The sequence below is a fragment of the Juglans regia genome, chromosome 13 (genome assembly GCF_001411555.2).
Source record: "Juglans regia cultivar Chandler chromosome 13, Walnut 2.0, whole genome shotgun sequence".
Classification (NCBI taxonomy): Eukaryota; Viridiplantae; Streptophyta; class Magnoliopsida; order Fagales; family Juglandaceae; genus Juglans; species Juglans regia.
The window spans coordinates 7,904,611-8,046,979 of record NC_049913.1 but is presented as its reverse complement, the minus strand read 5'-3'; the positions used below and the strand labels follow the sequence as shown (position 1 = coordinate 8,046,979).

Below are 142,369 nucleotides of genomic sequence, written 5' to 3'. Positions count from 1 at the left end.
AAAAGATGCGAGCAGTTTGGGTCTTTGACTGTGACATTTGGGGCGGCCGGATGGGTAGTCTTGAGGCTTGAGGCTTGAGGCTTGAGTACATGTTCATATAGCAGTGGAGGTAGACATCGTCTGAGTCGTCTCATGTGTTGCTACAACAATCAATACTAAAATTAATACTGATGAAATTGAAATGAATATAAATAAATACTGATGAAATTGAAATGAATATAAATAAATCAAAATAATAAAATAAAAACAATAATTACCAGATGGTCCAGATCCAGACTGATCACCACCCTCTTCGTCGGTCTCTTTAAAATCTAACACATCCGGAACATAAATATCCTTTCCCATCGTCCAACTCTGTGTGCATATCAATGCCTCCACAGTTGTAGGAGACAATGAACTACGGAAAGATCTAATATGCGCCCTCCGGTACTAAAGGCAGACTCCGAGGCAACGGTGCTAATAGGGATGGCCAATATACAACGGGCAATCTCAGAAAGGATGAGATATTTCTTTGATGCTACCTTCCACCATCCTAAAATGTCAAAATCATCATCATCTTGAATAAGATCCGTTGACAAATAACTGTCTAACTCTGAAACCACCTCCGTAGATTGATGGACTAGTGTGGGATTATGTGCGAGGGTTTTCGTCCATGCCAATCTACGCTTCTTTGTTGCCCCGGGGTCTGGAGGAGGTGTTGGGATATGTGTAGGTGTAGTAGATGTAGTACCACCCTTAATTGCATTAAACTCATCATAAAATCTATGAAGGGTATCGCGGGCCATCTCACCAATAAGATCAGTCCAAGCCTGATCATACGCAAGTCCCAAACCATATAACATGCCAGAAATTTTTAGACGGGGATCAAGAATAGTAGCCACATATAACAAAATATTGAGTCTAGTCAAATCTCCCCAATACTTGTCAAATTTGACCCTCATGGTCAATGCCATCCCCCTCATCCTTAGATTGGAACCCCTACACATGTCGTCTAATTCTTCTTTCACCCTACATATTTGTTGACAAAATTCATAGCATGTAGGGTGCAAAGAAGCAGATAACTTCAACGTGACTTCATAAAACAGCCCAAGAAAATCAACAAATGTAGCAACTACCTCCCAATCATCATCATTAGGCAATCCTAAACTCCCGTGCTCATCAAAGTATTTGACATATTGAATGTCTTCATCACCCAATAATTGAAAGACTTTTTTATATTCTTGGGCCACCTCCAACATCAAGAAGGTTGAGTTCCATCTGGTGGGAACATCAGTACAAAGACCCCTCTTTGATGTTATGCCTACACTCTTCGCAGCAATTTTGAATTTCTCCAATCTAGAAGGAGAAGACCTCACAAATTTCACAGCCAATCTAACTCGTGCAACCGAGTTATCAACATCTTTTAACCCCTCAGTCATAATTAGATTCAAGATATGTGCAGAACATCTAACATGCAAATATTCACCACCCAAGAATGTCTTATTTGCCTCTTTAAGATAAGTCTTCAGATATCCCAAGGCGACATCATTAGACGAGGCATTGTCAACCGAAACTGTCAAAACCCTACTCAACCCCCACTCCTTGATTGAGGCATCTAAGGCCTTCCCAATTGTCTCACCCTTGTGATCAGTTATTTGACAAAACTTGATAATCTTTTTATGGAGAATCCAGTCAGAATCAATGAAATGGACAGTCAAAGACATATAATTAAAATTTTGGACTGAAGTCCAAGTATCGGTAGTGAGACAAACTACCAAACCCGCTAATTGGCCCCTCAAAACATCTTTATCTTTCCAGTACATCTTTTTAATATCCTTTGCCACAGTGTGGCGAGAAGGAAGCATAAATCTAGGTTCCAATTCTTGGACAAATTCTTGGAACCCTCTCCCATCCACAAACTGAAAAGGTAGCTCGTCTATGACAACCATAAGAGCTAACTTCCTTCTACACTCATCAACATTATACTTTGTGAACCCCTTCAATGTTGAACCCCCACTACTCCCATCCGCCATTTTTTTTAGTCCAATTTCTAGTCTTGATTGACCCTTCTCTACTAAGGATCTTAATATTGGACTCTTCTTGCATTGTTCCTCTAAATGGGCCTTTAACTGGGATGTACCATGTTTCCTATAGTGACATCCATATATTTTCCCACAATAATTACATTTAGCTTGTGGGTTATTGGGGTCACCACCCTCTAGTTTGGTAAAATGAGACCAAACTACGGAAACATGTTTCTTACTTTGTGTGGGTTTAGGGGCGGGGCAAGGTGTATTCCCACTCCCAGGGGTTGGAGTAGGGTTAGGTTGTGGGTCAGGGGTACTGGTAGGGGCAGGGGTACTGGTAGGGGTGGGAGAGCTATCAGTGAACTCTCTTTGAGAAGACATTCCTGATTCCACAACACAACAAAAAATAAAAAAATCAATCAACATACGACATAATTCCAAACATGCACTTATCAATCACGTACGACATAATTCCAAACATAAACCCCTAAATTGAGTTAGGGGTTTCAATTGAGTTAGGGGTTTCAATTGAAACCCCAAACTGAAATTGGGGTTTCAGATTGAAACCCCCTCAATTTTAGGGGTTCAATCCGAAACCCCTCAACTTGAGGGGGTTTCAATTCAAACCCCTAAATTGAGTTAGGGGTTTCAATTGAAACCCCTAAAATTGAGGGGGTTTGAAACCCCAAACTGATTTGGGGCTTCGGATTGAAACCCCCTCAATTTTAGGGGTTCAATCCGAAACCCCTCAACTTGAGGGGGTTTCAATTCAAACCCCTAAATTGAGTTAGGGGTTTCAAACCCCCTCAATTTTAGGGGTTTCAATTGAAACCCCTAAATTGAGTTAGGGGTTTCAATTGAAACCCCTAAAATTGGGGGGGTTTGAAACCCCAAACTGATTTGGGGTTTCGGATTGAAACCCCCTCAATTTTAGGGGTTCAATCCGAAACCCCTCAACTTGAGGGGGTTTCAATTCAAACCCCTAAATTGAGTTAGGGGTTTCAAACCCCCTCAATTTTAGGGGTTTCAATTGAAACCCCTAAATTGAGTTAGGGGTTTCAATTGAAACCCCAAACTGATTTGGGGTTTCGGATTAAAACCCCTAAATTGAGTTAGGGGTTTCGGATTGAAACCCCAAACTGATTTGGGGTTTCGGATTGAAACCCCCTCAATTTTAGGGGTTCAATCCGAAACCCCTAAGGCCTAAACTTGAGGGGGGTTTCAATTGAAATCCCTAAATTGAGGGGGTTTCAATTGAAACCCCAAAATTGAAAATTAAGGGGTTTCAATTGAAACCCCTTAGGCAATTTAGGGTTTCGGATTGAACCCCTAAATCAATTTAGGGGTTCAATCCGAAACCCTAAATTGAGTTAGGGGTTTCAATTGAAACCCCAAAATTGAAAATTAAGGGGTTTCAATTGAAACCCCTAACTCAATTTAGGGTTTCGGATTGAATGAAACCCCTAAATTGAAAATTAAGGGGTTTCAATTGAAACCCCTAACTCAATTTAGGGTTTCGGATTGAACCCCTAAATCAATTTAGGGGTTCAATCCGAAACCCTAAATTGAGGGGGTTTCAATTGAAACCCCAAAATTGAAAATTAAGGGGTTTCAATTGAAACCCCTAACTCAATTTAGGGTTTCGGATTGAACCCCTAAATCAATTTAGGGGTTCAATCCGAAACCCTAAAATTTAGGGGTTTCGATTGAAACCCCTAAATTTGAGGGTTTCGATTGAAACCCCTAAATTTGAAGCACAAATTTCGGATTGGAACCCTAAATTGATTTAGGGTTCCAATCTACAAACAAAAACAAACACACAAGTACAAAGAAACAGACGAATCAAACACACAAACAAAATTCTCCACAGCACACAAATTCACAAATTTCCCATCCTCCATCTCCGATTCAACCCAACCTTCCTCCAATCTCCAATCCAAAACAAAAAAAAAAAAGAATGGGTTTCGGATTTCTTACCTTTGAGTGGCGGCGAAATCCCAGTGAGAGACGGAGACGGAGAAGTGGCAACGGTGGTGCTGCTCGTGCGAGACGGAGATTCGACTGAGAGAGAGAGAGGCTTGTGGATGCGAGACTGAGTCAGAGAGAGTGAGTGTGAGAGATCGGCGAGAGACTCAGAGACAGAGAGTGAGAACGGAGAGTGAGAGAGGAGAGAGTTCGAGAAGGAGAATGCAGAAATGAGAAATGGGAAGCAGACGCGGGGAAGGGGGGGGGACCTTAACTAATAGTGAAACGGCGCCGTTTCACTTCTAGTGAAACGGCGCCGTTTCACTATTAGTTGAGGGGCGGCACTTAGCAGACGGACCTAAGTGAAACGGCACCGTTTTGTCTATAACAAAACGGCGCCGTTTCACTCTACTTATTTATTTATTTTTTTTTATATATATATAGTTTTAATTATATTTTATATATATATATATATATATAACTCAAGCGGGGCGGGGCCTCGCCCCATCCGCCCCCCGCCTCCGCATCTTCCATGGGGTGCGGGCGGAGCCCCCCGCACCCCGCTTTAGCGGGCTGGATCCCCCGCCCCGCATGTGTGGGGGCGGGGCGAACGGGGTGGGTCAGCGGGGAACGGGGCCCCGCTGCCCACCCCTATATAATAGTATCAATATTAGACTATTGGTATAGCTATATATTAGTTTTAGTTATATATTAGTATTAGTTATAGTGATTTAGTATAACTATATTAGTATAAGTATAACTATAGTCTATAATAGACTATTAGTATTAGTTAGACTATATAATAATATTAATATTAGATTATTAGTATAGCTATATAATATAAGTATAACTATAGCTATAGTGAGTTTGTTAATTGTTATATTAGTATTTGTTAATTGTTATAGTGAGCTTAATTTATTATATCTATATTATTGATAGTATTATAGTGATAGTATTAGTATAATTTATTATAGTGATAATATTCGTATAGTAATTTAGTATTAATTAGTATATCATTATTTTATATGTGATTATTTAGTATAGTGATTATTTAGCTATATATAATACATCAGTATTAGTTATATATTAGTATAGTTATAAATAAAATGTTATTATAATTTAAATATATATTTTATGTTTAAAGTATATGATAAATTAAATTTTCATCTCTAAGATTAAACTTTTATTTTATAAATTATAATAACATATGATCAAATAAATTACAAATGTTCATATTTAAGATTAACATTTTATGTTATAATGTATAAATTATAAATTGAAATTATTTCATATACAATTATATATTATATATAAAACTTATATATATAACATTAATTTTTATATTTTTTTCTCCAACCAGGCCGGTTTGGTATTGGAAACCATGAAATTGGGACCGGACTTGGTCCAGCCAGTTTTACGTTATAAGAACTGGTCCCGGACCGAACCAGTTTTTCAATTTTTTGGTTCAAATTTACACCCCTAGTGAGGAATCAAAGACAGAGAGACGTGAGGCTCAGAGGGCAGCGTAGCGTGAGGGGAGGTTCGACAGCAAGAGTGAGATGAGGCCGGGGGTCTGTACGTGGCAGGCTGTATCTACTTGAGAGACGAAGTAGAGAGGGAATAGTGAGGAAGGGTGCGGCAAAATGAAGAAAACAGAAGAAATGGAGAATCGAGGGAGAGGTAGACAAAGAGACGTGAGTGGCGTCATCTGTTTTCTGAGATGAGATTAAAATTAAAAAGTTAATAAAATATTTTTAAAATATATTTTTGATATTATTTTTATTTTAAGATTTGGAAATTTTGAATTATTTATTTTATTTTGTATGAGAATTTAGAAAAGTTATAATGATTAGAAGAGATGAAATGAGTTGAGATGAATTGTGAAAACAAATGAGGCATCTTTAGGGTTTTTGGAGAAAATGGACTTCTTGTGTAATGCTTACGAAGAGGAAAAAGACGACGGCCAAATAGACATAGCCAGCAGGCAAAGTGGTTCAGGTGAGTGTGATTTCTTTTCCTGTACAGTTTCTTCTGCATTGTGTATATTTTAAAAGTTTCTTTTCATGTCCTACCCAACCATTATGCAGTTAAAGAAAAAGTTGGTCTACGCGGATACTTGCAGTGAGATGCTGCACATCAAATTCTCTTGCACCCACTTATGAAACTGATTGAATTTTTGTGGTTCAAAATGTCGCCAATTCAAAAATGTTGCTGGTATTTGTCAACCCACGAGTTATTTGGGGACATTCAAACCTTGACTTGAGATGAGAGAAAGAGGCAACAGAAATTACTGACAATGTTAAAAAAATATGTTCAACAGCAAAGATCACTTTTTTCAAAGAAGTATGAAAGAGGAATGTTTTACATGGGAATACATGGAGCTTATCCTACTAATGTTCCCATTTTCTATATAACTACTGCAGAGGGAGTGTTCCTTTTGTTGTTGGCTAGATTTTGCTTAACAATGTCAAATTTAGGGGCTGCCCTATACTTGTACCTATGTGCTGCATACAGAAAAGCGCACATATTGATTAAACTCAAAATTGTAAGCAGGAAATAGAAGTAATCGAATCTACCAGTATTTATATTTTGGGCCAACCATGATGGCTGCCCTTTTGCTTCATTCCCAGTGACAGATTTGATAATGCTGTTCAATAAAGTTGCTGCAAAGCAACCTAAACCTCCAGCTAGAGCAGCATAAGCAGATCCTATGCTCTTCATGGCATCTGGGGCTTCCTCGTAGAGAAATTCCAGTAATCCCACTATGCAAAATACTTCAGCTATGCCAATCAGGCAATATTGAATCAACAACCAGTATGCGGTTAGGTTGGGCATTGGAGTCAAGAAAATTAACTCATACCCATGTTTTATTGCATAGTTTCTTCGGTACCTTTCAAAAATCCCAGCACATGCCACAGAAAGGATTGAAATTGCCAGACCAATGCCTACTCGTTGAAGCTGAGAAGCTCCATGAGGATGACCAGTTATGCGTCTCGATAATGGGACAAGTACCGAGTAATAGAGGGACAGTATAAGAAATATGCTGAGGCCAGGAAATACTGGCATGCATGTTACTGGGAGTTTCAAATGACCCATGTGGGTGTTTAGAGTATAGGCTTGCTGCACTGAGAGGGTCAAATACTCTGTTAAGATTAAGTTAATCATTATAGTGCAAGCTGGTATGGGGATAAGCTTTAAAAGGATCTTGACCTCCTCTACTTGAGTTACAGTGCAAAGCCTCCAAGGACTCGGATCAGCTCCATCTTCTTTCAGCTGCAAGGCTGCCTTGTCCAACCATCTGGCAAAAGAGCTACATATGTCATATACTGAAACTAATGTATTGGTAAACAAGTTATGGAGAGATATTTTAAGGATCATCGAAGGAAGATTTCCTAGGGTGCTTTCTCTACTCTTTATGACCTTACAGGAATTAGCAATATAATGTAAAAGAAGTTTGTTCGTACCTAAAATCATCTGTGTGAGCTATCTTTCCACTACCCTGAATTGCAGATTGTTTGCCAGGAACCTCATACAACCCTATTAACTCGCTGCTGCAGAATGAGGCCTTTCTCTTCCGGAATGCAGCTACCAGGACCTGGGCAACCCGTGTAAGAGGGCTGCCTCCTGGCAACCTATGCCTATACATAGGAGTGCCAATAAAGAATGCCATGTTTGATATGCCCATAGCTATTGCCAGTGAACCGAAGGCAGATCCCCATCCATGTTTCATTTGAATGTATACTACAGCAGTGAAGGCCACAATTGCTCCAATTGTAACAGAGAGGTAGAAAAAGTTGAAAAATCTATCCAGGTGAGATTTGTAATCTTTACTTCTTTCATCAAACTGATCAGCCCCAAAAGAAGAAACACATGGCCTTATACCTGCAGCTCCAAATCCGGTCACGTAAAGGACAGTGTTGAGGTAAATCATCTGCCATCTTTTTGCAGGCTCACATTTCCCTAACAGGAGGGACAACTGGTCACATTTATCTTGGTTTGGCACAAAGATGCTCATTGTTGCGCACAAGGTTATTCCTGTCAAACCCTCCACAAAAGAACAGAAAATTTTGATAATTATAGTCAGTATACCTCCTTAAATTTTGAAAGTAAACTAGCTGTCAGAAGGACATAATTTCAGTACAGGAAAACAGAATAACTGTGTAGCCCTAGCAAATGACTGGGAAAAGATAGATTTTATAGACGTGTCTATATACTTATCCTACCGCAAGATAGATTGTCGTGAAGATTGCTATGGTCCAATATCGACCGAGATATGCATCAGCTAGGAAACCACCAAGGATAGAGGATGCTTGTGATATCCCTAGGAAAATGTTTACCGCATTTGATGAACTGGAAAAGGGTCTATGCATAACATAGAACATGAAGGCCACCATGTTAACCGAAAGGCCAAAATAAGCCATTCTCTCTGCCATCTCATTCCCTGGACAAATAAAGACTCAAGTTCACCATCATTTTTTAATCAGTTCTGATAATTCTTTGGCCAATATATATATGCTTTATGCATCTACATGAATTAAAACCAGAGTGGATCGATCCTTCATTTGCTTACAAACTAGAGGTTTGTAAAGGAACTCGTCATTTTCCATGAATAGCAAGTTAAGAACAAACGTGAGAACTGTCGTTTTCGTTTCTTTTCAACAATTTTACCAGCAATTAAACAATAAGATTGAAAAGGAACTTGTATACCGAATATGAAGAAGGCGGCAATCCAGCCACCGGTTTTTGAAAGATCAGCAATAGGTTTTCCATGAATATTAACCGGTGTAGTTCCTCCAGTGTAACCTCGCCCAAACGCCGTCCGCCTATCATCGGATTCAATGAAGTAGATTCCTAGTTTCTTTCTCGGAATGGAGTCAGAATTTCCATCCAAAGTAGTTGGTGTGTCAATCCCAACTTCGGGTGACTTAATTTCTCCGGTACCCATTCCTCAACTTCCTGAAAAACCAATCACCATAACAGATTTCAGATGTTATAAACACCGACCATCAGAAACATACCTTATCATATAAGAGAATATTGGTCCAATCTAACCCAGAAGGTCAAGCATTTCAAAAAGATGTAAAAAACAAGAAGCAGAATGAAGGCTAAAGCGTAAGAGAGTGCACGCTTTCGTTCATGATTGCCTGACCTCTTGGGGCAAGCAACGAAAAGAAAATAGACCTATCGTTTACAAGGAAGCAAGCTACACATATATATTAGGCTTAGGATGGAACTGAGACCGAGGTATATTAGCTTCACTGTTCAGTCTTCACCGACTTCTGCAAGCAGGAAGAAGGAAATAATATTTGCAGTGGTGGCTTTTGAAAAAGAATGAATAAATACAAAAAATAAAAAATAAATAAAAACTACTTTTTTCAAAAGAATCACTCGTGTGTATCTATTACTCGTATCTATACGTTTGGGTATAAAGAGTAATTTTATTATTATTTTTTATCTATTTTATTATTATTATTTAATATTTTTTAATTATTTTTTATATATATTTTTTACTATTATTTAATATTTTATTATTATTTTTTCACAACTTTTCATACACTTCTCACTATCCAGAATTAAGAAGTCATCTTCTCGGGACAGTTAGCCTGCATTTTGGATCCAAAAAAGTCAGGGCAAGCATTAAAGGAGATCCAACCAACACGTTAAGATCCACAGAGAAGAATCAAATGCAATAAATAGTAATAATGTTAAGATGTAAAATAAATAATAAAATTTAATTATTTATTTTTAAGATAAGTGATGATTTCACATAATATTATAGCAGAGATCCTGAATTTAAACTTTGACTCTATATTCTATCTCATTTAATTAAATATTCAACGTATTAGACCATCTATTAATAAGAAGTCTGACAAACACGTGAGATGAATGTTAAGATATAAAATAAATAATAAAATTTATATCTTCTAATCAATTTAATATTTTGAGGTAAGTAGTGATTTCACGATAATAAATATAGATTTATAAAGAATATATACAGATAATTGTATACAGACATGTATATGTATATTTATCCAACGATTTAAGGTCATAAATTCAACCAACAATGATGTATCAATGGCTCATTTGCATTGTCATTGATCAACGAGGGTTCTAAGAATCTAAAGAGTTGAAACTCAAAACGCTTTGAAAGTAAAGTTGTACAGAGGCGACATTAATGCATGGCCACCTTCATTTGTTAGGGTCTGCTGGTACAGCACCATCCAGTATTTCCCTAAACCTTTTACAGCCACAAGTATAATACAATGGTAGGCTGAGTAATTTGAGTGTAAAATATGGTTAGACATCTACATCTTTCAAGGGACAGATACTGAATATATTGAATTAATGCGTTGGCGGTGTCTCTTTCTTTCTCAAATTCAGCATAATACAGCGGATGACAGGATGATTAATTGGAGTGAGAAATATGGTTAGACATTCATATCCAGAATGAGGCACTGACGTTTACATCCTTGAATGCATGCTGGGTCGTGTGACGTGTGACGTGTCTGTTAATCCGGTGTCGTATTGCGCATAGACTGTAGTCTTTCTATGGGAAGTGCTTTCTACAAACAATTGGATACGGGCGCAAAAGAACGAATAAATATAGGCTGCTGCTGGCTACCTCAAAAAAAAAAAAAAATATATATATATATATATTAATACAAGTTGTTGCGACACTTTTTGTTTTATTAGGGCAACAATATTGATTTAAAAAAATCTTTCGTGACAAATAAATAACATTAATGTTGCAATTTTGGTTAATAAACGCCTTAAGGAATTGTTTTTCATAGCAGAGAAAACAATCACAGGATATACCCCAATCCAAATGCCATATGCAGCCCGGTACTTGTCCTGATAAATCAAATCAACGAATCCAGATTTTTGTGGTTTAGGCAACGTTTGGTCTCACAAGTCTCAATCTACCTTATCTAAATATCCAAATATCATTTAAATATAAATTCTTTTCAATTTTAAATATTCAACATTTTTATATAATTATTACAAAATTTTTAAACTTTCAAACAAAACATAGAAAAAATTAAATCTTTTCAAATTTTAAAATAAAAATTATATTTTAACAATATTTTAATTTTATAATATTTTTATTTAATTTTTTTCTCTCATTTCTTAAAATTTCATAAATTATCTTAATTTAAATAATTTTACTATTATTAACAAATTATCTCACTATTATTAACAGATTTTTCATTCCATCTCATCTATATAACCAAACAAGACCGAGGGAAATCCTCCGTGAAATAAGAAGACTCGCTAGACGTGAAATCCTCCGTGCATTTGTGTTGGAGGATTGCTTCTATCCTCACGCCGACAATAAAAAATGCAAAGCCACACAAATTGTGTTCCTAATGAATCCGTGACACTAACTTTTGCAATGTAGGGGCTCAACTTTCAAATAATTAAATCTGTCTCCTCTAAATTGAATACTCTTGCATGGCAGCTACATGTTCCACCATACAAACATTGGAAAGGTACAAACAAAGGAATAAGGATGCCACAATTTCCTCCTGCTGAAACCCTAAAACTGATTTCTAGGTTGCAACTACCACAAGAGCACATGATCGTGTAGGATTCATCCTATCATAATGTAGTTTAAAGATCTTCATATTGGCTGAAACAAGAATTGGAAGCAACAGAACTGCATGTATCAATAAGATGATTCCATCATAATTATGTATATTATCAGCAAATAGAAAATATGATTTTAATATCTATCGGACGTTCACTATACAATAAGAAACATACACATTGAAGCATCAAAACGTAAGTGGAAGATCAAGGTTTATGAGGTAAAACAAACTAGCAAAGGAAAATGAACGATCGCTTTCTCCTGTGCAAGCTTGGTTTGAACGAGATGAACTTGTATTTACAGATGCTCATGGCCGTTGTACATATTTACTCTATTGCTTTGAAATCAGACACGAACTTAAGGGCTTTCACAGAACTCCATCTCCTGACATTCCAGAAAAAGCGTTTCAAGTGAGATATAACTAGTGGTAAATAAAAAGGAACCAACTGCTGTCGAGCCTCAGGATACGTAAAACTTTACGATGAAGGAGACCTTTTGATGGAAGATATTATTAGAACCCTACACATGATGAAGGGTTAAAAATGCAAGAAATTCTGCACGTACCTTGCCACAGATTGGACAACTTCCACTTCTTTCCATCCATTCATAAATACAACCAAGGTGAAAATGGTGAGAACATCGAGTTGTTATTTTAGGATTTTCTGGAGTATATTCTGCAAGAGAACAAATCAAATTACATGAAAACAATACAAGAGTCTAGGAAGCAATTTCAGTTCTTACTATAGCAGAATGCAGAATAGACTTCTTTTTTCGTTTTTATAACTTAAGTTTACTGTAGCAGAAATATATACTGATGACCAGTCAAGCATATTCTTATAATAGCAGGAGGGGCTTCTTATCGGCCACTTTGTGTCACAAACATGTTAATTACCATCAAGACATGTAGGACAGATATCTTCATCTTCAGAAGATGGCTGCGTATAAGTTAGTCCATATGCAATTTTTGCTATCGAAGCCGTCTCTGAGGACTCAGAATGGCCAGGTTTACCATCTTCTTCAGTTTCAACTCCATTCAATTTCTTCCTAAAGCCCAATGACTCCGTACCAGAACTACTCATATTTCTCCTCAGTGGTTGAGCATCTTCTTGGAAATGAGTCATTGACTTATCACGCCGAGAGACCAAGCCATCACGTTGCAGACGAGAGTACCTCTGATCAGAATCAGAAGCCACTGGTCTGGAAACAGAGAGATGAATATCATTTGAGGAATTATCAGGTAATGATGTGCCCACCCCTGATGGTGTAAAAGAAGCTCCTTGGATTGGTGAAGATAGTGACTGTCCTTCAAGTCTATGAAACATTGCACCATACTGCATGTGCAGTGGGGGGATGTTAACAAATAAAAATTATAATAAAAATTAAAGTGAAATAGAAACAGCAGCAACTAGAACAGGGTTTCCCACCATGAAAACAACAGACCCAGTCTCAATGCAAATAGTTATAGAAATCAGATTAGAAAGTATATTGCCTTTGAAGTGAAGAAATAGGGAGGCCAAAAGACCCTTGCGACAGGATGATTTGAACAGTCTAATTGTAGAGCTTTTAATATGATTATACCAACAAAATAGGTCAGATGGTTTAAAATCATTTAGACACAATACCTTCAAACTAGTAGGAGTTCTAGGGTAGACATAGTTCATAGTTTGTCCTCAATGCAAATGCACGAATTCACATAATAATTTTTTTTTATCGGTACTAATTCACTAAAGAATATATAGTAGAAGGAGATACTCCTTTTGAAGTATGACTTAAAAGTTATTTTTCAGAACCAAAACACTAGTACGGATAAAGCATGAACCGTACCTTTTTTTTTTTGGGGTTCGAAATTGATTACAGCAAAATGGACCGAACTTCTCTTATTACTAACCAATTCATAAGGAAATTAGAACATCTTTCTTTAATGAACCATTTACTTCAACCAGTTATTGGAACAAGAGCTTGATCTATTTAAGAATACACTCTATCTCTGGACATTTCTCCTGAAACATTTCATGTTTCATTTGAATGATCAATGCAATCACTGCAAAGCATTTTTATTTCACATATCATTCCAATTATAATTTTGAACATGTGGAAAGTCCTCCAAAGTAAAATATATATGTATGAAGTTTTTCCAAGATGTCATGGTAACAATGTCTTGAACTATTGAGTCGAGACATTTGACTACAAGATTGTGACTCATGGAATTTGCAGCAGGCATAGAAAGAAGCCCTACAAAATCAATTACAATGTTCTCAACATTTCCATGCATTTATTAGATAAAAAGGCAAAGTGTTTAGTCGCTCAAATGTTCAAGTGCATACCCCACTAAATAGCTGGTGGAAAAAGTATCTCAGGCAAAGGCAATGCCTGTATATCGTATTGCCTGGAAGAGCATATTCTTCAAATTCTCCATCACATGGACAGCAGCAAAAAGCACCCATCTTTATGCTTTTCTCAATAAATACCAAAGTAGTGACTGTTAAACAACAAAACCAACCAATTGGGGAAATCACGATTTAAAACAAATTATGAGAACAGATCAAAGAACAAAGTTAAGAAATCAATGAAAGCAGCATTTCCTCAAAATACAAACCCCAAAACCAAACCAAACGTACATATCACATTCTTTCTTCTTTTTTTATTATGTTTATTTTCTATAAATTTACTACAGGAAGTTACCATGGATTTTAGTATCTTATTTCATTCAAATTCAAGAGGAGTAATCAAGTACAACTATTTGTTTCATTCAAATCCTGATGCAGAGAGTATTTTCGTCTTCAAATTCTGTATCTTTCTCATTCCCCTCTTCATTCCCACCATGAATTCTCTCTTTCTCTATTGTTTCTAATTGTCTTTGTAGTTTTTCTAAAGCTAGAGAATCTTGAAAGCCTTTATTTCCAGGGTTCAAATAATTTTTTTTGATCAGTCAGGGTTCAAACAATTGAGTTAATAGGTCTTTTATTTAGTTCACAATCAGCTACCCTTTTACAGAGGGTCTCTCTGAGTTGAATATGTCAGTTGATGGATAAGGCCCTAACCTATATAAGAAGATACCTATGCATGAACATATCATAGTTGCATAGAGAATTTTACAACTTCATGCATCAAAAGTTCCAGTGCTATATAGGTGGACTCGCCCCAAAAGGGTGCCGTTATAAAAAAATTATGCATCAGTGAAGTTGCATAGAGAATATGGTGGAACAGGTATAATTGGAAGCGAAGAAAATTTCTAAGCCATTATTTTGTGAGATAGGTTGGACTTTGTTTTGAAAAGGTGGAACCTCCAACAATTTGCAAAGCTCGTGTCCTCCGACATTGTTGTAAGTTTAGCTGATGCAGGTTAGAAGGTGTTATTAAAAGTTCAATCTGACTTTGGAAATGTATATCACATGACGGGTCAAGGCCTTAACCTATATAAAAAGATACCTATGCATGAACATAATACTTTTGCATAGAGAATTTTACAACTACACGTTTCTCACGGTAGGGGCTAAAAAAGAAGTAGATTTTCTTTCAAAATTGACAGAGATAAAATGGGCAAAGCTTTTGGGAAAGACTGGTGCATTATCTGACACTAATATATTTTCTGAGTCACCATCCTCTGGCTTTAAGAGAAAGTTCTTGGAAAATGCTGGAATAGTCTCTACTATTGCTGTACATATAGGAATTAAAATTTGAGCACAAAAATAATCGTTCCCATTCGCAGAGACGACGATTCCAAATAGAATTGAGCAAATAGTCAATAACGAGAGTACCAAGTGGTGTGAGGGAAAGCTTGAGAAAGATCCAGAATATCAAGATGACAATGCTCCCTGGAGAGCAGATTTGCTTTCTGGGAGGAAACAAAAATGTTAGACTGCATATCAAGGATAGGCTGAAGCTATTGTTCCTTCCCAAAGTAAAATTCTTGAAAAGAAAAAGATCAAGAGAGAGTATGCGAAAAGCAAATGGGTCTACATATACAATGCCAAATAAGTATCAGGAAACAGCAATTCATCACGATACCAATTCGAAGATCGAAACAAACGAAACCACAAGATCATCATTACACAGTCTTGGGTTTGATAGCATGTAAAAGGCGCAAAGGGAAAGATAATCCTAGTAAGAGCTGAAGAGTGGGATCTAGTTCCCAATTACCTTCTTCTGAGTAATCTGGCTAGTTCAAGAAGATCCCCTCAGGAATTTTATCGAAGTCTTAAGCCATAGGCCAAGCCTAGGCAATCCAACAAAACAAACAAACTCAGAGGTTTGCGATTTTGGGAAGTTCCGGGATGAAGAATGGATGCGGTATTAGAGTTATGTAGAAGAACACGCGCAACGCCGCAAACAGCGCTGCCGATGGGAACACTCCAAAACAGAAGATTAAATACTGTAGAACAAATTACTATATTATAAATTTATGAGTTGTGCTACACAGAAGCCTCACACTCTACACACCCACTTAAAAACATGTGATTTTACTTTTTTATCCTCATATTTCATATTGAATTCAATATGAAATATGAGGATAAAAAAGTAAAATCACATGTTTTTAAGTGGGTGTGTAGAGTGTGAGGCTTATGTTTAGAATTTTTCTAAATTTATATATACTAAAGAAATGGATTTGGTGTGGGTGTGGTCCAGCTAAACTTATATATATCTGCTTAGAGTATTTTTATTGGATTAGTTAAAAGTTAAATTTAATGAAAATTTAGCTATTAGGTCAGTAAATTGCTCATATTGAATTAGCTATATTTGAAATATAACTACAGTAATATCCAAACTAATTTTTAAATTTGGAACATACTATTCATTCATCAAATCTTTTTTATATTATTTCTTTCTCTCTCATTTTAATATCAATTATTTCTCTCTTCATTTTAAATGACAATTGAAAAAATATAATTAGAATACAATTACTAATTAATATATAATATTATGAATAGTAAAATATGATAAAATAAAATAAATTCATAATTAAAAAAATTAAAAAATTATTAATTATTCATTACTATATAATGAATAAATGGATAATTCAATTTGGAGATTTGATGTGAATAGTCAAAGTTAAATTTATCCTATATTATTTTATTATCATATAGTGAAAAAATGGCTATTCCAATGTAGAAACTTATGTGAATGTAATAGTTAAATGTTAAATTTATCTTGTATTCATCAAAAATATACTTTAACTTTAGTTAATCCAATGAGAGTGCTCTTACATCTTCAAAGTTCAAACCGTACGCGATTTTATTTTTTCTCGAAAACGTTTTATTTATTTTTGAACGTGTGAAATGATATTAAGAATTAAGTACTCCATTATAAAGTTACCTGATATAATTTAATTTAAAAAATAAATTTTAAATTTTAAATTTAATAAATCAAATTTTATCATTTAAGTGATATAGATAACATGCTCTATTAATAGAGTTTAAGATGAATAAATATTCTAAATTCTCATTGAATAAATAGTGTATACAATGTGTCTTTTTATAGCAATACAAGAGTGAATATTTTGCATGGACAATACAACAAACAGAGGACGTGCTCTGCCAAAATACACGGCATTTTGCATAATTTGTTAGAAACCTTTGCTGGTACAATTACAGTAGTGTCCAGAGGACACTAAACAACCTATTTATGTAATTCCAAAAGCCTCTAGAGCTGTAACTGATGTGTGTGGGTCTTACTTTGTCACTTATGATTTGGAGTCCAACGTGGAAGGCTTAATACGCCCCCTCGAGCCTAACGGGGTATCCACAACAGTGAGGCTCATCCTGAAAGATGAAAGCGAGGGGCTGCAAGAGGCTTTGTAAGAATATTAGCCAGTTGGTCTTTTAAAGGTAAGAAGGCTACTTGAAGAGTTTTGGCAGCAACTCTATCATGCACAAAATGGAAATCAATTTCCATATGTTTGGTACATGAATGAAGGATGGGATTGACGAAGAGATAGGTTGCACCTAGATTATCACACCAAAGAAGATGAGGTTTAGAAATGAAAACATGAATTTCCTTTAAAAGATTTTGGATCCAAAGTAACTCGACAGTTGTATTGGCAAGAGCCTTATATTTGGCCTTGGTGCTTGAGTGAGCAACAATGCGTTGCTTGCGAAAGGACCATGAAATAAGGTTTTTACCCAGAAAAATACAAAAACTACTTGTTGAGCGGCGATCATCAGGGCAACTAGCCTAATCCGCATTAGAGAAGGCTTGAATTTGAAGAGAGGATGACTTATGAATAAAGAGGCCGAAGTTAAGCGTATGTTTTAGATATCTAAGCAAACGTTTAATAGCAAGCCAATGTGGGTGTTTGGGATTATGCATGAACTGACATATTTTGTTAACTGTGAAGGCAATGTTTGGTCGAGTAAAGGAGAGATATTGTAGGCTCCCAACAATACTGCGATACATTGTTGGATCCGAGAAGGTGGGGGTATTAGAAACTGAGAGTCGACTAGATGCAACCATTGGAGAATTAACTCCATTGGCAGCAAACATATTGACATGAGAAAGGAGATCATAGATATATTTTCTTTGAGAAAGTAAAATTCCATTGTCCAAATGACAAATTTCAATACCAAGAAAAAATGATAATTTACCTAAATCTGTAATAGGAAAAACATAGGCTAAAAAGGAAATAAGGTGATAAATTTGAAAAAGATGCGAGCTTGTCACACTGATATCATCAACGTACACTAAAACATAGATGAGAATTGATTAAGAAGAGTAAATGAAAAGGGACGGGTCAGCTTGAGAAGAAAGAAAACCATACTCATAGAGGGAGGTGGAAAGCTGAGCAAACCAAGCACGGGGTGCTTGTTTAAGGCCATAAATGACCTTGTGCAAGCGACACACGTACTTGGGATGTTTAGGGTAAAAAAACCCAATTGGCTTGGACATGTAGACAGTTTCATTGAGATTGCTATGGAGGAAGGCGTTTTGGATGTCGAGTTGGCAGATAGGCCATCCGTGAGACACGACTAGAGCGAGAACAAGGCGGATTGTGGATGGTTTGACAACTGGGCTGAACGTCTCAACGTAGTCAACGCCTTCTTGCTAGTGGAATCCCTTGGCAATGAGTTTGGCCTTTCGTCTTTCAATGGAGCCGTCAAGATTGTGCTTGGTGCGGAACACCCACTTGCAGCCAACGATATTAGAGGAAGGGGGAGGGGGAACAATAGACCAAGTGTTGCTTTGGAGAAGAGCTTGAAATTCTCTGCTCATGGCATCACGCCACTCAGGAAAACAGGAAGCCTTGGTGTAGGATGATGGCTTTTCGGGATCATTAATGGTGAGGGAGAGGCAATGCCGAATGGTGGGATAAGGGATTTGGCCAAGGGTGAACAATTTGGGACGAGAGCTGTTGGTTTTGGATCTTGTAATAATCGGTGAACGTGTGGGTGGAGATGGAGGAATGGGGGGACTTGAAGGGCTAGGGTTGGTGAGAGTCTGGTTCGAGAGAGGAGAAGAGGAGATGTCGTGTGGAAGGGACGAAGACTCTAGTGATGAGTCTGACGAAGTGGGGCTTTTGCTAAGGATGGATGGGCTGAGGTTATTGGATGAGATTGGGCCTAGGTTTGGTGGAATGAAAATAGGGAGGGTTGTATGTGTTTGGTGAGATGGATTTGGGCCCAAAATAGATGAATAGGAGTTGAGGCCAGAATTAGAAGAAGCAGAGTAGGGAAATGAACCTTCAGTGAAGAGAACGTCACGAGATATGTACAACTGATTAGAGGGAAGATGTAAACATTTATATCCTTTGTGTATATAACTATATCCAAGAAAGAGACACGATAGAGAACGAAGACGAATTTTATGATTATTGTAAGGCCGAAGGTTGGGCCAACATTCGGAACCAAAGACCTTGAGAAATAAGTAGTCTGGTTCATTTTTAAAAAGAAGAAGATGTGGTGATTTGTTATGAAGAGAAGGGGAGGGAAGAAGATTAATGAGATAAACAACAGTATAAAAAGCATCAGACCAAAATATATATGGAGGTGAAGCCGTTGCTAAAAGAGCGAGACTGGTTTCAACGATATGGCGATGCTTTCTCTCCACAACACCATTTTGTTGATGTGTGTGAGGACACGACAATCGATGTGTAATACCTTGATTTTTTGGGAGATTGGTTAGGGGTCGAGATTCTCCGCCCCAATCACTTTGAACAATTTTAATTTTGGCATCAAATAGTCGTTCAAAATTTTTTTGAAAAATGACAAAGGTTGATGTGGCATCTGTTGAGGAATAATCCCACATTGACTGTGGACAAGGTCTCGGGCATGTTTATAAGCAATGAGCAATCCTCTATTATACAACCAGTTTTATGAGATGAGTTAGGCCCATGAATTTCATCATGGTATCAGAGCCTGCCACAGGACGAATGTGGGCCTACACTACTTACCCCGTGACAAGGACCAGAAAAAAATACTGGCCTGCACGTGAGGGAGGGTGTTGAGGAATAATCCCACATTGACTGTGGACAAGGTCTCGGGCATGTTTATAAGCAATGAGCAATCCTCTATTATACAACCGGTTTTATGAGATGAGTTAGGCCCATAAATTTCATCAACCTTTAGAGGCAAGCGGATAAAACCAGATATATCGACTGTAATCATCAACAAAAGAAATGTAGTATCGAAAACCATCATGTGAAATATAAGGTGAGGGTCCCTAAACATCAACAAATATTAAGTGTAAAGGTCCTATGGACCGAGTAGCATTAAGCTTAAAAGGTAGATGTCTACATTTAGCAAGTGGACAAATAAAACAAAAAAAGGAAGATCTAGTAAGAAGAAATGGTAAACATTTGTTGCGAAGAATGGAAGACACAAGCCGAAGTGATGGATGGCCAAGTCTATGGTGCCATTGAGCAATTGTTGTTTTTTCACCAACAAGAGCAGCAGGGGACGAGTTGTTGGAGATTGGATGAGGAAATAAGTAAAGTCCATTATGTGTTGGTCTCTTGAGTAAAAGTGTCCCGATTTGTTTGTCCTTCACCATTTTCTCGACAAAAATGATAGACAGAGACTAAATTTTTTGTGATTTGAGGAACATGTAATAAATTGTGAAGAACAAAATTTGAAGAGGATGATGATAGCCGAGAATCACCAATGTGAGTTATAGGAAGATTATTACCATCACCAACCATTATTTGCTCAGGGCCATCATATGGTTCAGAGGAGAGATTAAGATCTTGAATATCAGAGGTTATGTGATTTGTTGCAGCTGAGTCAGGGTACCATTGAGAGTTGGAAAAGGATTGAGAGGCAATATAGTGAACCGAAGGAGATTTTGGAGTATTATACGATAGGCTTGATCAAAGCGGTAATAGCATTGGAGAGCAAAATGGCCTACACAATTGCATACTTGACAGGTTTGTTTGTTGAGATTTTGGGAAGATGGAGAAAAAGGAGGAGGTGTTCGACCACCACGATTTCTTCCACCATGAGAAGAGTTTCGACCACCATGAAAACTAGTCCTGCCACCACGAGAAAAAGGAGAGGTAGTGATGTTAGCAGATGGGGTTGGCAGAAGACCTTGTTGAGTTATGTTGAGAGAAACACGACTTCTGAAGGTTAGAAGCGGATTAAACAACTCTGGCTGAGCTAATGGGGGTAGCACGAGTAGAGATTGAGGTAACAAAGGACTCGAAATCAGAGGTGAGACCATTTAGGAGGTAAGAGACAACTTCAGAGTCATGGAGTTGTTCTCCTGCAGTAGTCATAGTTTCGGAAAGAAGACGAACTTTTTTGTAGTAGTCAGTCATAGAGAGGGACCCTTTTTTGAGATTTGTGAGTTGGTGGTGAATTTGAAAGATTTTGGCTTGAGATTGAGAAGTTAACATGGTTTCGAGTAAAACCCAGAGTTCTCGAGAGGTATGAGATGATATTGCTTGGGTAAGAATGGATTCAGTAAGGGATGAAAGCAGTGCACTAAGAAGTAGTTGATCGGTTCGTCTCCATTGAAGATAAGTAGGGTTGGGCGTAGAAGCAGGGCAAATGGATGGAGAAGGTGAAGTGGGTGGAAGAATCGGGGGAGGTGGTGGAGATGAACCATCGATAAAGTGATAAAGATCCTGACCGTGAAAATAGGGGATGATCTGAGCACGCCAAAGAAGGTAGTTATCTGAGCTGAGTTTGATGGAGACAATGTGGGAGAAATTATTTGGAAGCTGGAAATTGGGATGAGGAGGACCATCTTTGCCTGAAGAACCAGTGGTAGTCATGGTGAGAAGGGGGAGATGGAAGAAGGGAAAAAGAAGAAGAAGAAGAGGGACGTTAGTCACTTGGTGGCTCTTGATACCATAATAGAGTTTAAGATGAATGAATATTCTGAATTCTCATTGAATAAAAAATGTATACAAGGTGCCTTTTTATAGCAATACAAGAGGGAATATTTCTCTTGGAGAATACAACAAATAGAGGACGTGCTCTGCCAAAATACACGGCATTGTGTAGAGTTTGTTAGAAACATATGCTGGTACAATTACAGTAGTGTCCAAAGACGCTAAACAACCTATCTATGTGATTCCAGAAGCCTTTAGAGCTATAGCTGATGTGTGTGGGTCTAGCTTTGTCACTTGTGATTTGGAGTCCAACGTGGAAGGCTCAATATCTATAAACAAAATAGAATAACTCTTAAAAAAATATTACTATTTATCTTATTTTCAATTCATAATATCTTTATATTTTTATTATTTTCACTATATATATATGTTATAGGTATGAAATTAAATTATAATATAAAAGAAAAATAAATACCATATTAAATATTACCTGCATATTACGCTGTCTCTCAAATTGGGTGAATGTTTTTGTACTGAAAATCAGACTGATGAATTGTCACACTATCTGCACAGTCTACCTACCTCTTTAGAGATTTTTATTGTAGGTGTCGGCAATGGGTAAGAGATCAAGTAAGACTGATCATCTGAGCTGGATTTTTTCCCAGCCCGGTCTGGAACCTGGATAACTGGGTTACGGTTACGGTTTTCGGCCTGGATCAAATCAGGGCCGAAACCCGCATTCTAATAACCGGGTTCATCCAGTCCAGACCCGGGTATGAAACCCGGGTTCCATAAAAAACACTCGGTACCGCCCGAGTTTGTATAAATTGGAAGAGACATAACCCTAGCCATTTCATCTCTCTCATCCGTCTAACTCTGAAGCTCTCCCATCCATCTCTCTCTCTCTCTCTCTCTCTCTCTCTCTCTCTCTCTCTCTCTCTCTCTCTCTCTCTCTCTCTCTCTCTATCTCACATTCGTCTCCATCCCCCTCTCTCTCTCTCTCTCGCTGAAACCGTAGCATCTTTTCCGAGCAAAGTTCCGTCGCTCATTGAAGAGAGTGAATCTAAGGTCTCTTTCGATGATTTCGTCTTCTTCTTCCTTTTTTTTTTGGGCTCGAAGGTCTTCCCTCAGTACCGAGTGAAGAAACCTCGTCATCCTCATGACCTCATCGTCGTTGCCAACTCGCCGTCATCCTCTTGACCTCAAGGTTTGTTCTTTGTGATTTGGGTAACATTTGTGTAGAAAATGAAGTACCAAGGAAATATTTCTTTGTAACATTTGTGTAGAAAATGAAAAGAAAACGATCCAGAATAGTGTGTGGTATAGAAAATGGAAAGGGGAAAAAAAACCTCATCCTCAGAGCAACAAGTAGTATTGGTCTTGGCTTGCTTTCTCTGCAACAATTTTTTTTTGGGTTTTTTCATTTTATTACTTTGTTGATTCGGGTATGTTTTGATAAAAATGTTTGAATGAAAGAATCTTTGATAGATATGGGGTTTTTTTTTGTTATTTTGTTAAACATGGGTATAAAGTATATGCTGTTCAACATGGGTATAAGCTGGTTGTAGGGGACTTGGTTGTGTTCTTGAGAGCTGAAAATGATTGACGGTTATGCACCCTCCTGTCTGTGACTCTGTAGCGTAAATCTCTTCTTTGTATGTTGGTAGTGAAGCTGTTAAAACTGATTGTTTTTTATTTATTAAATTGGTGTGGTTTATGGTTGATAGTTATGCACCCTCGTATCTGTAGCATGTGTATAGCTTTAGATAGCAGAGCATAGCCCTTTGTTTCTTTTACTTGCATTGTTGTGTCTGTCTTTGTGGATAAGGTCGGATAAATTATAACTCTCTTTTGACATAACATGGAATTGACTTCTATTTCTGCTTATTGCTTGCAAGAATTGTAATTAATGATAATGTCATAAATTATAATGCTTCCTATGGTCATCTAAAGATAGCATCATCTGCCATGATTCTCTGCTTATGTCCCCAAAGGTAAAAGTATTCCATTCCATTTCTCCATACAAGTACTTGGGTTTAGTTTGAATAGAGAGTAGATTTGTCTTGTGATGTGTGACTCAGATTTAATGAATTGTGAACCTAACATGCTGTGTTTATCTTGCATTAGGTGGGGATTCCTTTCATATGCAAGTCTATGGGTAAAAGCCATTTCTTGCATTATACGCCTTTCATGTATTTCTGTTTACAGGAACATGTATTTGGAATATTATGGCTTACTGAATTGGTTTTGAATCGCTTTATTAAATGGTTTGGTTGATAGATTGAGTTGGATATTATGCATTCTCTTGTGCAGACACTTGCTCTTGATTCACATTCGTATTACCAATCTCAGTTCAATGAGACTACCATTGAGAACTAACCCCAAAGAGCCACCGAGTTGGAATACTAGAATAAAAGTTGATGATGGAAGACCATGCTACTGATTGTAAAATTCATATTTTGTAATTTTTGTGTTTTATAATGTAATGTATAAATATAAAATAATGTAATATGTAGTGCATTGTGTGTTGCATGCATTTTACATGATGAATATTGTATTTATATTCTTTTGCATGCATTTAGTTAAAATGCTAATTAGGTTGTAACTTTAGTTATTTTTTACATAAAATTTAGTTTTCCATTTTGATACATTTTTATCATTACGGACAATGTTCCATTAGTATTATGCTTTTTAACAGAAATATAGGCTTTTAGATAAATTTAAAAAAAAAAATTACGCTTTTCAACATTACCTTTTAAAAAAAAAAAAAAAAGTTAATAACTTGGACTTTTGTTAAAAAAAAAAAAAAAATCCAGGTAGAACCCGAAATCCAGATTTTCGGGTGTTCCAGCCCGGATTATAACCCGGTTAATCCGGGCCGAAACCCGGCCCGGGTTTGAAATTCGGGTTCTGGGTCGAGTATACCCGGATGCCCAGTCCGGAACCTGGATGAATAGCCTTAAGATCAAGTATTACCACTTTTTCTTTTTCTCTATTTCTGTTCCTATCAATGAATACAAGAAGAGGAGGAGAGTATTAAATATTGCAGTTTTGATGTTTATTGGATCCACATATTTTGTTTATATCTCTAGGTTATAAAAATTATTTAAATCAGATAATTGTAAAAAAAAAAAAAAAAAAAAAAAAAACCTTATCCCCATCTAGATGATTGATGCTTCCACTCAAAATTTCTAGCAGATTGAATATTTTTGCCTTGAGGCCTATTTCTATGATTTATGCTTCCACTCAGAATCGTGGGCATATGTAGGGATTGAATCAGGCTTTAGAGGCCTAAAATAAAGCTAACAGATAAAATCAATAAGAGATAAAACAAGTTGACTCAGATTCATAAAAGGAAAGAGACCCACTCTCCTAGAAAGAAAATTATTCACAAAGCAAGTTAGACTCAATCACTCCAAGGAAATAGACCTCTATATAAGGAGGAGATCACTTACAAATCTAAAGAACTCTCGACAAGCTTTCTACACAAAATATCTTCACAGAAGTTCCATACGCCAAACTCTACCACACATAGCGACGCCAAATGATCTTCCCTAAATTTATCTATTATATTGAGAGATATGTGGGGCCATAAAAGATTGTAAAATCACCAATTATAGTGGATTTCGCTCCCAAACAACTTATGGACGTATGTTTTTATGTTGAACCACGTAACTCTTTGTGTCTCTTTATATTTATATTTATATTTATTTGCTTATTTATTACGTATTTTATGAATGAACACAAAGAACACTGTATCGAATCCCAAATCATCATTGGGGGCCGTGGATGATTCTTTCCTCCCTTCCGGTCTGTTATGCAAATTAAGACAGTAACATAATGATTACATTCCACAATACAAAGATACATTTTTGGATCCATTCAAGAAAGTTCTATAAATCCTTGTAAAGATTTCAAAACCAGCAAGGTTTTAAAGATTGGCAGGCAACATAATCCTCTTAATCTTAAACACATAATGTGTACTGTAATAAGATATTCGAGAGACCCTTCCTCTTCTATAAGAAATAGTCTACCACCCAAGCAGCAAATGCCAAGAATAATTCATCATGATTTATTATAATTAACGTGCTGTGCTGCCTTTGTATAGGCTGCATACCCATTATGAAATCATTGTAGAAATTGAACTCACCCGACCCAAAAGACACCTATTTCTAAACAAACATTCATTCCAACTCCTAGTAAACACCAAACACGCTCGTGCAATCCTTAAAACTAATCTTCACGTATATGCCCAAGATTAATGTCACAGCAAGCTGCTATTCCCTCGTCAATCCATATAAAACTCATGCAAACCACGTCAAACCTTGTGCACATAATACAGTCAGAGTGAAGCAACGATATATTCTTCAATGAGGCATCCAACTATATATGGGGCTATGGCATAATGGCATCTGTAGGAAAACAACTATGAATTATCACAATGCTGGGAGTCAAAACTCCCAAATAGGCAACACGAACATCACAACAAGAAAAGAATTGTGGAAGATCTTGCTATTTATTTAGCATCATAAGATGAACTTTTCTGAACAATCAGCAACAAATTACCAACAAGCGTTTGCCGCTGTTGTGAGAGTGGATGCCATTTTCTGGGAAAGGAAACATCTAAATTTATTCATGAGAAATTTTGTAAAGCAATAGATAACATGCATATCAGAATTTTCAGAGATGACAGAGATCAGAGCCTCTAAGTACTCCATCCAGTAAACGCTCTCGAGAAGCGCTGGTTGGTGACAGTTTGTGCAGTTGGGTCGGATCCTCCATCATCACGCTTCTTCTCAAAACAGTATACAGGGGCTTGCCACCGGGCATCCTCGAGCACCGCTCCCACTTCAAACGCCATGACATGTGCATTCCTCCCTGCACAACATCTTGCAATTCATGTCAGAGCCAAATTCCAATTCCGAACAATCTGTTATATAGAAAGGGCAGACCTTTTCAGCAGCATCTTGTGCATTCAAAGATTTACGGAACAGCAGAGCAAATGAAAGATGAATTATATATAAATACGCACCAGTGTAAAACTCCCAATGAACAGGTCTCTTAGTGACAACATCCTCGTAGTACCAAATGAAGTCGACCTTCTCCCAAACGTTGCAGAGGAAGCCATCGACGCGGCGCTGACCCAGGTACTTGGCACCATCGAGCCAATTTGGGCGAAGAATGCCCACCTCAATCTGCGAGGTCCTGCACTCTTTGTTGGAATCCAATGTGTAGAAGAAGGAAGTCCCGTTGTTCCACTCGAGGTCATAAAGGAGCTTACCTAGCTGGTCCTGGATGATGTTGAAGTTTCGGCCCTTGGGCCAGTCGTACCAGAGATCGATTATCTGGAGGGATCCGCTGTAGTTCATGAAGAGTATGGAGTGGAATTGGTGGGGCCATGGGGCTGGTGTTGGGTCTTCCTCTCTGGATTTGCAGAGAGAAATGGTAAAGAAGAAGAGCAGGAGAAAGATGGATATGGTGATGGGTTTGGTCGCGGACGCCATTGCCTAGCACCTGAGAGTCGGAGAGTATCAGAGAGAAGGACGCGTGGTTGGTACGTGGATTTCTTTTCAATGTCTAATTGCGTCTGTTACTTGAAGTGGTGAAGGACCAACGAGAATATGCCCGCGTGGCATTCCTGATGGTACCCATGACCGTTCAATTTTCAAGCTCCAGTGTCATCCACCGGCCAGTAATTTAGCATATAACCTGATACAAAAACTAATTTTTAACCCGTTTATTTGGGAATCACAAACACAATCTAAGTTGATAGAAAAGATATAGCATGCCTGCCAAATTAAAATAAATTAAAACGATAATTAATAATTTTATAATTATTTTGTTAAAGAATAATAATTAAGAAGATAACGAGTATCGCTTCTAATAAAATTAACAAGCCCATGTAATACGAGATCGAACCCGGTCTCACGTTTGGTTCAACGGCCTATAGGCACAGTCCAACTTATTCCATGCATGTTTTCAATTTTTCGGTGGTACGAGTCAAGAGAAAAAAGGAGGCCCATTGGGCTTTCAAGTCAGGCCGGATAAGCATGAAATCCCAAAGGCCGGATAGTTTATCGATCATTGATTATTCTCCTTGTTTTTAAGGCAATGAGTCTAATATTTTTATGGAATTGTCAGCTTTACAGCGGACCCTCCTATTTTGTTTGATGGTTGATATTCCCTATGTAACCATGATGCAGTTTTGATACTTCATTGGTTTTATGCCCATTCATGTACAACATGTTTTAGGGAACTTAGTGACATATATACAATTTAACTAACTATGGAGCATCAGAGTTTCTGGTTTTTTTCGTTTATTTTAACTTCCTAATTCGCAGGCTTGTGGTGATTTCCATACACATTTTCTTGGTCTTTTTTTTCTTGGTTTACCCAAATTAGAGCTAAGAAATAATTTTAACAGTTTTTAAGGTTTTAGTAGTTTATTTTCCTTAGTTGTTTACCATAATGTCAATTCTATAACCTTTGCTAGGATTTGCTTAGGGTGGGATACTAACGTAGCTCCCAATCTGGAGGACGGGAGGAGCATGAGCGACCCACCCTCGTAGTCCTTTCACTTTCACAACATAGCACAGGGACATGGCCTTATCCTGAAGAAAGCAACCGTCCAGGAAAAGTCCCATTCTCCATTCTATTTTGCATGCTGCAGTGTTTAGGCAACAGGATTATAGAAAGGGAGCACAACCATATTCCGGGATTTCGTGCCCAAGATATAGCTACAAAGCTTGTCTTTTTCTCCTAATCTCTCTCAGCATCAGTCCAACACACGTGTGGCTCTGGTGATCTAGACAGCCATCTCACCAACTGCCAAATGCCAACCACAATCTCTAAATATTTGGGGATGAGATCGATTTCCATGCACTTTACACAAAATCTGATTCGTTTGCTTCTTAAATCCATCTCAATTCATCTTCACTTATTATTATAATTTTTTTTTAAATTTTTAAATAATAAAAATATTAAATAAAAATATTTTTTCATCTCAACTTAATTTAATTTAATTCAACATCTAAATGCAGTCTTAATCCTATTAACTTTGCAAGCAGCCAACGTGCCTTTCATATAGAAAACTCTAATCACCATTTAACATGAAAGGAAATGGCAAACATATGTAATCTCTCTTCATTAAATAAAAGAAAGTTTCATTTTTTTGGATGGAAAATATAAAAATAAATTTATAAACTGATGTGGTTTGATGTAGTACGTTAAATTATAAAGTTACTTTTATTTTAAAATAGATCTAATAGATTATACAAAGTCACATCAATTTATAGATTTATTTATCAATTTATATAGATTTATTTTATATAATTTTTTTTTATGTCTATAACAGTTCTACGGAGAAAAAGTGTTAAATTAGTAGGTGGAGCCATATATTTGCTGCATAATGAAAGGAGGAGCCAGCAAATGAGGAGTGTCCAACGCCAACCCTTCTGCAGATTGGGTAGAAGTGGAGGCGGTCAAGGCCACATGCATGTTTCCCCATAAATGCATGGGACAAAGCCAGGGGACTTGGCTAATTTAGTCCGTAGAACTCAATTATAGTTTTCTTCCCCTTTGTTGTACAGGTTTTTATGTCTCCTTGGATTGCTCTCATTGTCCCCCTTTCCATATCTGTCGTTGGTGGTTCATAGATTTCCGCCCATTTACCTATAGTCGTGGCTGCATTTTAGCCTTTGCCTGCATTGCTACAAAAAGGGTTCCTTTTGAAACTGTAGAAGATCTTGGCGTCACTCTAATTTATTGCGCTCGTGCCACCCTTCTGCCACTGATTCTATTAATGACAACCATTGGAGTTGGCAAATGTAGGTCTTTTCTACCGTCAAAAGAAATGAATGCTATGGATGTCCACCAATCTTAATTAGCACGGCCTGGGAAGTGGGAAGCGAGAACACCATGATTGAGTTCCACGGATATCTGGTTCCTATCTAACTGTCATGAATATGCCCTGCATCACCTTCAGATTCACTACTTACAGTTTTCCAAAAACAATCTTTTTACTGCCTCATTCCCAAAAGTCATAGACCCTCTATCCTTTTATTTGTCATTCCAAGTCACATATTCTGATACAATGTATTTTAAGTGGCTGTTTATTTAAGTAAAAAAATAAATCAAAGATATACATTATTCTACTTTAGATCTCCTTTAATTCCACTGGTATCAAAGATATACATTCTTGTCATAATTTACTAGAAAACGATAGTGTTTGATAGTGATAGTGAAATGACACTTCAAGCACATTTCTTCTTTGGCAATCAGATACAATGAATGGAAAACGCCATCTCGGACTTGGCCTCTTCTCAAAATGACCACTTTGAAGCACAAAGATTGGCTTTGCGGTCATTGATTCAAATTTCGCCAACGCAACCAAACATGTTTGAAACTTTGATCACTCTTCCCGTGTGACTTGGCGTCAATCTCTTTATCATAGCGGAAGGGTTCATAATGCATCATAATGAAAGAAATTACAATCCAAAAATGACCCAGTTTTGGAGAACAAGCTAGGGTGTTCTGCTGTTTCACACATTGAGAGAGAGCTGTCTTGTAGGATAAATAACTTCCATTAACATCATGCTTTCACATTTAAGGAGAAAAACATGGAACAAGACGAATTTCTATAGAAAAGTTTCAAAGGATTCCGAGCACCAGTGTCGGAAAACGAAACCCCACAATAGACTTACACGACTACCGTTTCATTGTCATTTTTTAAGCCAACATCCTAAATGGCTCCCAAAATGGAACTGTCTTACTGAAAAACCTTCCCATCACCCTTGCGTTCAGTATCTCAATGGCTTCATCTGATTTAATGCACCGGGGCGTCTTGTATTGGTTAACAGAAGACCCTTGAAACACACAAAAATCCATGAGCGCATCAAATGTCCCTTGCTTCACCACCCTTATCTCTAGAGGTCCAATCGAGTTGTCCTTTTTCCTGCATCTCCTATACACAGAATCCAGTGAATCTTCCACTATGGAGCAGCATCGTTCCATTACAGAATGATCAAGCTCTGGCAAATCATTATTTCCTTTCATTTTAAGCTCCCAATATAATACATAATGACCTGGGATTGATGAAGTGTCAGCATAGCTAGTGTACTCAGTCAGGAGAAAGCCAAGCGGTTCGAGCAGGCGGCATTTTGCTTGTGTCACTGCATTTAACAAGTCTTCTTCATTTGTTTTGTCTGTGTCTATGCTCAAAACTACATTTCGACGATGCACAAACCGGAACTGGGGAGCGTTGTTGTGGAAACCAGTAACCATGAGAATGTCTCCAACTCTGTATCTATACAGGCCTAAAAAGAAAAATGACGCAAGAGATTATCGATCTCAACTCTCAAATTGGACAAGGATAATTCGTTTAAATGGTTAATCTTTTATGATTTTATTCTCCCCCCACCCCCAACCCTTTTTTATGTAGTTGAATCTATGTTTTACCTTGGTCTGAATTACATGGTCATATTATTTTTAAGTCTAAAGAGAAGGAAAGCAATAAGGTATGTGGGTCAGATATGGTGATGTAATAACTCACCTGTAAAAGTTGTGACAACAAGTTCGTAATAGTGACCCGGCTTCACGTCCACTAGATCGACTATTTCCATTCTTGCCTTTTTATTCTCCTCACGAGTGCAATTCTGATCAGAAACACTATTGCATTGGATCTTCTCAGATTCTTCTTCAAGGTTTTTCTCTACCAGTAGGAACTCGAAGTAGGCCATGTTTGGGAGGAGTGTGTAAGAGACATCAGAAGGCTTGCTTAGCGGTTTCAAATTGATTCCGAGGTAGCACTCGGAAGAAGCATACATGGTTGATACTAAAGGGAGTCCACCGCTGTAAAATTCCAGTGTAGGAATGTATTGAGCCATAGACCCTGTAACAATGACTTCAATGTACTTTGTTTTAGGCCAAAGCTTTTTAATTATCCCTTCCCATGATTTGCTGCCACATTCATACTCGATCAAATCAGCCAAATCTGAACAGGGTTTGCAAAGGATAAGGGATACAGCCTTTCTGCAACTGGGATCAGTTATCCAGTCACTGATATGACCAGCTCTAATGTTAGAACACAGCTCTATCCAATAATCCTCCAAGAACTTGATAGCCCTTAGAAAAGCAGATGCAAAAACAGCACCAGCCCTTAGAACTTCATCCCTCTGTACCAAACCGCAAAGTAATTGGCAGTACATGCTCTGCTTGCTGTCTGGACACAAGATAGTCTCGTCCGGGCTGGTGTAAACATTAAACCGATTGAAAGGCCGGTTTATAAAGTAATTGCTCTTGTAATAGCTTGTTAGGACAGGTCTGGCCATCAACCCGGAAGGAGTAAGAATTTCGGGTTTGATAAACAAAAGGTACATTCCTTTTCCTTGATCTAAGCCTTCGACATACCTGAACTTATAATTGCACACTTATTTAGTATATAGCCTTGCTTTCACAGTTGTATTTTATTTTTTTCAAAAACTGAAACATAAAAGAACAACTTTAGGAGAAAGGCCTCTCACTTGTTCATCACTGGCACAAGGAGGTTATAGAAGAATGTCTTTCTATCCAAGTCTTCTGCAGTTGAAGGCATCATCTTTGGCTGCCCTCCTGAAGTTCCCGAGCTGCATGAACGATGCATAACTTTTTAGAGTGAATGGAATGATAAAAAGTAATGTCGACAGAAATAAGACTATGAACAATATCTATACCTTGTGAGGAGCTCGGTGATTGGTTGAGCTGAAATTATCTCTGATGGCTCTCCATTGGCAATACGCTCGATGTAAGGCTTGACATCTTCATAATCCACAACAGGAACTTTCTCCTTGAAGGTTTTCTTATCAGAATGACCATTGAGAAAGCTCCTAAGATATTCTGTGTGAATATTTCGAGTTAGTATCTCCGCTAATACCTGTTGTTGCACTTGATACGCATATGTAGTCAGGTCCTCCAAAAGCTTCATACCAGCTTCATTATCATTTGGATCATACGTAGGCGACATCCTTGGCAAAAAGTACTTTTGGTAGGTCTAAAACTTGTTTTCAACTGCTGTTGACATGAATAACTCCGAAAGAATTGTATTTTGTGTTAATGAACAGAGAACCGGTTAGTGAATGTTGATCAGACAAAACCCCAAAAGCCATTAAAGCAGTAGCTTCTCTTCCTGTCGAACTGAATTTTACAATACCCCATCAGCAGAAACGGCCAGAACAATTATCAATTATAATGTTCAAGATAAACTACCACATAACAACTTGGAGGCCATTCTCTCATATTTAAAAGATATTTCTGTGTAATTGCTAATGAGGGGTGGAAGGTTTCACGTTTAAATAACAGCCTCTGGAGGGGATCTTTGGAAATGATGTGTACTAAAAAAAATTTAGCAAAGAAAATAGGGGCCATGGAGGTCCTACACACGTGGCCTTGTTCAGTAAGCTGTGAACCAGTTATCAATTTTCGGTCAAAGCTACCTACAATTACCTATTTTTTCATTCCAATCAGCCACTTTAGAATCACATAAAAATTCTTGGTAGAATTTCAAACCCAATCAATAGCTTTCTTTGCTCAAGATAAGCTTGGTCAGCAATTAAGTATTCAACCATAAATGCCAATGTTCCTCAGAGTCTAGCTGTCAGAATACTACTAAGATTTTAAGCAGATGGAATGAGGGGGAAAAGCAGGATTAAGACCATCCAAGTCATGCAAGAAATCCGAGTATCCAAGAAAGAGTAGAACACTGCTATCAAGTTGTCAAGCATAGGAGGCTCGTTTTACAGCTTCAGTGCTGAACCGATAGATAATGTACCAGGGAATATCAGTTCAAAGGGGGGCCTCTATACTCTTTTTCTGAGATAAAAGATTTTTTTTTTGCTGAATATTTTTTCTAAGATAGAAGATGAACTTAAGTAGGGTTTGCTAGTTTTTAGCAGATGTTTTAGGTGGCATTACACATGAGGATATGTTTGATTGCATTGTTAAGATATAAAATAAATAATAAAATTTTTTTCTTTCCATCAGTTTAAGCATTTGAGATAAGTGGTGATTTTACATGGTATCGAAGCAGAGTTCTTGAGTTCGAATCTTGATTCTACACTCTATTCTATTTAATTAAATATTTCATGTGTTGGGTCATTCATTGAGGGAGAGTTTGGCTTACACGTGAGGAAGAATGTTAAGATATAAAATAAATAACAAAATCTATATTTTTCCACCTGTTTAAGCTTTTGGGAGAAGTGGTGATTTTACACTCACCTCCCATGACCTCATTACGCTGTCGCTTTTTACCATTTCAGCCAAGAATGTGTTTCAAAACAAGGGGTTCTGTTTGGCTGTCAGTCTTAATCGATTTCAAGCTGACAAAAGACTTATTTGGCACTAAGAAATGAACTCTTTTTTAGATTATAATGTTTTTATTTCCCAAATGCTTGAACTCTCAGATCAATCTCTCATTCTACGATGATTTCACTGGTTTCACTCACTTCAGATGGAATTTGTGTCTTTAATCCGACAAATTAATGTTGAAAGTGCCCTCTTAGATTGCAATCTTCAAGACTTCAAGCACATAACAGTAGCAGTCTTCAGCTCACGACTATTTCACAAGACTAGTTCAACTTTTGCCCTCATGTTCCCCAACCTCATCGATGGTCAATAAACACTTCCATTAGATTTGATGATATGACCCATCTGGTACAAAACAGGAAATCATCAACATTATGATAGGGAGACCGACCAATACAACGAAAATCTATCGGGATCCATAAATTATAATGGTCTAGCCAATTCAACGAAGATTTATAGGGTATTAGAGATCCATATTGGTAAAACCATGTTGGGTTATGAGTTTCACTACCCAAAGTCAAGAAAGTGTTTGTCTGCAGCTGATCCTTCTGGTAATCCAGAAATGGAAAGATCACTTCTTTAATGGGTACCAAAAATGAGAATTTAGCCATCAACTGCGTTCCAGCAACGATTGTAAATTTAGGATTACATCACACAAGGCTCTGTTGTATTGAGGACGCAGGAGTCTACTTTATTATCAACAAATTTTAACCAGAATTCACGGAAAAGTTGCTGATTTTGCCGGCTGCAATGTGTAAGTCTTATTGGGCCTTTCATGATCAAAGAAACGATAAATGTGTCTTATGGAGGGGACAGAGCGCCCTTGAAATGAGCAGGGGAAGAGGGTCCAAACAAGGGAGGGAAATATCAACCAGGCTGAGATCTCTGGCTTTAAATTTATACAAAAATTTTATAAAAATGAATTTATAAACTGACATACTTTGACATGAAAAATTAAATTGTAAAATATAATTATTTTTTTACTACAACTAAAAATTATTATTTGATAATCAATTAAAGCTTCTTGCAAGTGATCCCTAGTTCATTGCCAAAAACAGATTCTGGAACACTCTGACTCAGTTAAGCTCATATATATAAAGTAATATATAAAGTAATGAAGTTGTTTAGGTAAGGTAGAAAAGCAAGTGCCACATTAATCGGAAGAACATGTAATCAAATGCACGTTTTGCATAATTTATAATATTATCGTTAAATCAATAAAACCTCATCATAAGCCGGTAGGCAAGAGATCAGCTGCATGGCCTCAACTCCATCCCACACTACAACATTACTTTTTTAATATATCGTCAATGAATGGTTGACATACTTTAGGTATTTGGTTTGGCTTGGTAGGTGAGATGAGATCATTTCAAATGAAAAATTTTATTCGCAGTCTTGAGTGGGAGACTGCGTGTGCAGTCGCATTAATGAATGAGGGTAAAAGAAAAAAATCATCATTTTAAAAAGAATATTATTGTAATTTTAATTTTTTTTAAACATAACTATATGGTCTTGTAAGAGCAATCTCCATTTGGAGACTATATGTAGACTGACTCATTTCAAAATTTCGCACAAAATACAATAAACAATTCATTTTTTTCAAATTCTAAAATAAAAATAATATTAAAAAAATATATTCTAACAATATTTTATTTAGTTTTCAACTTTTATCTCGTCTCATTTTATTTCATCTATGTATCCAAATGAGTCTTTTTATACAAACTATATTTTAAATTAAGTAGTGCCCCAAATCTAAAATCTTAATAATGAATATCGATACATGTACAATTATTTATACAAACTATATTTTAAATTAAGAGTATTTTATAAACATGATATTTTTTAAGTTATTTTTATAAAATTGCTTCCCATTTAAAATAGAATTGTATGATTATAATTGTATTGTTTTTCTTCTCGTTTGCACCACCCCAACTTTCAAGCCCATTTATTTTCTAGAAGTTTTTTTTTTTTAAATATCATTAATTTGTTGCAATTATAACACTGCCTGCCATTCCAATATCATAAGCACTAATAAATGCAATTTTCTTCTGCTAATGATTGTATTTGTTTTTGGGGTTGGGATATTCATTTCCATAAACAAACAAAAAACATATGGAACCTTATTGATTGTAGTGATTGTTTAGGTTAGAACGTGAGGTTCAGCACATGAAATTGTGGCATCCCCGAGAAAGAAGCAACCCTTTAAAACATATTAAGAAATGTTTTGCAAACAAATAGATTTCATAAAAATAAATTTATAAAATGACGTAATTTGATGTAATAAGTTAAATTATAAAAATATTTTTATTATAAAGTAGTTTTAACATATAATATGAATTCATGCCAATTTATGAGTTTATTTTTAAAAAAATTTTACTTATTAGTTATATTCATCACTCACACTTCATATTCTATGAAAAATATCCTCACGTTTTATTAAAAAAATTATAAATATAGAATATGAAAATGAATAATGACTGATACATAATAAATCTTTTATTTTTATAAGAGTTGACTGTATCATTTTGAAACACTTTTCATCGAAGGGTAGGGATCAAGAGATATCGAATAATAAAGTATGTGCAGTCCAATGTTGTTTAAGGGCTATTAATTTTTATGGTATAAACATTTAAATTCTTTAAAATGATTAACTAATAATTAGACTACCACCATGGTTAGTATATGGCCCTTTTGTAAACTACAGCCCGTATGAGCAAAAGGTCCCTGACTTAAGAGAAGCACAATAAAAAGGAGCAAGATATTCCATTTTGGGCCTAAACAAAAGATCGGAAAGCTCACATTCACAACAACTCATTACAAGCCCGCAATGATGTCTTTGTGGGGGCTCAAAGGTGGAGTCTAGGATACTATTATTGAGGATCCACTAGACAAGTCAATTTTGACCAAATTCATTATCTTTTTAAATTTTAAATTTACTTTTTGGAAAATTCGCTTTTATTCTAATAATAATAATAATAACAATTTTTATTCAATTCGGTCTACTTGTATATAACTCGACTTGATATGATTAAAGTTCATGACAAGCTATTTACTTACCATGTAGCTAGGTAGTATATGCAAAAGAGTTTTGTTATACATCAGATTATTTACTACTCTGCATTCCATACTCTATAAAAAAAAATTTTATTAGGTGTGAAGTAGTGAATAGTGACTGATAGGTAGATTAATTCTATACAAAATAAAGTGACACTCTTGATGTGTGACGATTCTTCATACTATTTGTATGAACTCAATATCCTTGTTGTAAGTCATAATCTAATTACTCTCTTTGTGATGAAAAATTATATATGGTTTATTACAAATATAATACTTGTCAATTTAACTGTAAAAGTTCATATATATTGGTTTACCTAACCAATTAAAATGTTATAATTCTAAGATAATTAGGAAACTAATTATTAGAATAGACTTATGAAAATCTTAAAACAATGAGAAAGAAGAGAAGAAAAGAATGGAAACAAGTAGCAACAACGACCCGTACGAAAGTTTGATTTGAAACTCTCTTTCTGAAGATGAGTTTTCCTCTCCTCTTAGTAGTCTTCCCCTTTTGATACCTACCCATCCATCCATCCATCCATCACAACTGACTTGAAATCCAACGCCATCAATACCCCACTTACTCAACCCATCTGTAATCTATCAACTGAAATCCTTTGTCATCAATACCATTCCCACCAAAACCCCAACCAACCAAATCCTTTCCAACAATGTCAATAGAAAAGGAAAAATAAAGTTTGGAATCACTCATTGAAAGTACTAAGGCTTTAACTTGGGATGACATTATCCTGGTTCCGGAAGTAGACACAACAGCAAATATTTCGAACCATGCTTTGATTGGTAAGTTGGTTTCTTCCAAAAATTTGAACAAGCATATTTTTCATTCCACAATCCGTGCGGTTTGGAGCTTCATACAAGGTTTCACCATTGAAGATCTAGGACCCAATGTATTCCTCTTCACCTTTCCATCACCAACTATGAAATATCGAGTTTTCTCACAAAGGCCCTGGAATTTTAAGGGTTATCATATGGTGTCCAAAGAATGGCCTCCAGGTCTAAATCTTCAAGAAATAGACCTAATCCATTTGGCTTTTTGGATCCAAATATATGGGTTACCATTAGAAATGATGACTGAAGATAATGCAACAAAAATAGGAAGAGTGCTGGGTAATTTACTTGAAATTGATCAAGCTTTCCTTCCTACTAATGGGGTAAAACAATGTTTAAGGATTCGTGTAGAAATTAACACAGAAAAGCCCCTTTACGAAGGGTTCACTCTTCCGCGTCCCAATCGTCATCTAGCTAAGGTCAGTTTTAAATATGAAAGGCTTTCGAAATTCTGTTATGGTTGTGGAAGAATTGGACATCTTCTACAATCATGCCTATATTCCTCAATCCGGCGAAGGAACTTTTTTTTGGGCGTTGGATGCGAGTTGAGCCCCAAGAGTTAAGAAGATAGATGCATTTTGAAGAACCCCAAAGAGACCAACATATTGCCCAAGCCCCACATCTATCAGCCCAAATGAACTTCATCCCTTCTTCCCTTCCATCCGTTCGCATTAAAGAATCAGTCAACCCAATGTTATACAAAGGTTCAGGAACAAGTGAACCAACCAAAAAGAGTATAGAGTTGAGCACCTGGGGAAAGGAAAAGTGATTATTGTCAATACAGAAGAATTCCAAAGGAAGGAAATTTGTATAAAGAAGCTTTTCTCTGCATTACCAGGCGAAGAAGGAGAAACCCTAAGGGGTAACACTGTTCACTCGAAATCACTATATCAGGACCCAGTCATATCACCACGTGGAATTGCTTCAAGTCAGACAAAGGTTTCATACCTCATTAAGGTGAGCAGCCAAAATTCCAGGTTCAATAATTTGTGCCCTGCTTCACCGACACATTTGTCTGCTAAGGAACCCCTATCACTCCACGTGTCCCACACTTCATTAAACCACTACCCTCTGACTACCAAAAATCAATGCAATGTCCCTCTGGCCTTACCCTTAAACACAAAGCAGTCCGAATTACTGAAATTTGGCAAAGAACCTATTGGGCCTTTTTCAATCGAACCCAAGTCCAGCCCACCGTTCATCAAACAATTCATTTCTCAACTCAGAGATCAAAAAAGCCCATCTGAGTTTCAGAACCAGAGTCACAATATCTCCCTTTTAGTTAGCCCATCTAGTAAGGCCTGTTTTGCCATCAATACCATTCAGCTGAGCCCAACAAATATTTTCTCTCCTACACATCAACCCAACCCATCCTATCCTGAACCCCATGCCATATTCACCCACTTCGATCCTCCCCCATTGACTCAAACCCTACCAGAAATGAAAATGCCACTATTTGTCGAGACTTAATGCCCAACTCCCATCCAAAACGAGACTACGAGAAAGAGGAAAACTTCATTAACAGAGATGGAGTAGTTCAGTAATCCCCACGAAAAATGTTCGCTTAGCACTGTCATTCCAGTACCCATTGGTGCGAAAGCATGAGAACAAGCAAAATGAAGATGAGCCAATGAATCAGAACAAAGCAGCGCAACAATCAAAGAAAAATTGAACCTCAAGGATGCAGCAAAAGAAGAGTTCAACAGTAATCAAATACTCACCATACCAAACTTAGAATTTGAAGGCAACGGGCAACAAGGTTCAGTCTCAAACCATGAATTTATGCCCAATGAATCCAATGACTGAAGTGGCAGGGTCTTCACTGCCACCAGAAGAACCATGAGACTGCTTGCTTGGAATTGCCAAGGCATTGCCCGACCTCGTGCAACTAGATCACTTAGGGCAAATATTAGGGTTCACAACCATGATATTATTTTCCTTTCAGAATGTTTAATAGCTTCTAGTGATTGTGTACGTACTGTTAATATGTTGGGTTATGCCTCTTTTGTGTACTCTCCTCCTATCGAAAAATGGGGAGGTCCTTTGGTCATGTATCGACCTGGTGTCGATCTTGAAATTGTACATAACTCTAGTAATATTATTTTTATTTTGGTGTATTCTGATCCTAGTCATTTTCTGTGTCTTCTTAATTTGGTATACTGTCCAGCTTCTTACAATAGAAAGGGAAATTTTTGGAACCTTCTATTAGGTATTACATCCTTATTTCCTGGTCCTACTTTGGTCTTAGGTGACTTCAATTCCATTACCTGTCAAAATGAAAATTCTGGTGGTCACTCTTTTGCTCAATCCTCAAAATCCAAAGATCTTAAAATTTTCATGGAAAATCTTGACTTTATGGATTTAGGATTTTCGGGTCCTAAATACACTTGGACCAATAATAGATCAGGTCCTCATCTGATTAAGGAGAGATTAGATATAGGTATTGCTAATACCTCTTGGATTGACTTGTTCCCCCATGCCATCCTTACCACCCTTGCTAAGGTAAAATCAGACCATGCACCTATTCTCTTGGACACAAAAAAGAGAAATACTTTTCCCAAATCTTTTAAATTTGAAAAATTCTAGTTTCGTGATCCTTCTATATTCAAAATTATCAAAGAAGCCTGGAATTCTCAATTTATTGGAACCCTCTCCTTCATTCTATCAAGGAAATTAAAAATCACCAAGAAAGCCTTCAAGGATTGGAATCAAAAATCTTTTGGTCATATTCAGACTAATCTTAAAACTTTGATGTCTAATCTTTCAACTCTCCAAGACCAAATGCTCATTCTTCATCTAGCTCTTTAGAAGCTTAAACAAAAGAAAAAATCAATGAGTTGCTTCTTAGGGAGGAATCTCTCTGTAGACAAAAATCCAGTATAACTTGGCTAACAACCATTGATCTTAATACAAAATTTTTCCACGCCTCTACTTCTATCAGACGGAAAAGGAATAATATCGATTGTATCATGCTAGGAAGAAACAATTGAACGACTGATCAAACCATAATCTCTTCCAAGATTCAAGAATATTTTCAAGCAATTTTTTCTTCTTCTCATCCTACATCTCCAGTCAATATGGATTCCCTGTTCCCAAGGAAAATCTCTGATCAAGAAAATGACTTTCTTTGTAAAACTCCTAATGAAAATGAAATTGCTTCCATTGTTAAAAGTCTCCCTTCTACCAAGGCTCCTGGTCCAGATGGTTTTACGGATTTTTTTTACAAAACCTTTTGGGAAGTCATTAAATTGGATCTGATTGCCGCAATTAGGAGTTTTTTTTTTTTATCCATGAGAAATTGTTAAAGGAACTCAATCATACCAATTTAGTTCTGATCCCAAAAGTTGGCAATCCAAATGATATCAATCAATTTAGACCCATAAGCCTATCCAATGTTTGCTATAAAATTATAACAAAAATTATTGCAAATAAGCTTAAATCCATCCTCCCCAACATCATCTCTTCGTGCCAATATGCTTTTTTACCTGGGCGCCTTATTTAAGATAACACTATTTTGGCCCAAGAAATATTTCATTGCATGAAAAAAAGAAAGGGAAGAATAGGTCAAATAGCCATTAAGATAGCTATGGCTAAGGCTTTTGATTCCATGGGATGGTCTTTTCTCCTTGATATCCTAAAACATGTGGGTTTTAGACAACAATGGATCAATTGGATCAAAGAATGCATCACTATGGTGACCTATTCAATCATCATCAATGGCTCATCGCAAGGTTTCTTTCATCCTTCCAGAGGTCTACGCCAAGGTGACTCGTTATCGCCCTTCCTCTTCATTCTTAGTACTGAGGTCCTGTCTAGACTCATTACTCAAAAAGAACAATCCAATAGACTTAAGAGTATCAAGCTCTCTACAGGTGGTCCTTTCATTACTTATCTTCTCTTTGCTGATAACTTGTTTTTGTTTGGGTCAGCATCTGCTATTAATGCTAAAAAATTCTCTGATTGCCTGAAGATTTACAATCAATGGTCTGGTCAAAACATCAATCCAAATCCTCTCTCCACTTTAGCAAAAATGTCACTCTTGCCTCCATCAATGATGTTAAAAGCTCATTCAATTTTAGAATTTGCCCCCAAATTCTAGATATCTAAGACTACCTCTCTTCAATGGAGCTGATAGGAAAAAAAATTTTGTGGACATAATGGAGAAAGTCCAAAACAAGCTTTAGGGTTGGAAATATAAAATTCTATCTCACGCTGCGAAAACAGTTCTCATAAGAGTAGTTGCAAGCTCCATTCCTTCGTATGTGATATCATCCACTCTTGTTCCTAAAGCAATAACAAAGAACCTAGACTCTTTTTTCTGTAGATTCTGGTGGGGGTATGAAGATAGAGAGAAAAAGAAATTCACCCCAAAACCTTGGAAGTCTATCTGCATTCCTAAATATTTGGGAGGACTTGGCATCAGAAATATGTCTTCTTTTAATTCTCCTCTGGTTTCAAAAAATGTTTGGTCTCTCCTTAATGGACCAAATTGTCTTTGGAAGGAGGCCATCTCAAAAAAATATCCTGGCTCTAAAGCTATTTTGGAAGCTACTCCTAAAGCTTCCGATTCCCAATTTTGAAAAAGTTTGCTCAAACAAAGAGAATTTCTGAGATCCAGTGTTTGCTATCAAATCAATAATGGAAGTTCTACTAAGGTTTGGTCTGATCCCTGGATCCCCACCATTCACAATTTCATCCCTAACCCAAATCTTGATAACAATCTTGAGCTTGATCTAAACATGTATGTTTTGGAACTCATTCTAGAGGAACCAAGACGTTGGAATGTTCTTCTTCTTAATACTCTTTTCTCGGATCATTTCTCAAGAGAAATCCAAAAAATTCCTCTAGCTAGTCATAATCTTCAGAATGTTCAAGATAAGATCAATTGGATTCATCATTCATCTGAAAAATTTTCAGTCAAATCAGCATATGCTGCCCTTGTCAAGGACAATAATCTTCCCAATCCCAACAATCAGCCCCTCAATTGGAAGATTTTATGGAAATTGAAAGTGCAGGATAGATTGAAATTATTTTTCTAGAAAATAAGCCATGATATCCTTCCTACCAAAACAAATATCAACAATGTCATGCATCTCGATGAAGATCAAATTCGCTGTCCATTATGTAACACAGAACCAGAAGACATCTCCCATTTTTTCCTCAATTGCATTTATTCTAGAATTATGTGGAGGCATTCTAAGTGGTCAATTGACATTTGTTCATTTTCAAGACAACCCATTTTTATTTGGCTAAAAAACATCCTCAATCCTTTAGCTGTCTTTAAAATTCCTGAGGAAGACTGTCATTCCTTCCAACTTTTTGCTCTTATAGCTATGGATAGTCTCTGATTTCTTAGAAATAAGAAAATCCATAATCAAGTTCTTTCCTTTCCAACACCATTTTCCTTCATAAAGTTTGTTTCCTCAATTTTCAATCAACATTTAGCTGCTTGGGTAAATGTTAAAGATCAATCACTCAAAATGAAACTAAGGAATCATCTAGCAGGCCATTTTCTCATAAGATTCGATGTTGCAGTTCGGGCCCAAGGTTCTATAATAGTAGCCATATGTTGGAATGATTAAGGAGAAGCTATCTATGCAATTATAGATTTCATATGCAGTGTGAGTTCAAATTTAGGAGAAGCCAAGGTAGCCTTGATGACAGTTATTGAAGCAACAAGATTGGGTCTGCAAAAACTTTTATTGGGAGGGGATTCAAACATCACCATAGAGGCAATATCCAACCTTATTGTTGTACAAGATTGGACCATGATTCCAACCATGGGTGATACAAGCATCATCTCAATTTTTTCAAAGAATAGTAAGCTAGGAAAATATATCGTTCAATGAACCGATGGGCGCACAACTTGGCGCAATGGGCAGCGGCGACGTAAGCCTATGACAACATCCCTTTAATCCAAATTCCTAATTCTCTGTTGTTATTTCATAGTGGAAAGGACCCACCTCTGTATAATTAATTTTCTTTACTTTTAGACAATTTCTGATGTACTGGATTTCTGTTTTCATATATAAAAATGGTAGTCTACTTGAGCCAAAAAAAAAAAAAAAAAATTGCAACAAAAAGAGTGGTGATAGGATACTTTGTTTCTTTTTTTTTTCTCTGTTGTTAGGAAAAAAGAAAAAATAGTATGGTTTTATATCATACAACGTTGAGATGGCCGAGTTGGTCTAAGGCGCCAGATTAAGGTTCTGGTCCGAAAGGGCGTGGGTTCAAATCCCACTCTCAACATTTGTATTTTTAATTATTTTATTATTTACGTTTTCCATATACGAAAACAGTTCCGAAGGCAGATGAGAGAATCCATGAATAATGTGTACAGGCTGCACGCTCGGCTCCTCAAGACCGGTCTTCACGACGACCCTCACTGTCACCGACGCCTCTTCCTATTTTGCGCCGCCTCTGCCCCTCAAAGCTTAGCCTACGCCCGCTCCCTCTTCCCCCACGTACCCTCTCCAGACACCTTTACCTACAATACCCTTATTAGAGCCCATGCCCACTTCTCTCCTTCCCACGCCCTTTCGTTCTTCTCTCAGATGCGCCAGGCTGGCGTCTCGCTCGACGGCTTTACTTTCCCATTTGTTCTTAAGGCATGCGCTCGGTTACAAGTTGGTCAGGGCCTTCACTCGCTCGTTGTTAAGCTCGGTTTTGATTCTGACATTTATGTTCAGAACTCGTTAATAAGCTTCTACGGCTCCTGTGGGTTCGTTGAGCTTGCGTCAAAGCTGTTCCAACAAATGCTCCATAGAGATTTGGTCTCTTGGTCGTCCATGATCGCTTGCTTTGCGAACAATGGCTCTGGGTTTGAGGCTTTGGAACTGTTTCGGCAAATGCAGGTCTCGGAGGATATAAAACCCGACGAAGTTACTATGCTTAGCGTGATATCCGCGGTTTCAAGCTTAGGGGCGTTGGAATTGGGTCAGTGGGTTTATACTTTTATCCGCAGAAGCGGGCTGGAGCTTTCAGTTTCAATGGGTACCGCCCTCATTGATATGTATTCGAGATGTGGGTCCGTGGATGAATCCATTCGAGTGTTTGATGAAATGCGTGTTAGAAATTTGTTGACGTGGACAGCGTTGATTACCGGTCTTGCGGTGCATGGCCGCAGTAGAGAAGCTTTGAGGGTTTTCCAAGAGATGAAGAAATGTGGCTTACGCCCGGATTCTGTTACTATCACTGGGGTTTTAGTTGCTTGTAGTCATGGTGGTCTTGTTGAAGAGGGTTGGCGACTTTTTGAAAGCATTAAAAATGAGTATGGTATGGAACCGCTGCTTGAGCATTATGGTTGCATGGTTGATCTCCTTGGCCGTGCAGGCTTGGTCTATAAAGCCTACGACTTTTTGGATAGAATGCCAATGGAGCCAAATTCTGTTGTTTGGAGAACTCTACTTGGAGCATGTGTAAATCATAATCATCTTGAGTTGGCAGAGAAAGTGAAGCGGAGGATCGTTGAGCTTGACCCTTATCACGATGGAGATTATGTGCTTCTATCAAATGCATATGGTGGAGTTGGCAGATGGGTTGAGAAGGAAGGTGTGAGGAATTTGATGAGGGAAAAGAGAATTAGCAAAACACCTGGCTATAGTTTAATTAACATGGACCAAGTGATTCACAAATTTGTTTCTGGGGATAGTTCTAATCCCCAATCGGCTGAGATCAAAACATTCATAGTATCCATAATAAAATCTTTAAGAGATGAAGGTTACACAACCAATACATCTAATGTATTACATGACATTGAAGAAGAGGACAAGGAGCACTGTCTTGGTTATCATAGTGAGAAGCTAGCCGTTGCTTTTGCACTGCTTAGATTTAAGGATAGCAGCACCATAAGGGTCATGAAGAATCTTCGAATCTGTCATGACTGTCATAGTTTCATGAAGCATGTTTCAAATAAATTCGATCGAGAAATCGTCATCCGAGATCGAAACCGGTTCCACCATTTTATTAAGGGATCGTGTTCTTGCCGGGATTACTGGTGAATGACGCTTGCAGTTGTCATTGAGATTATTTGATTATTCTTTGAATGGAAGACTATCAGTGAGTTAATCAATATTGCTTTAGGCTGTGTTTGGAATATAACTGTTCAGATATTTTTGGATTATCTTACTACTATTTACAAAATTTTCACTATTATTTATAAACTATTTCACTATTATTTACAGATGATTTGAGATACTCTTAACATCTAAACAGAGCCTTAATTTCTTTCAATGCCAATGAATGAGTTTGCACATGGAGAGATATTATCGAAGAAAGTTGGATTCAAACAATAAATCTATTCATCATCCGGTCCTCTCCTCGCACACCACACACTAAAAGGAGACATGTCACGGTTCTGCTAAGCAAAACCCTCTCCCTATGCTTCACTCTCCTCCCATGCTTCTCTCTTTGAATCAACTTCAATCAAGAAAGTAAAGATGATTGAAGAAGGAGAGATAAGAGATTCTTTTGATATATTCAACTTGTACAGTACATCAAGTTACCTTCAGTAAAAGACTAAAAACAGAAAGGTAATTAAAATGAATGTTTATTTATAGTAAGGGGCTAAAATATAACTTTATAACTTAATAGTATCAGCAATAGTCCCCCTCAAGATGAATGATATATATTATGAATATTCATCTTGGACAACAAAGAATGAAAAACAGTAGAGTTAAGAGGCTTAGTTAACAAGTCTGCAAGTTGATGAGAAGAGGAAACATGTAGTGTCCTAAGTAATCCAGCTTGAATTTTCTCTCTAATTATGTGACAATTTAATTTAATGTGTTTTATTCTTTCATGAAAAAAGGATTGACTGCAATATGTAGAGCAACTTCGTTGTCACAAAATAACAAAGAAGGTTGAGAATGGAGCTAATGAAAATAAGTGAGTAAAGACTTTAATCATGTTAACTCACAAACTGCATAAGCCATAGATCGATATTTAGCTTCTGCAAAGGACCTTGAGACATTGGTTTGCTAATTAGATTTCCAAGAAATTAATGAATCACCAAGAAATACATAGTAGCCAGATATAGATCTTCTTGTATCAGGGCAGCTTGCCCAATCCGAATCAGCAAATGCTTTTAAATGAACTTGAGATGAAGTTGGAAGAAAATACCTTGACCTGGTGCCATCTTTATATATTTGAGTATTCTGATAGCAACTTGCGTATGAGGAATCTGAGAAGATTCTAAAAATTGACTCAAATAATGAACTGAGTAAGTGATGTCTAGCCTGGTATGAGTAAGATACAATAACCTGCCTATAAGTCTTCTGTAGGCAGTTGTCTTCAAGCAGCTTTCCATCAGACTTGGAAAGTTTACAATGAGAATCTATAGGAAAATTAACTGGCTTAGAAGCTAACAATCCAACATCAGATATCAATTCTAGTGCATACTTCTTTTGGCAAATATAAACTCCTTTTTTCGATCGAGTAATTTTCATTCCTAAGAAATATTTGACAGGACCTAAACCATTTAATTTGAAATGTACACTCAGAGATTCTTTAATGGTCTGGACAACAGAAATTTCACTACTGGCCAAGAGTATGTCATCTACATACACCAAAAGAGCAACAAAACAACCATTTGTATTCCTTGTGAATAATGAGGAATTTGATTTGGATTGTACAAATCCAAAATCAACCAAAGCTGGAGTGAACTTTGAGTTCCACTGCCTAGAAGCATGTTTCAATTCATATAAGGATTTCTACAGCTTGTAAACTCGAGTGTCCCCCTTTCTAAGATACCCAGGTAGTGGTTTCATATAAATTGTTTCTTCTAAATCACCATAAAGAAATATATTATTCACATCCAAATGCACTAGATGCCAATTGTAAATTGCTGCTAGAGATAGAAAACATCTGACTATCACTATGCAACTGGGGGAAAAGCTTCTAAGTAACCAAGCCCTTCCCTTTGAGTATACATTTGGCAACTAATCTTGCCCTATACCTCTCAATTGAGCCATTAGCATTAAACTTAATCTTGTAAACTCACTTACAACCAATTGAATTATTGTCTGGTGGAAGATCAGTGAGGGTTTAGGTATTGTTTGATTCTAAGGCAGCTAACTCAATGGACATGACATCTCTCCAATGAGGATACTTAACAACTTGATGATAAAAATCAGGTTCTTTATGAGATGAGATAGAAATGTTGAAAGCTTTATGAAAAGGAGACAAATGTTTGTATGATAAAAATTTAGAAATGCTATATTTGTTACTTGAAGGTCTATCAATTGAGCCAAGAATTGATACGATAGAAGTAGAAGCTGCTGAAAAGGCTAAATTGCAATGATAATTTTGCAAATAACCAGGAGTTTTATGTTGTCTAGTAGATTTTCTAAGATGAGGAAAATGATTAATATCTTGTAATGAAGGAATATTTGGAATCTGATTTGAATTATGATGGGAAGTATTTGGAATATCTGGTATGAGATTAGTAGATCTTGATATGGAATTGGAATCACTAGACAAGCAACTATTTGAGGGTTGTGATATATGATCTGTAACTGGATTAGGTAATACAAACTCATATGGCAAGAAAGGCTGTTATGAGGAAACTTTATTTTGAAATGAGAATATCTACTTATGAAAAATAACATCTCGAGAGACAAAAAAATTATGAGAGTCTAGATCATAATACTTGAATCCTTTTGGAAACCAACAAATATACATTTTCTAGCTCTAGGTGAAAACTTTGATCTGTTATTACTTAAGGTAGAAGTATTACATAAACAACCAAACACTTTAAAATGATTGTAAGAAGGAATGTCACCATAAAGAATTTGTTGTGGTGATTGGTTGTTGGGAATATGTTATGGAATGTGATTAATGATGTGAGTTGTTGTTAAAACAAATTCTCCCCATAAATTTAATGGAACATTTGATTGGAATTTTAAAGCTCTTGCCACATTTAAAAGATGTTGATACTTCCTCTCAACAATTGAATTTTGTTGAGAGGTCTCAACACAAGAGGTTTGATGGATAATCCCTTTTAAATGGAAAAATTCCCTCATTTGGAATTCTAAGCCATTATCTATTCTTATACACTTTATATTTCTGTTGAGACTGTGTATAGACCAGATTGTAAAAAGCTATAAGAATGTGTTTAACCTCACATTTAGATTTCATTAAGTATACCCAAGTTGATCTAGAATGATCATCAATAATTGTTAAAAAAATACTTGAAGCCATCGTGAGTAGGTATTGAAAAAAGACCCCATATATCACAGTGGATTGAATGGAAAGAAGAACTAGGTTTTATAAGAGTGAACTGGAAATGATAAACGTTTCTGTTTTACCAAAGGGCACACTATACAGTGATGTTCATGTACAAACTTATTTGAAGTAAAATTTGGAATTGACTTTGAAAGAACTAACAATCTTGATGAGGATGGATGGCCTAATTTATTGTGCCACAGTTGGTAAGTAGAATCAGATATGGAATTTACAAAGGAAAGAATGGAATTTGCACTGGCTGAGAGTTGTTGCAGAAAATATAGATCAACTACTGTTCTACCCTTCCCAATCATCTTCCATGGGGTAAGGTCCTGTATATAACAAATCTCAGGCATAAAAATAAAACAACAATTCTAATCAGATGTAAGCTTGGTTACTGAAAGAAGATTATATGCAAAACTAGAAACACATAATACATCCTTCAAAACTAAGCCATCTGATTAATGGAAGATGTGTTACTGTAACATTTTCTCCATTTGACAGTTTAACAAATGTATTAAGAACTTGTGTAATTGTGGTGAAAGGGTTTATAAATGAATGATATGATCTGTAGCACCTGTATCTATGATCCAAGTGCTAGAAATAAATGTTGAATTATCATTTTGCATAGATGAAAAACTTGAATGACAACTGTTTTACCTGAAAGAGGAGGCAAATTATTTGGCTTGGATATGACATTAGTTGTTTGATGATTGCTTTTTGGTGGTTTAGTTGATTGTGGTCGAATTAATGCAAGTAGTTCAGTAGTTGTTGATACTCTTCTTGAGAGAGAGACATACAATTATGATCAAAGGATGTACTCGAGGGTTGAGCCATGACTTGGTTTTCTGATGAAACTTTTTCTTTTTGTTTGAAACTTAGAGGATATCCATGAAGTTTGTAGCATTTTCTACTTTGTGATTGGTCATTCTATAGTGAGTGCACAAAACTTTTTCTCTTCTGTATTGCTATTTTCTAGAATTGATCTTTGAACGTTTAATTCTTTATTCACGAATGCAAACATTAGGTTCAAATCTTACTCTTCCTAGGGAACCAATTTCTCTTTGTTCCTCTTATTTAATGACTAAAGAGAAAACTTTGGTAATAGATGGTAAGGGTTCTAATAATAAAATATGACCCCTACCATGTTCAAATTCCTCATTCAATCTCATAAGAAACATGATTACATATTGATGCTGTTGATATTCTAAAAACAGACGTGCAGCAGCACAAGTGCAATTTTTATATGCCCCACATGTACAATTAGGCATTTGATTATAGTTCATAAGTTCATACCATGAATCTTGTATTGAAATCAAAGCAAAACCCTAAGATTTCCTCTCTATACCATGAAGCAACTTCAATCAAGAAAGTAAAGATGATCGAAGAAGGAGAGATAAAAGATACTTTTGATATATTCAACTTGTACAATACATCGAGTTACCTTGTATTTATACAAAACGAGGAAAAACTAACACTAATAAAAGACTAAAAACAGAAAGATAATTAAACTGAATGTTTATTTACAGTAAGGGGCTGAAATGTAACTTTACAACTTAACAATATCACAATACTCTTCTCTCTTTTCTCCTCCATCTTCCTCATTTCTGCTTAACTATAATGAAGTTAGACCCAAATCTCTTCTTGTTGGAACATGGCTAAACATCATCATCATTAAGAATCCGTTACACAACAACATCAGCAACAAAACCTGTTGGACGTTCTTTATTGCTTTGAAGAGCATTGGGAAGAAAAAGTCAGAGAGAACTATTTCCAACAAGAAGATGAAGTGGAAGACAACTCTTACGACATTAGTATTTTTTAGAAAGATGAAGGTCTAGAGCAGACCCAAGTATCCTTTTTTTTAGACCTGCAGGTAATTAAGAGTAAATCTTGTTGGTGTCTATGAAATACTTGTGTCTAAAGTATGGAGGATGAGTAGCAGCTTTTGATCGTTTCGGCTTCTTCATCCTGGGGACCTCGACTTTCCTCTCTTTAACGAACTACAAATACCAAAAAGTGGAAGAAGATGTAGGCGGCAAATAAATTAAATTAAATTAAATGAAAAGATGTGTGGAATCCATTCTCAATGTGCGCTGTATAGACGGATGAGTAGAACATTTTTTGAAAGGTTCTTTAGAAAATTTTCACTCATCGGTATAATTTAAGTTAGATTTGAATAACGAGTTGAGATGAAAAGATAAACGTAAATAAAATATTATTAAAAAATAATTTTTTAATATTATTATTATTTTAAAATTTAAAAAAATTAAATTTTTTATTATATTTTATGTAGAAATTTATAAAATTTATAATGATAAGATTAGATGAGAATGATAGATTGAGAGTATTTCTCAATATAAACTTAGCCTTTAGTATTATCTGTTTATTCATTTTAAGACATGTGACATGCCATATCAAGAATTTCATTAGCTTAATTAATAAATTTCCACGCAAAGTTATTAGGGGAAGAGAAGCTTGAAAATATCTACAACCTGTGGGGTGAAGCGCGGAATAAAAAAAGTTATTTGGGGACTAAACGACAAGCGTTAGGATACTATCGTTAATGGACGTTTATACCCCTTGTGCCTAATGTTGCCCTAGACAAGTCGAGAAAGCACAAATGAAGTGCTCAGATCTAATGATACCTAATCCAACGGCGGGTACCTTTTTGGCTTACCCTTTATATTCTTCATAAAATCCGCCACATCGATCCCTCTGCTACCGCTGCTCTCGTGGAGACATTGTCGAGCTCTCTCTGCAGGGTTTCTTCTAGGGTTTACGGATTTCTGTTCAAGATGGTGAGGCTGATACCTCTCAGCCACTATTTCTTTTATAGTTGTGTTCCGATCTGAATAGTTTCTTTCACCTTTTCATGGTCTTTGCTTTCTCTTGATGGTTCCTTGTAACTTGGACTGGTCAGGTTCTTCAAAACGATATCGATCTGCTCAATCCTCCTGCTGAGCTCGAGAAGAGGAAGCACAAGCTCAAGCGTCTTGTGCAGTCTCCAAACTCATTCTTCATGGTAATTATTCGGATATTTTTTTTTTTTTTGTATGACTTTCTGAATATGTTGGTTGGGAAATTCGATATTGATACTGTTTTTTTTTTTTTTTCAATTTTTGGTTCGATATTTATTCAGGACGTTAAATGCCAAGGTTGCTTTAACATGTAAGTTCCCTATCAATTCTGTGTCAAAAATCTGGGTGGACAAGACTTTGTTGGTCATATTTTATTTTTATGTAAAAAAAAAATTGTCTATATGTTATATTTAAAAATTAAACGAAAATTGAAAACTCGAATGATATAAATGAATGCAGAACTACGGTGTTCAGCCACTCGCAAACGGTGGTGGTGTGCGGGAACTGCCAGACAGTGCTATGCCAGCCGACTGGTGGGCGCGCAAGGCTTACCGAGGGTTGCTCTTTCAGAAGGAAGGGGGATTGATTCCTTATTCGGGTATTTGCTAATAGAGTTCTCGTGAGGCGGGCATGGATTTTGTTGTGGTTTTGTTTTTTATTCAAAATATGTTATTTCATTAGGAGGAAGTTTTGGACATCTATTGCTACTCTAGTCTTGCTATATTTTAATCTTGTTTTACTCAAATGGAATCGGGCTTTTGTTTAACACTATCGATCATGTAAGTACTCTTATTCTATCATCATTGCTTATCCTATCATCGTTGCTTAATTGTTGGTGCCCTATCTTATGTGGCTTTAAAGGTGCTTTGCCTTGGGAATTACTGACAACCCTGGCCAGTGTGGGGGCATGTTTCCTACAATTTTACATTTTGTGTCTGCTTGTCCGAAATGGCTGTAGGCTCACTGTAGGGGTGCTGGCCAGGCAGAGGCGGGGTATGGAAAGGGCTGTTGTCCGCCTGTATACGGTGTGCAGCAGGCCTACTAGGCTGTTTGTAAGGTTATTATTTTTTAATTGAACCTCGTTTGTTTATTGGTGGAGGAGGGCAGTATCTGCGTGTTGCGGGGACAGAGACAGAGAATGGGAGGAGCAGAGAGTGACTAAGATGGAAGGGAGGGAAAGTGAGAGATGGCAGAATGAGGAGCAGCTGGCCGGCAAGAGGTTTAACGACGTGAGGATGGTGGCAGACGGTTGCTAGAATGGGGACGGAAATAGATGGAGAGGAGGGGGAGGAGAGAAAGAGAGTGCGAGAGAGGGGGAAAACCACATGGAAAAAGACCAAGGGGTAGCTTACCAACCTGCTCTCGGACGGTGGCGTTAATGCCAAAACTGAGTTAGAGGAGAGAAGAGAAGAGAGAATGCAAGACAGGGAAGAGAGATGTTGGAGGGAGTGAGAGTGAGATTGAGAGGTGAAACTGATCGGAGAGGAGTGATGGTGGCTTGTTGCAACCAACGGATTTGGAAAATGCAGCAAGAGCACGACAGCGAGAGAGTGATGGAGAGGCCAGCCTTGACTCTGGCTTGGGCTTCGTGCGACGGACGTAAAAAGGAGAGACTTTGTGAGCGATGGTGGCACAAGGCTTGGGGGCAAGGGGGGGGGGGGGGGGGGGGGGGAATGAAATCGAGAGATGAGAAGACGATAAAGAGAGCCTGAGCCCGTGGGACTCAAAACTTAGCAAGAACTCAGCTTGCTTTAATTAGCGTGCTTGATTAAAATATGAGTAGAGGACCCAGAGGGGGGGTGTCTGTTGAGGATGGAACATCGTTTGGGGCTTGAATGAACTAATAGACAATCGAAGGCCCGAGAAAACGATGTTCAATATACTGACATATGAGATAGTAGTAGATTTTTTTCGGATTTCTTTAGATGAAAGCCTACCTTCTAAAGAAGTTCATGGTCTTCGGTAAAAGTTTTTAAGCCATTTGAAGTAGTATACAAGCCTTTTAACGGTTAAATTGTCAAATAAATTTTCAATTTGTACATGCACAGATGAAAATATGGACGGTTGTCCTTTACTTTTCAAGTTTTTCTTGTGGGATTTCTCTAGGATTTTGACGAAATGAATATAAAAACTACTTCATTATTTAAGATTTCGTTTAGACAATGAGATGAGGCTAGATAAAAAAATTTTACGAATAGTAGTGAAATAGTTAGAGTTTAAGATATTTTATTGGATTTTGAAAAATAAGAGACAAAAAATTGAAATAAAATATGTTAAAGTTAAAATATAGTTAGAATATAATTTTTGTTTATTTGAAAAAGTTAAATTATTTTTCGTATTTTGTTTAAAAGTTTAAAAAAATTGTAATGGTTAGATGTAAAAGTTTAAAATTTAAAATTGAAAGTATTTATATCTAAATGATATTTAGACGTTGAGATGATTGTCCTTTAGACTGAAAAGTAGTTAGAAATGTAAATGTTGAATGTCTTGTATTGAAAGCGGGTACTGCTTTAAATGTTTAGGAACGAGGCAAACCTCAAATCTCCTTTTAAATGTTTTCGAGGTTCCAATATTATGACTCAATATTAGACATGTAGACTCTCCCTTGATCGTGATTCCATTATTTACTGTACATATTATGGTTCCTCAATGTCTTTAATACTGATCGGCTAACGGTAGGATCTATTAATTCGGAATCTCGGATTTCACATTGTACCATGAGGGAACGAGTTTTTCTGTCCCTAATATTTTGCGTGTCTGTCTTTTGATCTATCTTCAAACAAATAGATTCATTTTGTTTGTGAGAAAATAGCCCCCGTCATTGGGTTATTATTGCAGCATGACCAAAATCTGAAATAGATTTGTCTCAAAGAAACTGCTTGTGAAATAGAGAAGCTGGTGCTATTGGTTACTAATTCAGAGAATTGATTATTGATTTGGGGGGGGGGGGGCTCCAAGATTGCTCCATAGTTTGATTCATGGTTTTCAGAACCTTTTTATAATCGAAGGATCTTTAACATTCATCACATTGATTGTTGGTTCGGGGTATTATTAAATTCAAGGAGGCCCAATAGCTTATTGGAATTTCTTGCATGTAGGGTGGAGGAATTGGTGGTTTTACTTCCCACAGTTTTGTGTGGTGTTCGTTGTTAGTTGATATGACTGTACGTTTGTATGCTCAATTGTTTTGGTGAGGTATAGAGGGAAAAGAGTTGCCCTTTTCTTGACTTCCGTCGCATGTAATCATTAGTTGTTAGGCTGGCATCCTGAAGTGCTTCTCCTCATGAGTTGCTTCCATTCTAATTTCTGGCGTTTGACTTTTAACTGATTGATTGTGTCGGATTCGACAGTGTTTTTCTTGTAATTTAATGATGGATTCTTTGGTTCAAATTGAGAAACTAGGTGGGTTGGGTTTTTGATCAGGAGTTTTGTTTTAATAATCCGAGTGAATTCATTCGTACAAGAGTGAATTGGAGAGATGAAAACACTATCTCCGGTATAAACTTGTTTTGAGTCGTAATGAGAAAGGTAAACATTTTGTCACAAAAAATTATGAAAAATGATATAGGTAGAGTACTTGGCACAGGGATTGTGCACGAAAAGCAAACAAATTTACGGGAAAAATGATGCGATGTGTTTCAATTTCACTCTTCTAGCTTTTCGTTCTCCCTTTTTCGGACGCACTCTTCCATTTTCGGTGGACTCCCTCCTCCATTCTCTGTCAATCTAACAAGTTTCAGCTGTATTAATTTGTTTGGTCAAATCCTCCAAAGCAATAAAGAAAGGGGAAAATTTGAAATGATTCTCTACTTCTATGATTTTTAATAGACATCATGAATCAAATGACAATAAGCAAATTGAGTGTTAAATGGCGCGGTAGTCATGAATAAGAAGAAGAGAGAAAATTCATCAAGGGTTTGGTGTACAAATATATAACTCCAGAGCCAAAAGGAAGTTTCTTGGGCTGTGAAACTGCTCCCAATCTCTTTTCCTGGTGAACTTTGTCGTCTTCTTCTTAAGATATCAAGGGTAACGCTTTGACCTTTTGAAGTCGTAGTCATCTCTTAAGATGATATTATTTCTTCTCAGTTCTCCCCAAGAACAAGCAAAAACTAATTAAAACGATAAAGAACAAAGGAAATTGAGAACAAAATGCAAGCCAAGACACAAGAAGAAGAAGAAGGAGGAACTGATCATGGATAGCTAGCTCAATCCTAGAAAAAGTAAAAAAAAAAAAAAATTGTCTTCAAACTTTCTTGTCAGCTTTGATGGTGGGGTAGGTGGCGAAGGAGTGCAGCGCAGCACAACCCAGCCGGGGAACGAGTTGTGGAGGAACAACGAAAGTGAATGAGTTGGAAAATAGTGTTTTGGAGATGAATAAGGGAGACGAATGTGAATGGGTTCGGAAATGGGTTGTGAAAATAGATTGCGGAGGAACGACGAACGCCCCTAGTCTTGTTTCGAAGAAATTATTAAAAAAAAAAAAAAAGAAAGAAAAACATTGGCAATATGGCATACCAAACACAAATTTATTATCCCATATATTATTTTGTAGATAAATACTTTAGTCATAAAAAAAATTATAAAAAAATAAATCTACAAACTAACGTAATTTGATGTTGTACGTCAGATTGTAAAATTATTTCTATTATAAAATATATCTAACAAATTCTATAAAATTATATCAATTTATAAATTTATTTTATATAATTTTTTATATCTATAACAATTATTTATTTTGCGTGCCTACTCATCGAGAGTGGAGACAGCCTATGGAGCATTAAGGTCTACCCCAATTTTCACGTGTTTGACAAAATTGGGTGGTGGAGTTATAATTGGGCCAAAAGAAGGGATGGTTTATTTATTTGATCTTGCCCCGTCTAAATCGGTTTGCAAGTTGTACACTATTATTATTGTAAGTTCCTATTGGTGGGGGCGTTGACCTTGAGTCAACTTTTTTTTGGCTTCTACACAATAACACATGATAGTCATCTGTTTCAGAAAATGGTCGGGCAAATTATTGGTGGGGGGGCCTTAGAATGGTACCCATATTTTATCCTTGTATTTTGGCCGTGTCCAATCAGCTCTACTCAGATTGTGTGATACGCACTGATCTCCCTCCACCTCTTCCCAGCGATCCATTCTTATCTTTTGTGACTACGTAAAGGAGTAGCGTCCGGCCCCCCATTGAAACCGAGTGGTCGTTATCTTCCTCCTCCTCCTCTTCGCTGGGATTACTTTTAGGCACTTTTTTTTTAAAAAAAAAAAAAATTCAGCAGCCAAAAACCAGGTGGGCGGACGTTTGCTTAACCTGTGGGAAGTGCAGCAGATGGTTTATCTATATGAATATTGAGATGAGACTAGACGATTTATCCGTATATATCAAAACCCTTACTGCTCTTACTGCATTCTCAAAAGAGTTTTGTTACTTATTATTCTCACACATCCATATCATATTATTTTTTTAAAATTTTTTATTTTTTTTAAAATTTTATTATTCTTAATTTTATTAAATTTTTCTACTCATAATTTATATACTATATATTTGATAAGAGAAAAAAAATAAAAATAAAAAATAAAAAAATGTAGTGTGTGATATGTATATATGTCTTCTCGACAACAGTGATTAACATGATTGGATTTAATATAATAAAAAAAATTAAAATTTCTTACGTATTACATATTTTCCACAACTACTTATAAATATATAATTAGATATATATTTTTAAATAATACCTGAAATGGTAGACACTGGAAAAGATTTACATGGACTATTTGGAGAGTCTTATCTAATCTGTTTCATGTACAAGTCAGATGGGACCAAATATGAGGTGGGGGGGTTACTTAACCCTTTTCTCTTTATATGGTTTTGTTTGTTTGTTTATTTGTTAAGGCTTAAGTGATTGATTGATTGATTTAATTAAGTGATTTTTTTTATTATTTATTTAATAATTTAAAAAAATTAAATTATTTATTATATTTTATATTGAAATTTAACAAAATTAACGATGAGATATATGTTTATATATATCTAAGCAGAACCTAATAAAATAACCAGAAAAAAGAAAAAAATAAGTAGACGGCCGAAAGACGACAAAAAGGTGATAAAAGCATAACTAGAAAAATGAAACAAATAATAAAATAAAAGTATATAGCCCTCCAAAGTCGGGGTTTTCGAATTTTTATAGAGCCGTTGATTAATTACTCCCCTTGCTGCTGCTGCTGCTGCTGCTGTTGTCTGTTGCGTTAGACGGTAGTCTGTCTCGTCTCTTGGCTGTTTGTTGGGTGGGGGAATACCCATTTCATTTCAATATTTATGCTGTTTCGATGAAGGAGCCTGGCAAGTTACTTGCTTGCTTCTGTTAATGTCGTTCTTGGTAAAATCGTTACAAAGTCCTCACAAGAAGCACCGACTTCATACCAACACCGACAACTTGTTGCCGACTTTGCCGTTGCCGTTGTTGACCCTTTCTGCAAAGCTTCTCTAATCAATGTTCTTCAGTCGAAAGGATATTATAAGAGATGAGACTGGCTTTGCTCTATTTGGGTGAAACACTCATCTGCATATCTGTTTCTGGGTATTTGAGTACTTGAAGGTTCCTACCCAACTAGCCCATCCAGGTTGTTTTAGTTATCAAAAAAGCTAGTCCTTTTTCATGTCTCTTTTTCCGCCTTTTTGTCTAATTACTTTTGTATAAATTGTGGTACAACAGGCACGCTTTTGTCATGTCGTCTTTGCGAGCGAGAACTGGGAGACAGAGACAACGATACAAGGATCATTTTAGGCTGGTTGCAGGGTCAGTCATTTTCTACTGCGATCCCTTAATAACCTCTTTTTCATTCCTCTCCTTGATAAAATCTGAATATCCTCTCGTGCTTCTACATGATATAAAGCCAAAAGCTGCTTCCTTCACATCCATTGTTCGTTATAAACAGCGTGGTAGACACAGCTGGGCCTGAGCATTGACTTTATGCTGCATGTGTTTATTTTTGCATCTACTCACTTTAAATGATTAATTGTTACTACCTCTAGTCGTTTTCCATATTAGCAATGTCGGTAAGGTGGGTTGATGGGCTGGCAAGGTGGAAGCTGTTTCCATGAACCTTGGCCCTCATGTTCATACAGTGCCAACCCGAGTGATGATGCGTTTGACCTTGTAAAGATTCTTGCTTTATTTTGAACTAGTTTCGCCACGGAGACCACACTATCATCTTCTTAACGTCCGTCATTAGGTTTAGGGTTTTCATTTAGGCATACTTCATACCAATAATTGGTTACTTATAAAAAATGGTTACTAAAATAGTAAAATTAACCGGTTTTGATTGGAAATGTCAAAATTTAAGAAAAGAGTAGGATTATTCTTCTATCAAACTGTGATCAAAACTCCAAGGGCTAGTCCAAGTGGTGAAGGCTTTGGTCTTGGACTATCACTCCCTTCAAGATCTAAGGTTCAACATCTCGTGGGTGCTAAAAACTTTTTGGGGCCACACCTCCGGCTGAAAAGCCAGCGAGTTAACTTCCGTATAGGGAAACTTCTAAGAGTGCTGTGCACGGGACCGAGATTTACTCTGCAGGGATGGGTCGGGTCTTGGAGAGGTTCTCCGACATAAAAAGAACCTGGGAAAAAAAGGTTTCCAAGGTTTTCTTAAAATCCAAAATTTTGGGAGTTTTTCCTCCAAGATTTTGTAAGAAGAAGTTTTATAGAGATATAAAGATACAAACTTAAAAAACTCAAAAATACGAGCTCAAAAATTTGAAGATCATATGAGTTCAAAAACTCTCAAAATTTTGGCCTCTAGAATATGAATATCTATGTGTGTATAAATTTTTTCTTGTATGACTCAATATTTTCCTGTTTTGATATTCTTATGTTCAGTTTCTTTTTCTTCTCTATAAGAAAAATTACAAGAATAAGAAATATGATGTGATGTGATTTTTTCATTAGCATATTGGTTTTAATAAAACTGCAAGCACGTTCTTAATGTTAATGCGCTTGATTTACAGTAATTTCCTTCTTTCTCCATTTTTGTCCTTTCCTCTCCCTTCCTGTTCTCTCTATATTCAACATATACTTTTTTACCCATTTTTGCTTTACCCTTGCATGGATTGGAATGCTTTTGTTTCTTTTGCAGAATAGTTCTACATGTACTTACCTTTTTGGTGCAAAAAATAGGTGTATTCCTTATAAGCTTGAGCAGAATGTTGTGGGTTCCCATAGCAATTCAGAGAAAAAATTGCTTGTTCTTATGATTTCTACACCAGGTCGGGATGATCTTGTGTTTCCGAAGGTATTAATAATTTTTCATTTTTTGTTAGGCACATGATGCTTAACTCCTCTCATTTTTGGTAATGTTAGCTTCTACAAGAAATAATAAGTTTTGGATTCATCTCAATGCCTTCATTTGATTACCAGGGAGGATGGGAGGATGATGAGACTAAGGATGAAGCTGCAAGTCGTGAGGCCTTGGAGGAAGCAGGGGTGAAAGGAACACTCAGTGTAGGTTTCTTTTCCGTGCTTGGTACAGGCACGGCAGCTATTAGTCTTACATGTATAATTGGAAGCTTGCAACCAATAAATTATAACGAGTGCAGCAAAAAACAAGGGAATTTAATCTACCCCAGAGTAGCACTTCTCTTGGTTATCTTATGAAATTTTCTAGTCTTCTTCACATCCTTGAATCTTATGAAGTAATAACCTATAGAACTTTCATTTTCTTTTCCATGACTTATTCTTAGCTGTTTTTATTAAGGACCACATCTAGGTGGTTATTTCTTTTGGGGGAGAGTGAGACAGGGTTCTAGAATTGTATGTGTACCTCAAAAAATGTGCACACATATTTCAAGTACTTGGACACATTTTCTTGCTTTGAATTCTGTACCTATAATATACTGAAATATGGGTCGGTTGGTTTTAGGATATTCATATGCACTTGTGGTTGTTGAATAATGCATGCCAGCATGTCTCAATTTTCCATGAACTTTATTATTTTTTTGGACGAGTCATCTAATTCATCCTGATTTCTAATCTATTTCAGGAAAATCCCATAGGAGTTTGGGAGTTTAGAAGCAAGAGCAGGCAGAACAGCAGCAGCCTGGAAGGAGGTTGTAGAGGTTATATGTTTGCATTAAAGGTGACTGAGGAGCTTGACTCTTGGCCAGAGAAGGATAAATATGATAGGAAATGGGTCAGTAATCCAGAAACTAATTTGAATTTTATGATATTCTACCATAGCATCATGTGTCCAATGGTTCATTAAAAGACCAATTGGTTACTGCTACCAGGAGGATCCACATCACACAAGTTCTGATAGAATTATCATAATATTTTCGGAAAAGAACTGTCATTTTAGATCTGTATTTGCACTTTTGCAGTGTATGATAATCCAGAAACCAAAATAAAAATAATATTAAAAAAATATATTCTAACAATATTTTATTCAACTTTCAACTTTTATCTCATTTCATCTGCGAAAACAAACGAGGCAGTTGCTTTTAAGTCAAGAATCCTATGTTAACAATTTGGTGGTTTGCCAAACACGAACCCCATGTCAACAAATTCTACGTTGAAGACTTTTTTTTTACCTTTCCACAGCTTACCACAGAGGAAGCATACAAATTCTGCAGATACGATTGGATGCAGGATGCTCTTAGAAGATTTATGGCAACTCTCTCAGCCGAAAGTCCAATCAGGATGAGTGAAGAATCGAAGGAAATCCCTTTGAGGCCAGTGACAGATGCAGGTGAAGAGCGTCAAATGTCATCACCTGGCTACTTTGGTAAGCCTTCTGGTGTCCAACATCTTGGGAATACTTGTTGCAAATGCGTGGTATAGGGTTGAGGAGTCCGGTACATCTTTGTAGTGAAAGCAACTGTGTTGTATAATTTGTTGTTGTCCTTGATTCTGCAACTCTAAATAATTTGCAGACTATTTTGTTCTAGGCAAAGCTTGTACATTTCTGTAATTAAATTACATTCAAAGAGATTAACAGTTTCTTATTTTTCTTTAGATGTTTTGTTCAGTTTCTACTATTTTATGAACCTGCCATTTAATGTCTAAATTGGTTCATTAGGTAAGTTGAGCAATTTCAATTATTAGGTGAAGGAGTCCTCTCAAATCTTCTCGGTTGTCATCTAAGAACGAGTATCAACTTTTTTTTTTTTTAATACATTTTGAACAAGGCTTCAGCACACTCTTCTTTCCGGAAATCTTGCAAGCTAAATACCAATAGAAGTAGTGGAACTTATTGCAGTCAGTAATGTAGATTGAACTTATGAAACAAACTGCCGGATAGAGTCTCCATTGACATAGAGAAATGATACTTGCAGTTGTGAGTGTGCAAGTATCGCACAGTCGCTTTGAAAAAAATGAATAAATATGGGATCTATATGTAAAGAAATTAATTTTTTAATAGTGGACCTCACTCTTTTTCAAAGCGACTGTACGGCGTTTGTGCATTCCACGACTGTATGTAGCATTACTCATTGACATAATGTAGAATGACCAAAATACCCATGTATTGCACAATAAATACCATCCATTTCAAGTATTGAAATGGAGAGAATTCTGTTCATAGAGCCAAGGTATATGATTTCAATTGAGTAGTTCAATAAGTTGAAAACAACAACAATAACAACTAATCAAAAGACAGACATTCTCAAAGTGGTTTTGGGTGTAGTGAGCAGAAGTACTAGTATAAATGCAACACTGTTGTTCTACAAAGCTTAATTAGCAAATGCACATGATAGTAATTTTTTGCTTTCCAACACTATATTTTGCTCGCAATGATCGTGCCTCCCGGATTCTCTGCTCAACCATGTTGTCACCATGAGAACAAAAGCCAAGGCAACAACAAAATCAATCCAGCCTCAATTTCCGGACATGATTTTTCAAACTCAACAAAACATTCAAACTTAACGCGCTCCCTCGAGAACTTAAAATCGTTTCAGTAAACGTATGATAAAATAAGAAGCATCGCACAAACTTTAAAGTAGTTGTAATAATAATATTTATATATATATAGACCCACAAACTTCAACAAAAATTCCCACTTGAGTGACGATCTAGGTCGGTCTTTGAAGTTCGTAGGTGTGAACTTTCTGACTTTTCCTATCCATTTCGAGTTTGGCACAGGAAGGAATACATATGAATCTGTGTGCTGATATCAATCTTTTGCATGCTTTCCACTCCTAACAGTATGAAAAAAAGAGCGCAATATGCAGGCTAATGGCAGAAAAATGGACGTACACCTTTATTAAAATCCTCTTCCTTTTGTTCCATGTAACACGGGGAGGTTTCCTTTGACTTTCACTTTCTTTCCAAGGCATCATCTCTGTTCATCTAGCTCTTATCTGTGATAAATTTGTATCTTGGGATTGGAGATTCATGGGATTTACATGAGAGGTCGAATGGCGCCTAATCAGTGTTTTTATCTGTGTTGTTATATATGATCTGTTCCTTGAAAATGCATGGAGATTCGTGGGATTTTACAGAGGAGATCATGAGTTGCCCCCTTTGAGGAGTTTTGATGCTTCTTGTTCTTTTGTCTTTATTACCAAGTCAATCTTTATCTTTCACAAATCTTTGCAGAGTTTACGTTTCTTCTTTTCTTCCAAACAAAAAGATGTCCCATTTTAGATCCTTCTCGACAGCTTGGGCGCTCCTTGTCATGAGAATCATTTTCAGCATGGATTTTTCACTTTTTTATTTTTATTATTAGCACAAGAATCTATACCGGACTTGTAAGATCATGACATCATAGATTGGGATATTTTCACACCTTAATTAAATTTTCAGTACAATTTTGTCTCATTAGTTAAACTATTATCCATTTTTATAAATAAATAGTTCAAATGATATCTCCCGACTCCTCCCCTGTAAAACAACATGGAGATGATCAGCAAAATAATATCTAAACTTATCAATCTCTTGAGCATGAAATTTCGCATGGGAAGATTCTCATGATATTCGATAATATATGTATATATATATTTCTTGCTTTGAATGGAAAAGATCTTAGTCAAAAGCATGATAAAATTTACTAGAAAGGAATAAATCAAATCCAATGCATCGCATTTTATTTAATGATTGATCAATTGGCAGGAAAGGTTCTTTTGCCAACTTCTGTGGCCCCACCAACTAAGATATATACTGAATTTGGTTGGGAATCACAGAGCTGCATGGGACATGTTTTCTGCTTTATCTTTTTACTTCAATAGCTTCGATTCATAAAATTAGTATATATATATATATATATATATTTATGATTTCAGTAAGACTGTAACAAAGAACTAGTTCTCGCCTCTGTAGAAATAGTTATCAGTTGCTCACTTTGCAATGTGACTTAATAAGGCGATTTAAATGCCACTATTAGCCGTAAGAGAACTATTAGCTAGCAAAGATGTGTTAAGGCAAAAACTCAACTAGACAAGGGGGAAGACAGTCACAGTAATTAAACATACATAAAGCTCAGAGAAAGAGACAATATTAATGTGTCAATCCTCCAACTCCTACACCAACTTGCGTGCCCTTTCCACTAAAAATATTGTTTGTCTCTCTCATCTAAAGTTCTAGCAGATTTTTCATGACCTATAACAATCTCTAGATCTCAGTACTTGTGTCGAGTTCCTTTTTAAACTATCTATATATATATATATATTGTATTATTTGATGAAGAGTCGATATCTCATAACAGGATACAAGGGACACTTGCCCGTCATTTAACAAATCTAGTTTTGAAAGGAACTAGAGATATATATAAGAGTACTCTTTATCTATAGGGCACTAAAAAATAATATTTGTGACGAGGATTGATTCATTTTAATAGAAAATGATTATTTTCATAACATTCTTGTAGGCATGCTCATTTTTTATAAACATGCTAAAGACTTTGTTTATAGACAATGTAAAATTATTCTTCAACATAGCTCATGACGTGTAATGCTTCTAATCCTGGCCTCTTAGAATTGATTAGATTAGAATATTAAGACGTGCATTGATTAGAATTATACATAATTCTTGGTCACTCGGTCAAGAGAAAGAATCTGAGACCATGTGTAGGTCAAGTCATTGCAAGTACTTCAAATTTTTACAAAGCTAGCTCTTCATGATCATCATAAAAAAGCCAATGAAAGCAGCTGCTGATATTCAAACATATATATATATATATATATATATATATATAATTAATTATCAGCATCTGGGAAGAATAATTATAAGGAGCATTAACCGAGAGGATTGTCGTACAGCACTTCTCAAAGTAAATTATAAATACTCATTATAGAAATGTACCGAAAGGCCATATACTGGGGTCCATCGAGTCAAAGGGTCCTGATGATCTTTAATTATAATGTGCTTGAGAATTAATTCATCTTAATTAGTTCTACTAATTATTATAATTATTTGATGATGATCAGTAGCTAGCTATATATATATATATATATAATAGGTAGGTAGGTCTTCCCTAATACTGATTATTTTCTTAAAAAAAAAGCAACCCTAGCTAGCTTTTGTGTCCCTCTCTCTCTGATCACATGCATCCCAAAATGCCTTAGCTTTCTCGATCGATCCCCTCATTTGGATGGAGCTCTATTCATGCTAAAGGACCTCCAAACTCCGTGAAATATTATTATTAAAGCAGAAAAAAGTCATTTGCATGGAATTTTAAAACGGCATTTGGGATTGAAAAGGCGTCATGAGCTAGCTAGGGATCATCATGCATGGTGGAACATATCATTATATTTTGCTCAAATTGGATGGCACATGGCTAGCTGAGACCATTATATTCCCTTGTAAATTAAGACTACATTTGCATTACGCGCTTAATTATAGCAGCTAGCTAGGGTAACATGACCTTTAATTTGTGCACTTCTTTTTATTTTTACCTACTTAATTAATTGGTCTCCCCGTTTAATTAGTTTAGTATTGTGACAACAGAGTACAAGTACTCTCGATCCACCACTTAAGATTATTTGCCTTGATCGATGATCAAATCCGAATTTGAATTATTTCGACATTAAATGAGCTATTCGTGAATACAAAATATGATTGACTATATATTAAACGCTATATATAACTCGTACAATTTAATTCCTATACATAAACTCGAGAAATTTGGTGATCATAATTAAGCTAATAAAAATCAAATGAACATATATATATATATATATATATATATATATATATATATATAGTTTGACCATCTACATGAAGTCACTCAAGTTCAAGTACTACCCACTCAAACATAATTAACCTATTCTACCAGAAATGCAAAGCTTGCTTAGAAATATATAAAATAAAACTTCAGTCAAAAGTTAGAGATATATGGAACCATGTGAGAAAAGAAAACATGTCACGTGTGTGGGAAAAAATACTGGTGAATCCTACATCTATATATTATATATAGACACAAAAGAAAGCAATCTTGCATATTTTATAGCGCACGCAAGAGGCTAGCTAGCTAGTGTGTATATATATATATATATATATATATATAAAGAAAGATCACGAAATAATAATAAAAAATAGTTAAATTTTTTAATTTTGGATTATACACTTTTGTATTACACCAAAAGCTTTTACAATTATATATGCTATTATATATCTTATTTAAGATTGAGGTTGATAAAATATCTTGCCGATATATATATATATATATATGGTAAATGAAGAATGATTATGGAAATGATGCTTACCCATGCACCGAAGGCCTATAGTTAACTAATTAATCATCAATAAATTAAATTGAGGTTAATTAGATTATGACTCAACCCATTTGGAGAGATGGTGCACATCATGTGGCTCCTGATGATCATCTTCCAATATTTACTCATCCAGCAGAAATGATGATCATACGTACTGTAGTGACAAAACCCAACTTAAGACTATCATGAAACTGCTGATCTCATGATCATATATATATATATATGTGTGTGTGTGTGTGTGTGTATGTATGGGAATGATAATTGGAATATTAGTGGTCGAGTATTTTAGCAATCATATGGTGCAGGTATTTAATTAATCAAAAGAAATTGCTAACCTTTTTGGGATTGGATAAAAGTTATAATTTGCTAAGGCTGCATCATGTTCATTATTTATACTGGTGACTCATGATTTGATTATTTAGTACATGAATCAGCCATGATTGGTACCTGATTCAAGCGACTGTCTTTCTGATCTCGATCCACATGTGAGAACTTTGGGTCACACATATTAATTAAAATCTCCATATAATTGCAAGTATTTAATCAAAAGAAATGAACTAATTTATTCAAAAAAAAAAAAGAAAAGAAAAAGTGAATTTACTAGAAAGTTAGTCAAGCAGAACATGCCATGCAGTCATGATCACTACTGTCATGCAAGTCGCTGATCAGCATGCTCTCCTTATAATTAGCAAGATTATGATACTTCACCGGGTGGAAATTAACTCATGATCATCCGAACACTACCCACCTTAATTATTTTTAATTAATTATTGGGACGCTAATTTGTTTCTTCCCGGCCAGTAAATTAATTAATTTGATCAAGGACATGCAAGATTATCCATCCTACCTTCTTTTAATTTGCAGGCCGATGAAACAGACAAACAGATTGATTTTTGTTTCTTTATCGAAGGACAGATGTACGTACAGGATCATCGATTTCCTTATTTAGTTGATCATGATTAGAGGATGAAACAGACGAGCATATATATGCATGTTTTCCAGTAAAAAATTAATGATTGGTTTTCATAAAATGACTAAATAAAACTGTAAATTATCAAACGAATTAATAAGAATACCGTTAACAGATTACAATGTAATGTTAATTGATCCCCTCCTAATTTTGATATGCTCGCATAACTCAATGGTTAAAAGGGTATATAAAAACGAGTTTAATTATTATGTTTTTCAGGACTTCGAACTAAGTACTACTAAGTACTGATCATCAATAATGCTAGATATAGTTTTAGGAAATGTGTATGTCTCGTGCACTCACTTTCAAAGAGAGTACGTGAGACTTGTACACTATAAAACTGTAAATATTATTTTTCATATATATATATATGTGTATGTGAAAAAGAAAGGCTACAGTTGACAAAAAAAAAAAAAAAACTAAAGGAAAAAAAAAAAAAGTGCCACGTGGCAAGGGTGATTTTCCTCTCTAGGTGGGCGATTCTTCTAGGGTTTTCATGACGTCTTCCGTCATCCATTAGGGGTTGGCTGCAGGCTCTAGTGTCTAGAGAGAATCTGACAGTGTAGGATGTAGCCAAGATAGGCAGGGATTGGGGAAAGTCACTTGCAGGGGTCTCGGTGCAGTTTGCTGATGTTGTAGTCTCCAGGCCGTAACAATTACCAGAGGTAGATTTATCTCTGCAGGAACCTCGCTTCAATGACTGAGAGATGTTTTTCGTCTTCTCCAAAGCGGAGATTAAGCAATCGGCAGAGCTGTTCAGATTTTCGATGGCGTTAAAATTTTTGCGACATTGCCCATCTTTAGATCATGTGAGGGGTTTTATTAAAAATAGATGGGGGCTTCGATTGATGCCAGTGGTGGGACAGTTTTGTAATCCTCGGAATGTCTTGGTTCGATTGGCTAATGAGGATGACTTTTTCAGTGTGATGTCGCGTTGAAATGTAGAGATTGAGGGAATGTCGTATAGGGTTTTCCATTGGACGCCGAATTTCAATGAGGAAGATGATTTGCCTTTGGTTCCTGTATGGATTATATTCCTAGGTTTGCCTCTGAATTATTTTCATGTCTTTATTTCGAAGAGCATTGGTGGAGGGTTTGGAAAGTTTTTGAAGAGGGATAACGCTACGGCTTGTGTGACGCGTCCACAGGCAATGCACATTTATGTTGAAATGGATGTTTCGAAGCCTTTGTGACATTCTTTTTGGATTGGTGTTCTAGGACTTGAGAAAAGTCATTTTCAGGAGGTGATATATGAGACGTTGCCAGCATATTGTTCTTATTGTCGTAAGCAAGGGCACTAAGAGCAGAGATATGGAAGGTGTGATCGTTCTGAGAAAGTTGTGAGTCAAATGGGCAGAAAGCGTGAAGGGATAAAGATCATCCCAAGCAAGTTTGAAAGGCTGTAGGCGTTAAAAATCCTGAGAAAAGTCTGCAAACTGTGGATTCTTATGTGCAGTTAGAAAAGAATTTAAGACATGAGGCATTGCTACAGGGGATTAATTTGCGTCGGAGTGAAGCTGAGAAGGTGTCTTTGCCTGTTTTGTATGTGGATAAAAAAGGTGAGGTTCTCGGCCATTGTCAGCCGGAGTTGATAGAGGAATCTGTGGAGGTGTCGTTGGTTTGTGGATAGGAGGTTTCTTGGTTGGGTTGCGAGGATATGGGGAATAAAGCCCAAGTGGGTCTGCGTGTTGAGCATGGTAGCAACTGGTATGAACAATCGCTAGATGAGGAAGACCAAGTTGATCTTGCAGGGTACTTGGTTGGCATGCATTCGCCGCGAAGTTCTTTGAAGCTTATTGATGAAGCACTAAAATGTGAGTTAGTTCATTTGGGGCATAGGGGCTTATTGGTGTTGATGGTGATATAGAGGGGGAGAATTTGTGTTGTCTGTTGTCTAATGACGAGATTGATAAGGGAGTGGAGGAGTTAGCTTTGAAGTGTTATGAGTCGGACCCAAAAATGAATATGTCGTTGAAAAAACTCAATGAGATGAAGAAAAGAAATTCTTTAGTAGTCTTAAGAAGGACTACTCGCTCGAATAAAATTCATTAATGGTTATGAATATTCTTACTTGGAATATTAGATGGATTCTTTCGTCGAAGAGTAGGTTTCGACTTATTTTGAATAAACACTGCTCTTCTATGGTGGCTCTTTTAGAACCTTTTCTTTTAGCTAATAAATGTGGGAGATGGGCAAAGTGGATGCATCTTCCAAGTTTTTTTAATAATGCTTCAGCTGGCAGCAAAGTTTGGCTTTTTTGGGCAGACGATTTTGAATTTGAGTTGGTATCAGTTTCAGACCAGGCAATTACATGTTAGTTTTGGCGGGATAATGTTCAAGTTATTTGGACTGTAGTTTATGCTAGTTGTTTTCGGTGGAAAATGAGGGAGTTATGGAATTAGTTGAGTAATCTTGATGCGGGGAACTCGCATTGGTTTATCTCGGGGGATTTTAATATTATTTGAAGTGACTATGAAAAAGTGGGTGGTATATTTCGGGCTCCTCATACAAAGTCTGATTTTAGATCATGTATTCGAGGTTGTGGGCTTGTTGAGCTGCCTTGTGATGGTTATCAATTGTCTTGGTGTAATGGAAGACTAGGAGGTCATCACATTTGGGCCAAATGGTCGTCTGACCATTGCCCTATGTTAACCAGTTTGCAGTGCGAGAGAAGAAATGGGGCTCGACCATTTAGATTCCAGCGTATGTGGGGCACGCATGAGGATTTCTTGCATTTAGTTAGAAGCTATTGGAAGAAGTCGATGGAGGGTTGTGCTATGATTCAGATGAGTGGAAAGTTGAAGTTTTTAAAAAGAGTTTTATAACAATGGAATGTGGAGGTGTTTGGTAGAGTGGATTTAGAGTTGAAAAATATTAAATCAAGGTTGTTAGCCTTGGAGGATTCGGTCATTTTGAATTATTCTCCAGAGCTAGAGGAGGAGTTATTGTGTTATAAGCAAAGACATGTACAATGGTTACATAAGGAGATTATGGGGTGCCAAAAGTCACGGATCAAATGGCTTATGGAAGGAGACTCGAATACAGCTTTCTTTCATGCGTCGATGAGAGTGAAGAAGAAGAATAAGTTGTTTGAAAGGGTGTCATTGGCTAATGGGCAGATTCTTGATTCAGAGGCAAATGTGCATTCTGGTGTAGTGTAATTTTTTCAGAAACTTTTGACAACTTCACCTATTGAGTGGGATGATGCGACATTGAGTTTGCTTGAGCCGGTGGTTTATGTGCAGGAGAACGAGAGGTTGTGTGGGGCGCCATCTATGGATGAAGTGAAAGCTGCTATTTGGTCGATTCTGCATGATAGTAGTCTAGGGCCAGATGGTTATTCGACAATTTCTTTATTCTTACTTGGGACATTATTAAAGATAATATCTTTAAGTTGGCGTGTAAATTCTTTGAGGGATTGCTCTTGTCTAATTTTTTTGGAGCCAGAGATATTGTTTTGATACCGAAGGTGGATATGCCGAATTCTTTCACTTAGTTCCAACCTACTAGTTTGTGCTCGGTGGCTTACAAAATTTTAGCTAAGATTTTGTTGGCTAGGCTGGCGCCAATTATAGAAGAAATTATATCTCCGGAATAGGCTACTTTTGTGCGTGGGTGTAGTATTTTTTATAATATCACTCTTGCGCAGGAGCTAGTACATGGGATGAATAGGAAGTGTTGGGGAGTTAATGTGATGATAAAAATTGATACGGTGAAGGCTTATGACCATGTCAATTGGAGATTTTTTATGGAAGTGTTGCGTAGGTTGGGTTTTTGTGAGAAGGGGCGTTCGCTTATTTTTAATTACATATCTTCACCTGCTTATTCAGTAATGTTGAATGGGAATTCGAAAGGATTTTTTAAGCCATCTCGGGGTCTTCGACAAGGTAACCCTTTGTCCCCGGCCCATTTTTTGTTTATTTTGGTGAATGAAGTGTTGTCTCGTATGCTTCGTAAGGAATTTTTTGGGGGAGAATATTAAGCCATTCAATCCGTGTGGTGGCACGATGATTAGTTATTTATTTTATGTCGATGATCTTCTATTATTTCCGAATGGTGGAAAGAAGTCCATTCAGAATATTATGCATGTTCTTCACTCTTATGAAAGCATGTTTGGGCAATTGGTGAGTTCGAGTAAATCTTCCATTCATTTTGCTTCTTGTTTTACATTGACTATGAAGGAGGAAATAATGAGAAATTCTAGTTTTACGGAAGGGACATGGCCTTGTATTCATTTGGGTGTGCCATTACATGTGGGGAGATTAAAATTAAGAATGTTTGATCATTTTCTTGCTAAAGTACAAAAAAAGCTTGCGGGATGGAAGAGTAAACTTTATCGTTTGGTGGTAAAATTGTGCTTTTAAAACATGTGCTGAATAGTATGCCGATACATTTACTTTCGGTGATGAATTTGCCAAAAGGTGTTCTTAAAGGCTTGAAGAAAATTTTTTCAAACTTTCTCTGGGGTTCGAATGAGGGGAAGAAAAAATGGAATTAGGTGTCTTGGCGCATGATTTGTTTACCGGTAGAAGAGGAAGGTTTGAGTATTCGTGATTTATCGGAAGTTCAAATTTCATTACTCATGAAGTATGCATGGAAAATGGTGATTGGGGGGGTCTATATGGACTGAGTTCTTTAAAGCTAAATATGTGGGGAATTCACATATTGTGGCTCTAGTTTCATCTACTAGAGGTTCTCGGTTTTGGAAGGAGGTTCTGCGGGTCTTACCTCATGTGTTGAGTAATTCGAGATGCTTAGTTCGGCGATGTGATTTGAGTTTCTAGTTTGATAATTGGTTGGGAGATGGGGTTGTGGTTGATGTAGTAGGAGTGGTGGGTGATCCCGGTATCAAGCTACGTGAATTGAGAAATGAAGCTGGGTATGATTTTTGTAGGTTGCGTGAGTTAGTAAATGAGGAAATGGTGGAGAAGGTTAGACGTGCTCAGGTGCGGTTCAGAGAGGCGGATATATTTTCGTCTGGGTGCCTTTGGCGAACGAAAAATTTAGCACCAAGTCTGTGTGGAATTTAATTCAGCATCATGGTGCAGTTTGTATATGGAGGAAGTGGATGTGGCAGCAGCAATTCCTAAAAATAAATGTCTTTTGTTTACTAGCCAAAATGCTTTGCCGGTAGATGAGGCTATTAAGGGGTTGGGAGTGTCACTAGTTTCAAAGTATGATTATTGTGTAGAGCCTATGGTTGAAACGTTAGATCGTGTTTTGTGTGATGGCAAGGGTAGGGGTGTCAAATCGTGTTAACGGGTCATGTTCGTGTCGTGTCAAAGTATGTACATTACACTTAATGGGTCGACACGAACACGACCCGTTAAGGATTTCGTGTCAAAATTTCAAACCCGAACACGACACGGTAAGATAACGGGTTGACACGACCCGACCCGTTATGACCCGTTAATGAATAAGAAATAAATTGACATGATGCGACACGACACAACCTGTTTGACTTAATTGATTTTATATAAATATTTAAATATAAATAATATCTATAAAAAATGAAAAACTAACTACAAGTCTAAAATTATAATCCAAACAAATATGATCCACACAATTTATAATAATATTCATTATTAAAATTACATTTCAAATATAATAAACAAAACATACAACGTAAATATATTAATGTTACAATCCCAAATATAATAAAAAATTAAAAACACAAATTTAAACAAATTTAGAACTTGAAGAAGGAAGTGGAGCGTCCTCCTTGCCCTTTAGGTCTAAGGGTATAAAGATAAATTTAATTTTCTTAACGGGTCATAACGGGTTATAACAGGTTGACCCGTTAAGCAATCGTGTCTTAACGGGTCAACCCGTTTTGACCCGAACCCGTTAAGACTAAACTCTAACCCGCTTTTATCGTATCTTGTTCGTATTGGGTTAACGGGTCGTGTCACATATTGCCACCCCTAGGCGAGGGGGCGAGTAAAGTTTGAGATTTTTTTGCAAGAATTTTCGGGGTTCGTTTGCCGCAAGTGAGGTTGTGGAAGGGGGTGCTTAATGTTTGGTGGTTGTGGGTGTCGTCGAATTCTCAAGTGGGGTGGTTACATGGTGTTGCTTCTATTGTTATTACTTGGGAGATTTGGCGAGCTAGATGTGCAGCTCGGATGGAGGGGTTAGCGTTTGATTGGAGGGCTACTATCTCGGGGTGATAAACGGTTGGTTCGGACAGACCGTTTCTGTCCAGACCGGACCAAGACTGAGACCGGTCGGTCTTGGTCCACGTTTTAGAGGACCGAAAAGTTTTGGTCTAGTCCACGGTCCAAGGTTTTTCCGAAACGAACTAGACCAGACTGAATGAAAAATAAAAATAAAAAAATATTTTATATATATTATTTATATAATAATTGTACAATTAACAATATAAAATTTTAAATATGTTATTAATACTTGTTAATATTCTATAAATTAACAATATTTTATATATATCTTCATCTAACCTATCACTATTAACAATATAAAATTTTAAATATGTTATTAACAATTGTTAATATTTTATGAATTAACTAATATATAATATCAATTAATTAATTATATAGTAATTATATAAATTAATAATATAATTTTTATCTAATTTATTATCATTGACCATATAAGATATTATTTTTATTAAGTTTGTTACATAATCCACATTAATAAGTTACTTAGTTTATTTAGTATTTTAAATAATTTTTTTTATTAATTAATTTTTTAAAAAAAAAGAAAAAAAATAGACCAGACCGAATGGACCGACCGAACCGATAGCTACCGGTCCGGTCTGATCCCTATGGGTGTTTGGTCCATCGTCGGACCGGACCGGACTGGACCGACCAATTTGCACCCCTACTATTATCCGTGTAGTTAAAGGTTTTTTCATGGAAATTTCCAACACCCTTTAACAATTTAAGAGATTGAATCATAAAGATGTTTTGTTGTTGTAGGAGTTTAATTGCTCTATAGTTCCCATCGCTTATATGCCTCCAGAGAGGTGGTTCAAGATTAATGTGGATGGAGGGTCTTCTAGGAACTCGGGGCCTTCAGAAGGTGGTGGGGTCATTCGGGATATTCATGGTAGGTTCATGGCGGGTTTTGCGCACCATTATGGACATGCGACTAACACTCTTGTAGAGTGTAGGGCGCTTGTAGATGGCTTGAAGTTGTGTCAGAAATTGGGTTTGAGGAATATTTTGGTGAAATCAGATTCAAGTGTTCATATGGTGGGATGGTTCTTGTCGGGAGTTTGCAGATTTTGGTATTTATGGGAGTTTTAGGAGGAAGCTTAGGAGCTCATTTACTCGCTTAATGCTCGGGTGCGACATGTCTTTAAAGAAGCAAATATGGTGGCAAATTTTTTAACAAATGAAGGTACTATGAGGGTTTCTTTGGATTTTATTGGGGATAGTTATGATAAGGGTCGGTTTGTGGTCTTGTACGTACTAATAGATGAGGTTTACCTTACATTCGGTCAAGATAGAATTTTTATTGGGTATGTACAAAATAGTTTTGGGTCTTCATTTTTTGATGTTTGGGTTTGGTCTATATATAACCCCAGGTGTCTAGATTGTTACTACGGTTTTCCTCCTCCATAAGTAAAGGTTTTTAATAAAATTGAGATTCTGTAAAAAAAAATGTGAAAAAGAAAGGCTTACACCCCACTTTTTTTTCTATTTGAGAAAGAGTGAAGCCTACTATTAAAAAATTTAGTTTTCACGTGGGTTCATATTTACCTATTTTTTTTAAAGAGTGTATGTAAAACTTGCACATCTTGAAATAACAAATATATTTTCATATATATATATATATATATATATATATAAAGAATGAACAAAAGAAAGAAAGAAAGATAAGTAGTGTGGGTTCTCTCAATAATATCATGAATGAATCGTTATTAACTGTTACTAGCTAGTTAATATTATTATTGTAGTATATATAGTATTGTACTAAAAGAAACTGACATATTTATACAAACAATAACTCGTTAATTAAGGAGGGAAAGAAGTAACGTAGTGTAGAGTACTAGTCGACGTTTTTTACTGCTTCTGATCAACCAAAAATTAAGGAGGGAAAGAAGTAAAAGAAAAGAAAAGGGAAAAAAGTGTTGAAATAATTAACATAGGATCAGCTGTAGGAGATTTAAGCTAGCTAGCTAGGGAATGTGCAGTAGGACTGTTGGGGGGAATCGCGTCTGCATGCAATCATAATATTGGATTAGCAGAACGAAGAGTAGGAGCTAATGATAAGATCAGTTCCCATGCGAGAAGTGGGTCCCAATCACATATGATTAGTAGCAATTAAGAAGAAAAGTGATCGTTCGGAGATGGATGGCTGATCATAATACTCATGATCATCCTTGGCTCATCATGATCATGATTTGGATAGATCGAGAGGGGATTTGAATGGCCTTTCAGATCTTGTGAAGGGCAAGTCTGGTAAAAAGGGCGTGCCTATATTATTGCACAATCTTCTTATTTAAACAGCCTACATGCAACGGCCGGAAAACAAGGCTCTACAATCATTCTCTCCTCATCTAAATTTCACTTGAGAAAGCAGAAGAGAAAGCAGACTCTCTCTCTCTCTCTCTCTCTCTCTCTGAAAATCTCTTTGTTTTTTTCTGACAGACACTGAATATTCAGGCAAAGATAGAAAGCTTGTCTTTCACTTTCAGTGCCTATATATCTAAAATCTAAGGCCATCTTTTTATTCATAGAATCATATATACATCATGAGCAGCTTTAACAACTCATCATCAGCCAACTCACCCTCCTCCTCGTCAAAGTCCAAAAGAAAGCAGCAACAACAACAACCAGTACTAGAAAACCAACAGCAGCAAGGAGAAGCCAGGTTTCTTGGGGTAAGGAGGCGGCCATGGGGAAGATATGCAGCAGAGATAAGAGACCCTTCCACAAAAGAGAGGCACTGGCTCGGCACCTTCGACACTGCTGAGGAGGCTGCCTTGGCCTACGACCGTGCTGCTCGTTCCATGCGCGGTTCCAAGGCCCGCACAAACTTCGTTTACTCTGACATGCCGCCCGGCTCCTCTGTCACCTCCATCATCTCGCCCGACGAAACACAGCACGACATCTCGGCCCTCTTCGCTCCCCATCAACAGCAAAACGATACGAATACCCACTCCTCCACCCACCTCTTCTTCGGCCAGGACCCCTTCTTCGACATCTCTGCGTGTCCATTTTCCGGCGGAGACGACTGGGCTCAGGGCCAGGGGACGACTACTTGTGGATCTACATACCAACCCATTACGGCTATCACAGATGGTGGGCAATCACAGTCACAAGAACAACCACACTCTCACACGTACAAATCCCATGACAGTACTGAGCTCCCGCCTTTGCCTCCAGACGCATCCACTTTCTACGGGGCTGGAGTGATGGGCTCCAATATGGGCCAAGAACTTTGGAGTGACACCAGCTTTCTAGGGTTTTCTGAGCAAACTACAAATGGGCTCGACTCAGCAGTTACCGCTCCATATTTGGGCTTTGATTCTAATGAGTTTGTGCAGCACAGCCCACTCTTTGGGAGGATGCCACCGGTTCCAGAGTCAGGTACCGATGGATTTGATCTGGGTTCGTCATCTGCCTACTACTATTAATCCCTCTCACCCTTTTTTATTTGTAATTTAATCTACATGTCAGTTCAATATTGGGGTGTGTTTTTCTTTGTCGTTTTGTGATTGTGGCGGGGGAATGCAAAAGGCCTGCTGGTTTTTTGTTTATTTTATTTTATTTTATTTTTTAACTTCTTATCGCTTGTTTGTTTTCTTTTGGGAGCCGGCAAGTATAGCCTTATCCTTAAAAGTGAATTGTATGGGTTTGGTTAAGCTTATTGCAAGATTTTGACCTTATTGAAATTTGTAGTTTGGATGCCCAATGGTCAAGTATAGTAAGGTCTCCAAGACCTTGAATCCACAACAACTATCCTTCCCACTCACATGAAAAAATTACTCTCCTGGTGTCGATGACAAGGAGATCATAAACCTCTTTTGGTACTTAGTACATGTAATGTTTGCTTTGTTTTTAATAACTTCATCCACATCACACCAACATACCTTCAGGCTGATGACCTTTTTTTTCCGTCCCATAAAGATGGTAAAGTAAACAAGATTTATGTCCCTAAAAGAGACAATGATTCCATTATTTTTTTACCCAAAATTCCTTTTGTTTTTTTTGGTAGAGTTCCTAATATATATATATATATATATACTAATCCTTTTATCTAAAACCAAAAGCTTGGCTTGTAGTCCAATATCCTAATATAACCTTTTAAGGAGGGTTTTTGGGATGACTACCAGCCAAGATAGTCAGTACAGAAACAAATCAACAGCCGTTTTTGCACGAGTGGACAAAAATCCCGGATCTGACCGCTTTATGTCTGAAGCCGGAAGCGGGCTCAATAAAGTATAACGGAGCTCTCGGTCACATGTTGATCACCTGAATCACGAAGACACGGCTCCTAATTGAGGGAACGAATCCAAGAGGGGTGACTTTTTCATTCCCAGAGGAGTGACTTTTACGACCACCAAACTGAAACTCAGTGGTGAGCTATCTGACGTAGGCGCTGACACTCGTTTTGCTATTTTCTACATCGGATCGGATGGAACTGATCTTGTTTGTCGATGTGAATTAAATTTCCAAGAAAATACTGAAAGAGGACAGGAGGCATTCCAATCACCCAGGACCAGGACCATCCTCTCACTCGTCAGAATTTTTTTGTTTTTTTTTTTGAAAAAAAAAAAAAACTCTGCTTTCGTCAGGGTGGGGTCTCGCAAAACCAAAGTTTTTAATATATGTTGACTAAGAAAACTAAAAAACGACACTTAAGATAAAGAACGAGGCCGAGGTTAATAACAGGAAGTATCGTTGCTAACTTCACCCTCTGAACTCGAAATGTAAAGCGGATTTTGGAATCCGACGCGCTTAATTTGCAAACCGGTACAAAAATAAATAAATAAACCTTAATAGTGGGAACAGAGCTTCATCTTATTTTTTCTACGCGTAATTAGAAAATCGAAAGGGAAGACTGGTAGTGTTGGAGGTTTGAAAACTTCGACTGGGTCTCTTCCTTCCCCGATAACTTGACCTGATGACCTCCTCCGTTTCTCATGAAATTCTCCTTTCTCTTTAAATCCCCTCCTGTTTCTTGCCATCAAGAATTTTAGCCTCGTTCGAACCCAGCATGACACAACTGCTGTCAAAAATCTCATTTTTCCGTCGATTGATAACAATATAAACTCCGACACCCCACAGAGAGAGAGAGAGAGAGAGAGAGAGAGAGCCGTCACCATATCGGCTGGAGAGACAAACAAGAGGGAATTTTTGCAGTAATTCTCCACGAATTAGGCTTAAGAATCAGCTATACAGGTAAAAAAAAAAAAAAAAAACTTGAGCTTCTCTCTCTCTCTCTGTTTTCCTGGTATTTTTTTTCATGTTTTTCCCCCTCCTGAAGATATAGTTGTGTAGAGTCGACTCCAGTTTATTTAAGCAACTGTTGCTGCTAAAGTTGAAAGGATGACTGCAATTCTAAGCAAAATGGTTTCTTGCAATCTTCTTTAGAAGCGATCACTCAACGGTGAGGCGACACCCTTCCTCTAGGAGTATGACTAATTTACTTTCCCAATTCCAGTCGAACGTCATCTCTTGCCAGATTTTCGGGCGTATCCCAACATATTAGCAATGACACCTTCATATAAATACTTGAAATAATTTGCATCTCAGAATGGTTAATTTGGCGTAGTAGAATTTAATATGCCAAATCCTAATTATTTTTTTCTTTAATCTGAGGATATGCAGGACTGGATGACATTCATGTTGATAGGCAGTGTTGACAGAATTGACTGACCCAATAGGGAGATCGAGATACCTGAAACAGACCTTAAAATTTCAGCAAATTCCGATAATTCAATGAACTTCGATATTGGAATTGAGGATATATCTCTGGCAGTGCTGCAGGAACTATGTAACAAGGCAGTAAAGCAGGCAACGGAGCTTGTTAGTGAAACAAAGGAAGTGGTGCTTAACAAGGATTGCTTTCAGGAATTCTTGAGGACTATTTCTGATCTTAAAAACCTGCTTGGTACATTGAATTTCCAGAAAGTTGTTGATGCAACGGGTTCAGAATCCACAAAAGCTGCATTAGAGACCTTGAATTTTCAGCTGAAGAAAGCCTGCAAGATCATTAAAGATTACAAATCCGGAAGCCACATCCATCTCATATTAAAGTCACACTCAATGCTCTCGCAGATGCAGGATGTGGCCAAAGATATTGCCAGCACTATTTCCTCGTTTCAGCTGATCAATCTTGCTATGGCTACCCGGATCATGGGCAACCTGAGCAAAATGGAGTTCCGATCAGCAGCATTTGCAACAGATGCAATTGCTTTAGAAATAGAGAATTTAATATCCCAGGAAAGTAAAAATCAGGAGCATGCTGTAAAGCTCCTGGAGAAGATTGCAGAAGCTGTTGGTGCTAATGTGAACGCATCCATGGTTCAAAATGAGCTGGAACTTCTGAAGCAGGAAAAAGAAGAGATGGAAACTCAAAAGAAGCAGGCAGAGGCACTTCAGTTGTCGCAGTTGATACAGTTCTTGTACAGTACAGAAATTCTTACGATACCAGACGATGAGAGAATTGCCTCATACCACCAGCATTACCCAATTGATTCATTTATCTGTCCATTGTGCAAGGAGATGATGACAGACCCAGTTGCAATCCCCTGTGGTCACAGCTTTGAGAGGAAAGCAATTCGGGAACACTTCAGAAGGGGGGAGAAAAAGTGCCCTACCTGCGAACAGGAGCTCCCATCGCTGGACCTTACTCCAAACCTTTCCCTTCGAAACTCTATTGAAGAATGGAAGCAGCGAGACATGGACTTAAAATTCCAAGCTGCACTGGCTGGACTCACATCAAATGACCATTCTAGACAGAACAAGGCCTTAGAAGATATGCAAGGTTTGCTGGAGATGTCTTCGTATGCATTAAAATTTGCGGAAGAAGGACTCGTACCAAAGTTGGTGGAGATACTAAAAGACAATATACTGAACAGGGTGGCCACACTAAAATGCCTCTACTTCCTGGCTAAATACTGTGATAATCACAGGGTAAGCAAATGCTGAGAATAGTATCAGCTTATCATATTTCGATCTCATCTTCCACCAAGCTAAATTTAAGAGTTTTTTGTTGCTTGGAACTTGCAGGAATCCATTGTTACATCAGGAGCTGTACGCTGCATCGTGAAGCAGATATATAAAGATGGAACAGAACCTGTTGCCATTGCAATCTTGTTGGAGCTGTCAGAAACAGAAACCCTTTCAGAAAAAATAGGAAGTACAAAAGACTGTATTCCTCTTCTTGTTTCGTTACTCGCTAACGATAACCTTGACGTCTCACAGAATGCCAACAAGGTGTTGCAGAAACTCTCCTCCAACACACATTTTGTTGTCAAGATGGCTGAAGCGGGACACTTCCAACCATTTGTGGGTCGCTTTAACCAAGGTCAGATTATCGATCATGTGATGCATATCCACTGACAAACCATATGCTAACCTGGATCTCCTTGCAGGACCTCAAGAAACCAGAACATTGATGGCTGCAGCATTGATAGAGATGCAACTCAAGGAGAGCAGTATTAAGGACTTACAAAACAAGCAATTCATACACAACCTAGTCCAGATGCTCTCTTCAAGCGTCCCAGCATGCAAAGTAGCTTGCCTCAGATCTATCAAAAAGCTCGTACAGTACCCCAAGATGGTAAAGAGACTTCTGAAAGATCCTGTTACAATACCCCATTTGCTTGGTCTCATTTCATTTGTCAGGTCTGACCCGCATGAGAAAGAAGAAGCAGCTGAGATTCTTGCTCTACTAATTGGAGCCAGTCAGCACCTAGAACTCGATAAATATCAGGGTTTGCAGGAGCTGCAATCAAAGCACAATGTCAGTCTCCTTCTGCAGGGTGTGGCCAACTCCAATCCTCGAACTAGGGTCCAGTTCTTACACCTGCTGGTTGAACTCTGCCATAAATCTGAGACAGCTCAAAACCTAATTCGATCAGATATGGATGCGGTTGGGCAACTCTTCTCTTTGCTTCACAGTGACCAGCCTGCAGTGAGACTGTGGACAATGAAGCTCATATACCGCATTTCTGAAGATCATCCTGCTGGGGCTCCACTACCACCTTCTCCTGCAAAAGAAACAGCAATTGCGACCTTGGCATGCATCCTCATCTCTTCACCAGATATTGAAGAAAGGTCCACTGCCGCTGGAATCATCAGCCAGCTTCCCGGTGATGATCTTATAATTGATGAGATACTCCGCAAATCGGACACGTTAAAAGCCATTCATGAGGTGATTTGCAGTGCTGATGAGGAAAATAATGGAACCATGGCACCTGCTCCCCACGGCATATATTTACTAGAAAATGCTCTAGCAGCACTTTTACGATACACAGAACCTAGCAAGCCTGAACTTCAGAGGCAAGTGGGCAAACTTGAACTGTACCCATCACTAGTTCGTGTTCTCTCAGGGGGCAGCTCGCTAGCCAAGCAACGGGCAGCCATTGCACTTGCCAAACTATCCCAATCCACCAGCCTGTCACCATCTGATGGAACCATAACAGCAGAGCAAGCCAAGCGCTTCACACCCCTGGTGCATGTGATCATGAAGTTCCTACCAAACATGCCTTGGTGTTGCTCAACCTCGCCAGGGAATGGAATTTCATGTTCTGTTCATGGTGTTGCTTGTTCACATAGAGATACATTCTGCCTCGTCAAGGCAGATGCAGTGAAGCCACTGGTACAAACTTTGAGTGAGACAGAGTCTGGTGTAGCAGAAGCTGCTTTAATGGCACTCGAAACATTGCTGACAGAACATAGCACACTGTCTCGTGCTACCGCAGCCATTGTGGACAACCAAGGAGTGGTGGCCATTCTACGAGTCCTGGAGAAGGGTTCCTTGTCTGCCAAAGCTAAAGCCTTAGACCTCTTCCAGAAGATTCTAAGCCATACACAGATCGCCGAGCCACTATTTCAGCGGTCTGAGGGGATCCTCATCCAGCTTCTTCAGGAGAATGATCTCAGGAAAAAAGTAGCTTTGGTGCTTCAGCAAATGAAGATTCTTCCAGAACAATCTTCTTACTTCTGAATTCCTTTGATTCTATAGCATGAAATTACAGTTAAGCATTGGGTATTCAACTGTAGAACACCACAACGGGGCTCATAGAGAGTTGAGAAAGGAGCGTGAATGTGCCCAAAAACTTCAGCTAAGAAAATTTCAGTATTTTTCTTGGCGAGATAAGGCTACCAGCATGCTTACTATTGGTCCAAGAAGACGAGATGTACTGCCAAAAGTAAGCAGAAAATTCCCATTCTATGAGCTCGGTGAGTTTTATTCACAAATTCAAAGACGGATATGGGAAATCTCCAGGGACAAAACAACCATAATATTGCCAATTAGCATATTTCAGCAATGTTGCCCTCGTGCAGAAGTTTGAGGTTTGAGTCGTTATTGATTGGGTGGTCTTAGAGAGGAGTTCCCTCGATCTCGATCCTGCTTCTCCCACTCAACTTATTTAAATGAATTCCACCTTTCATTCATTCTCCACCTGCAGCGGCAGCTGAAATTAGATTCTGTGAATGAAGTTATTAAGTTCAGTCCAAAGTCAACCCCAAAGATAAGACTGAGCAAAATAACACCCCTAAACGGAAGGCAGCAAGTAGAGAACTAACATAGTTACTGTTATTTTATTTCTTGGAAATTAAAGTCTAGTGATTGACATTATCTTGTATGATTTTCTTTTTTGTATGACATGTACAATATGCAAATTTACATGCAAAGTCGGCCTCCATTGTCATCATGGTTCTATGGCATCGATAATATGGATACATGAAACTGAAAACCACAAAGTCTCAATAACTATTATTACAAGATTAAGACGTGATTGTATACCATACATATCAGTTACCATAGACATTGGAACCAGACTTTAAGAGGGGGAGAAAAAAGAATAGGAGCTTAAAATTAGCTTTAGCTTTTCCTCTACTTGGATGAAGCCTAAACACCTATAGCATGTTTGGATCGAAGATTTTCTTATAAATTTCGGAAAGAGTTATGCGAAAGTGTTGAACACATATAATATATGTATAGGTTGAGAAAATTTCTTGAAATGTTTTTGTTCAAGTTTGAAAAGGTGATGGATCCATTGGCATTACAAATTTTTCTGAGAGGTTTTAAATCATGCACATGATTAAATGAAAAATATTCTTAAAAGATGAATGAAATACAGGTAAGGAGCAGAATGCAAAAATCTATCGCTTGTATAGATACAAAATGATAATTATTTCAAGTCCTGAATTTCCTCCACCACGAAACACTCCTCTTCTCCTCTTTTATCACTGGCATTACTCGGAACTCATGCGTGTTCAAAAGGTGGGAGAACAAAATCTACGCCTAATCCCAAAATATAGCTACAATCTATCAGAGACTGGAGAAATTAAACTCTTCAGAAAAATAATAAAGATCATCCTGGGTACAATTTTAGAAGGAAATTCAAACCAAATTGGGCTCAAATCATAAAAGGTCACATTTCAGCGAAAATGGAAAAGAGTGTGAAAATCGTTTACGTGTGGCCCGCTTACCCTCCTGCTGGTCCCATCTCTCTTGGTAGGGTACCACAAAGAGTCTTTCACACGGCAGTCTCCCCCAGTTGAACAGAAATCGTCCCAGTCTACGAACAGAGATCGAAGGTCAAAATGACATTGATACACGCACGAGACAGCGACATTAGAGGTCCAGAGAGACAGAACAACCATAATCGAAGCCCGAGAGAGTATCGGAAACCCAAAACCATCTTTTAAACAGCTTTGCAGCACATGCAGATCGAAATTGGGCATCTGATGGGGGAGCTGAACCAATAAGAAGATGGACGTGCAACGGACAACTACTCTGGGCCTATGGCTCTCGTCCTCTTTCAGAAAGTTTGGTCCTTCAAAGCCCCATAAGTAGTTCGGTCCTCTTTCACAAATGTCAAATCATTAAAATTACCCTCCTTGTTGCATCACGCATATCATGTGATTAAAAAGTAGTAAGGACTCTAATTGAGTCGAGTCGAATTGTTCTTTAGTTTGTCAAGTTTGAACTCAAGATTTTTTTTTATTCTTTATTCGAGTTCGAGCTCGTTTCACAAACGAGTTCAAGTCGAGTCAAACCGAACTCGAGATCGAGTTCGAATTATTTATTTTTTAATTTGATTTAATAATTAATAAATTTAACAAATAAAATATAAAATATCTAATATTAAATTTATACAACTAACAAATAGAACTTTTATTGAATAATAAAATTATAAAATATTTATAAATAATTAATATTTAACTAGTTGATATTTATCCAAAATAACAATATATTATATACCTACATATATTATTAAAACATATACTTTTTTTGAGTAAATTAATACATACACTTAATATAATAGCATATATTTATTTTATATATAGTTCTCATATACTAGTATATGAAATTATTAAATTTTATCGACTAATTATTATACAAATTATAAAATATACCTATGAAGTATATTCACTATATAGATATAAGTAATTAGATTACATATTATATATTTAATTATAAAAGTGGTATGCTTATATTATTAGCTAATACATATATATGCACATATATGTATATATAGGTGTACGTATATATTTATCAATATATGAATGAGTTTTAATCGAGTCGAGCTAACGAGTCGACTCGAGCATAAACGAGTGGGCCTTAACGAGCCTTAGCCGAGTCGAGTCGTGTATGTGTCGTTTACAAATCGAGCGGGTATCTGCTTTCATGAACGAGCTTTTTTTTTTCACGAGTCGAGTTCGATTCGAATTTAATCGAGCGAGTATCGAGCGGGCTATCGAACAGACTGATTTATTTATAGTCATATCCACATATATTAAAAAGAATTCATGAGTTTTAATACGTGATATTATGTTAAAATATGTCATCTTATTAAAAAGTCATACTTATGTATTAATTTTAATGATATGACATTTGTGATTGGATGAAATTACAACATTATCAATTTTATACTCTAATATTAGGGTAATGCTACCATATCACTCAAGTTTGATCACTTGGTGTGCCACTAGTGCAAATTATATTTTTATTTTTTTGCTTTTTCTTTCAAATATTTTTAAATATTTAAAAAAATAAAAAATATATCAAAATACTAATAGTCACTTCCTTAACCATTAAATAAAAAAATAAAATACATAAGCAGTCAAATTGAAGGGGCAAAGTGAGACGGCATAATATTATTTTCCTTAATATTATTTTAAAAGTAATAGAATGTGCAAGTTTCGTCCAATTTTTTAAAAAAAATGGAGCCTATTATTAAAAAAAATTAATGTGGATTCAAGATTTACTCACTTTCTTCAAAGAAATGGTGCAAAATCTATATCTCTAAGATTGTAAATATCAATTCTCTTGTTTCAACTTTTTAATATTTGTTTCCTAAACATTTTAATTGAGTTTGTGGTGTATAAGTAATAGGCAATTATCTCGGAATAGCAGGGGTAATGGTAATAGGTAATAGGTAATGGTCTACTTTGTATTTCCGTGGAAAGAGTGGCGACCCGACATACAAGTGATTCCATTGCATGGATGGTTAACAAAGGATTGGACCCCCCGCCCCTACTGTGCATGTAAGCCACGTGTTGCTCCACTCACATTCTGCGGGCACTCTGCTCCTATGTTAGGGATACACGTGTCATCGGGCCACAACGTTGGCCACATAGTTCTTGAAAGTTCTGAAGTGTTCGTATTGGTCTATATAATGAAACTTCAGAAACAGTCAGTCACAGATAAAGATCAATCTTCCGTTTCTGAAAAAGATGGCTTTCAGGGCTACTGTAAGTGCTTCTTTACGCTTAATATATATGTTACTTTCTTGTTGTTCGCTTGGTTGTTGGTCTTTATGATGCTTTTCATATGATCCGTAAGTAAAATTTCATGCGATGTGGGTGCAGAGCTATTGGAGATCAACGCTGATGCGATTGGGAGGAAACCGATCGTTTGCTTCCTCAACTACTCCAAGAATGAAACTGTTTGCACCGACGGTCGATGCAGCTCACGGCGATACCCATAATTCGAGGTTAGTCATCATATACTTTGGGAAAAATATATGTGAGAGGTGCGTTGCATATTGCTAATTTTCTCCGTCATGTTGTACTGATAATGGTGACGTTGCAGGATGGCTATAAAGGGGGAGTTCGCACCACTGTATATGGTGCTGGGAATGGTGGTGGTAGCAGTGACTATAGGGACGCATACGGCCAAGCAGCAGCTCATGCATTCTCCGACGGTTTATGTCAACAAGAAGAGGAGAGAATCCCTACCGGAGGTGGAGGATCCGGACCGGGTTATTAGTTCTGCCGATAAGTTTGTGAACAAGTCTTTCCTCAGGAAGGTGGCTCACATCCAGGACCACCGCCGCACCCTCCCTGATCCTGTCCGCCCTGACCCCTTTACTCGGTCTGTGCTTAATTTCCCCGATAACGTTTGCTCTTGAATCTTGCACTTGCTTCCCTTTTAAGTTTGGGCACGTAATTAAACTTTTGGAGCTTTTTTTTTTTTTTTTTTCCATGCATGTTCTGATGAAAAATCGTTGTTGGAAAGTGCAGGCCTCGGAATGCAGAGACCCTTAAATCGGTTGGAGTGGATCCTGCACGCCACTGACTTTTCTAGAATCTAATATCTAGGACAAGCTGAAACAAATATCCACGAGAGCCAAATATCATGTCTTCTTGTCAGAATTGATGGTGTCGCATTTGTACATAGTTGTGTGCCTTTTCTTTTTTCTGCTTTGGTTCAGAAGCTCTTTCTGAGTGCCAAATGAGCCCTCCCTCGCTCGGGCGAGAGGAAATGTGGCTTCTCTTCTCTTGTTTTCCCTTTTGTGTGTTCGAATAAAGCAAAAGACACCATTGTATCCATAATTTAAGTGATTCGCAGCCTAGAAAGTATTATCCGTTGAAGTGACAATCATCCAATATCACAATGATATGGTGCCCTTACCAACGACAGAATTCGCGATTTGGGATTCGAAATGCCTTTCCAACCCAAAATGAAATATCTGGACCTAAAGACAGCTTGGGGTCAGAAATCTATAGATAAAGGAACCATCCCCTAGTTTTCACAAAATACAGTCAGGTTAGATTTTGAATCGAGAATTTATCATATCTTATTATTATAATTTTTATAAATTTTTACATAAAATATAATAAATAATTAAATTTTTTTAAATCTTAAAATAATAATAATATTAAAAAATTATATTTTAATAATATTTTATTTAACTTTCCTCTTTCATTTTAACTCACAATTCAATCCTAACTTCATTTGCTCATTCTTTTCCACTGAAAGTTGATCTCTTTCCAGCCTTCTAGCTCCAGAGAGAGAGAGCGAGCGAGAGAGATGAAACCCAGTTCGCAGATTGTGAGATGAGAGCAACTGATGGGTGAATCAAACAAATCATGCTGTATGATCTTTTGACCAAAAAAAAAATAGATAAAAGGATACATTGCAGCATTACATGAGTTGGAATCTCATCATCGTATATCAATTTATAAATAAAATGTAAGAGCTCTATGATATATTAGATACATGTACTAATTTAAAAAAAAAAAATTGGATGTACCATTAAAAAAATTAATTTTTTTAATATAAATTCTATATTTACTCTTTTTTTTTTTTTATAAATATACAGCATTTACATATTTTATAACTGTAAATATTATTTATCTTTTATGTTCCAGTCTTCTTCTTGTCCTGTCTTCTTATTCATAACTTGTGACAAATAAAAGAGCATCATTTCCCAATCGAAGTCCTTATCTTATACTCTTTGAATAACCTTTCACCATTAGACAGCATTACAAATTTATCAAACTTTCAGCTGGAATATGATGCACAAGCTCAACGCAATGAAAGCGTCGTGTCTAATACCTCCTGTGGGGACGTGAATAGGCACTAGTGTACTCAAACCTTTCATGGGACTTCCACGAACCAAATAGAACAAATGGTGTAGGATGGCAATATATGATCAACAAGTATAGATGATTTAAATCAGTGCAGTCGATAAAATATTGATCGATCAAATTAAAAATCTGTCGACGAAAGCAAAATGAGAGGTTAAATTATGATATTCCTACAGATACCAAAATCAGATACCCAATGATATTCCCATAGAATTGGGAAAAAATAAAATAAATAATTGCAGTTACTTGCCTGAAGCGCCAAGATCCAGCTACCAAAAACTGTGGGATATAACAAAGTGTTTCGCCTTCGCATCACTCGAAAGCGTCTCCAGAAAACTTCAAACCTCTCAATGAGCAAAAACAGTGTCATTGCGCCGTGGAGGCCTATCGGGAATCGTAACGGGCTTCAACTTGGAAGCCTCGTGTCTTGCAAGCTCAGGAGGAACAGGACTATTGCTCTGGATAAGCATCTGTTCGACCAATTCTATGCGTGTACATCTCAATATTCCCAGGCATATCATAATTTATGACATGGGCCACATCAGGTATGTCAATCCCACGTCCTGCAACATCGGTGGCAACAAGGACATCGTATCTCTTTGTCCGAAAACCCTCGAGACTAATTTCCCTCTGCTCCTGAGACTTCCCACCATGCAAATTACCCTGCCTTATCCAAGTTCTTGGCAACGGTGTCTGCATTCTTCTTAGTGTTCACGAACACAATTGTAGTCCTATCACCAAGTTCGTCGAACAATCTCTGTAACCTACAAAACTTCTCCGATTCTTTCATCATGTTGACATGCTGGGATATCAAGTCGGTGGCCTTTCCAGCAGTACCTATTGTTACCACAACAGGGTTTCTCAAATACTTTCTTGCAGGGCGCTCAACAGCAGGCGGCATTGTGGCACTGAACAAATAAATGGTTCTGTAGATCTTCTTCTCATCAAGCTCTTCATCTTCATTCTCGGGTTTTAGATTACTCGAAGGCATCGCATCCAAAACACCCATAACCTGAGGCTCGAAACCCATGTCTATCATACGATCGGCTTCGTCAAGAACAACATAATTACACTGATTGAGAACCGCATAGCGCCTCTCCAAGCAATCAATCAAGCGTCCTGGTGTAGCGATGACAACCTCGCACCCTTGCCTAATCCTAAACCCTTGCTACTCAATGGACTGACCACCAACAATGGAGACCACTTTGATCCCCAGATGTTTGGCAAACCTATTAGTCTCTTCTTCAATCTGCTGCGCAAGCTCACGGGTCGGAGCCATTACAACGTTATAAGGGCCTTCGGCCTCGTTCTCTTCACTCAATGGGGGAAGCCTCGTAATGTTAGTCAGCATAGGAAGAACAAAGGCAGCAGTCTTACCAGAGCCGGTCTCTGCAATCCCGATCACATCGCTTTGTTGCATACCAAGCGGAATGGCCGCCGTTTGAAACGGAGAAGGTTTCTTGTGCCCTGCTTTCTCTACCGCCTTCAACAGCTCCGGACTCAGTTTACTCTGAGCCCAAGCCCGCACAGGGCGAGGGATCTTGGAGCCTTTGTACGAAATGTTGAAGTCCTCCCTGAAAATCCTCCAATCTCTCTCAGTCATTTCCTCGAGCTTCTTCTCGCTCCAATGGCGATCGACCCTCATATCGAAGGTATCGTACATATCAGCAGCTTGTTCCTTCAGCTTCTGTGCCGCGGCCTCCTCGGACCTCTCGTTGACCCCCTCCTTCCGGCGAATCTCCTCCCTCATATCCTTCTCGTTCTTGGCGGCTAGGTTCTTCTGCTCGCGGCGGTCCAAGCCGGCGCGGAAGCCTCAAAGCTGGGCCTCGTGAGGGTTCTGGTAGAGAGAGTTCATATCCCGAGAAGTGTCCTCGGTGTTCTCCCAATCGAAAGAGAATCGGAATTTCTCGCTGGGTTTGATGACCCGCTTTTTAGGTTTTAGACCCGAGGTACTGCTCTTTGATCGCATCGAGCTCTTTCTCACGCTCTCGCTCAGCTAATTTCTCAACGCGCGCCCGCTCACGCACACGAGTCTTAGCATCATCTTCCCGCTCCCTCGCGGTGGTTCCGCCGCTCAGAATCACGTTCCCGCTCACGGTCACGGTCTCGGTCGCGGTCGCGATGGCGGTCAGAATCGGAGGGCCTGACCTCGTTGTTGGAGACGGAGACGGATGGGTCTCCGGGATGACCAAGGGAGGAGAGTATATCTTGAAGGTGGTTCTGTATTTGATCGGCTTCTTGTTGACGACGTTTGAGGGCTAGTTCCTCGCGCTGGGGCTTTCGTGAGGAATACTGGTTGCTTGGGGACGCTGCTAACGGCGGAAACGTCTTCGATGGAACGCTTCTTGGCCATGGCAATGCCGACTGAATCTGAGGGCAGAATGCCGAGGGTTCTTCTCGCTAGGTTCAGTGCAGGAGGGGAGGGGACAAAGACGATTATTTCCTTTTTCCCCAGACGCTTCCAGAAGGCGGTCTCGAGGCAGTGTCAGTGGTGGATCATGTTCGTGGATGGGATTGGGCCCAGATTGACCTTCATTTGTATTTAAGATCTGGTTCATAAAATGCTTCCCTACTTGAGGCCCAACTCTATTTGGAGCCTCAAATATGTACTAAAAAGTCCTTGACAGGTACGAGGAATGAGATGAAAATTTTTTATTTTAGATAAAAATTTAAAATATTATTTTTTAATATTATTATTATTTTAAGATTTTAAAAAATTGAATTGTTTATTATATTTTATGTAAAAATTTTAAAAAATTATAATAATAAGATGAAATGAAATGAAAATTTTATATTTTGTTTTGTCTTTAAACTCATATAAAAAATAATTTGTACAAATTTTAAATAGATAAATTTTATATAAGTCTTTATAAAAAATGAATCACTCATAAAAAAAGTATAAAAAAAAATTATTCTTTATTAGTGGGATTTACTTGTTTATAAAAAATTTGTATACGACTTGTCTATTTGAGATTTGTATCTAAGTAGCATTACTCTTTATATAACGGACACCGAAAAAAAACAAACAAATAAAAATTAAGTCCTTTATAAATTATTGCCTTGAAAGGCTTTACTTGTGTTGAGTATACAGCATATATATATATATATATAGACATTAAAAACTTTGGACTTCAAATTATATTTTTTAAAAATAATTTAGAAATTATTCTAAAAAATATGTTACGATGAACTTCAAATTTATTTATTAAATTAATAAATTTTAGAATCAAGGCATGCCAAATCTATAAATTTGAGATCCAAATACAAATACTTGTATCCAAATGCAGTCTTGAAGAATAAAATAAAGTGGTATTTTTTCATGCTAAAATAGTAAAATCTTTGAAGAAAGATAACATGATAGTGACCCAATAACGCTTGAAATGGAGATTAACCAATAATGGATTCAAACTAAGATTAGTAGATTTTGTAATGGGTGCATGATATCTAGAAGTTCTAAGAGTCTATTATCAACACTAATTTATAATGCCTTGTACATACAATATTGTACCTTAATGTCAATGACAAATTGATAATAAAATAATCAAGCATAGAGAAATATCAATCTTTAAGGATAAGGTAAACTATTACTACCATGACTTTAGATCAGCAAAACCCAAATAGTTGAGGAATTTCAACTCTCCTGTCCATTAATAATAGCAAGTATTCTTTATATAAAAAAATAAGAGCATTACTACATCTACAAACAAATTATATAAAAATAATATTATAAATTGATGTGGTTTCATCTAATCTATTAAATCTATTTATAAATAAAAATAACTTTATAATTTGATAAACCACATCAAGACACATTAATTTGTGGGATTACTTTTATGTAATTCTTTTGTGACTAAAGTATTTTTCAAAAAACAAAGACTTATTGGCTCGAAGTTGCAATAATGTTTTTGGTAAATTATTAGAGAAATGCTTTAGATACATAAAAAAGTTTTATAAAAATAAATTTATAAATTGACGTGATTTGATGTGATATATTAGATTGTAAAATTATTTTATATTATATAATAAATCTCACGTATTATGTGAAATAATTATCAGAGTTTATTTTTATAAAATTTTTTATTGTTGTAGTATTTCTAAAATTATTAACTATTCTATAGCTTTCAACTATATGTATATCTGTCCATTAATGGCGGTGGGCTAATTGTTTTTGTTTGAAGGCATTATTGATTCGTACTTCTCTTCAACGCTATACAATATTAGCCATTATTTTGGGTCGCATAATTATTGGAATGATGTTTTATAAAGTATTAGCCATTTCCCTTTCACGATTCAGGAAAAATAAGCGTTTTGGAATTGAGAAATGTTTTGGGTCCAAAATTTGGATTCAAAAAATGTCTCGAATGAATTTTTTTTTTTTTTTTTATCAAATAATTAAAAATATATATTTTAATGATATTGTAAATTTTTTATTTTTTTAAAAAATATTTATGATAATTAAAAAAATTTATAAAAAAAAAAAAATTATTCTATTCGGAACATTTTTTCAGAACTCAAAAAATATCCGAATAGAGTAATGCTAGTGGTACTCACACTTTTACGTAGGGGTGTAACCGGTCCGGTTTTGGATAAAATCTAATACCGAACCGGTATGTACAGGTTTTGTATTTTTCAAAATCGATTATGCACCGGTTACCCTCCTAAACCGGTACTTTTGGTTTTACTGGTTTCCAGTCCGGTCCGGTCTGGTTTTTCAATTTTTTTAAAATGTGAATTTCACAATTTGTCATTAAAAATTTGTTTATAAAAAAAACTTTTAGTATTAATTATAAGTATTAGTATTAGTTATAATCTTTTAGTAAAAACTTTTAGTATTAATTATAAGTATAACTATAATCTATAGTCTATATTAGACTATTAGTATTATTTATAAACTTATATATTAGTATTAACATTTAATGTATAAATTTATAATTATACATTATATATAAAACTTATTTATATTAATATTTAATATATATTTAAAATATTTTGTATAAAATTTATATATAAAAATATTATTTTTTATTTTTTTTAATCAACCGGTCCGGTCCGGTCTAAAAAATCTCAAGACCGGAACCGGCCGGTTTTTACATTTTAAAAACTGGTTCTGGACCGGACCTGTTCAAAATCGATAAAATCGGTCTAGTTCAGACTGATTTTCTAATTTTTCGATTTAAACTTATACCCCTACTTTTACGTGGTCTGCAATACGTAGTGACGTGACATGCCTCATTTTTTTTTTAATCATCAAGATGTTTATTTTTATTTATTTTTATAAGTAAATCATCAAGATTTTGAAAACTAGACACACGAAAAATCTCTCCTTTTCCCCCTAAAACCTCCGTACCACCGTTTTGGCTTCTGCATTTTTTTGGTTCCACGTCTAAACTCGGCTAACCAGTGCCCAGCCAAATGTTAGTGCCAAATGTTGGCTAAGGGTACATTGAGAATATTTGAGTGTTGTGAATATTTATGAATAGTTATGAGTAAAGATTAAAATGAGTTTGTGGGTTTCATTGAAAGTATTGTGAGTTGTTTGGATGTGTGAAATATGTTGAATTGTTGACTTTTAGATAGGTAGTTGAAAAATGTGTGGATCCTATAAATATTATAGTGATTTTATTATAGTGATTTTTTAATATTAATAAATATTGTAGTGATTTTATTTTACTTTTTATATACAATAATAATAAATATTATAATTATTTTATTTTTAATTTATATATAATAGTGATAAATATTATAATGATTATATTTTCATATATATAACACTGATAAATATTATAGTAATGTTATTTTTTATTTATATATTATAGTGATTTTATTTTTTATTTATATATAATAGTGATAAATATTATAGTAATTTAATTTTTTATTTATATATAACAGTGATAAATATTATAGTGATTTTATTTTTTATTTATATATAATAGTGATTTTATTTTTTATTTATATATAATAGTAATAAATAGTGATTTTATTTTTTATTTATATATAATAGTGATAAATATTATAGTGATTTTATTTTTTATTTATATATAATAGTGATAAATATTATATTGATTTTATTTTTTATTTATATATAATAGTGATAAATATTATAGTAATTTAATTTTTTATTTATATATAACAGTGATAAATATTATAGTGATTTTATTTTTTATTTATATATAATAGTGATTTTATTTTTTATTTATATATAATAGTGATTTTATTTTTTATTTATATATAATAGTAATAAATAGTGATTTTATTTTTTATTTATATATAATAGTGATAAATATTATAGTGATTTTATTTTTTATTTATATATAATAGTGATAAATATTATATTGATTTTATTTTTTATTTATATATAATAGTGATAAATATTATAGTAATTTAATTTTTTATTTATATATAACAGTGATAAATATTATAGTGATTTTATTTTTTATTTATATATAATAGTGATTTTATTTTTTATTTATATATAATAGTGATTTTATTTTTTATTTATATATAATAGTGATAAATATTATAGTGATTTTATTTTTTATTTATATATAATAGTGATAAATATTATATTGATTTTATTTTTTATTTATATATAATAGTGATAAATATTATAGTGATTTTATTTTTTATTTATATTTAATAGTGATAAATATTATTGTGATTTTATTTTTTATTTATATAATAGTGATAAATATTATAGTAATTTTATTTTAATTTTTATTTAAAATTTTAAGAATCTACTTTTAAATTAAAATAAATTAATCTTTTTTTATTAAATTTGGTCAGCTACTATTTATTCCAAAATAATATTTTACTCTAAAAATACTCTCAATAGTTTCTATTGGATAATTAGATTGAGGAAAAAAATAGTTATGAAACAATAATTTTAAGTAAAAATTAAATTATTAATTAATAAAAAAAATATATTTATCATTTCTTTTTTCATCATTCTCTTATCATCCCATGACGTGGTATTAGATTATAAGTTTACAAGTAAAATATATTAAATAATCTCAAATTATCTACTGTCACTTCATGAGATGATAAGAGGAAATTAATATATGAAGTATATTTGTAAAATATAAACAAAAATTAAAAAAATTATTATTAAAATATATAATATTATATTATTATTTTGACTTTTAGATAGAAATTCTAATATAGATTAACTTCTCTAATGATTTTGACTTCCAAAACCTTAACTTCTAATCAAATTTTAGACTTAACAATTGCCAATGCTCTGACAGATCGATTCAAGCTCTAATTTTGAGTTCATTTTGGTTTGAAGTCCAACTATTAAGAGCAGTCTCCACTGGGTAAGGTAAACTCTAAATTATAAAATAATAATAATAATAATAATAATAATAAAGTAATTTTTTGTCATTTTTCCTTAGTTTTAGAGCTCAATTTCTAGTTTAAAAATCATGAAATTGCACAGCTAGATTCAACTTTTGAAAAAGGGCAACTCAAGCCAAAAAGAAGTAGGCATTCTAAATGTGAGACTTGGGTCTAGAGTTTAGGTACACCTAAACTAGCTGGGTCTTTCAAAGTAAGATGTATATGGTTTCGGAGCCAAAAATTGAAGGAACTCAGATATATATATATATATATATATATATATATATATATATATATATATATATATATATATACACGACGTCAAAGATGGGATTGTAAAGCAGGAATTTCAAGATCTAAAATAGGAATTTCAACTAATATCTAGTTGGTAGTCATATTAGTTTTTATTACACATTTTCCAAAGAGGAAAGGAAAAAAATCAGAATAATCAGTGCCGTAAATGAAAGGTTTAGGTGATGATGTATTAGTATATTACAGTTTGCATAATAATAGCAGAAGCGTTAAAAAATGCTGAGATTCCGCGTAATTGAATGTTTCAAACTATAGCTGACCTTAATTTGGTGGTTTATTTTAAGGCATTATTGGTTCTCATTTCTCCTAATTAATGTTATTGTATTGATCACAATTGCAATTATTAGAGGTAGATTAATGGTTTATTATTATTATTATTATTCAGATCGCTTTCATGCATTTTCATCATAATCAAATGGAAAAATTATTGCAATAATTGGAGATAAACTACTCCACATTCAGACGTTGAAAAATGCATTAAAATTTGATAGATAAATAGAAATGAATATATAGTTGAGACTTGTGAGAGATATTATATATATATATAGAGGCCGGTGAGATAAACGAATAGATTAAGGATCCCTTTGGAAACACAATTATTCTTAAATATTTTCATATGAAAAATTATATTTGTAATTATAGAATACACAAACACCGTGTACTCATTTTTAACAAATTTAAAAAAAATGGAGTAAATATGAGATTACATGAAATAATTAATTTTTTTAAAAGTAATACTAGATACAGTTATGATTTGTGCAAGCACCACACATTAATTTTGAAAAAAAGTAGAGTTCATTATTAAAAAATTAATTTTTCATACAAGTCTCATATTTTCTTATTTTTCAAAAGGAGTACGCAACGCTTGCGCTGTTGCGCATTCCATAATCACAAATATAATTTCTCATTTTTTAACAGTAGACTCTATTATTTTTTGAAAGGAATGTGTGACATTTGCACAACTCATTATTTTATATAGCATTACTCTTTTTAGATATTCTAAAATATTTCATTTTCAAATATCACACAAGCACAAAACACTTTTTAATTTCAAATCTTCATATTTTTCATCTAATTATTACATAATTATTATAACTTTCTCAAATTATCAAATAAAAATAATATTAAACAAAATTTCTAACTTTATAATATTTTTATTTAAATTTTTTCTCATTTTTTAAAACTCAATATTTTATTATTATTTATATATATTCTGAAACATTCTCAGTATCCAAACTAACTACTACTTGCCATGTCATCGAATATTGGAATGAGAAGAACTCTGAAATTAGTTTGAATAATGCAAATGATTTTTAATTCTTAAATTAATCTTTTTTGTTGGAAAAATATTTTAGATTTGGGGTTGCATTATGCAAAACAAAACGAATGATAATATAATGGAAAGTGGATTATGAGATTTTATAATACAATTGATGATGTATATTCGTAATTAAGGATCCACTAAACTTAAAAAAAAAAAAAAAACCAAACTGATATAGCTCATCCATGTGTCGGAACCTTCATCCCAAAAGCTAAATTAATAGTACATAATTAACAGACTTGTAAAAAAGAAAATGGAAATATTTTCCCGTACTGTTATATAAGATACGTAAATTTTGTGCATTTTCTTTAAATTATAGAGTCCATCATTAATAGATTGATTTTTTCATATATATTCTAGATTTAATTACTTTATTCAGAGAGGATGCATCATACTTACATATTTTAAAATTAAAAATATCATCTCTTATACACATATTCTAAAATTTATATTTATTACTTATTTATTATTGTTTGAAATATTTATACGAAGATTAATAAATATTGTAAGATTTATTTATTTATTTTTATTTCTAATTGAGATAGTCAGATTGGAGCTAGACAAAAGAGGTGTTTTTTTTAATGCACAAATTTTATTTAAATTTTTTATAAAAAAAAATAGACTCCACGTCAGAAAAAATAAAATAAAATAAAATTTTCATACTCTTTTATGATAGTCTTTTAATTAAATAAAAAAAAAATCGATGGAATGTTGTACATCTTGAACCTCATGTGTATCTCATTATTATTATTTATTTTCCGTATAACAGGTACGTCTACTATGATTAAGACCCGGTGGTATTTGGAATCCGGAGATGGATGGGAGGAAAGACTACTTTTCTAAGTGACGAAAACTAAAATAAAATTTCCTCCAAATATAAGCAAAAGAATTGATTCCGACTCCGAGCAATGAGATCATGCCGATTCATTCCTACACTTGTTGGAATTAAAAATATGAAATTGTCAAAGCTACTAATCTTATGAATCTTCAGATCATCCAAGTGAGGACAAGGCTCCATTCTGACTTTGATCAGCGATCATGAGGACTTTCTGCAAAATGCAATAAACTCACTGGCAAAAAAGACAAAACAAAAAATCAAACCAAACATATATGATATATAAAACACAAGCATGTTTGACATCAGCGCCTATATATAAAGACTCATGAAGCTGGCAGCAAAGCACTGGTAAAAACCTGGCCATCACTGGATCAGAAGCACAAAGAATACCAAACGATGGCAGATCAGAAAGAGATGGAGACGAGAGAAACGGAAACAAATGAAGGAATAGAAACAACAGCTGTGGGGAAGAACATGAAAGAACGAAAGATATCGTGGGCGAAGCTGCGCCGGGTGGACTCCTTGAATATAGAGGCTGGAAGGGTTTCATCTTCTCAAAGCCATGCCTCCAAGGTCTCTTTCCATGTTAATGTCATAGCGTTTCTTTTGCTCTTTTGATTTATGCCTCATGGGGCTTTGAAACTCATCAGTCATCAAGTTCTTGAGTGATTCTTTTTTTTTTATTTTTTTATCAACTTCGGCTTGGTGGGTTTGGTGTGAAGCAGGTTAGTTGGAAGAGGACGTTGAGTTTAGCATTTCAGAGCATAGGGGTGATATATGGGGACATAGGGACGTCTCCACTTTATGTGTACAAAAGCACTTTCGCCGATGGTATTCAACACCAAGACGACATTCTTGGTGTCTTGTCCCTTATCATCTACACCATAGCGTTCATAGCCATGCTGAAGTATGTCTTTATTGTGTTGTGGGCCAATGACAACGGGGACGGTAAGAAAAGAAATCGCTTCAGCTTCCTTAATTCCTGTTTTAATATGCAGTCTTTGGATCCTATATATATTTCTGATCTTCTGACTCCTTGCAAGGTATTAATTTATAGGTGGGACGTTTGCACTGTATTCCTTGTTGTGCCGGTATGCAAAGGTGAGCTTGATTCCAAATCAGGAGCCAGAGGACAGGGAGCTATCCAACTACAGACTTGAAACACCATCCAACCAGTCGAGACTGGCTTCGAAGATTAAGGAAAAGCTTGAGAATAGCAAAACTGCACAAATTTTGCTTTTCATTGTCACCATCATGGGAACTTCCATGGTAATTGGAGATGGGATTCTTACTCCATCCATTTCAGGTCAGTTTGACAGTAAAATCTCGGACTTGATGAAGACAGTACAAGCCTAAACATGTTATCTGTAACATTTAACAAATGGGTTTTGCATGCATGCAGTTCTTTCTGCGGTGGATGGGATACACTCGCTAGGCACAGGTACTATGTTATATGTTTATCATTCTTTTATGGGCGAACTAGAAAGTTCTTTAGATTATTATCTCTGACGTACTAAACATGCTTCGATCCAGATGCTGTTGTGGGGATTTCAGTGGCAATCTTGATAGTTCTGTTTTCTGTTCAACGATTCGGAACAGATAAAGTGGGGTTTTCGTTTGCCCCAATCATCTTCTTGTGGTTTTTGGTCATCAGTGGCATTGGTCTTCACAACTTGTTCAAATATGAGGTTGGAGTTTTACGTGCTTTCAATCCAGCATACATAATTGATTACCTCAAAAGAAATGGGAAACGAGGATGGATTTCCCTTGGTGGAGTTTTTCTGTGCATTACAGGTGAGTGTTACAGTACGTGTTTTTTTTTTTTTTTTAAATGTTGTTTATACATTAATTTCTACCGTCTGGCTTGGATTCTTTATCTGACTAGTGATATAAATCAGGGACCGAGGCCATGTTTGCAGATCTGGGTCACTTCAATGTTCAAGCAGTCCAAGTAAGCAGATACAATAGTCTTTTATTTTCTTTTTCAGTTTGAGGGATGCACCTTGAATATATGGTTTTTTTTTTCGTTTAAAAGAATAAAAATTTTTTTATACAACCATCAGTAAGTACCTTCAAAACATGACAGTGATGACACTTCTTTTTTTTTTTTTTATTACATGATCAAATGCACAGGCACACGTTAAATTACACTCGCTAAAAACTTGAACAATTAAAATTAAAATTTGTATAAAAGGGAGGCTTCGGCGGCGGGGCAGCTCAGCCGGCTTCCGGCTTCCGGCTTCCTGCTTCCGGCTTCCGGCAAGTCTTTCCAACTCATGTCCCTAAACTTTAACAAAACCATCAAACGCCACAGTCAAATGGGTTTCCCCCATTTCTTTGAATTACCAGCCATATATCCCTCGTACACATCGAGGCCTAGCACTTGCGCTGATGGCCAAGTGCAAGGCGCATGCATTAGTGCCATTCTTTTCTTAGCCTAGCTGATTTGCGTAAATTCTTTCATATGTACTCCTTAACGAATTTCTACTTCCATGACCAAGGTTCTGTTCTCTTAAACCAGCCGTTCTACTTATTCAAGCTTAGCATGATAGACAAAATCAATAATTTTTCACCATGATATTATTGCAGATCAGTTTCTCTTGCATTACGTTTCCTGCATTACTAACTGCATATAGTGGGCAAGCAGCATACCTCAGGAAATTCCCCGGGAACGTGTACAATACTTTCTACGACTCCATACCAGGTTTAGTGTTTTTTTCTCTCAGCATATATGTGTGGATCCAATCTCTAAGAAAATATTTTTCGGGTTATTACAATTGTGTTTTCTGAGCAATATTCAACTGATGTAAGTTAACTGGTACTCGATCCAGACCGAATATACTGGCCAACCTTCGTTGTTGCAGTAGCTGCTGCCATTATAGCCAGCCAAGCTATGATATCTGGGGCATTTGCAATTCTCTCTCAGTCGCAAAATCTAGGTTGTTTTCCTAGAATTAAGGTTGTTCATACCTCTGCAAAGTATGAGGGCCAGGTTTACATCCCCGAGGCCAACTACTTTCTCATGATTGCTTGTGTTATAGTCACTGTGGCCTTCAAGACTACTGACAAGATCGGCAATGCATATGGTAAGATTAACATTCTTAAAGGAAACTGGGGACGGAATTAAAAATGATACTTTTTATAATTATAATGAATGCAGGAATTGCTGTGGTTACTGTAATGTTGATCACAACCAGTTTGCTTTCTCTAATCATGCTTGTTATCTGGAAGACGAGGATATGGAAGATTGCTCTCTTCTTTGTGGTGTTTGCTTCCATAGAGGGGATTTATCTATCATCTGTCCTGTACAAGTTTACGCAAGGTGGGTTCCTTCCATTGGTATTTGCGCTTGTCCTAATGACAATCATGGCGATTTGGCATTATGTACACAAAGAAAGATACATGTTTGAGCTCAGGAACAAGGTTTCTAGTGAATTCATCAAAGAATTGGCTGTCAACCCAAATATAAAACGGGTGCCAGGAATGGGATTCCTGTACTCCGAGCTTGTACAGGGTATTCCTCCAATATTTCCCCACTTCATCTCTAATATACCATCTATCCATTCTGTTCTAGTGTGTGTCTCAATTAAGTCCCTCCCGATTAGCAAAGTTGTAGTGGAGGAGAGATTTCTGTTCCGGCAAGTTGAGCCGAGGGAATATCACATGTTCCGCTGTGTGGTGAGGTATGGCTATAATGATGTGATCGAGGAACCTGAGGAGTTTGAGAGGCAGCTAGTGGAACAGTTGAAAGAATTCATCCGCCATGAACACTTCATGCTTGAGGAAGGAACCACTGAACAAATTGCTGAACCAGTGAACCTCCAGCATTCTTCTCTATTGGTGAAAGATGGAAAAGCAAGAGGATCAGCTGTTCACACTGAGGAATCACTACAACTGCCTAATCCATCTGGGGTTTCATCCGGGTCTAATTCCATTCAGTCGGTCAATGCAGCTAAATCGACAAATTCTTCTAACCGAATTGTCTCTGTTCCAATCCAGGGAGTTGAAGAGGAGATGCAGTTTGTCCAAAAAGCGATGGAGAATGGTGTGGTTTACCTCCTTGGAGAAGCAGAAGTTGTGGCAGAACAGAAAGCATCCTTCTTGAAGAAGATAGTCGTCAATCATGCCTATAGTTTCTTGAGAAAAAATTTTAGGCAGGGGGAGAAAGTTCTGGCTATTCCCCACGCTAGGCTCGTAAGGGTTGGAATGACATATGAGATCTGAGATTCAGAATCTTTGGAAAATCAAATAAACATGCTGTACGTGTATAGCTTGCCCTGATAGCCTGCTTCTACAATCTCAATATGACAACATGTAAAACATCAGTAAAATTCTCAAGTTTTAATGGAAAATGTTTTATGCCACACCAACTCAAATGACCAAGTTTTATGAATGAAGCATCCAAATTTACTTGGCCATTGCAGCCGAGAACAACTCCAATGGCCAAGTAAATTGGGAAAGTTTATTAAACAAAGAGGAAAAAAAACAAAAGCCTAAAACAAAGGGGTCCTTTGTGTGGGAACTGGAAGCCGCGCGCTGATGGCTCCAGTGTTATTTATTTTTACCTGAGCTTAATAAATAAGAGGGTTTTACTAGTTCAAAGGTGATGAAAGTGTTTCTGGTCCTGCCAGTGGAGATTTCGAGGTAGGTTAAGTGCAAGACCAAAACCAGTTCTCCATGAATCCAAAAAGAAAAGAAATTTTCGAATGATTGATATAATCGAACTGATTCTATGATCATGTTGAACAATATTACTGGTGGGATTAGACCTTTTTCTATCAGAAATGAATCTTAAAGGGAGCAAATCCAGCTCCTGTAGGCTGTGAGATAAGATTGTGTCCCTATTGTATTGATTGCCCTCACTTGTGAAAGAGGAAAACCGTGGTTACAAACACGACACCTGGGAGGTACATTTAATCTATAAAATTCAGAACCTAGACATCAAAACCATTATATTCATATAGTCCAAGTACACGGCCAAAAGAAAGACATTTAGCATAAGTCACAACACACAAAAGATGTGGAAACCTGCAAGAAAAACAAAACTCACAATAAAATACAAGCAAATCAAGTGAAAAAGACCGAGCACAATACCTATGAGACCCTCAGGTAGGGCATATCTAATTTAACCATGCAGAGAAGACCCCTCAACTAGCTAGGCAAAGGTATTCATGGGATCATTCATGTAAAAAATTATTACTATTTGAATGGAAAAAACAAAAAGACCTGGAGAATCTTATTATGGTATATGCTGCTGATCAGTCTACTTTTCATTATTCCGTGACGAACTTCGAGTGGATTTTTTTGTTTTTAAGATCGGGGAAGCATTCGAGAGCAATAAGTTTCAGGCTCCCAGAAACACAGTCTATCCCTATGTGCCAAATTAAACCATTGAAGTACTTCAAATAGACAATCATAACTGACCAAAGAAATACAGGAAGTGGAATGAAGAAACAGGAAGTGCTTCAAGTAATAGGCTGCCATTTTTACCTTTTCATTTTAGTTCCGCAGTAATATGATGTAAATGAACTCGTTCTGATTAATCAAACTAAATGACAAACAGGAGAGAAAAGCACAAATATGCCAAAGGGTGATCGGTATCACAGGTGGATCATGGAAGCAGGTAGGAATGACAATCTAAAAATAATTAAATTAGAAGGCTAAAGTTGTCTCTTTCTATGGATCTCTCCTTTCGGATCCACTCTTACGTCTTTTCTGATTTGTATCCATCCATCCTTCTGGTCTTATGGTTACCAACCTCAACCAGTTTTTAATGTGAAGACATAAGCATTAATCACCTTTTTTAACATAAAAATGGGATCTGTATCTTTAAGATACGCTTGTGTGCATTTCATAATAGAAATGCAATGCATTTATGTCTGTGTCTTTATTATTGTAAGAGCTCCAAAGGGTATTTCTGATGATTTTCTCACCTAGCAAAAAGGACAAACAGACCCAACTTCTGATGTGTTTTTTTATTGATATTTGACCTGTTACATAATGCCATTTGATTGAACAATGTCTTTCTCGGAGAATTCTTATTTGAATTTAAATACCAATTTGTAGACCAAGGTCTTTCTTTGACGTTGGTATGTATGGAACTTCTTTTTGTCTGCTACTTTGAAGTCCTACCTTCCCTTGACTTATATCATCAGCTGCTCCCCGACCCTTCTTAGCATTGGATAGACGAGTCCTACCAAACATGTCAAACTTTGCTCCAGAATTCAAAGATGACGAGCAGTTCCAAAGCATCATTGTTTCCCAGTCTTCTACGGGCAGTCCGCCTCATGCAGAAAAAAGTGGCGATGGCTCCACTCCATCCACCATATCGAAAAGGAAAAGGAATCTTCCAGGGAATCCAGGCAAGCAAACATTCTGCATATCTTTTTCTCTAAATGGTGTCCATTCATCTAAGAACTTGGTTGGGAAATATCCTACGAGCATTTTTTTTTTTTTTTTCCAGAAAATATGTACATGATAAGAACTAGAATTAGGAGAAGCACATCTGTCTAACAGATGGATTGCACCAAACTACACTTTGTGATCAACTGACTTTGTCTTATAGATATATGATTACCTAGCTAGAAACCATTTACTTTTGTCAATTTACCAAGATACTATCTGGAAAATGTTAAGTTGTGAATTGTACAATCATCAAATCAATAAGTTATTAATCTATATGACCATCTGCGTAATGAAATTCATGGGCCTAACTCATCTCATAAAACCGGTTGTATAAGAGAGGATTGCTCATTGCTTATAAACATGCCCAAGACCTTGTTCACAGCCAATGTGGGATTATTCCTAGGCATGTACATGGGCTATGCCTATTTCATTCTCATCAATAATATTTATCTCTTATCAAAAAAAAAAAAAATATGACCATCTGCACAGATGTAGATATTCGGCAAATGTTAAATTGTACTGTATAGTTTTAATTTCACCAAGTTATCATTAGGTCAAAGTCTCCAAGGCTTTGGAAGAGAAGATTGATGGAATGGTCGTTTTTTCTTGTGTGCAGACCCAGATGCAGAGGTTGTGGCTCTGTCTCCAAGAACACTAATGGCAACAAATAGGTACATTTGTGAGGTATGCCACAAGGGATTTCAGAGAGATCAGAACCTTCAGCTACACAGAAGAGGACACAACTTGCCTTGGAAGCTGAAGCAAAGGACAAACATACAGGTTAAGAAGAGGGTGTATGTCTGTCCAGAGCCTAACTGTGTGCATCATGACCCAAGCCGAGCTTTAGGTGACTTAACTGGCATTAAGAAACACTTCTGTAGGAAGCATGGAGAAAAGAAATGGAAGTGTGACAGGTGCTCCAAACGTTATGCTGTTCAATCAGACTGGAAGGCTCACACAAAGATCTGTGGAACCCGAGAATATCGTTGTGATTGTGGCACAATCTTCTCAAGGTCAAACTATATTCTATTGTTATAATTCCGACTGTGAGAAGCTTTTACTATAAGTAGTTAAATCTTGCTTGTGTGTTATTATATGTTGTACAAAACATTGATTAGAGCAATATATATTAGCAGAAGGTTCTGTCGCAAAACTAATACAGCACATATCTTGCCTTTGTACAGGAAGGACAGCTTTGTCACACATAGAGCCTTCTGCGATGCATTGACGGAGGAGAACAACAGGGTGAACCAGAGCTTCGCTGCCACTGGAGGAATGTTGCAGAGCCATGCACAGGAGCTTTTCATTTCATCAATGCCCGGCTCCTATTCCTGCTCAGAGACAAACACAACGATGAACCTGTCAATATCTAATGAGAACGTTGACAATTCACTGAAGCCATTATCCTCTGGCTCAGCTGGAGTCATGATATCGAGCAATTTAGATCCAACTTTCGATCCAAGAACAACCCGGACATGTTTTAGCTCTGAAGGTGGATCAAATGCCTATCCGATGACAATTGATTCGTGTTACACATCTGCGACAGCCTTGTTACAGAAGGCTGCAGAAATGGGTGCTAAAACCAGCGATAATTCATTTGCCCCAATATTCCTCAAAGGATTTAATGGGTACCCTATTAGCAGCATGAACTCATCAGGATCTGTCCAGGTGGGTTCTTCTGGAGGCATTATGGGGCTAAACACCAATGGTTCTATTGAGAGAGATCGAGAACCATATGATAAAACCTTAGATCCCGGGGATCATGAACCAAATTATACTATCTCTCACTCTCAAACTGGATTGTTTCACTCTCCTCTTTCTGTGCACACGGAAAATGGACATGGACCTGGACATGCTGGTAATCTACTAAGACATGTATACATTGGAGAAGGAGAAAAAATGACTGTTGATTTCTTAGGGGTGGAATCAGCTGGGAATTCAAGCACTGGGAAGAAAAGAAGTTACGATGGTAATGTAATTGGGTTGGAATATTCAAATGCACAGCAAAGCGTGCAAAATCTGCACTCAGAATGGTGATAAACTCATCCGAGTTCAGGTTAATGTGAATTACATACTATCTCTGATGCTCCGATGTCCGCTGAAGGCAATTCGTAAAGCCTTCTGGTTTGATCATTTTGTAGCAATTAAAGAAAAAAACTTAATTATGTACTTCCTCGGTCTGATTGTCACCAGGAACTAGTTTGTCCATTTTGAGCCTCCCGATCGATCAAATATGAATGCATTTGAGCATTACAAGAATGAAACACTTCACAAATCACAATGCCTATTGGTAGTATGTATTGAAGTCGTTCATACAGACGGAGTGCACGTTCACATGACCTCAAATGTTTGTAATGACGAAGTCTAGGCCTCTAAGACCTCGTAAGATACGAAAGCAAAAGGAAAAAAGAGGAGAAAGGCATTGAAATTTGAAGAATAATGCTAGAGACAGCACTGGTGACTCCCGTTGAGAGCTACCCTTGGCTCTAATATGTGTTTTTTTATATATATATTTTTGATAATTTTAAATATTTTAAAAAACTTGTGAATTTTTTTTATTTTATTTCCTGATCAAGAAAGTAATTTTTAGTAATTTTTTTTACTTTATGATTAAAGAAGTATATTTTAATAATATTCTAAATTTATTTTATTTTTTTAAAATATTTAAAAGTATTAAAAAAATATCTATAAAAAATAATTAAAAAAAATATATGAAAAAACATATGCTAGAGCCAACGGTAGCTACCATCAGTGGCTCTAGCAGTACTCAAATTTGAAACCCTACCGATCCCACCGATCCCAATAAACAGGTCCAATCGTTCATCATATAAACAATCATTTTCATGGTAGTTAAGATGTAGAAAAATGTTAGTTTGACCTCTTACTTTGTTCCTTCATTTTGACCATTTGTGTATTTAATTTTTTAAAAAAATTTAATTTTTAAAAATATTTAAATATGTTAAAAAATATATAATAAAAAAAATAAAAACTCGTATTTATATTACGCGGCACGTTCAACGATCATAGCTGGTAAAAGCCTAGCACAACTCTAAAATGTAACAGTCCAAGTGGCTTTGGGCTGTTTTATGCTGTCACGAACGACAGAGGCCAGCTTGCGTTGACTACTGGTTGGGAGGAGGAACTGAGTTTATTTTAATTAGTTTCATGGGCCTAGGCCCAAATATATTAATGATGTAATGGACTTTTTTTAATTTCTTTATCGTGCTTATATTAGTTGTTTAAACCATGGCCCTCAAGGCCCAATAGATGAGAAACCTTCCATTAGGAAATTCCTACATATAGTTGTAGGGAGAGTACTGTTTGCTTTGTCCAAAAACTAATAGAAACTTCTTCTTCTTCCTTCTAAATTTTTTTGAAGGTTTTCTCACCCTAGTGGGATATTTCAATTTATTCGCCATTAATCCATTGGGCTTGTTACATAAAACTATCGATAAAAGAGAAGGCACAAGAAAATTAGAGCTTATATAGCTTTTGGATTTGCTTCATCACAGATGATGACTCCAACAAAGTAAGATTTACCAACACCCAACCAAACTCCCATGGAAAAACAGCTACATCGTAGAAAACACTCACCCTAAGTATCCACGAAAGCAGTTTGATGTACATGCGCCTTCCCGTGGAAAAAAAAACATGGCGAGACATCCTTGTCCAAGTTCAATCTGCCAGGTTACGATTTTATCTTGGCTCAAGATTAGAATACTATCCTCACCGCAATGGGTAAGGCGTCAAAAGCTAGCTGTAGTGCCTTACCATGAATTTTATCTTTGTCTGTCAAACTATGTTCCATTATAAAGTCGGCAGACAACATCCGGATATCAGGTGAGATCTACCAGCTCGCTCTGTCATCCCAGTTTGCATATCTTGGCTGGGTTCCACACCTCTCCAATCCACCAACACTCTCAATCTGACTCTGTATTTCTTCAAAATCTTCAGCAGCAACAGTTTGTCGTTTTCCAGTCTTTATGTCGAAGCTTCTCTTGGGCATTTCTGGGCTCATGGCATGACCCAATGGCATTGAAGTGATGACGGACGTAGATGAATCCCCCTTGACCTTTGCCCTGAAGTTGATGTTAGAACTAGGAATTTTAGAAAAGAAGATCTCCAGAATATTGCCAGAGCACCCACGATTATAAGGATTCTTCTTCCCATCATACCGGTACCGGAAATTTTCATATGTTGTCTGCAGTAATGCAATACAAGGCTTAAGAAGACAAAAATAACCAAAGGGAACATAAACAATGATAGTGGTAAATAGGAGATAGGAACCTGATTGGTAAAAATTAAATAGGCATGAAATGCGGTAAGACCTCCAACAAACCAAACAACTATGAACGTATATAAAATCAGAATTCCTGAAACAGGGGACTTGAGAAAAGCCCTCCAGAGATTACAATGGCATGCATCCATTATTTTCCCAAGATTGACCCAGCAAAAGGCAAAAACATAGAGGCAAAGCGTGGTTGTAGAGGACACAAACATGAAGAAGAATCTGTAGTTCCTCTGTAAAGAAAACATGTCAACCTTGTTAGGACAATGAAGGGTGAGAATGCATCCTACAATGACAACCAGCAGAGTATAATGAGAGACCCATATTTATAAACTTAGTTCAGCGAAGAACCAGACATAGTGAATAACATATGCCAAGAAATCCGAGAATGACAACAAGCACAGTATAAAAAAAATTAATCTCTCAACCTCAATTGAGAAAAATAACTCTACATGCATAGATGTATATTTGTGCATGCGTAACGATGCAGGTGCATCTGTCAATGAATGTTATACATTAATATTATATACATATATAGTTAGCTGCCAAATAGAATCCAAATGATGATGTAACAACTCCAGTTGGGGAATAATGAGCATTATAAAGCTCAGAACTAAAAATCATTTCAACACCGAAATCATTTGCCTGCACTGCAATAACTAGGATAATCAGATAACTCATCCAAACAGTGAACTCTTTGGAACTCTTTGAGCAAGTTCAGGGAACTAACTTTCAATTAGAAAGTAAAGAATCACCCAATCATACTGAAGACTGAAAATCTTACAATTCAGATCAGAGTATCCAGAAATTCTTTATTTTAAAAAAGTCACTTAAAACCCTGGAAATTAATTTAGAAATCTGGTAAGGAGTTATACAAGAGGCTTCTTCTACCAGAGGGGCAAACTCCATACCAACCACCAGGATAAGTGGGAGATTTTCTGATAAATCCAGCTTCCAGGTTATTACAATTTTCCACAACAAAGAAATTCACCAAAAAATATGAGTACTGGAATACACACAGCCAAAAGTTATTCAGAAGTAGAGAAGATACGACATGAATCTAATTATTATATAATAGATTCAAGTGAATGATTAGATCAAGAATCATGCAATCACATTAATACATTTTCAAGACCGACAACAATCTGCTTCATTGACTGTAGGTTTTTAACAAGCATCCAAATAAAAATCAATCTTCTTTTTCCCCAGCTGACTTGTGTGCCATGATTCCAACGGTTTCACTTCAGCCAAAATGAGAGCCATAGATCCTATGACCTATGGGTGAACCCCCAAGGATGGCAGGTATCCTGTGACTTTGAATTACACATAACCGAACTTGAATGGGAAACATATTCCCGTGCTTATTAATATTCAGCTATCTCCATCAACCTTTTACACCGAATTTATAATGGATGCCAATGGTTATGATCTAAAGACAAAAGTGAGAGACAAAAATGGAAACATACAGGGGAGCTGAAGAGGAAATACACCAGCTGTAGGAGGTAATGAAGTTCGAAGAGCCGGAAGATTAAAAATTTTATGGACATGCGTGGACACCCTTAACTACTAGAACACAATCATTATTGTAAGTGAAATGAAACAGATTAAAATAATAAGCACATATGGAGTTTGTAATGTACAATATATTCAATGTGAACCTACTTCCCATTTAAATTTACATAATCTTCTAAAACCCCATTTTTATCTCAATATAATTCAATGTTGAGTTATTATTTTCTTTCAAGAAAGAAGCTTCTAAGATAGGAGCAAGGACTTGTGATTCTAAAGTGACAGCTTCATATACCGTAGGACACGAAAGTAACTCAAGGCAGGCAGAGATAATAGACTGGTGGGCATCCAAAAAATAAGCATCCTTCACACACCGCTAGTAGTTTGGTTAAAAAAAACTGGCATTTTTACTATCTTATAATCAAGTCCCCAATGCTGTTCAAGTTGCTACATGATATAAGGTACCCAAGTTTTACACAATGACAACAAATGTAAGAGGAGATTTTTAGAATGAGCATACCTTCCCAATACACTGTCCTACCCATGGGCAATGGTGATCAAAACGCTCGACACAGTTATTGCAAATAGAACAATGCGAGCATCGTGGTGGGCGATACAGCATACATGTTTGACAATATTTGACTTTAACTACTACCTTGTCGTTGACCATAACATCTTTTGTAGGTGGTAAACTTGGAGCGCTACTTTCCCTTCCATCAGCAGAGATACCTGAGCCATTGTCCTCATCTTCAGGATCTGGCGGATGTGGATTTCGAGGAATGATGCCAGGCTCTCCTCCAGAAGTAAGGAAGAGAAGAGTTATTACCTGCAACTCAACAACTTTAATCATCCAATTGTTAACCAAAGTTGATAGTGCAATAATATTCAAGACACCAAAAATGTCAAACAGAGATTTTTTTTTAACACTGTTCAACTTCATTAAAGCTTTTTAGAAAATGTTATACAAACACTTTCATTTCCATATACTCTACGGTTACACAAATTTAAATTGTTTCATTCCTTGTGCTCCATTTGGATTTCATATTGACACAACCTTACTTAGTTCCAGAAGAAAAGAAAGGAAAAAAGAATAAAATCAGCCAAGTATTTTGCAGTCAATTAACTTGGTTAAACAGGGATCTTCATTATCTTCTGAATTGAAATATAGATTAGAAGAGAAATCGTTTTTTCTCTTTTGTCCGATCTCCTTGGTTACCCAGCAACCAGAAGAACCTTTATGAAATAGAAACTACATAGAATTGAGCGTTACCCGCCAGAGAATGCAAAAATGTTTGTTTTCTAAATGCAGTTGCATAATTCTATCCGGATATGCCTATTCGTACGTCCGCCCGTATTTGTATAAGTATCAGCAACAATATGAATTAAACAAGTATCAGTAGCGATATGAAGCTGGTAATTTGAGAAGCCACGAAATGAAAAATGAAGAAGTACTCACATATACAGTGAAGAAAGCGCATATAATTACTATAAGATTGCCGAAAGGGTGCTGGAATTCATTAATGAGGCTCCGAGATACAAAAGCACAAAACATTATTACTGGGGTCACAATCAGAAACAGCGTCAGGAATATAGACCTCACGTCTGGACCAAATATAAGTCTGCCTCCCAGGCAGAATCTCTGCGAGAAAATACAATTTTCGAAGAATTATAGCCAGTAGCTTTGGCTTTATAAAGAAAAAAATTAGATCATGATAATGTAAATAAGACCGATAGATAAATGAAGGGCTCACATTGTTTCCTTTCCAAACTTGATAAACACGCAGGGAGGGAACATTGGGATCTTCCGTTATACGTCTGTTGGAGTCGGAGAGCGGCGGAGGCAGTGGATTCGCATGCATGTTTCCTTGCATCATTGCCGTTACCCACGCACCACTGGAATCCTACTCGATCTCTTGGTGTCACCTGCTCATTTCTTCAATGTTGAAGATGTACTTACCCCCTCCCGGCCCCACTCACTCGATCTGCATACGAAAGTCCGCACGTTGAATTGTGGTCATAAACGAAGGAAAATATTCAAAAAACTAATAATGATCTTCTAAATTAGACCCGTATTTTTTTCTGCAGCTTCTCTTCTGGAAAACTTACGGATCGAAGGTCGGAAGGTGGCTTCCAGAGCCCGAAAGTCTGTGTCCGGGAGGAGAGATTAATACAGACAATGCATGAGTGCCGAGAGAGGAGGACGCAACCGCAACAGACCCCGTGGCCAGGCGACTTTCCGCCAGACAACTCGGATGGCCGGTTTTTCACGATTATGTCAACAGCTCGCTATTCTTTTCTTCTTTTTTTTTTTTTTTTTTTTACCTTTCCTTTTTTAATCAAAAAAATAATGCCACGAATGGACAGATAGGTCCTTGGTAATGGCAGTGTTTGCAGGAGGAGTTGTGTTATACAGAAGTCTCACATCCTGTACATCCACTTAAAAATATGTGATTTTATTTTTTTATCCTCATATTTCATATTGGAAATGGAGAGAAAGGGACTGAAGAAGAAGAGAAGGAAGAAGAATATGTGGAACCATAAAGCAAAGCAAATAAATATGCACAATTAAAGGCAGGCGGTTGAACCGACCATATGCATGGATGCAATGTGAAATAATAGAACAAATAATACAATAAACATATTCATAAACTTTAATAAAGATTACAAAGTTTATGGGAATGGGTAGAGTGATCACTAAAGGATCTTTTCTCTTGAGAAATCGGTGAAAATAAGCAGAGATGGATAGATAGCTTACAATATGGGTTTTCGCTAAATTGTCTCTGCCTAGAAATGAAACAAGGTTCTCCTTTTATAGATGAAGGAGTTCCTATTTACATGGGATCCGTGACTCACAGTTGTCATTTTACTGTTGAAGCACGGGAAAATAAAAGCAGAAAGTAAATCCGTGGGTGAACAGTGTTATTATTTATCCACGGGTGTCATCATTGTGTCTGGCGGCTGAAGCTGCTTTTTGGCACAAAACGATAAAGCATAAAGGGGACTGGTGGGTCCGGTCCTCTTTGAACTCAAGTAGTAGTTGACAGAAGTGGTACCTTCTGCCGAAAGTAGGTAGCATTTATTCTTCATCTGTGTCTATCCCGACAAATCCGGAATTACCGAAGAAATTGCTGTATGAAGTCTCTGATGCTGTGTCTGAGTCATTTTCAGACTTGCTTTGAGACTTTGATAATTCTTCTTTTAAAATGTTGATTAAATCCTTTTTATTAAGTCTGTCGAAGAGTGAATCTGTTTTCTTCTTGGACTTGGAGGATTTGCTGGAAGAACTATCCTTTTCTTTGTCCTTATCCTTCCCCCCCTCGGACTTTGGTGGAGGAGTAGGGGCCTGAAGTAATAGTGGGTATTCAGGTCCTTTGGATGGGGCAGTCATGATCTGTGGAAATTCCGTAATATTCTGCAAATTTGGAGCAGACTGGGGAAAATCTCTGATCAGGAAATCAACAATTTTTTGGACATACGCAAATTTATCCCACCATTTTGTGAAATAAACTCGTGTCATAACATCACCATTTCTTTCATAATTCCATTTTAAAATCCACGGGAAGTGGTATTTTTTACAGAAAAGTAAAGTATGGTGAAATTTTCTGGAGTGTTGATCCAGGGTTGGACCAACGACTTTTGAAAATTGTTGATAAGCTTTGAAGAGCTCATCAGGAAGTATTTCAGGAGCATATCCATATTGGTTCCACCATTGGATGAACCAAAGTGGGAGATGTCCTTTGAATTTCTTGTCAAAACAAAAGAACCAGGAATGGTCCATAGCAGGAGTTTGGAAGAACATGAAGCGCTTCCAAGCATCAATGTAGTCAAAATAAGAGAAAGCAGTGTCTATTAAGTCAAGTTTTTTGGTAGAATAGGGGGAAGATCCCCATTCTGCCTGAGTGATGACTTTGTGAATATAGGCACTGTGGTAAATTAATTTGTTGGGATCAAACTTGTCAGGAATGGGTTTGATAACCAACGAATTTGTTTGTATTAAAATACTGGAATAAAACTGGAGATTTTTTGAGAAATCTTCAGGGATCCAGTGAAAAAGAGGAGGAAAATATGAAGAGGAAATTTTGAAGGGATCTGTAAATATCGTGCTGTTGGGCTCGATATGAAACAGATAAGAAACAAAATTCTTTTTCAAGAACTCAGCTTTTCCTTTTGGGAGGAAAAATTGAGGAGTAATAGGAATAGGTTTTGACTCAATTGCTTTCGCATATGGGTCAAAAGAAGTAATTACCGCAGACGAAAAGGTCTGTGGTTGAATTGGTTTGCCAAGTGGTTGGAATCTGTTGGCAATATCAAGTGCTGTGGAGGCAGCACTGGTGGAAGCAGATCCAGCCTCATTCTTGATGAGGTTTATACTGGGCATTGGTGGTGGTGGATTCACCTTTTTTTCTCTCTCTCGGGGTTTCTTTTTGCTGGCCATGGTGAGGTTTCTGCAAAAATTCACGGGTGAGAAAGTCAGGGATAAAATTTTTTGTGCCTTTGATATATTCAATATCAAAATCAAAAATACTTAAAATACCTTGCCATCGTGCAAAAATATGTTTTGATGCAATGTTTTTAACATCTTTTTCTAAAACAGATTTTGCAGATATGCAGTCAATTCTGACCAGAAACTTTTGATTTAAAAGGTCAGATTGGAATTTGGAAATGCATAGTACTATAGCCAAAATTTCTTTTTTAATAGTACTATAATTTTCTTGTGCAGGATTCCAGGTTCCAGAATGGAAGCGAACAATTTGTTCAGATGAACCTGGTGAAACACATTGTTTCAGAATGCCCCCATAACCAATGTCGGAGGCATCGGTTTGCACAATTTTGAAAGAATCGGAAGTAGGGATACCAAGGCACGGAAGAGTTTTGACATGTGCCTTAATTTTCCTTACTAAATTAGTATGAATTTCTGTCCAAGGAGGAGGATTGGAAAGGAGTCGTTTGAACAAAGGACGACATTGTTTCCTCATATCCTTGTAGAAATCAGCAACATAATTGAGAGATCCTAAGAATCTCTGCAATTGATTTTTATCAAGGATGACATCAGGGAATTTGTCAGCAAATTCGATAGCTCTTTGGATTGGCCTGATTTTGCCTTCAGAGATGTCATAACCAAGGAATCTAATCTTGGTCTGAAACAATTTAATTTTTGTTGCCGAGACAACAAGACCATTGAATCTAATGATATCAAGAAACGCTTGCAAATGTTTCCAGTGTTCATCAATAGATTTGGAAAAAACAAGAACATCGTCAATATAGACAATGGTGAAAGTAGAGAATGAATTGAAAATATCATTCATAATATTTTGGAATTCAGAAGGAGCGTTTTTTAAACCAAAAGGCATGACGTTCCATTCGAAATGACCGAAAGGGGTAACAAAAGCAGTCTTGTACCTATCTGACTCGGCTATTTGGATTTGCCAAAAACCGGACTTAAGGTCAAATTTGGAGAAGACTACAGCATCGCTCAACCTATGAATTAAGTCTTGTTTATTGGGGATAGGGTATCTAATCCACTCTAAGACTTTGTTCAAGGGTTTGTAATTAATAACCAGACGAGGGGTACCTCTTTCTAGTTCGGCATTTTTCTGGACATAAAAAGCAGGACATGACCAAGGTGACTTGCTATTCCTGATAATGCCTTTATTACGAAGATCATTTATCTCCTTTTGGCAGTATTCCAGCGTTTTGCTATTCATCTGAATAGAATTGGCTTTTGTTGGAATATTGGCTTCATTAAACCCTTTAATGTATGGGAGAGAAACTATATGTTTCTTCCTATACCAGAAAGCATTGGGTAAATCAGAACAAACATCTGTAATTAAACGTTTGTTGAAAGCATCAATTTTTGAAATTAAAATAGAATTGGATAGCTGTTCAGAAATCTTTTTGTACCTAATTTCCTGCTGGAGGAAATTCAGATGTTTTTGTTTTGCTAAGAACAAAGATTTCTTACTTTTATCCGAATCAATTTCAAAACGGGAAGCAAAGTGAAACTTTACTTTCTGACCAAAATGGTCGGTAGTGATACCATCTTTTTCAGTCATGAAAGGGTATAAGGAAGAGATAAAAGGGATTCCCAAAATTACTTTGTCAGACATGTTTTTGACTAAAACAGAGGGAATCCGAAAACAAATGTTATCTTGGCAAACATGAGCATTATTGAGCTCATAATTAATGGTCATCTTTGAACCATTTGCCGAGAATAATCTTTCAGTAGATTTTTCAAAATACTTACTAGGAATGAGTCCTTCTTGAATGCAATTCAAGTCTGATCCGGAATCAATCATAGCAACAACAGAGAATTGAAAATCATGAGCAACAATAATATTAACTCGTGAAAACCATTTAGGAGGAATAGTATGACGAATTAAACAAATCTGGTTGTCAGTAGGGGAGCCCTGTTGACTAGAACCAGCCTCAGTTTGCTCATTATCAGAAGGGATATCATGATCAAGTTGTTTGTCAATCTTGATTAATAAAAATTCTTGTCTTAAAACTTCGTTCTCAGATTTGAGGTTGTTTACTTCAGACTTGAGATCTTGGATTTCTTTTTTGACAGAATTTATTTCAAATTGTAAATCAGAAATGGAAATACTCTTGGATTTTTTCTTTGAAAATCTTTCCAAGGTTTCTTGAAAATTAACCCTTTGAATAGAAGGTCTAGGATCCTTTCGGAGCATAGACTTCTTTAGCTTTAGAAGGTATTCTTCTTTAAGCTCAGGGTCAGTAATTTGGGAAATCAAGGTTAGCAAAAGGTTCTGTTCTTCTTCCTCCTTAGTTAAGACATTGATTGTCTTACTAGGGGGCTTACAACAAGCAGAATTACAATTGCAACCCAGCTTTAAGTCAGAGGGATCAGGAGTACTAGCTTCAGAGTGATATTCTGAATCACTAGAGCTGTACTCAAGAATCTCCGATGATGAAGACGAATCTGTTTCTAGGAGTCGAAACAGTTCTTCTCTATCATTGGGATTAATATCCATCTGGCTAAGCTTCTTTTTAAAAGCTTTGGCTTTCTTGGGACATTTGTTAGCAAAATGTCCAGTCTTGCCACATAAATAACATTTTCCAGAAGAATCATTTTTGGAATTTTTAAAATTTCTTTTCTTTGGAAAGGATTTGGAAAATGGTTTTTTATAAGATTTCTTATAAAATTCATCACGGGGTTTTCTCCTGAAACCATCATGAGGTTTAACAAGTTTGTGCTTTCTTTTAGATGGAGCAATACTAGGAAGACCGAATTGTTCACAGAAGGTGCCCATTTCGTATTTGGCCTTCTTACTATTTCTCATCTGTTCTCGAAGCATTCTTTGATCATGGCACATACTAATACCAAGTTTCTTAACAACACTGAAGATGTCACCATAGGTGTATTCTTCGTAGTTAAGTAATCCATCAGTACCAGTAAGTTCTTCTTTGACTTTGTAGGCAAACAAACGAGGTAATCCATCTATAAATTTCTCCTTCCAGTAAGGCTTTTGACTGTCGTCACGAAGCATTACTCGAGAAATAAAAACATCTTGATACCATCTATAATCTGACATCTGATGACATCTGAGATTATTTAACTGGTCGCTCACACGACTAGTTACGTTAGATGGTGTTCCAATAAAATGTTTTAAAATAGTAAAAATCAAAGTGTTGATGCTATCAGGATGTGCAGTCCCAACAGATTCATCGAAAATAGGTAATCCTTCCTTATTGCATTTTACTGCATGTTGGATGGATTCCCTAGCATCACTGGTTAGATACTTATCCCACCAGTTCCTTAAAACTCCGGTAAAACCTTGAGTTAAAATAATAATGATATCTGGTTGTCTAATGTTATTGTTGATATAAGCATTAGCAACCATTGACATTTTACTCATGGTATTGATGATTTCTTGTTCAGAGAATCCATCAATATTCCATTCGTAAACTTTGTCAGCAGAGTAAGAAGATTGGTTTTGAAAAACTTTTTCTTCAAACTGTAAATCAGGGGGTGTGGGTCTGGAATACCAATTCTTCGTCAGACTCATAGGTTTGGGTTCTTTTGAAGTAAATCTGGCAATTTCCAGGTTTTGGAAATTTTTTTCAATAAGATCAATATCCTTATCTTCAGAGGATTCTTCGTTAGAAGATTCTTCTGAAGTTTCTTCAAGAATAAATCCATCACCATTACTATTAAGAGTACTGGTAGAAGGTTGAGATTCTTCTGAAGTTTCTTCAAGAATAAATCCATCACCATTACTATTAAGAGTACTGGTAGAAGGTTGTTCTTTCTTTAGATCAGTAAGTAATTGATCAATTTTATCCAAAGTTCTGGCCTGAGAATTTTTAAAATCGATTTTTGGCCTATCTTCGGGTAAACTAATCAAAGGTTTTTCAATCTTTTTCTTTGTCTGATCTTTAGGGAAGACCAAAGGATGATCATTTCTAAAAATAGGAGGAGTGGTAAAAACAGGTTTCTCCATCTTTTCCTCAATCCAGTCCAATTGTTCTCCGATCGTTTGAAGAGCAAGATTCGCGAAATTATTTTGAGAAATAATCTTTTTTGTTTCTTTAAGAATCTTGTCCTTTTCCGGATCCTTTGAAACAATAGTATCAGATAGTTTGAAAGGAGAAGCAATTACTTCCGATCCTTTAAAAGGGATAACAACAGTATCTAAAGGAGGGTGACTGGATTGAATCACAGTTCTGCCTTCTTCTTTGACAAATTCATTTTTAACAACATTCAACGTGTTTTTTGAAACATAAGTATTTTCTGCAAAGTCTAGGAGAGAAATATGCTGTTGAAGCTTATTCATCTCTTCTCTCCATTTGCGTTTGACACGTTGTTTTTCTAAATCTGAAAATTTTGCAACATAGGCTTTTCGCCTTTGTTTGTTTTCAGAAGAAGCGAAATCTTTTAATAAAGCAGGTAAATCAAATTCAAAAGATTTGTTCAAAACATTTAAACTGTGATGAACGGGGAAAACAGGTGCAACAGGGGCTTGCATATCTGAAGCAGTTGGGGACATAGAAGACGTATCTTCTTTGTCGGCTTCTTCATTTATGTTCTGATTTTGTGAAGAATCAATTTCTCCTTTTGCAGAATAAAAAGCAGAAGTAACTTGAGAGGAGGTAGAAACTCCTTTCATTTTTAAAACAGGTTTAGCAGGTTGGGCTGTTCTTACTGAATCCTCAAGAAATTGATGGAAATTAATATCCTTTCTTGGATTGTTCTGAACAGGGCCAACAAAACTAGATCTGGAACCAGCAAAAGAATTCCTTCTTCTACTACTGGAGGTCTCAGATTTATCAAAAGAAATTTTAACATCTCCGTTGAAATATTGCTTGATGATGTCAACATCAGCACCCGTAGCAATATTTTTAGGAGGCATAGGCATTTCTTGTTCCAAAATCCATTCATTAGGAAGAGAAATATCATCCCAATAAATCCTTTTTGGAATTTTAATATCTACATCTGAAGAGCTACTCTGGATCAGGAGAGTATGCTTTCCAGAAGGTTTTGCAATGGCTTTTGGGTCTAAATTCGTTTTTAAAAGACGATAATAAACCCTGAAAATTAAAGCAAGAGGTTTACTTCCTTCAATCATATGATATCCAGAAGTTAAAATATTTAGAATCAAACATTTTAAAATATGTTCATCAGTTAAAGCGAGTGTAATATTTGGAAAACAATCAAAGTGGACTGGTCCTTCTGATAAAGAAGATTGGACCATTCCGAGAATGCTATCCTCAAACCCGAGGAATCTGCCATCTCTTAAACAAAAAAGAACAGAAGCATTGATGCCTAGCCTTGTTAAAGGCTTAGCAGCAATTTGCACAGAACCTATATGGATATACTTAAATCCCTCATTTCTGTATTTTTTAATATCTTCCTTGTTAAGGAGATAACATTTTTCTTGGGACTTAGATATACTATAGGTTTGTTCGACTGTCCGAACATTCAAAGTATTCAAAAAAGTATTTTTAAACCAAGTGGTTTTGTAAATATCAGTGGGTTTAATGTCTGGGATCTTCCATGATCCTAGATCAGGAGATAGCTCTTCTCCAAAAGAGCAATCCTCTTCATTCACAATATCAGGAGGCAAAGTCGTCCTGGAACTAATTGAGGAATTACTCCTCCTCATCCTAACTGATTTTGATCCTAATCTACAGGGAAGGTTGCATCTCAAAGAGGCTGCGAACTATACCTTGGCTGGTTATACACGGTCCACCTAGTATGCCCTAGACGCCTACCACGGCTGGAACGGGTCTTATAAAGGTGCTTGTTATAACACAGACACGACACTGGACCACCTAATGCAGAAACTCCCGCACCCGGTAGAAGATGATCAAAACAAGATAGAAAAAAGAAGAATAATATGCAACAATTAGATACCAGAATGGCTCTGATACCATAAACACTTTGATTTTTACATTTTAAAACAGTATTCAGGTCCTTTGGATGGGGCAGTCATGATCTGTGGAAATTCCGTAATATTCTGCAAATTTGGAGCAGACTGGGGAAAATCTCTGATCAGGAAATCAACAATTTTTTGGACATACGCAAATTTATCCCACCATTTTGTGAAATAAACTCGTGTCATAACATCACCATTTCTTTCATAATTCCATTTTAAAATCCACGGGAAGTGGTATTTTTTACAGAAAAGTAAAGTATGGTGAAATTTTCTGGAGTGTTGATCCAGGGTTGGACCAACGACTTTTGAAAATTGTTGATAAGCTTTGAAGAGCTCATCAGGAAGTATTTCAGGAGCATATCCATATTGGTTCCACCATTGGATGAACCAAAGTGGGAGATGTCCTTTGAATTTCTTGTCAAAACAAAAGAACCAGGAATGGTCCATAGCAGGAGTTTGGAAGAACATGAAGCGCTTCCAAGCATCAATGTAGTCAAAATAAGAGAAAGCAGTGTCTATTAAGTCAAGTTTTTTGGTAGAATAGGGGGAAGATCCCCATTCTGCCTGAGTGATGACTTTGTGAATATAGGCACTGTGGTAAATTAATTTGTTGGGATCAAACTTGTCAGGAATGGGTTTGATAACCAACGAATTTGTTTGTATTAAAATACTGGAATAAAACTGGAGATTTTTTGAGAAATCTTCAGGGATCCAGTGAAAAAGAGGAGGAAAATATGAAGAGGAAATTTTGAAGGGATCTGTAAATATCGTGCTGTTGGGCTCGATATGAAACAGATAAGAAACAAAATTCTTTTTCAGGAACTCAGCTTTTCCTTTTGGGAGGAAAAATTGAGGAGTAATAGGAATAGGTTTTGACTCAATTGCTTTCGCATATGGGTCAAAAGAAGTAATTACCGCAGACGAAAAGGTCTGTGGTTGAATATATCAAAGGCACAAAAAATTTTATCCCTGACTTTCTCACCCGTGAATTTTTGCAGAAACCTCACCATGGCCAGCAAAAAGAAACCCCGAGAGAGAGAAAAAAAGGTGAATCCACCACCACCAATGCCCAGTATAAACCTCATCAAGAATGAGGCTGGATCTGCTTCCACCAGTGCTGCCTCCACAGCACTTGATATTGCCAACAGATTCCAACCACTTGGCAAACCAATTCAACCACAGACCTTTTCGTCTGCGGTAATTACTTCTTTTGACCCATATGCGAAAGCAATTGAGTCAAAACCTATTCCTATTACTCCTCAATTTTTCCTCCCAAAAGGAAAAGCTGAGTTCTTGAAAAAGAATTTTGTTTCTTATCTGTTTCATATCGAGCCCAACAGCACGATATTTACAGATCCCTTCAAAATTTCCTCTTCATATTTTCCTCCTCTTTTTCACTGGATCCCTGAAGATTTCTCAAAAAATCTCCAGTTTTATTCCAGTATTTTAATACAAACAAATTCGTTGGTTATCAAACCCATTCCTGACAAGTTTGATCCCAACAAATTAATTTACCACAGTGCCTATATTCACAAAGTCATCACTCAGGCAGAATGGGGATCTTCCCCCTATTCTACCAAAAAACTTGACTTAATAGACACTGCTTTCTCTTATTTTGACTACATTGATGCTTGGAAGCGCTTCATGTTCTTCCAAACTCCTGCTATGGACCATTCCTGGTTCTTTTGTTTTGACAAGAAATTCAAAGGACATCTCCCACTTTGGTTCATCCAATGGTGGAACCAATATGGATATGCTCCTGAAATACTTCCTGATGAGCTCTTCAAAGCTTATCAACAATTTTCAAAAGTCGTTGGTCCAACCCTGGATCAACACTCCAGAAAATTTCACCATACTTTACTTTTCTGTAAAAAATACCACTTCCCGTGGATTTTAAAATGGAATTATGAAAGAAATGGTGATGTTATGACACGAGTTTATTTCACAAAATGGTGGGATAAATTTGCGTATGTCCAAAAAATTGTTGATTTCCTGATCAGAGATTTTCCCCAGTCTGCTCCAAATTTGCAGAATATTACGGAATTTCCACAGATCATGACTGCCCCATCCAAAGGACCTGAATACCCACTATTACTTCAGGCCCCTACTCCTCCACCAAAGTCCGAGGGGGGGAAGGATAAGGACAAAGAAAAGGATAGTTCTTCCAGCAAATCCTCCAAGTCCAAGAAGAAAACAGATTCACTCTTCGACAGACTTAATAAAAAGGATTTAATCAACATTTTAAAAGAAGAATTATCAAAGTCTCAAAGCAAGTCTGAAAATGACTCAGACACAGCATCAGAGGCTTCATACAGCAATTTCTTCGGTAATTCCGGATTTGTCGGGATAGACACAGATGAAGAATAAATGCTACCTACTTTCGGCAGAAGGTACCACTTCTGTCAACTACTACTTGAGTTCAAAGAGGACCGGACCCACCAGTCCCCTTTATGCTTTATCGTTTTGTGCCAAAAAGCAGCTTCAGCCGCCAGACACAATGATGACACCCGTGGATAAATAATAACACTGTTCACCCACGGATTTACTTTCTGCTTTTATTTTCCCGTGCTTCAACAGTAAAATGACAACTGTGAGTCACGGATCCCATGTAAATAGGAACTCCTTCATCTATAAAAGGAGAACCTTGTTTCATTTCTAGGCAGAGACAATTTAGCGAAAACCCATATTGTAAGCTATCTATCCATCTCTGCTTATTTTCACCGATTTCTCAAGAGAAAAGATCCTTTAGTGATCACTCTACCCATTCCCATAAACTTTGTAATCTTTATTAAAGTTTATGAATATGTTTATTGTATTATTTGTTCTATTATTTCACATTGCATCCATGCATATGGTCGGTTCAACCGCCTGCCTTTAATTGTGCATATTTATTTGCTTTGCTTTATGGTTCCACATATTCTTCTTCCTTCTCTTCTTCTTCAGTCCCTTTCTCTCCATTTCCGCTGTTTATGGTATCAGAGCCATTCTGGTATCTAATTGTTGCATATTATTCTTCTTTTTTCTATCTTGTTTTGATCATCTTCTACCGGGTGCGGGAGTTTCTGCATTAGGTGGTCCAGTGTCGTGTCTGTGTTATAACAAGCACCTTTATAAGACCCGTTCCAGCCGTGGTAGGCGTCTAGGGCATACTAGGTGGACCGTGTATAACCAGCCAAGGTATAGTTCGCAGCCTCTTTGAGATGCAACCTTCCCTGTAGATTAGGATCAAAATCAGTTAGGATGAGGAGGAGTAATTCCTCAATTAGTTCCAGGACGACTTTGCCTCCTGATATTGTGAATGAAGAGGATTGCTCTTTTGGAGAAGAGCTATCTCCTGATCTAGGATCATGGAAGATCCCAGACATTAAACCCACTGATATTTACAAAACCACTTGGTTTAAAAATACTTTTTTGAATACTTTGAATGTTCGGACAGTCGAACAAACCTATAGTATATCTAAGTCCCAAGAAAAATGTTATCTCCTTAACAAGGAAGATATTAAAAAATACAGAAATGAGGGATTTAAGTATATCCATATAGGTTCTGTGCAAATTGCTGCTAAGCCTTTAACAAGGCTAGGCATCAATGCTTCTGTTCTTTTTTGTTTAAGAGATGGCAGATTCCTCGGGTTTGAGGATAGCATTCTCGGAATGGTCCAATCTTCTTTATCAGAAGGACCAGTCCACTTTGATTGTTTTCCAAATATTACACTCGCTTTAACTGATGAACATATTTTAAAATGTTTGATTCTAAATATTTTAACTTCTGGATATCATATGATTGAAGGAAGTAAACCTCTTGCTTTAATTTTCAGGGTTTATTATCGTCTTTTAAAAACGAATTTAGACCCAAAAGCCATTGCAAAACCTTCTGGAAAGCATACTCTCCTGATCCAGAGTAGCTCTTCAGATGTAGATATTAAAATTCCAAAAAGGATTTATTGGGATGATATTTCTCTTCCTAATGAATGGATTTTGGAACAAGAAATGCCTATGCCTCCTAAAAATATTGCTACGGGTGCTGATGTTGACATCATCAAGCAATATTTCAACGGAGATGTTAAAATTTCTTTTGATAAATCTGAGACCTCCAGTAGTAGAAGAAGGAATTCTTTTGCTGGTTCCAGATCTAGTTTTGTTGGCCCTGTTCAGAACAATCCAAGAAAGGATATTAATTTCCATCAATTTCTTGAGGATTCAGTAAGAACAGCCCAACCTGCTAAACCTGTTTTAAAAATGAAAGGAGTTTCTACCTCCTCTCAAGTTACTTCTGCTTTTTATTCTGCAAAAGGAGAAATTGATTCTTCACAAAATCAGAACATAAATGAAGAAGCCGACAAAGAAGATACGTCTTCTATGTCCCCAACTGCTTCAGATATGCAAGCCCCTGTTGCACCTGTTTTCTCCGTTCATCACAGTTTAAATGTTTTGAACAAATCTTTTGAAATTGATTTACCTGCTTTATTAAAAGATTTCGCTTCTTCTGAAAACAAACAAAGGCGAAAAGCCTATGTTGCAAAATTTTCAGATTTAGAAAAACAACGTGTCAAACGCAAATGGAGAGAAGAGATGAATAAGCTTCAACAGCATATTTCTCTCCTAGACTTTGCAGAAAATACTTATGTTTCAAAAAACACGTTGAATGTTGTTAAAAATGAATTTGTCAAAGAAGAAGGCAGAACTGTGATTCAATCCAGTCACCCTCCTTTAGATACTGTTGTTATCCCTTTTAAAGGATCGGAAGTAATTGCTTCTCCTTTCAAACTATCTGATACTATTGTTTCAAAGGATCCGGAAAAGGACAAGATTCTTAAAGAAACAAAAAAGATTATTTCTCAAAATAATTTCGCGAATCTTGCTCTTCAAACGATCGGAGAACAATTGGACCGGATTGAGGAAAAGATGGAGAAACCTGTTTTTACCACTCCTCCTATTTTTAGAAATGATCATCCTTTGGTCTTCCCTAAAGATCAGACAAAGAAAAAGATTGAAAAACCTTTGATTAGTTTACCCGAAGATAGGCCAAAAATCGATTTTAAAAATTCTCAGGCCAGAACTTTGGATAAAATTGATCAATTACTTACTGATCTAAAGAAAGAACAACCTTCTACCAGTACTCTTAATAGTAATGGTGATGGATTTATTCTTGAAGAAACTTCAGAAGAATCTTCTAACGAAGAATCCTCTGAAGATAAGGATATTGATCTTATTGAAAAAAATTTCCAAAACCTGGAAATTGCCAGATTTACTTCAAAAGAACCCAAACCTATGAGTCTGACGAAGAATTGGTATTCCAGACCCACACCCCCTGATTTACAGTTTGAAGAAAAAGTTTTTCAAAACCAATCTTCTTACTCTGCTGACAAAGTTTACGAATGGAATATTGATGGATTCTCTGAACAAGAAATCATCAATACCATGAGTAAAATGTCAATGGTTGCTAATGCTTATATCAACAATAACATTAGACAACCAGATATCATTATTATTTTAACTCAAGGTTTTACCGGAGTTTTAAGGAACTGGTGGGATAAGTATCTAACCAGTGATGCTAGGGAATCCATCCAACATGCAGTAAAATGCAATAAGGAAGGATTACCTATTTTCGATGAATCTGTTGGGACTGCACATCCTGATAGCATCAACACTTTGATTTTTACTATTTTAAAACATTTTATTGGAACACCATCTAACGTAACTAGTCGTGTGAGCGACCAGTTAAATAATCTCAGATGTCATCAGATGTCAGATTATAGATGGTATCAAGATGTTTTTATTTCTCGAGTAATGCTTCGTGACGACAGTCAAAAGCCTTACTGGAAGGAGAAATTTATAGATGGATTACCTCGTTTGTTTGCCTACAAAGTCAAAGAAGAACTTACTGGTACTGATGGATTACTTAACTACGAAGAATACACCTATGGTGACATCTTCAGTGTTGTTAAGAAACTTGGTATTAGTATGTGCCATGATCAAAGAATGCTTCGAGAACAGATGAGAAATAGTAAGAAGGCCAAATACGAAATGGGCACCTTCTGTGAACAATTCGGTCTTCCTAGTATTGCTCCATCTAAAAGAAAGCACAAACTTGTTAAACCTCATGATGGTTTCAGGAGAAAACCCCGTGATGAATTTTATAAGAAATCTTATAAAAAACCATTTTCCAAATCCTTTCCAAAGAAAAGAAATTTTAAAAATTCCAAAAATGATTCTTCTGGAAAATGTTATTTATGTGGCAAGACTGGACATTTTGCTAACAAATGTCCCAAGAAAGCCAAAGCTTTTAAAAAGAAGCTTAGCCAGATGGATATTAATCCCAATGATAGAGAAGAACTGTTTCGACTCCTAGAAACAGATTCGTCTTCATCATCGGAGATTCTTGAGTACAGCTCTAGTGATTCAGAATATCACTCTGAAGCTAGTACTCCTGATCCCTCTGACTTAAAGCTGGGTTGCAATTGTAATTCTGCTTGTTGTAAGCCCCCTAGTAAGACAATCAATGTCTTAACTAAGGAGGAAGAAGAACAGAACCTTTTGCTAACCTTGATTTCCCAAATTACTGACCCTGAGCTTAAAGAAGAATACCTTCTAAAGCTAAATAAGTCTATGCTCCGAAAGGATCCTAGACCTTCTATTCAAAGGGTTAATTTTCAAGAAACCTTGGAAAGATTTTCAAAGAAAAAATCCAAGAGTATTTCCATTTCTGATTTACAATTTGAAATAAATTCTGTCAAAAAAGAAATCCAAGATCTCAAGTCTGAAGTAAACAACCTCAAATCTGAGAACGAAGTTTTAAGACAAGAATTTTTATTAATCAAGATTGACAAACAACTTGATCATGATATCCCTTCTGATAATGAGCAAACTGAGGCTGGTTCTAGTCAACAGGGCTCCCCTACTGACAACCAGATTTGTTTAATTCGTCATACTATTTCTCCTAAATGGTTTTCACTAGTTAATATTATTGTTGCTCATGATTTTCAATTCTCTGTTGTTGCTATGATTGATTCCGGATCAGACTTGAATTGCATTCAAGAAGGACTCATTCCTAGTAAGTATTTTGAAAAATCTACTGAAAGATTATTCTCGGCAAATGGTTCAAAGATGACCATTAATTATGAGCTCAATAATGCTCATGTTTGCCAAGATAACATTTGTTTTCGGATTCCCTCTGTTTTAGTCAAAAACATGTCTGACAAAGTAATTTTGGGAATCCCTTTTATCTCTTCCTTATACCCTTTCATGACTGAAAAAGATGGTATCACTACCGACCATTTTGGTCAGAAAGTAAAGTTTCACTTTGCTTCCCGTTTTGAAATTGATTCGGATAAAAGTAAGAAATCTTTGTTCTTAGCAAAACAAAAACATCTGAATTTCCTCCAGCAGGAAATTAGGTACAAAAAGATTTCTGAACAGCTATCCAATTCTATTTTAATTTCAAAAATTGATGCTTTCAACAAACGTTTAATTACAGATGTTTGTTCTGATTTACCCAATGCTTTCTGGTATAGGAAGAAACATATAGTTTCTCTCCCATACATTAAAGGGTTTAATGAAGCCAATATTCCAACAAAAGCCAATTCTATTCAGATGAATAGCAAAACGCTGGAATACTGCCAAAAGGAGATAAATGATCTTCGTAATAAAGGCATTATCAGGAATAGCAAGTCACCTTGGTCATGTCCTGCTTTTTATGTCCAGAAAAATGCCGAACTAGAAAGAGGTACCCCTCGTCTGGTTATTAATTACAAACCCTTGAACAAAGTCTTAGAGTGGATTAGATACCCTATCCCCAATAAACAAGACTTAATTCATAGGTTGAGCGATGCTGTAGTCTTCTCCAAATTTGACCTTAAGTCCGGTTTTTGGCAAATCCAAATAGCCGAGTCAGATAGGTACAAGACTGCTTTTGTTACCCCTTTCGGTCATTTCGAATGGAACGTCATGCCTTTTGGTTTAAAAAACGCTCCTTCTGAATTCCAAAATATTATGAATGATATTTTCAATTCATTCTCTACTTTCACCATTGTCTATATTGACGATGTTCTTGTTTTTTCCAAATCTATTGATGAACACTGGAAACATTTGCAAGCGTTTCTTGATATCATTAGATTCAATGGTCTTGTTGTCTCGGCAACAAAAATTAAATTGTTTCAGACCAAGATTAGATTCCTTGGTTATGACATCTCTGAAGGCAAAATCAGGCCAATCCAAAGAGCTATCGAATTTGCTGACAAATTCCCTGATGTCATCCTTGATAAAAATCAATTGCAGAGATTCTTAGGATCTCTCAATTATGTTGCTGATTTCTACAAGGATATGAGGAAACAATGTCGTCCTTTGTTCAAACGACTCCTTTCCAATCCTCCTCCTTGGACAGAAATTCATACTAATTTAGTAAGGAAAATTAAGGCACATGTCAAAACTCTTCCGTGCCTTGGTATTCCTACTTCCGATTCTTTCAAAATTGTGCAAACCGATGCCTCCGACATTGGTTATGGGGGCATTCTGAAACAATGTGTTTCACCAGGTTCATCTGAACAAATTGTTCGCTTCCATTCTGGAACCTGGAATCCTGCACAAGAAAATTATAGTACTATTAAAAAAGAAATTTTGGCTATAGTACTATGCATTTCCAAATTCCAATCTGACCTTTTAAATCAAAAGTTTCTGGTTAGAATTGACTGCATATCTGCAAAATCTGTTTGAAATGGAGAGAAAGGGACTGAAGAAGAAGAGAAGGAAGAAGAATATGTGGAACCATAAAGCAAAGCAAATAAATATGCACAATTAAAGGCAGGCGGTTGAACCGACCATATGCATGGATGCAATGTGAAATAATAGAACAAATAATACAATAAACATATTCATAAACTTTAATAAAGATTACAAAGTTTATGGGAATGGGTAGAGTGATCACTAAAGGATCTTTTCTCTTGAGAAATCGGTGAAAATAAGCAGAGATGGATAGATAGCTTACAATATGGGTTTTCGCTAAATTGTCTCTGCCTAGAAATGAAACAAGGTTCTCCTTTTATAGATGAAGGAGTTCCTATTTACATGGGATCCGTGACTCACAGTTGTCATTTTACTGTTGAAGCACGGGAAAATAAAAGCAGAAAGTAAATCCGTGGGTGAACAGTGTTATTATTTATCCACGGGTGTCATCATTGTGTCTGGCGGCTGAAGCTGCTTTTTGGCACAAAACGATAAAGCATAAAGGGGACTGGTGGGTCCGGTCCTCTTTGAACTCAAGTAGTAGTTGACAGAAGTGGTACCTTCTGCCGAAAGTAGGTAGCATTTATTCTTCATCTGTGTCTATCCCGACAAATCCGGAATTACCGAAGAAATTGCTGTATGAAGCCTCTGATGCTGTGTCTGAGTCATTTTCAGACTTGCTTTGAGACTTTGATAATTCTTCTTTTAAAATGTTGATTAAATCCTTTTTATTAAGTCTGTCGAAGAGTGAATCTGTTTTCTTCTTGGACTTGGAGGATTTGCTGGAAGAACTATCCTTTTCTTTGTCCTTATCCTTCCCCCCCTCGGACTTTGGTGGAGGAGTAGGGGCCTGAAGTAATAGTGGGTATTCAGGTCCTTTGGATGGGGCAGTCATGATCTGTGGAAATTCCGTAATATTCTGCAAATTTGGAGCAGACTGGGGAAAATCTCTGATCAGGAAATCAACAATTTTTTGGACATACGCAAATTTATCCCACCATTTTGTGAAATAAACTCGTGTCATAACATCACCATTTCTTTCATAATTCCATTTTAAAATCCACGGGAAGTGGTATTTTTTACAGAAAAGTAAAGTATGGTGAAATTTTCTGGAGTGTTGATCCAGGGTTGGACCAACGACTTTTGAAAATTGTTGATAAGCTTTGAAGAGCTCATCAGGAAGTATTTCAGGAGCATATCCATATTGGTTCCACCATTGGATGAACCAAAGTGGGAGGTGTCCTTTGAATTTCTTGTCAAAACAAAAGAACCAGGAATGGTCCATAGCAGGAGTTTGGAAGAACATGAAGCGCTTCCAAGCATCAATGTAGTCAAAATAAGAGAAAGCAGTGTCTATTAAGTCAAGTTTTTTGGTAGAATAGGGGGAAGATCCCCATTCTGCCTGAGTGATGACTTTGTGAATATAGGCACTGTGGTAAATTAATTTGTTGGGATCAAACTTGTCAGGAATGGGTTTGATAACCAACGAATTTGTTTGTATTAAAATACTGGAATAAAACTGGAGATTTTTTGAGAAATCTTCAGGGATCCAGTGAAAAAGAGGAGGAAAATATGAAGAGGAAATTTTGAAGGGATCTGTAAATATCGTGCTGTTGGGCTCGATATGAAACAGATAAGAAACAAAATTCTTTTTCAAGAACTCAGCTTTTCCTTTTGGGAGGAAAAATTGAGGAGTAATAGGAATAGGTTTTGACTCAATTGCTTTCGCATATGGGTCAAAAGAAGTAATTACCGCAGACGAAAAGGTCTGTGGTTGAATTGGTTTGCCAAGTGGTTGGAATCTGTTGGCAATATCAAGTGCTGTGGAGGCAGCACTGGTGGAAGCAGATCCAGCCTCATTCTTGATGAGGTTTATACTGGGCATTGGTGGTGGTGGATTCACCTTTTTTTCTCTCTCTCGGGGTTTCTTTTTGCTGGCCATGGTGAGGTTTCTGCAAAAATTCACGGGTGAGAAAGTCAGGGATAAAATTTTTTGTGCCTTTGATATATTCAATATCAAAATCAAAAATACTTAAAATACCTTGCCATCGTGCAAAAATATGTTTTGATGCAATGTTTTTAACATCTTTTTCTAAAACAGATTTTGCAGATATGCAGTCAATTCTAACCAGAAACTTTTGATTTAAAAGGTCAGATTGGAATTTGGAAATGCATAGTACTATAGCCAAAATTTCTTTTTTAATAGTACTATAATTTTCTTGTGCAGGATTCCAGGTTCCAGAATGGAAGCGAACAATTTGTTCAGATGAACCTGGTGAAACACATTGTTTCAGAATGCCCCCATAACCAATGTCGGAGGCATCGGTTTGCACAATTTTGAAAGAATCGGAAGTAGGGATACCAAGGCACGGAAGAGTTTTGACATGTGCCTTAATTTTCCTTACTAAATTAGTATGAATTTCTGTCCAAGGAGGAGGATTGGAAATGAGTCGTTTGAACAAAGGACGACATTGTTTCCTCATATCCTTGTAGAAATCAGCAACATAATTGAGAGATCCTAAGAATCTCTGCAATTGATTTTTATCAAGGATGACATCAGGGAATTTGTCAGCAAATTCGATAGCTCTTTGGATTGGCCTGATTTTGCCTTCAGAGATGTCATAACCAAGGAATCTAATCTTGGTCTGAAACAATTTAATTTTTGTTGCCGAGACAACAAGACCATTGAATCTAATGATATCAAGAAACGCTTGCAAATGTTTCCAGTGTTCATCAATAGATTTGGAAAAAACAAGAACATCGTCAATATAGACAATGGTGAAAGTAGAGAATGAATTGAAAATATCATTCATAATATTTTGGAATTCAGAAGGAGCGTTTTTTAAACCAAAAGGCATGACGTTCCATTCGAAATGACCGAAAGGGGTAACAAAAGCAGTCTTATACCTATCTGACTCGGCTATTTGGATTTGCCAAAAACCGGACTTAAGGTCAAATTTGGAGAAGACTACAGCATCGCTCAACCTATGAATTAAGTCTTGTTTATTGGGAATAGGGTATCTAATCCACTCTAAGACTTTGTTCAAGGGTTTGTAATTAATAACCAGACGAGGGGTACCTCTTTCTAGTTCGGCATTTTTCTGGACATAAAAAGCAGGACATGACCAAGGTGACTTGCTATTCCTGATAATGCCTTTATTACGAAGATCATTTATCTCCTTTTGGCAGTATTCCAGCGTTTTGCTATTCATCTGAATAGAATTGGCTTTTGTTGGAATATTGGCTTCATTAAACCCTTTAATGTATGGGAGAGAAACTATATGTTTCTTCCTATACCAGAAAGCATTGGGTAAATCAGAACAAACATCTGTAATTAAACGTTTGTTGAAAGCATCAATTTTTGAAATTAAAATAGAATTGGATAGCTGTTCAGAAATCTTTTTGTACCTAATTTCCTGCTGGAGGAAATTCAGATGTTTTTGTTTTGCTAAGAACAAAGATTTCTTACTTTTATCCGAATCAATTTCAAAACGGGAAGCAAAGTGAAACTTTACTTTCTGACCAAAATGGTCGGTAGTGATACCATCTTTTTCAGTCATGAAAGGGTATAAGGAAGAGATAAAAGGGATTCCCAAAATTACTTTGTCAGACATGTTTTTGACTAAAACAGAGGGAATCCGAAAACAAATGTTATCTTGGCAAACATGAGCATTATTGAGCTCATAATTAATGGTCATCTTTGAACCATTTGCCGAGAATAATCTTTCAGTAGATTTTTCAAAATACTTACTAGGAATGAGTCCTTCTTGAATGCAATTCAAGTCTGATCCGGAATCAATCATAGCAACAACAGAGAATTGAAAATCATGAGCAACAATAATATTAACTCGTGAAAACCATTTAGGAGAAATAGTATGACGAATTAAACAAATCTGGTTGTCAGTAGGGGAGCCCTGTTGACTAGAACCAGCCTCAGTTTGCTCATTATCAGAAGGGATATCATGATCAAGTTGTTTGTCAATCTTGATTAATAAAAATTCTTGTCTTAAAACTTCGTTCTCAGATTTGAGGTTGTTTACTTCAGACTTGAGATCTTGGATTTCTTTTTTGACAGAATTTATTTCAAATTGTAAATCAGAAATGGAAATACTCTTGGATTTTTTCTTTGAAAATCTTTCCAAGGTTTCTTGAAAATTAACCCTTTGAATAGAAGGTCTAGGATCCTTTCGGAGCATAGACTTATTTAGCTTTAGAAGGTATTCTTCTTTAAGCTCAGGGTCAGTAATTTGGGAAATCAAGGTTAGCAAAAGGTTCTGTTCTTCTTCCTCCTTAGTTAAGACATTGATTGTCTTACTAGGGGGCTTACAACAAGCAGAATTACAATTGCAACCCAGCTTTAAGTCAGAGGGATCAGGAGTACTAGCTTCAGAGTGATATTCTGAATCACTAGAGCTGTACTCAAGAATCTCCGATGATGAAGACGAATCTGTTTCTAGGAGTCGAAACAGTTCTTCTCTATCATTGGGATTAATATCCATCTGGCTAAGCTTCTTTTTAAAAGCTTTGGCTTTCTTGGGACATTTGTTAGCAAAATGTCCAGTCTTGCCACATAAATAACATTTTCCAGAAGAATCATTTTTGGAATTTTTAAAATTTCTTTTCTTTGGAAAGGATTTGGAAAATGGTTTTTTATAAGATTTCTTATAAAATTCATCACGGGGTTTTCTCCTGAAACCATCATGAGGTTTAACAAGTTTGTGCTTTCTTTTAGATGGAGCAATACTAGGAAGACCGAATTGTTCACAGAAGGTGCCCATTTCGTATTTGGCCTTCTTACTATTTCTCATCTGTTCTCGAAGCATTCTTTGATCATGGCACATACTAATACCAAGTTTCTTAACAACACTGAAGATGTCACCATAGGTGTATTCTTCGTAGTTAAGTAATCCATCAGTACCAGTAAGTTCTTCTTTGACTTTGTAGGCAAACAAACGAGGTAATCCATCTATAAATTTCTCCTTCCAGTAAGGCTTTTGACTGTCGTCACGAAGCATTACTCGAGAAATAAAAACATCTTGATACCATCTATAATCTGACATCTGATGACATCTGAGATTATTTAACTGGTCGCTCACACGACTAGTTACGTTAGATGGTGTTCCAATAAAATGTTTTAAAATAGTAAAAATCAAAGTGTTGATGCTATCAGGATGTGCAGTCCCAACAGATTCATCGAAAATAGGTAATCCTTCCTTATTGCATTTTACTGCATGTTGGATGGATTCCCTAGCATCACTGGTTAGATACTTATCCCACCAGTTCCTTAAAACTCCGGTAAAACCTTGAGTTAAAATAATAATGATATCTGGTTGTCTAATGTTATTGTTGATATAAGCATTAGCAACCATTGACATTTTACTCATGGTATTGATGATTTCTTGTTCAGAGAATCCATCAATATTCCATTCGTAAACTTTGTCAGCAGAGTAAGAAGATTGGTTTTGAAAAACTTTTTCTTCAAACTGTAAATCAGGGGGTGTGGGTCTGGAATACCAATTCTTCGTCAGACTCATAGGTTTGGGTTCTTTTGAAGTAAATCTGGCAATTTCCAGGTTTTGGAAATTTTTTTCAATAAGATCAATATCCTTATCTTCAGAGGATTCTTCGTTAGAAGATTCTTCTGAAGTTTCTTCAAGAATAAATCCATCACCATTACTATTAAGAGTACTGGTAGAAGGTTGAGATTCTTCTGAAGTTTCTTCAAGAATAAATCCATCACCATTACTATTAAGAGTACTGGTAGAAGGTTGTTCTTTCTTTAGATCAGTAAGTAATTGATCAATTTTATCCAAAGTTCTGGCCTGAGAATTTTTAAAATCGATTTTTGGCCTATCTTCGGGTAAACTAATCAAAGGTTTTTCAATCTTTTTCTTTGTCTGATCTTTAGGGAAGACCAAAGGATGATCATTTCTAAAAATAGGAGGAGTGGTAAAAACAGGTTTCTCCATCTTTTCCTCAATCCAGTCCAATTGTTCTCCGATCGTTTGAAGAGCAAGATTCGCGAAATTATTTTGAGAAATAATCTTTTTTGTTTCTTTAAGAATCTTGTCCTTTTCCGGATCCTTTGAAACAATAGTATCAGATAGTTTGAAAGGAGAAGCAATTACTTCCGATCCTTTAAAAGGGATAACAACAGTATCTAAAGGAGGGTGACTGGATTGAATCACAGTTCTGCCTTCTTCTTTGACAAATTCATTTTTAACAACATTCAACGTGTTTTTTGAAACATAAGTATTTTCTGCAAAGTCTAGGAGAGAAATATGCTGTTGAAGCTTATTCATCTCTTCTCTCCATTTGCGTTTGACACGTTGTTTTTCTAAATCTGAAAATTTTGCAACATAGGCTTTTCGCCTTTGTTTGTTTTCAGAAGAAGCGAAATCTTTTAATAAAGCAGGTAAATCAATTTCAAAAGATTTGTTCAAAACATTTAAACTGTGATGAACGGGGAAAACAGGTGCAACAGGGGCTTGCATATCTGAAGCAGTTGGGGACATAGAAGACGTATCTTCTTTGTCGGCTTCTTCATTTATGTTCTGATTTTGTGAAGAATCAATTTCTCCTTTTGCAGAATAAAAAGCAGAAGTAACTTGAGAGGAGGTAGAAACTCCTTTCATTTTTAAAACAGGTTTAGCAGGTTGGGCTGTTCTTACTGAATCCTCAAGAAATTGATGGAAATTAATATCCTTTCTTGGATTGTTCTGAACAGGGCCAACAAAACTAGATCTGGAACCAGCAAAAGAATTCCTTCTTCTACTACTGGAGGTCTCAGATTTATCAAAAGAAATTTTAACATCTCCGTTGAAATATTGCTTGATGATGTCAACATCAGCACCCGTAGCAATATTTTTAGGAGGCATAGGCATTTCTTGTTCCAAAATCCATTCATTAGGAAGAGAAATATCATCCCAATAAATCCTTTTTGGAATTTTAATATCTACATCTGAAGAGCTACTCTGGATCAGGAGAGTATGCTTTCCAGAAGGTTTTGCAATGGCTTTTGGGTCTAAATTCGTTTTTAAAAGACGATAATAAACCCTGAAAATTAAAGCAAGAGGTTTACTTCCTTCAATCATATGATATCCAGAAGTTAAAATATTTAGAATCAAACATTTTAAAATATGTTCATCAGTTAAAGCGAGTGTAATATTTGGAAAACAATCAAAGTGGACTGGTCCTTCTGATAAAGAAGATTGGACCATTCCGAGAATGCTATCCTCAAACCCGAGGAATCTGCCATCTCTTAAACAAAAAAGAACAGAAGCATTGATGCCTAGCCTTGTTAAAGGCTTAGCAGCAATTTGCACAGAACCTATATGGATATACTTAAATCCCTCATTTCTGTATTTTTTAATATCTTCCTTGTTAAGGAGATAACATTTTTCTTGGGACTTAGATATACTATAGGTTTGTTCGACTGTCCGAACATTCAAAGTATTCAAAAAAGTATTTTTAAACCAAGTGGTTTTGTAAATATCAGTGGGTTTAATGTCTGGGATCTTCCATGATCCTAGATCAGGAGATAGCTCTTCTCCAAAAGAGCAATCCTCTTCATTCACAATATCAGGAGGCAAAGTCGTCCTGGAACTAATTGAGGAATTACTCCTCCTCATCCTAACTGATTTTGATCCTAATCTACAGGGAAGGTTGCATCTCAAAGAGGCTGCGAACTATACCTTGGCTGGTTATACACGGTCCACCTAGTATGCCCTAGACGCCTACCACGGCTGGAACGGGTCTTATAAAGGTGCTTGTTATAACACAGACACGACACTGGACCACCTAATGCAGAAACTCCCGCACCCGGTAGAAGATGATCAAAACAAGATAGAAAAAAGAAGAATAATATGCAACAATTAGATACCAGAATGGCTCTGATACCATAAACACTTTGATTTTTACATTTTAAAACAGTATTCAGGTCCTTTGGATGGGGCAGTCATGATCTGTGGAAATTCCGTAATATTCTGCAAATTTGGAGCAGACTGGGGAAAATCTCTGATCAGGAAATCAACAATTTTTTGGACATACGCAAATTTATCCCACCATTTTGTGAAATAAACTCGTGTCATAACATCACCATTTCTTTCATAATTCCATTTTAAAATCCACGGGAAGTGGTATTTTTTACAGAAAAGTAAAGTATGGTGAAATTTTCTGGAGTGTTGATCCAGGGTTGGACCAACGACTTTTGAAAATTGTTGATAAGCTTTGAAGAGCTCATCAGGAAGTATTTCAGGAGCATATCCATATTGGTTCCACCATTGGATGAACCAAAGTGGGAGATGTCCTTTGAATTTCTTGTCAAAACAAAAGAACCAGGAATGGTCCATAGCAGGAGTTTGGAAGAACATGAAGCGCTTCCAAGCATCAATGTAGTCAAAATAAGAGAAAGCAGTGTCTATTAAGTCAAGTTTTTTGGTAAAATAGGGGGAAGATCCCCATTCTGCCTGAGTGATGACTTTGTGAATATAGGCACTGTGGTAAATTAATTTGTTGGGATCAAACTTGTCAGGAATGGGTTTGATAACCAACGAATTTGTTTGTATTAAAATACTGGAATAAAACTGGAGATTTTTTGAGAAATCTTCAGGGATCCAGTGAAAAAGAGGAGGAAAATATGAAGAGGAAATTTTGAAGGGATCTGTAAATATCGTGCTGTTGGGCTCGATATGAAACAGATAAGAAACAAAATTCTTTTTCAAGAACTCAGCTTTTCCTTTTGGGAGGAAAAATTGAGGAGTAATAGGAATAGGTTTTGACTCAATTGCTTTCGCATATGGGTCAAAAGAAGTAATTACCGCAGACGAAAAGGTCTGTGGTTGAATTGGTTTGCCAAGTGGTTGGAATCTGTTGGCAATATCAAGTGCTGTGGAGGCAGCACTGGTGGAAGCAGATCCAGCCTCATTCTTGATGAGGTTTATACTGGGCATTGGTGGTGGTGGATTCACCTTTTTTTCTCTCTCTCGGGGTTTCTTTTTGCTGGCCATGGTGAGGTTTCTGCAAAAATTCACGGGTGAGAAAGTCAGGGATAAAAATTTTTGTGCCTTTGATATATTCAATATCAAAATCAAAAATACTTAAAATACCTTGCCATCGTGCAAAAATATGTTTTGATGCAATGTTTTTAACATCTTTTTCTAAAACAGATTTTGCAGATATGCAGTCAATTCTGACCAGAAACTTTTGATTTAAAAGGTCAGATTGGAATTTGGAAATGCATAGTACTATAGCCAAAATTTCTTTTTTAATAGTACTATAATTTTCTTGTGCAGGATTCCAGGTTCCAGAATGGAAGCGAACAATTTGTTCAGATGAACCTGGTGAAACACATTGTTTCAGAATGCCCCCATAACCAATGTCGGAGGCATCGGTTTGCACAATTTTGAAAGAATCGGAAGTAGGGATACCAAGGCACGGAAGAGTTTTGACATGTGCCTTAATTTTCCTTACTAAATTAGTATGAATTTCTGTCCAAGGAGGAGGATTGGAAAGGAGTCGTTTGAACAAAGGACGACATTGTTTCCTCATATCCTTGTAGAAATCAGCAACATAATTGAGAGATCCTAAGAATCTCTGCAATTGATTTTTATCAAGGATGACATCAGGGAATTTGTCAGCAAATTCGATAGCTCTTTGGATTGGCCTGATTTTGCCTTCAGAGATGTCATAACCAAGGAATCTAATCTTGGTCTGAAACAATTTAATTTTTGTTGCCGAGACAACAAGACCATTGAATCTAATGATATCAAGAAACGCTTGCAAATGTTTCCAGTGTTCATCAATAGATTTGGAAAAAACAAGAACATCGTCAATATAGACAATGGTGAAAGTAGAGAATGAATTGAAAATATCATTCATAATATTTTGGAATTCAGAAGGAGCGTTTTTTAAACCAAAAGGCATGACGTTCCATTCGAAATGACCGAAAGGGGTAACAAAAGCAGTCTTATACCTGTCTGACTCGGCTATTTGGATTTGCCAAAAACCGGACTTAAGGTCAAATTTGGAGAAGACTACAGCATCGCTCAACCTATGAATTAAGTCTTGTTTATTGGGAATAGGGTATCTAATCCACTCTAAGACTTTGTTCAAGGGTTTGTAATTAATAACAAGACGAGGGGTACCTCTTTCTAGTTCGGCATTTTTCTGGACATAAAAAGCAGGACATGACCAAGGTGACTTGCTATTCCTGATAATGCCTTTATTACGAAGATCATTTATCTCCTTTTGGCAGTATTCCAGCGTTTTGCTATTCATCTGAATAGAATTGGCTTTTGTTGGAATATTGGCTTCATTAAACCCTTTAATGTATGGGAGAGAAACTATATGTTTCTTCCTATACCAGAAAGCATTGGGTAAATCAGAACAAACATCTGTAATTAAACGTTTGTTGAAAGCATCAATTTTTGAAATTAAAATAGAATTGGATAGCTGTTCAGAAATCTTTTTGTACCTAATTTCCTGCTGGAGGAAATTCAGATGTTTTTGTTTTGCTAAGAACAAAGATTTCTTACTTTTATCCGAATCAATTTCAAAACGGGAAGCAAAGTGAAACTTTACTTTCTGACCAAAAGGGTCGGTAGTGATACCATCTTTTTCAGTCATGAAAGGGTATAAGGAAGAGATAAAAGGGATTCCCAAAATTACTTTGTCAGACATGTTTTTGACTAAAACAGAGGGAATCCGAAAACAAATGTTATCTTGGCAAACATGAGCATTATTGAGCTCATAATTAATGGTCATCTTTGAACCATTTGCCGAGAATAATCTTTCAGTAGATTTTTCAAAATACTTACTAGGAATGAGTCATTCTTGAATGCAATTCAAGTCTGATCCGGAATCAATCATAGCAACAACAGAGAATTGAAAATCATGAGCAACAATAATATTAACTCGTGAAAACCATTTAGGAGGAATAGTATGACGAATTAAACAAATCTGGTTGTCAGTAGGGGAGCCCTGTTGACTAGAACCAGCCTCAGTTTGCTCATTATCAGAAGGGATATCATGATCAAGTTGTTTGTCAATCTTGATTAATAAAAATTCTTGTCTTAAAACTTCGTTCTCAGATTTGAGGTTGTTTACTTCAGACTTGAGATCTTGGATTTCTTTTTTGACAGAATTTATTTCAAATTGTAAATCAGAAATGGAAATACTCTTGGATTTTTTCTTTGAAAATCTTTCCAAGGTTTCTTGAAAATTAACCCTTTGAATAGAAGGTCTAGGATCCTTTCGGAGCATAGACTTCTTTAGCTTTAGAAGGTATTCTTCTTTAAGCTCAGGGTCAGTAATTTGGGAAATCAAGGTTAGCAAAAGGTTCTGTTCTTCTTCCTCCTTAGTTAAGACATTGATTGTCTTACTAGGGGGCTTACAACAAGCAGAATTACAATTGCAACCCAGCTTTAAGTCAGAGGGATCAGGAGTACTAGCTTCAGAGTGATATTCTGAATCACTAGAGCTGTACTCAAGAATCTCCGATGATGAAGACGAATCTGTTTCTAGGAGTCGAAACAGTTCTTCTCTATCATTGGGATTAATATCCATCTGGCTAAGCTTCTTTTTAAAAGCTTTGGCTTTCTTGGGACATTTGTTAGCAAAATGTCCAGTCTTGCCACATAAATAACATTTTCCAGAAGAATCATTTTTGGAATTTTTAAAATTTCTTTTCTTTGGAAAGGATTTGGAAAATGGTTTTTTATAAGATTTCTTATAAAATTCATCACGGGGTTTTCTCCTGAAACCATCATGAGGTTTAACAAGTTTGTGCTTTCTTTTAGATGGAGCAATACTAGGAAGACCGAATTGTTCACAGAAGGTGCCCATTTCGTATTTGGCCTTCTTACTATTTCTCATCTGTTCTCGAAGCATTCTTTGATCATGGCACATACTAATACCAAGTTTCTTAACAACACTGAAGATGTCACCATAGGTGTATTCTTCGTAGTTAAGTAATCCATCAGTACCAGTAAGTTCTTCTTTGACTTTGTAGGCAAACAAACGAGGTAATCCATCTATAAATTTCTCCTTCCAGTAAGGCTTTTGACTGTCGTCACGAAGCATTACTCGAGAAATAAAAACATCTTGATACCATCTATAATCTGACATCTGATGACATCTGAGATTATTTAACTGGTCGCTCACACGACTAGTTACGTTAGATGGTGTTCCAATAAAATGTTTTAAAATAGTAAAAATCAAAGTGTTGATGCTATCAGGATGTGCAGTCCCAACAGATTCATCGAAAATAGGTAATCCTTCCTTATTGCATTTTACTGCATGTTGGATGGATTCCCTAGCATCACTGGTTAGATACTTATCCCACCAGTTCCTTAAAACTCCGGTAAAACCTTGAGTTAAAATAATAATGATATCTGGT

General features: G+C 36.4%; 13 protein-coding genes, 1 non-coding gene and 1 pseudogene across 27 annotated transcripts; 9 read left to right on the top strand and 6 right to left on the bottom strand.

The window, feature by feature from the left end:
* Nucleotides 1-6,281: 6,281 nt before the first annotated feature.
* On the bottom strand, nt 6,282-9,289 carry LOC108997433 (protein NRT1/ PTR FAMILY 6.1). Of its 2 annotated transcripts, none has more exons than XM_018973713.2 (5): nt 9,212-9,289; nt 8,679-8,927; nt 8,195-8,412; nt 7,436-8,016; nt 6,282-7,269 (listed from the first exon to the last, which is right to left on the bottom strand). In XM_018973713.2, the coding sequence occupies exons 2-5, from the start codon at nt 8,914-8,916 to the stop codon at nt 6,378-6,380; spliced, it is 1,929 nt and encodes a 642-aa protein (XP_018829258.1). In that variant the 5' UTR covers nt 8,917-8,927; nt 9,212-9,289; the 3' UTR covers nt 6,282-6,377. The 2 variants fall into 2 exon arrangements, with proteins under 2 accessions (XP_018829258.1, XP_018829256.1); XM_018973711.2 differs by lacking the exon at nt 9,212-9,289 and adding an exon at nt 9,121-9,151.
* Nucleotides 9,290-11,613: 2,324 nt separating this feature from the next.
* Nucleotides 11,614-15,938, bottom strand: LOC108997477 (E3 ubiquitin-protein ligase At3g02290-like). 2 transcript variants are annotated; one of them, XM_018973792.2, is made up of 6 exons: nt 15,700-15,938; nt 15,318-15,394; nt 13,884-14,038; nt 12,452-12,890; nt 12,124-12,233; nt 11,614-11,943 (listed from the first exon to the last, which is right to left on the bottom strand). In XM_018973792.2, the coding sequence occupies exons 3-6, from the start codon at nt 14,001-14,003 to the stop codon at nt 11,917-11,919; spliced, it is 696 nt and encodes a 231-aa protein (XP_018829337.2). In that variant the 5' UTR covers nt 14,004-14,038; nt 15,318-15,394; nt 15,700-15,938; the 3' UTR covers nt 11,614-11,916. The 2 variants fall into 2 exon arrangements, with proteins under 2 accessions (XP_018829337.2, XP_018829338.2); XM_018973793.2 differs by lacking the exon at nt 15,318-15,394 and having other exon boundaries at nt 15,700-15,933.
* A 10,376-nt stretch (nt 15,939-26,314) lies between these two features.
* LOC108997484 (uncharacterized protein At4g14100-like) lies at nt 26,315-27,503 on the bottom strand. Its single transcript, XM_018973803.2, has 2 exons — nt 26,859-27,503; nt 26,315-26,704 (listed from the first exon to the last, which is right to left on the bottom strand). The coding sequence occupies exons 1-2, from the start codon at nt 27,328-27,330 to the stop codon at nt 26,532-26,534; spliced, it is 645 nt and encodes a 214-aa protein (XP_018829348.2). The 5' UTR covers nt 27,331-27,503; the 3' UTR covers nt 26,315-26,531.
* A 3,020-nt stretch (nt 27,504-30,523) lies between these two features.
* LOC108997340 (indole-3-acetic acid-amido synthetase GH3.17-like) lies at nt 30,524-40,857 on the bottom strand. 9 transcript variants are annotated; one of them, XM_018973554.2, is made up of 6 exons: nt 40,816-40,857; nt 32,536-32,780; nt 32,347-32,448; nt 31,540-32,233; nt 31,377-31,464; nt 30,524-31,140 (listed from the first exon to the last, which is right to left on the bottom strand). In XM_018973554.2, exons 1-6 carry the CDS (start codon nt 40,855-40,857, stop codon nt 30,554-30,556), a joined length of 1,758 nt encoding a protein of 585 aa, XP_018829099.1. In that variant the 3' UTR covers nt 30,524-30,553. The 9 variants fall into 9 exon arrangements, with proteins under 9 accessions (XP_018829099.1, XP_018829092.1, XP_018829093.1 ...); XM_018973547.2 differs by lacking the exon at nt 40,816-40,857 and adding an exon at nt 37,048-37,075 and having other exon boundaries at nt 31,377-32,233; nt 32,536-32,791; XM_018973548.2 differs by lacking the exon at nt 40,816-40,857 and having other exon boundaries at nt 31,377-31,452; nt 31,492-32,233; nt 32,536-32,827.
* A 3,379-nt stretch (nt 40,858-44,236) lies between these two features.
* TRNAL-AAG lies at nt 44,237-44,317 on the top strand. Its single transcript has one exon. It is a non-coding gene; the product is annotated as a tRNA-Leu (tRNA).
* Nucleotides 44,318-44,380: 63 nt separating this feature from the next.
* On the top strand, nt 44,381-46,313 carry LOC108997306 (pentatricopeptide repeat-containing protein At4g21065-like). Its single transcript, XM_018973513.2, has one exon. The coding sequence runs from the start codon at nt 44,392-44,394 to the stop codon at nt 46,066-46,068; it is 1,677 nt and encodes a 558-aa protein (XP_018829058.2). The 5' UTR covers nt 44,381-44,391; the 3' UTR covers nt 46,069-46,313.
* Nucleotides 46,314-51,957: 5,644 nt separating this feature from the next.
* Nucleotides 51,958-52,981, top strand: LOC108997487 (40S ribosomal protein S27-2). The gene is made up of 4 exons (XM_018973810.2): nt 51,958-52,092; nt 52,215-52,316; nt 52,434-52,462; nt 52,612-52,981. Exons 1-4 carry the CDS (start codon nt 52,090-52,092, stop codon nt 52,736-52,738), a joined length of 261 nt encoding a protein of 86 aa, XP_018829355.1. The 5' UTR covers nt 51,958-52,089; the 3' UTR covers nt 52,739-52,981.
* Nucleotides 52,982-58,333: 5,352 nt separating this feature from the next.
* LOC108997296 (nudix hydrolase 12, mitochondrial-like) lies at nt 58,334-62,159 on the top strand. Its single transcript, XM_018973501.2, has 6 exons — nt 58,334-58,773; nt 58,866-58,949; nt 60,327-60,441; nt 60,567-60,650; nt 61,189-61,338; nt 61,746-62,159. The coding sequence occupies exons 2-6, from the start codon at nt 58,879-58,881 to the stop codon at nt 61,983-61,985; spliced, it is 660 nt and encodes a 219-aa protein (XP_018829046.1). The 5' UTR covers nt 58,334-58,773; nt 58,866-58,878; the 3' UTR covers nt 61,986-62,159.
* A 14,380-nt stretch (nt 62,160-76,539) lies between these two features.
* LOC108997377 (ethylene-responsive transcription factor LEP-like) lies at nt 76,540-77,507 on the top strand. Its single transcript, XM_018973606.2, has one exon. The coding sequence runs from the start codon at nt 76,540-76,542 to the stop codon at nt 77,422-77,424; it is 885 nt and encodes a 294-aa protein (XP_018829151.1). The 3' UTR covers nt 77,425-77,507.
* A 1,298-nt stretch (nt 77,508-78,805) lies between these two features.
* LOC108997373 (U-box domain-containing protein 44-like) lies at nt 78,806-83,679 on the top strand. 4 transcript variants are annotated; one of them, XM_018973602.2, is made up of 5 exons: nt 78,806-79,192; nt 79,292-79,400; nt 79,622-80,929; nt 81,026-81,323; nt 81,391-83,679. In XM_018973602.2, exons 3-5 carry the CDS (start codon nt 79,733-79,735, stop codon nt 82,965-82,967), a joined length of 3,072 nt encoding a protein of 1,023 aa, XP_018829147.1. In that variant the 5' UTR covers nt 78,806-79,192; nt 79,292-79,400; nt 79,622-79,732; the 3' UTR covers nt 82,968-83,679. The 4 variants fall into 4 exon arrangements, with proteins under 4 accessions (XP_018829147.1, XP_018829146.1, XP_018829149.1 ...); XM_018973601.2 differs by having other exon boundaries at nt 79,278-79,400; XM_018973604.2 differs by lacking the exon at nt 79,292-79,400.
* A 2,954-nt stretch (nt 83,680-86,633) lies between these two features.
* LOC108997378 lies at nt 86,634-87,857 on the top strand. Its single transcript, XM_018973608.2, has 4 exons — nt 86,634-86,728; nt 86,846-86,970; nt 87,069-87,350; nt 87,500-87,857. The coding sequence occupies exons 1-4, from the start codon at nt 86,711-86,713 to the stop codon at nt 87,552-87,554; spliced, it is 480 nt and encodes a 159-aa protein (XP_018829153.1). The 5' UTR covers nt 86,634-86,710; the 3' UTR covers nt 87,555-87,857.
* A 1,122-nt stretch (nt 87,858-88,979) lies between these two features.
* On the bottom strand, nt 88,980-91,369 carry LOC108997376 (annotated as a pseudogene).
* Nucleotides 91,370-99,005: 7,636 nt separating this feature from the next.
* On the top strand, nt 99,006-103,022 carry LOC108997375 (potassium transporter 5). Its single transcript, XM_018973605.2, has 9 exons — nt 99,006-99,228; nt 99,381-99,603; nt 99,713-99,961; nt 100,058-100,096; nt 100,189-100,449; nt 100,554-100,606; nt 101,245-101,359; nt 101,487-101,741; nt 101,816-103,022. The coding sequence occupies exons 1-9, from the start codon at nt 99,052-99,054 to the stop codon at nt 102,877-102,879; spliced, it is 2,436 nt and encodes an 811-aa protein (XP_018829150.1). The 5' UTR covers nt 99,006-99,051; the 3' UTR covers nt 102,880-103,022.
* Nucleotides 103,023-104,662: 1,640 nt separating this feature from the next.
* Nucleotides 104,663-107,229, top strand: LOC108997317 (protein indeterminate-domain 12-like). Its single transcript, XM_035684824.1, has 3 exons — nt 104,663-104,954; nt 105,677-106,073; nt 106,245-107,229. The coding sequence occupies exons 1-3, from the start codon at nt 104,858-104,860 to the stop codon at nt 107,095-107,097; spliced, it is 1,347 nt and encodes a 448-aa protein (XP_035540717.1). The 5' UTR covers nt 104,663-104,857; the 3' UTR covers nt 107,098-107,229.
* A 1,294-nt stretch (nt 107,230-108,523) lies between these two features.
* Nucleotides 108,524-113,155, bottom strand: LOC108997285 (probable protein S-acyltransferase 7). Its single transcript, XM_018973484.2, has 6 exons — nt 112,964-113,155; nt 112,609-112,839; nt 112,314-112,496; nt 111,378-111,683; nt 109,348-109,581; nt 108,524-109,261 (listed from the first exon to the last, which is right to left on the bottom strand). Exons 2-6 carry the CDS (start codon nt 112,729-112,731, stop codon nt 108,908-108,910), a joined length of 1,200 nt encoding a protein of 399 aa, XP_018829029.1. The 5' UTR covers nt 112,732-112,839; nt 112,964-113,155; the 3' UTR covers nt 108,524-108,907.
* Nucleotides 113,156-142,369: the final 29,214 nt, after the last annotated feature.

Bases quoted from the DNA above. Each gene is read 5' to 3' on its own strand.
- LOC108997433 (XM_018973713.2), bottom strand. From the start codon at position 8,916: ATGGGTACCGGAGAAATTAAGTCACCCGAAGTTGGGATTGACACACCA. The intron at 8,413-8,678 runs GTATACAAGTTC...TTATTTGTCCAG, and splicing joins TGCCGCCTTCTTCATATTCG to GGAATGAGATGGCAGAGAGA. The intron at 8,017-8,194 runs GTAGGATAAGTA...TCTTTTGTGGAG, and splicing joins TCACGACAATCTATCTTGCG to GGTTTGACAGGAATAACCTT.
- LOC108997477 (XM_018973792.2), bottom strand. From the start codon at position 14,003: ATGGGTGCTTTTTGCTGCTGTCCATGTGATGGAGAATTTGAAGAATAT. The intron at 12,891-13,883 runs GTATGCACTTGA...CTGCACATGCAG, and splicing joins TCCACCAGCTATTTAGTGGG to TATGGTGCAATGTTTCATAG. The intron at 12,234-12,451 runs GTAATTAACATG...GTTCTCTTGCAG, and splicing joins CTGTCCTACATGTCTTGATG to AATATACTCCAGAAAATCCT.
- LOC108997484 (XM_018973803.2), bottom strand. From the start codon at position 27,330: ATGGCGTCCGCGACCAAACCCATCACCATATCCATCTTTCTCCTGCTC. The intron at 26,705-26,858 runs GTGCGTATTTAT...GATGTTGTGCAG, and splicing joins TCATTGGGAGTTTTACACTG to GGAGGAATGCACATGTCATG.
- LOC108997340 (XM_018973555.2), bottom strand. From the start codon at position 32,825: ATGTCGCCTACGTATGATCCAAATGATAATGAAGCTGGTATGAAGCTT. The intron at 32,449-32,535 runs GTATAGATATTG...TCGTTCATGCAG, and splicing joins ATCACCGAGCTCCTCACAAG to CTCGGGAACTTCAGGAGGGC. The intron at 31,141-31,376 runs GTGAGTTATTAC...TTTTCTTTTTAG, and splicing joins TGTTGTCACAACTTTTACAG to GCCTGTATAGATACAGAGTT.
- LOC108997306 (XM_018973513.2), top strand. From the start codon at position 44,392: ATGAATAATGTGTACAGGCTGCACGCTCGGCTCCTCAAGACCGGTCTT.
- LOC108997487 (XM_018973810.2), top strand. The intron at 52,317-52,433 runs GTAATTATTCGG...ATATTTATTCAG, and splicing joins CTCCAAACTCATTCTTCATG to GACGTTAAATGCCAAGGTTG. The intron at 52,463-52,611 runs GTAAGTTCCCTA...AAATGAATGCAG, and splicing joins TGCCAAGGTTGCTTTAACAT to AACTACGGTGTTCAGCCACT.
- LOC108997296 (XM_018973501.2), top strand. From the start codon at position 58,879: ATGTCGTCTTTGCGAGCGAGAACTGGGAGACAGAGACAACGATACAAG. The intron at 58,950-60,326 runs GTCAGTCATTTT...TGCAAAAAATAG, and splicing joins CATTTTAGGCTGGTTGCAGG to GTGTATTCCTTATAAGCTTG. The intron at 60,651-61,188 runs GTAGGTTTCTTT...AATCTATTTCAG, and splicing joins GGGTGAAAGGAACACTCAGT to GAAAATCCCATAGGAGTTTG.
- LOC108997377 (XM_018973606.2), top strand. From the start codon at position 76,540: ATGAGCAGCTTTAACAACTCATCATCAGCCAACTCACCCTCCTCCTCG.
- LOC108997373 (XM_018973604.2), top strand. From the start codon at position 79,733: ATGAACTTCGATATTGGAATTGAGGATATATCTCTGGCAGTGCTGCAG. The intron at 80,930-81,025 runs GTAAGCAAATGC...TGGAACTTGCAG, and splicing joins AATACTGTGATAATCACAGG to GAATCCATTGTTACATCAGG. The intron at 81,324-81,390 runs GTCAGATTATCG...ATCTCCTTGCAG, and splicing joins TGTGGGTCGCTTTAACCAAG to GACCTCAAGAAACCAGAACA.
- LOC108997378 (XM_018973608.2), top strand. The intron at 86,971-87,068 runs GTTAGTCATCAT...GTGACGTTGCAG, and splicing joins GGCGATACCCATAATTCGAG to GATGGCTATAAAGGGGGAGT. The intron at 87,351-87,499 runs GTCTGTGCTTAA...TGGAAAGTGCAG, and splicing joins CGCCCTGACCCCTTTACTCG to GCCTCGGAATGCAGAGACCC.
- LOC108997375 (XM_018973605.2), top strand. From the start codon at position 99,052: ATGGCAGATCAGAAAGAGATGGAGACGAGAGAAACGGAAACAAATGAA. The intron at 99,229-99,380 runs GTCTCTTTCCAT...GGTGTGAAGCAG, and splicing joins CTCAAAGCCATGCCTCCAAG to GTTAGTTGGAAGAGGACGTT. The intron at 100,450-100,553 runs GTGAGTGTTACA...GATATAAATCAG, and splicing joins AGTTTTTCTGTGCATTACAG to GGACCGAGGCCATGTTTGCA.
- LOC108997317 (XM_035684824.1), top strand. From the start codon at position 104,858: ATGTCAAACTTTGCTCCAGAATTCAAAGATGACGAGCAGTTCCAAAGC. The intron at 104,955-105,676 runs GTGGCGATGGCT...TCTTGTGTGCAG, and splicing joins TCCGCCTCATGCAGAAAAAA to ACCCAGATGCAGAGGTTGTG. The intron at 106,074-106,244 runs GTCAAACTATAT...GCCTTTGTACAG, and splicing joins TGTGGCACAATCTTCTCAAG to GAAGGACAGCTTTGTCACAC.
- LOC108997285 (XM_018973484.2), bottom strand. From the start codon at position 112,731: ATGATGCAAGGAAACATGCATGCGAATCCACTGCCTCCGCCGCTCTCC. The intron at 112,497-112,608 runs GTGAGCCCTTCA...ATTTTCTCGCAG, and splicing joins AAGTTTGGAAAGGAAACAAT to AGATTCTGCCTGGGAGGCAG. The intron at 109,582-111,377 runs GTATGCTCATTC...TTTTCTTTACAG, and splicing joins TAGGACAGTGTATTGGGAAG to AGGAACTACAGATTCTTCTT.